Raw genomic sequence first — 107,150 nt, forward strand, 5'->3', positions numbered from 1 at the left:
GTTTGTAAATTTCAGCCAAAAGGCCATGGTTCAATATTTCAGACTCTGCTGTTCCACCTTAGGCACTTAAATCCACATGTAGGTACCTTAATGAAAGTAGTCCAATTTTTAGAGCTACCGTGCTATCGTTTGTGTAGGTGCTGCTCTGAGAAGCCACAATACTGTGGGCTGGGAAATGTACGTTGCAATGGTCAAGCTCTGAGCAGTGGCTCAGACCATTGCTGCTGCTTGGCCCTGTCGCCCAATGAGTGAAATCCTCGCCCCACTGAAGTCAATGACAGTTTTGGAAGCAACTTCAAGAAAACCACCTAATGAGTCTATCTTCTCGATGGACTGATGTCTGGCAACCAACTGGGAGACACAACAGGCTTTCCTGTAGTCCAAAATTATGTCTCACTTCACTAAAATTGACTTTGAAAGAGACACTGTCCTCTAGCAACACAGTAAAGTATTAATTGAGCAAAGTGTTTTAAAAAACATCCATATTTGCAAGAACAACAAGGAATCCAGCATACACCCAGGACTACGCCGGCACATATCCAAAAGGCGTGAAATTGATTGGAGCTCAACTGCATAATATAAAACAGACCAAAAATCTCCTCCTCAATTCTTCTCAGTCAAAAGACATGTGGGTGGCAGGCACTATTTGCCCATTGTGCCATTGAAAATTTCCCCATTAAATTCCACAGAAACTGGTGTTACTGAATGATTAAAGAACGAGAAACAGGATAACTTCGCACCCACCCCCAGTAAAACTTGACAGTGACGCACTGTGCAAAGGGCAACAGAGATTCAGATTCTGTCACAGATTAAGCCACAGGCTGCTAGTCCACACCATTTCTGAAACTTACCTCTTTAAAAACAGAACATGTTGCTTTTCTAGGCTTTAATCGGTTATCTGGAATTTATTAAGGGAGAGCCAGTGAACCAAAATTTGCTTTCCATCAAGCACACACACACAAAAGCCACCAATAGCTTTTGATTAATGCCAAACGAGGTTTTCATAAAGGCCAACATTTTCAAACCTGGATGACTGGAATTAGGTTCCTAAATCCATAGTTAGGTACCTAACTAGAAGTGACTTGATTTTCAGGTGTGCTCAGTAACCCTCGCTCCCAGAGGAACAAAGAAGCTAGCTGGAGAAGAGTCGTACTTCTTTTCGCTTGTCAGTGCAGCTGCTAACAAACAAGACATGGTTTGCTGGATCACAGCTCCTTCGGTTTCTTTTTTGCTCAGGCTGCTAACTATGATCCTGCTGCAGAAATTCCATTCCCCATAAACACAAATGGACAGTTCAAATGAATGACCATTGGACTCTATACTTGAATAGGATCAGTGACTAGAGAATATTATGATTTTTCACTGAATGGTGCAGGATAAAGCATATAAACACTGAGGGTCAGAGTGCTCAAGGTTCTCTAGTTCCCGTTCACCAGCAGTGGCAGGTGTGGATTGTGTATTGGACACTGACGCAATACAGTAGCGCATTGAAATAGCTAATTACAGAGAAACTTAGACGACCTTATTATATAAAAATAGACACAAAAATAATATGGTAAGTCAGAGGACATAAGTCCAGATCTTCATCAACAGTAGTGATTTTAATGCATGCAAAATCCTTCAGACAAAACAGCAGTTCTCTTACACACACTATGCTGGAATTCAGTGTTTCCATATTCCAAGTTAGAGCATACTATCAAAACAAAACAAAAAACCCCACAACCTTCAGACCAAGTGGAAGCCTGATTATTTTTCATGCACCCGGAATGCATGAGTTCACATAGAAACCCAGTTATGCTCTGCTGCATCTGATCTCCTTTGGCTCATCCCTAGTTTCAAGGCTTGTTCGGCAGACCCGAAAAGAAGCATATGTATTTCTTCCACCAAGGCATGCATCAGACATAAGGGAGGGATGATGTGGGCTGCCTACAAGCTGTGTGTGTTCATGCATTACAAGAACTCTCACGTCATGACGGGGTGGAACAGACTCTTAGTGATTCAGCAGTTAAATGCACCCAGTACATGCAATCAGCAAGAATTATAAATAGAAATGCTGGGTGATTGGATGGCTCAGGCAGCCTGATGAGGTAGATTATAAACAGAGATCCTGCACTTATGCTCATGACTGGAACAGGACAACTTTGAAGCTAGACAGTTTTAGTATCTGTCATCCCATTTATATTCTGAATTCTCTCATTAACACTTAGGCTATGTCTATGGTACAGTCTATCTTGGCAGAACTTATGTCACTCGGGGGTGTGAATAAACCACCCCCCGAGTGACATAAGTTACACCAACATAAGCATTTGTGTGCACAATGCTATGTTGGCAGGAGAGCGTCTCCCACCGACATAGCTTCTGCCAATTGCGGAGGTGGGTTTTTATGCTGGCGGGAGAGCTCTCTCCCATTGACACACAGCATCTTCACCAGACGTGTTGCACAAGCACCACTACATCGGTACAGCTGTGCCACCGCAGTGCAGTATACGTGTAGATATGGCCTTAGATTGTAATAAAGACACTGGGACAAATTCCTCATCCAGCTCCATGAAGTCCATGGAGTTGCACCCAGGGCCGGTATAACCATTAGGCAAACGAGGCAGCTGCCTAGGGCGCCAACTCCAGCAGCTCCCTGCCCCAGCTCACCTCCACCTCCTCCCCTGAGCAGGCCTCCACATCCTTCTTCTCCCCCCTCCCTCCCAGCTGATTTGCGGGGCAAGCCTGGAAGGGAGGGGGGAGCAGGAGGAACGCGTGCGCTTGGGGAAGAGGCAAGGCCAGGGTGGGGACTTGGAGAGGGATCCAATGGGGCAGGGAGGGGGCAGAGTCGGGGCAGGGCTGGGGAAATGGGGAGGTGCAAGGTGGAAGCTGCGCCTAAGGTGCAAAATATCCTTGCACCGGCCCTGGTTACACCTGAGTTAGGCTTTGCATATAACTGAGCAGAAGTGACGGCTTAGTATCAGTGCTAATAACTGAATATCTATCAATACGATATACAGCAGAGAGACAGACATGGCATGGTGGTCTGAACACAGGACTTCTGGGAGACAAGAACTACTGAGTTGAAATCCCAGCTCTAGACAGAGATTCTAGCTGGGGGTGGGAATCCAAGTCACTTAATGGGTGACTATCCTCAGATTGTACCTGGCCTTTGAGGGTCAGGATTAGCAAATCATCCAGTAAGGGTATAATTTTAAAACTATGATTTTGTGGGGGTGGAGTATTGAGAGTTCCTTCCAGAAGCCTTGACTCTACACTGGGGATAAGCCCCCACTAAGTTGTCTGAAAGGAACGACTCCTCTCAGACGCTCACAAGGCAGCAATGGGGACAGTCAGGACTAGGCAGTGGAACAAGCAGATCTCCACGACATACTGCAGTTGACAAAGGGTGGAAAGGAGCAAAAAGCACCATCAGGAGCCTTTATTAGAGTGTGGGCATCAGCAGGGAAGGGATGAAACAGAAACTCCCACATAGGAGAGGTCCAGAGCATAGGGGTGTCTCCTCCTCCAATTATGCCTGATATGGGTCAGGACGCAATAGGTGCTAGTATTCTGAAAACTGTTTGAAGAAGCACTGCAACGTTCTATTTCATCACTTATCAAAGCCTTTTAGTCATAGAATTTCACAATACCACTCATGATATGCATTTCCACTACTTCTGGGTTTCAGCTGGGCCAGAAATTCCATTCCAAAATCTTGGTAGCATCTATAGATGCCAACAGAATTCAGGACCCATTGTCCCAGGCACCGATGAAGTCACAGTGACAGTCCTTGCCCTGAGGCGTTAACAGTCGAAATAGACAATATGCAAAAAGGGTGGGAGAAAGGAAGTATTTTAGGAGGAATTTCTGTGTCTCAATTTCTTGTGTATGAAATCAGGATAACACTTCCCTACCTCACAGTAATCTTATGAGAGATAGATTAGTGTATGCAAGGTGCTTTGAGCTCTGGATGCTATTTAAGGGCATTGCATTTTTGCCATTATGAAATTATACATACCTTTGAACCATGCTGCATTATTCTAGTAACAAACAGGAGAACTTGGTTGTTGACTTTTGTACATCACATTGAATGACTGAATTTTCCTTCGTTCTTAGTTAGCGTGATACAGTCAATTAAAAAGCATTTCCCTCTTTGTATTCTTTGCTACAAATATGAAGCTTATTGTCCTATTTATCACCACTGAACTGCATTTAGATGAGTTATTTATAGGGTTGAAAAAGATGAATCTAAGTGGTGAACTCAAACTGGGACAAACAAATGTCTCTTCGGTCTCATGGCTCAGCTTGTGTTAATGGTCTTGGCATTTTAGTTAGTTTAATGCAGCCAGACTGAAAAACTACAGTCTCCCTTAAATACTTGCAGTAGAAAGCGCTCACTGTTTGTGTGTTAGAGGGACACGTGGTGGGTAGCAACTCTCTACATTTACACTTCCCTAGACAACCTGCTTTTGTTTTTCTCCATTTATCTTTAATATTTCAACTGGCCAGATCAGTGCAGTGAGGAAGAGTTATTAGTCAACTATGGAATTTCTTGGAGGAGTATATAAGGTTAGTTATTATAATTGCAAAGAACGCACAAGTGACATGAGGTGTTAATATGGAACTGACTTTGTTACTGCCTGCATTAAGCTTCGGAGCATGTCTAGTGCAAAACTAGAAGTTTCCAGAAGCCTGAGCAGACTCAGGTTTGATGGGAAAGAGTGAGAAACTCATTAACTGTGTGGATACACCTCTTGGTCTTTGTTAAACATTTCAGGGCACATCTGCATCGCAGTTTAAAGCACCACTGTATGTTGTAGGCTCCTCTTCTATTCCTTTTTGCCTGGTTTTCTTTATGGTCACAATGACAAGGTTGCCAAAAAACTAGATCAACCCAGGGCCGCCCAGAGGATTCCGGGGGCCCCGGGTCTTCGGCGGCGCAGGGCCCCTCTGTTCCGGGACCCGCCGCCAAAGTGCCCCGAAGACCCGCGGTGGGAGCCCCCCACTGCCGAATTACCGCTGAAGCGGGACCCACCGCCGAAGCGCAGCCCGGTCTTCGGCGGTAATTCGGTGGCAGGGGGGGGTCCCCGCCGCGGGCCTTCGGGGCACTTCGGCGGCGGGTCCCGGAACAGAAGGGGCCCCCCGCCACCGAAGACCGGGCTGCGCGGTGGCGGCGGGTCCCGCTCCCCCCCCCTTAACCGAGCACGTCTCCGGCGGGGCCTGAGCTCCGTCCTGCTCAGAGCCGCGTGGTGAGGGGGCGGGGCTGTGAGCTCCACACCGAGCGGAGGCAGCTGCCTCACCCCCTCCCCACGCCGCTCTGAGCGGGGCGGGGCTCAGGCCCCGTTGGAGCTCCCAGCCCCGCCCCCTCACCACGCGGCTCGGATCGGGGCGGGGCTCAGGGGCTCGGCCGGAGACTCGGCGCTTGATGCGCTGAGGCTCCAGGAGAGGGGCGGAGGCGGGAGCCTCTGCTCTTCTCTTGGGGGCCCCTGCGGAGCCCGGGGCCCATTGCCCCCTTTGCCCCCCCCCCTCTGGGCGGCCCTGGATCAACCAAGTACCACATACCCAGCTTGACAGCATCTCTAAGGGTAGGACTATATTGCATTGTAAAGTCAGGTCTGTGGGACCTACACGTGTGGACTCTGTTTCTGAGCCCCTGCTTAAGTGTCCATACTACATTGTAAACCTGAACCTGGGGCTCACAGCTGTGCCAATACATTCATATTGGACTATGCAGATCTTCTGACTCAGAACTGTGGCTTAAGCTCCATTCGCACTGGAAAGTGACAGTTTGGACTGGAGTTTCAATGAAACTTGGGCTTTGACTTGGGTTCTGAGTGCTTGCTGACCTGAGTCACAAAGGTGTATGTGGATGGTAGTGGGGGTTGACCTCCAACCTGAATCTCCGCCCAGGTTGACAATGCAGTACAGATGTACTCTAGGTCTGTATTCAGTTTGCACAAATGAAGAAACTGAAGCAACCCTGCTGTTTATGGAGCTTTGGTCCAGAGACTACAGATCCAAGGTTGCTCATTTCAAGATGGAGCACAGAATGCAAAGCCCTGTAGTATGCAGAGTGCTCTGTGGCTCAAAAGCTTGTCTCTCTCACCAACAGAAGTTGGTCCAATAAAAGATACCTCACCCACCTTGTCTTGCTATGGCCCTGCAGTGAGATGTCTCTCCATGTTAATAATGAAGGCAGCAATAGGCCATATTGCCAAATTAGCTATATCTCCATATATAATTATTCCTCTATCTCATAGAGCTGGAAGGGATCCTGAAAGGTCATTGAGTCCAACCCCCTGCCTTCACTAGCAGGACCAAGTACTGATTTTGCCCCAGATCCCTAAGTGGCCCCCTCAAGGACTGAGCTCTTAACCCTGGGTTTAGCAGGCCAATGCTCAAACCACTGAGCTATCCCTCCCCCCCATGCAATCGCTTTACAAAGGTGAAGATACACATTGAAGTACAAGAGTCAACACCACTTTTGGCTGAACATTTCATATAAAAAGTAGCTCCAGGGGGTTGGGGGAAGAGTGAGTCATTTAAACAGATGATACACTAGCTTGTGACTCTAGCTTTTAACACAGAAAGCAACTGCTACTTAAGCGTTAGTTTTAAGAAGGAAATCCTAAGTGTATTTCCTTACTGAAGTCCCAACTGAATTTACTAATCCCATGTTGGGAACAATTTGCCGTTCATCTATACGCTAATTTTGAAAAAGAAAATGATTCAAATGTTTAAAATAGAATGAGACAGACAACCTTATATTACCAATTTTCTCATGATGTGTCACATTGCATCAGGCTTTATTACAATGGTTATATTTGGGGTTTCCCTGTGGGGTTTTACACATCAGAATTGTGACAGGTTGGATCACAGAACCCCCTGCCAAGACGACTTCTGCCCCTGCTGTCCTGCCCTGGCAGTTTAGGACTTCGGTGCCCTACCTGGTTTGAGCCTGACTCGCTAGCCTGCTGCAAACCCAGACCCAGGTCTGAACCACGTCCCCTAACAGCTGTAGGCTTCACTGAAAGCAGCTCACAGAAGTGTTCCCGTTTTTAACACGCAGATGCCCAACTCCCAGTGGAGACTAAACCCAAATAAATCCATTTTACCCTGTATAAAGCTTATACAGGGTAAACTCAAATTGTTCGCCCTCTATAACATTGATAGAGAGATGTGCACAGCTGTTTGCCGCCCTTCCCCCGGTATTAATATATACTCTGGGTTAATAAGTAAAAAGTGATTTTATTAAATACAGAAAGTAGGATTTAGGTGGCTCCAAGTAGTGACAGAGAGAACAAAGTGAATTACCAAGCAAAATAAAATAGGCAAATCTATGTCTAATACAGTAAGAAACGGAATACAGATAAGATCTCACCAGTTCCAGTAAGCTTCCTTTTACAGACTAGTCTCCTGCTAGTCTCGGTCCAGCAATCACTCACACCTCCCTGTGGTGACTATCCCTTGTTCCAGTTCTTTCAGATATCATTGGGGCAAAGAGGCTCTCTCTTTAGCCAGCTAAAGATAAAATGGAGGGATCTCCAACAGGTTTAAATAGACACTCTCTTGTGAGTGAAGACCCCCTCCTCTCTCCTATGCAAAGTCCAGCTCCAAGATGGAGTTTTGGAGTCACATGGGCAAGCCACATGTCCATGCATGACTCAGAACTATGGGTAGCAGCCATTGTTCACATGCTACCTTGAACGTCCTCAAGCAGACTTCTTATGTGGATTGGAGCATTCCAAGATCCATTGTTCCTTAAGTGCTTCTTGATTGGGCACTTAACTTTGCAAATTCCTTTCTAAAGAAGCTGACCAATTCCTTACAAAGCTTACTTAGAAATCAAGCAAGTATACAGCCAATATTCATAACTTCAAGTACAAAAATGATATATGTGTACAAATAGGATGAATAGATTCAGTAGACCATAACCTTTACAGAGATGTGTTACATGGCACATGTAGCATAAAACATACTCTGGTTATGTCATATTTCCATAAAGCATTATGGGATATATCGTCACAAGAATTACAATCATCTTCAGGTACTGCCAAATTTTGATTGCCCTTCCAAGTCACAGCCACCGTCCAACTTACTGACAGAGACTATACTTGACTTCCCTCAAAGGCTATTAGAATGGCCTTAATTCCTCAGAAAGAGGTTCCATTTATTGAAGTCCTTCCATGGCCTTCACTTGAAGGCCTTGCAAACAAACATTCCCAGGAGATCAGGAATTAGTAGTATCTGCATGGGGAACTCAGGCAAAAATTAAGTGACTTGCCCATAATCAAACCGGAAGCCTGGGGCAAAGTCAGGGTTTGAACCCAGATCTAAGTCCCAGTCTTGTGCCAAGACCATTATTTCTCAATTGCAACAAGGCACCCCCAATTGAAAGTGTACTTAGCCCGTCGGTCCAGAGTCAAACAATGCAACCCAAGACTCTTACCTGGCAAGGTTGAGAATTAACACTAGGCTATGGGCTCAGTCTCCTCTGAAGGCAATTTTACAGACCCTTTTATGCAGGCATTACTCCCGGGGGAATTCTGCGCCACTGCACGTGTGCATAATTAATGAGCCACACATTTTTAAATTTTTACACAGAAAAAAAGCTTCTGCTGAAAAGTTGCTGCGTTTCTTTTTTCCCCCACCAGGGGGCACTGCGTCGATGGGAGCAACTGCTGTGTTCCAGCCAGCTAGGGAAGAAAAAGAGCCTGCCTTCTTCACAGCGTCTTTTGGGCCAGGTCAGGAGACCAGGGTTATGGGGAGACTGACAGTCTGGGGTGCTGGAGGGGCTGTCAGACAGGGGCTCAGGGCTAATGGGGGAGGACAGACTGCAGCAGGGGCTGAATGGGAGTGGAGGCACAGGGCTACAGGGGGAGGGAGGTGCAGGGCCACATGGTGACGGAGGAGGAGGTGCAGAGCTACGTAGGGACAGCAGGTGGCTGTGTGGGGGCACAGACACATGGGGACAGGGGGCGGGGGAAGAGGGACAGGAGAGAGGCTGTGTGGGGGCACAGACACATGGGAAGTGGGGAGGGGTGCAGGGCTATGTGGGAATTGGGGAGCGAGTGTCTGAGTGGGGGTGGAGAGGCTAGGGGTCAGCCAGGGTCTGCCTGGGGGAAGCTCCCTAACAACCCCTCCGACCCCCACAAAAAAAACCCAACTGTTCCATACTTTTCCCACCAACCCTCCAAGTTCACACCCTTCTGTCTCATCAATTACTTCCCTCTCCCTCAGCTCCTCCATTACCCCTTACTTCCCCCAGCCTTTGCACTGCTTCTGAGGGGTGCAGGAAATATGGTCTGTATTGTAGGTTCAGATGAATTATTACTCAGAGTTCTCTATTAATATGTCTAGTAAGGAATATATTTGTCAGAAAACATTTTCTGATTTTTGTTGTTGTTTGTATTGTTACCGACATATTTGCTGGCAGGTCTTTTGAAATAAATGACCAAAAATAATTGAAACTGGTGTGATTATATTGTGTGATTTTTGACAAATAAAATATGCAGAATTTTGCAGAATTTGACAAGTGTGCGTGCAGAATTTATTTTTGGTTGCCGATTTTTAATTTTTTTTTGCACAGAATTCCCCTAGGTGTAAAGCATGCAAGTGGCATACTATAGTTCTTGTACATAAATGATCAAAGATTCATATTCTCTCTAACTTCAGAGATGCAGCCCAGAGACCATGGTTACTGCATGAGGGGAAATCACACATCCTCCCACAAAGGACAGAAACCTTTTCAATCTGAATAGCACATCTAAGTATCTGTTAAATATGGGCCAGCTTAATCACTGGTGTAACTGTTAGAGGCAATGGAACTACCCCAAGGATGAATCTGGCCCACCACCTTTGCCTCAACAATCTCTCATTAAAACTAGGAATTTAAAACAAAGCCCCTTGCCCTTAGAGCTGAGAGAGGTGCTTAGCCTGCTCCCCTCTTCCATACACCAAATCACACCATAATGAAATGCCAAGTTTCTACTTTAATTGGTCCCATAAATATCAGGTACTACACCTTTGTGACACCATTACATTTATTCAATTCTATGCAAAAAGCAAAGGTTTTTTTTGAAACTGGGTTTATACTTTCTTCTTCAAAAAGAAAGCCCGAAATGTTGCTGCTCCAGCCCCATCCCACCTAAGTTGAGGTATTTTTTTTACTTCAGAAAGAAACAGAAGTGTCAATTCTGGTCTTCCTTGACTTTGCTAGACAATGCCAAGGCAGTCTCAGGCATGGATTAGGAGCTCTCACACCTTAACTAAATGAGTAAACAGCACTGCAAAAATCTTACAGACATGGTGTCTCTCAGAAATATGAATTAGAAACTGAAATTAAATAGGTGCCAGCAAAAACAAGGGGGTGAAAAATAGGATTTTTTTTTAAAAAGCCCTAATATTTACTATTACAATAATTTACTTCACAATATAAGGCAGGCAAATTTCAGGACCTGTTTTGAGTAGATCTAGAGAGACAATACCTACCTAGTGATTAAAAAAAATATATTTAGAATTAATTAGCCTTAATTGAAAAGCAAGGCACACAGTTGGGAGACCAAAAAGGCTCCTAAATGTGGTACTGAGCAATTGTGTCATATCTGAGACTCAACATTACGAAATAACCTTAACTACAGAATCGCCTTGGACAATGTACTAGCATCCTCCCTTTCACATCCTAAACCTTCCCCCATTTTATTTGGTCTTCTGACTACTCATGCTACCCAATCACAGTTCGTTCTGCAAGTCTTTTTAATGGGAGAGCTCTTTATTTCCCCACATTGAGTTGGCGTAGGAAGCAGAGTTAAAAATACACCTAACGCACATATAGGGCAAAGAGGTTGTCCTCCAGTAACAGTAAGTAGATTAGTACAGACAAGTAAATGCTGACATTGGTAGCTAAATACATTATGATCCTGTCCAAAACCAGGATCTTAACTTACCTAATTCAGATAGACCAGCGGGGCACACTTGAAAGAGGTTTCAACAGCCTGATACATGCCAAGCACATACTCTTATGATAACAGGAAGGTAACAGTCCCACCACCAATGTAGAGAGAACTATTTCTGTGAGCTCTTTTTATGACAAGTAATATTCCCACTACCTGAGAGGAAACCCCACCTCCCCCCATCTGCCTTTTAATCTAAACATTAGTCCATATTGGTTAAGGAGCACATGCAGCTGCAAACTAGGTTTGCATGCATAACAACTGTGCCACAAGTGGCCAGTTAAATTCAGAACTGACAGTTTGCCTATATAAATACTCAACTTGCATACAGAATCACAACTGTGCACATACCAAACTATATACGCATTTTCAAAGAGAGTCAGACACTTAGTCTTATGGACTGGGAGCACAGTTCCAAGAGACACTATGGCTAATGGGATTGTTAGTTGCACATTCATCTTGTTTTATTTTTTTCTTTCCTGTGATCTTGCATTGCTTTTCTTTTGATTCTTTGGTCTCCTTTGTCAGTGGGGAGTCCTTAGTTCAGACCCTTACAAATTAATCAGTCTCAACAGGAACAGTTTTTCCTGATGAAATCTACAGTAAAAAAAATTAAAACCTACTACTGTGCTTTGGAACATCTTTCAGCATGTCACATTCTCCTGGATGTTAGTTTTAAAACAAACAAATACCAGCCCAGTAAAACAAATGACAGGAACCTCTACAGACAGACTGTATAAAAGTCTATATAGCATGTACAATGGTGAAGAGATGGAAAAATTGTACTCTGCCAAGAACCACCACATCTTATCAGTTACAGACAGGAGACTCTGCCTGAAGAATCCATTTAAGGACAGTCACAGGAGCAGCAGATGGGACAGGGCAAATCACCCAACCAAAAAAAAGCAGGGAAGTGAGGGAATATTTACAAGTTATTAAATGCTTCTAGATTGTATCAATACAGGAATATTGAAGACTGATACCGCTCTGGTTCACTGGCCCCAGTGCCCTTCCAAGGAACAATGCTTAACACGTAGGTACTTTTCATCCATCTCTCTCAAAATTACAAGGGTAGTTAAGCATTCCCCTTGCTTTACAGATAGGGAAACTGTGGCAACAAGGTTAAATCAATTGCCCAAGGTGATACAAAGTCAAAGAGCTGGTAATGAACCCGGCTCTTTGTGACTCCTGAGTTGGGATCCCACTGCCTTCTCTTTCAAAAACGTGTAGATATGGAATTTTAAACATTTAGCGTCTTACTATAATCTTCTTTCTTTAGCGTTCTCCTCTCTTTGGCTCTCCAAGATCAGCTGCAGTACCTGGTCTCAGCTTTGCTTGGGTAATCATGGAGTCCTAGGACATTCTCCATCCTTCCCTCATGCCATTTAAAATGTTCCAAGAGGAACTGGAACTTGCAAAGAACTACAAAACATGCTTCTACCCTAACAAATATCCATCTTTAAAAATAAAAGGCAGGCACACTTCAGCCGATAGTAGCCAATGTAGCCCATCCTGGGTAACCCACTTAGATACTGGTATTAGTTGTGTGTGTGTGTAAAACCCAATGAAGGCTGGGTTGCTACATGTGTAACAGGACGAATCATCAACATATTCTACACTAGTTCTTAAAAAAAAAAAAAAAAAGATTAATGAGGTTACAAGACCTGCATTTTTGTCCATAAAAGATTTTATATCTGTAAGTTCGATGGACATCTTGTGGATAATGGGGTTTAGATGATGAACAAAGGTGAGCACATTTGCATTGTTGTGGATAGGCAACGCAGGGGTGGGGCAAGAGCAAACAGCAGCCACGCCTAGTGGCCCGTGGAGTGTGGTAGGGGAACCCAGCCCCTCCAGCTTTACCGGGTTCTGACCCAGGGCCCTAGGAAGCCGGGGACTTCCTCGCAAAGGATTTAGGCATCGGCTTCTACTACCTCCCCTGGGTCACTTCCTATCACAAATTGCACCAGGCATCTCCTCCGCTGGTGGTGGCCTGGTGTCCCCGTCAGTTTCTGCAGTCAGCGAGTCATCTGCACTGTAGTCTGGGTCAACGAGCTCTGCTGCTTGGAGCATCCTCAGCACTTCTGGAGGAGCCTGCAGCACATATCCTTCCTTCTCAGCAGCCAGCCCCGACTGAGCTGGGCTGCTTCCTTTTATCTGGCTCTTCCACCTGGAGCACGTGCAGCAGAGTAAAGGGGGCATGGCCTCCTGGGCCCACAATGATTGGTCCATCCCCATTGACTTGAGTGCAGGGTTGGTACACCCCATCACATGGTTCTGTAACATTTTTTATCCTATTTTTTAATCTGAAGTCTGCGACTTTAGAACTGCTACAACACAAGTACAGATGAGCTGCAAGAACCTTCATGTAAACACAAAATCACAAGGAGATGCTTACAGTTCAGTAATGTAAGGCCACAAAGTTCATTTCTTTATTCCCTTCCCAGACAGAAGCCATCCCATAAATGAGAAGCATTGTTCAAACAAAACAGTTGTCTGTTAAGTCACATCACCATTCACAAACTTGACTAAGGTTTAGACAGCTATAAAAACGGACTTCAGTTTTTCTGGATTAATAAGTGAAACATGGAATTTTAAAAGGAAGGGTCATGAATTTAAATCAGACATCTTCTGTAGCTAAGTTACCAAAGCTGGGGAGGGGGGAGTGAAATGCTGAGTATTTTTATCCAAAGCAAGTCACAAAGGCTGAAAGCTCCATTTTTCAAACAGTAATGCCATAATCCAACCAAAAATCAATAATGAAACAATTAAAGGCTATGCATAGCATAATAAAGAAATCAACTGCTGCAGATTCAAAATGCAACTGGTTATTTCTTACACAGCCACAGACAGGCATCGTAATGCAAGTGGGAGGAAAAAACCCATAGTCATACTCTGATACAAAAAGAAAAGGCAAAGCCACAGAAGCAAACCTGATGCTGCTTGACATAAGCAAGACAGGAAATTACAGCATTAATGTGAAGGCTAGATAAAGGTATTAGGAAAGCTAATTCTGGAATGTCAGGTGAAACTCCCTATTGACCTACAAAAGGAACCAAAAAGTGAAAAAGTCGGGTTTTCTGTATGCAGACCAAGGCTGCTATTTCTGGTTTAATGCAACCTACATATCTCCCCTTAGATTAAGCAGAAGCAGCTCATTCCTGGAGCACAAAAGGCAGTTTTAAATATATGCAGTACAAACACCACAAAAGCAAAATGAATTATTGATTTAAGACAAGTAGTCCTTCTATGTTAAATGTTTTTTCCCCAGAAAGGCCCCTAAGCCCACCACAAACCGGGGGGGGGGGGGGGGGGAAGGGGAGGGAAGAGAGGAGAAATACTTAGAATTTTAATAATCTTAAATCGGGGAACAGAGGTACAAGCAATTCATAGCAGAGCCTTCCTCACATAGGACCTCCCTCTGCAAAGGGAGATTTGCCACAAATTTCAATAGGAACAAGAGCAGGACTTTAAGGGGTGGATTAGTTACAAAAATAGAAGTGCAATTCTGTAGTAACCCTAACTTGCTCATTTTTGTTCGCTACACCGATGCAACTGTTGATTTGACACCCCTTCCTCCCAACCCCCCACACCGAATACAAGTGTATCCAGAAACCAAATTCTGTAAAAGTTCCAATCTCCTTAGCTAAATTTTCACTGTTTATTTTTCACTGCAGTAAACTGTGTAAGAGCCACACTCAAGGTAATAAAATGAAGTGATGGTATGTGGGACCACCATGGGAAGGATGAGTCATCTGGCTTGCAAGTACATATATAACAAGTTGATGATTGCTGTATTTAATAATCTATTACATATACACATTCCTAGGACTCACCACCCTCCTACATGAGTGCCAATATTTATATAATTCCATAAATGTACACAGTATCTTACAAACATAGTATACAGTGTAGCTATATATAGTAGAGCAGTAAAGATGGATTTTTCAGCTATTCCCTGCCTCCTGTACTCCATGAACAAGATTTATTTCCACAAAACTGGCAAGTGTTTTAAAAACTGAACAAGATAACTTAATACATACAGCTATTGGATAATACAAAAAAAACCTACAGTCCTTAGTATTCCGCAGGTTACATAGAGGGGTGTACTTGTACCAGAATGAGTAAAGCAAAGAAAGATCAATGCATTTCCTGCGAAGGCAATTTAATTTAGAAACTGAGCCTATGATATGTAATAATTGTGGCTAAAATACAGAATGTGGGGAACTATTTTTAAGCAGACTAAGTCACTTTCATATTTCCACTGGGAGTGAGACAAACTGACAACTGAACTTCACAAGACGGTACCTGACAAATGTATACACAATTTAACCAAAAAGTGGTGAATTTATTTTTAAACCCTCAACTAATGCAACTTTAAAGCTCATGAAAGCTTGTATGAGATTTATAACTTCAGGCACCACAGAGAGGAATGAACATTTTGTACGAGTGACATTAATAGCACAATTCCAAGGAAATCCACGGGATGTGTCACTGGCATTTTAAAAATGAATCAGAAAAAACAGGTTATAGAATGCCAGATAACAGTCTTAATTTTATATTAACTAGGGGAGATAAGGAAACTTCCTAGGATGAGTTTCTGTTTAACTCCAAAATTATAATTTAAATACAGAGTAAAATATAGCACTCATTCCTACAAGCAATAAGGATCCATTTCAAGAGCTAGTTCAGCCAAGCAATGACCAGCTACAGCAGTTAAGGCTTGAGGTGAAGCTATGTCTAAAGTTACAGGCAGTTATTAAAGGATGGATAAAAGGTAGCAGTAGCTACTGGTTTGTCACTTAAAGAATGATTTCAAACAACGTTCTACTCTCTATTTAACTCCCCACCTAAAGCTGCCACCACCTTAACTGTGCTTCCATTCTCTCTGCTCAACTGATTTATTGTACCAGTAGTAGATGTCTGTGAAAGTTTTAGAGCCAAACCAACTATTTTGTAAATTTTATATTTTAAACCAACAACAGCTGAGAGATGTATTAAAAATTTATTCCAAAACATTCAGAGGCCCACTAACCCTCCAGTGACAGCTGGTTGTCTGAGCAAGTTAGAGAGCACCATTATCAACAGCATAATTTTGCTCTGATTATGGTTTTAAAACACTGGCATATTCTGTAATGAAGAGTCCTCAATTCAAACCCATGGGCAAACAAACACTGCTCCTGAAGAAAGATGTAACTATGCTCCACTACACTGAGCTTTTCAAGTAGAAGGCAACGAGCCATCTGAAATGGATGCAATTTCCACAAGGAAAGGGTCACTTCTGGCAGAATGTTCTGAAAAGTGGTTTTAAAAATACAAAAGATATGATTTATTTTTTTTCTATTCTATTGTTTGTCAAAAAATATTTCAGTGAAGTACAAAAGTTGAGCCTTTGGTTCACCCTCCATGACACAGGCATACCGTAACAAATGTCAGTTTTCTTCACATTGACTTGCTGGGGTTTCCCATGTCTCCTCATCTATATAGTGAATCATCTGTGACGCCTGACCTATAGATGCTTTTTCACTTTGAGCTATAAATAATGCATCTTGTTCTCCTTCTGCTAACTGAAGGTCAGAGCTACAAGAAACATTAGCTCCATCAGGTCTGTCTGTCAAAAACTCCGCTGCAGCTCTAGAAGCCTGTCCACTCTCAGTTTCAGCTATTGGTTCTGTCTTTAAGTGAAGTCCAAACATGTCATTTCGGATGACGTATCGAACACACTGCAGAATCACATTCCTTTCGTGTCGTATGTCCTGGGCTAATAACTGGAATGAAAAAGAGAAGGTGATGCAGGTTTCTTTCTCCTAGTCAGTAACAGATGCCAAGTAAACAAGGTATGGTGACACAGTTAATTTAAATGTGTTTGCAAATGTATATAATAGGTTTGCAAGCAAGACCTGGAAGCAAAGAGGCAGGAGAAACTACCCTATTAGGTTGAATTCAGGACTTGGAGCCAATCTCAGCTCTACCATTGATTTACTGCGGGGTGTTGGCAAAGTCAGAGTCTTATCTGTAAAATGGGATTATTTTCCAGGGATGCTGCAAGGCTTGTAACAGCGATACACTGCTTTGGAAGATGTGAAGTTTTAATTAGCATGTGAACATTATGACCCAGATTCAGTAAGGCACCTTTGTCCCATTGACTTCAAATTGGATAACTCACATGCTCTAGCACTTTGCTGAATCAGGGGGGTATAGTTTTATCAATGCGTTAGAGCTGGTTGAATCTGACAAAATCCTTTTGAATAAGCTGTCATTCCCAGTTTAACTTACCTGGCAGAAAAATTTATACATCCAAATGCCATTACTTTTTTCATGAAAAAAAATACACAATGTTTCTTCACTAGACTGCTAAAGGCATTATTTTCTTTGAACTCCTACTAATGCTTCAAGAAAGTTAAACTAGTATTTATACAACAGTTGGAAGACTGTAGGATGTTTTTGGCATCGTGAACGCTAAAAGTAAGTGGACTTTGCTGAGTAAGATGTGAGTATAAAGTAGGGGGTTAAATCTGTGACTATGTGATCATTTACAAGAGAACTAGTGTAAAAAGTTGCACTCAGCTGAACTTGGCATACAAGATCTGATGGGAAGCAATTTGTTATAAATTTATTTCCAACAAAGAAGTCTATTTAGCTATTTAAAAGGGTGTCTGCTATCCAGACTAGCTTTTTAAAAGAGTTGCAGGTAGTTAGTCCATAAAATGAACTAGTTACACTTTTTGATATTTCCCTATACATCAAATTCTTGATATGATTGAAGGCAGTTCAGCTAGTGGAGCTTATTGTAATCAACACACACACACACACACACAGTGAGGACAGTGCAACAACATTCTTGTTGCTGTAGTTGGGGTAACTGCAGAATTCCCAAGTGGTGGCATGAAGAAGCAGATGTGATGCACAATCATCCTTTAATAAAGTTTGTTAACTGGCCATCTGCCTCATTATATTTAAACCATATGAGCAACTAGATGCACAACGCCTTTTTATCCTGCTGTATGTATTGACAAATACTGGAAGAAATAGGACGTATAGGTTTTGTTATTCTCAGTCAGTCTGTATGCCATAAATGTATCTAAACATACATTGTCATACGTGGGACTATGATAAACATCCTGGGCGTACTGAAGCTGATGTAACGAATGCCAACAGAAAGCTCTGCAGCACCACTACAAGATCTGCTTTTCAAAAACCACATTATTTCACACACAGCATGTTCTTTCAATAAGCAAATCCCTTCGGTGGGAGGGAGGGAGGGGGTGGACAGGTTTTCGACAGACTTTCTGACTTGGTTTCTCAGAATTTTCACACCACAGACCACTTCCTACAGTGGCAATCCTCTTCTGGATGCCTCCCATCACAAACACCCACTCCAATCTACATTTTTCCTGCTACAACCATAGTGATTAACACATGAACAAGTAATGTTAGGACAATATGAAAGTGAGAAGACAAAAATAAATATGCTTTACAATTAAACATCTGTTCCATCCACCTAAGATCCCCAGCCCACATATTATATCTATACAGATTATTCCTTCTCTCTGGTGGCAGAACTTGACATTAGTAGCCAGTCCTTCTTTAGGCACAGTTCTTGCTGTTCTTATCCCCAACGTTGCTTTATAGATTGATTCTATCCTTAGCACTGCCACACCTCCAATTTCAGTATTGCTTGAAAGGAACCAGGGTTGCTTTTTTTCCAACCTTCCTCTGCCGCATGGAGTAATGATCGCCTGTTATGTCCAGATGATCCTATCTCACCTAATCTATTCCCTGCCATTGCAGAGGCCTTGGGCATTGGTGGCACCTCAGTCTCGCCTGTTTCCCTCTCTGCCTCTGGCACACAACAATTTAGTACCTGTACTACACAGGAGGACAGACTAGATGATATAATGGTCCCTCCTGGCCTTAAACTCTATGGCATGACAGCTGAATCTGCCAGAGAAATGTAAAGAGCAAATGTGCTGGATGAAAGTTATTGTGGGTTTTTTGCTTCAGTTTAGTTGGTCAGAATAGCTTCTGCATACCCCAGACTCATCCTCAGCTAGAAAGAAAAGCCACAACATGAAGACTGCCTGTTTTGGTCAAGGAGGCTTCACCTAAATCTTCAGAACACCAGTGATATACAGGCCAGTTTGCAAACCAGTGAAAATTATATTTCTACATGGAAGACGCCTGTGTATGCAGGAGGGAACCATAGAATCACAGGACTGGAAGGGACCTTGAGAGGCCATCTAGTCCAGTCCCCTGCCCTCATAGCAGGACTAAGTATTATCCAGACCATCCCTGACAGGTGTTTGTCTAACCTGCTCTTAAAAGCCTCCAATGACAGAGATTCCACAACCCCCCTAGGAAATTTATTCCAGTGCTTAACGACCCAGACAATCAGAAAGTTTTTTCTAATGTCCAAATGGGAAAGGAGAGAAGAGGGTTGGACAGGATGCCTGATGTTCCCTGACAACCATTCTAGCTGATTAGAGATAGGCATTGATGTGAGGCCCTACATTGAGTGAGGATGTGAGTACCACGCTTCTGGCTGAGACAGACTGGATGGAGGCCTTGTGCCCCATCAAGGGGGCAGAGGGAGGGGAGAAGGGAATCCGAATAATGACTGGACCACATAAAAGCAAGCATGATTTATAATGTGAATCTTTGGGGGGGGGGGGGGGGGGGGGAATAAATAAATAAATAAATAATTTTGCCCTTAGTGTAGCTTCCTAACTATGTGATTAAGTTTTCAATTCTGGCTCACCAAAGCAAGCCATAATCTGAACAGTACCATGCAGTAATCTGTTTACATATTTGTGTAACATTTTTGCTGAACTGCATGTTCATCCAGCCACCCCCTTAAAAGAGCTGCTGCTAATATAGACAGCTTTATACTGTAATATGACTCATGCACAATTAAAGTAAGACCCCTGTGTGGCAGGCAGCCATTATTTAAGAGAGAGGGGCGGGGGGTCCTTTACCATTTCCAGCAGTGTTGGACGACGTTTGGGCAGTACAGGGAGCGACTTCTTCCTCCGTCTGTCAGAACCTCTGCAATGCCCTTTGTTTGTATTTGAGCTTGCCAACGTTGCACTTGTAAATTCTGCACGTTCTTTGCGGTTTATGCTATTTGGACTTTGAGGGATATTTGAAGCTTGAGGGATATTTCGGAGGATAGTCTGATTTTCCTTAAGAGCTTTTGCTACAATCTTGGCAGGAACTTCTAAAAAAAGAAAGAAAGAACAAAACTGTAAACTCTCAAAGTCCTAAATAACAATCACATATCTCCGTACTGACAGCTCACCTAGTTACTACTACTGGTACTAGCATGCCCTGTTTTAATGATCATGGATTTCTACAGAGGAGGGGATCTTATCCCCATTCCCATAAGAGAAAACAAACACACGGAAGTTAAGTGACTTGCCCAATATCAGAGAGCCAGTAGAGAGAGTCTGGATCAGAACTCGGGTCTCTGTCTTGCAATCAGTCACATGCTCCATACATCAGAGCACACTGCTTTCACTTTATAACCCAGTTTGAAGTGAAATACATGGACAAGAAGGGTGGCTCCGTGGTTAGGTCCTAGCCTGTGACCTGCGAGATCCAAATTCAATTCCCTGCTCTGCCACAGACTTCCTCTATGACCTTGGGCAAGTCACTCAGTCTCTGTCTCAGTTCCCGGTACGTAAAATGGGTGGTCATAGCACTTACCTCCCTCGCCGGGGTGTTGTGAGGATAACTACATTAAAGATTGTGACGTGCTCAGATATTACTGTAAAATGGGGACCCTGGAAGGAATGAGCTCTGCATTAAATCAGAATGTGCACTCAGTCTCCAAGCACTACAAGAATCTCTAGTGGTGGCGCACTTATGTAGAAAGTACTAGAAGCTTGGATATTAGCTCACAGGGTGAGTGACAGCACATTCCTGGCTCTCTTCACCAAACACAATTTTAGGGTAAGGATTTTAAGGCTGTTTTTTCCCCTCATATACATTTCTCCAAAAGTTTTCAATTCTCGTTTTGGACAGGATGCATCTCCACCTTTATCTCAGAACAAGGTGGTAGGACAGGACACGTAACATAGGGGGGAAGAAACAAAACAAGAAAAACAACATTGTGAACCTGTCACCCTTTGAGGAAACTCTGGAATGTAGTATAAAAAAAAAAAAGAGAATGATTATTAATAGACAGGCTATGAACTAGATAAATCAGAGGTCAGATCTTGTAGGCAATTCTAATGTTCTACACTCAGTGAATCCTGGGTATACAAATGGTACATTGTGGTTGCTACTGCAATATAAATAATGAGTGGTCACTCCCCCAGGGAGCAACAGTTGCTCTTAGAGTAGCCTCAGTGCAGTCTACTGGGTTTTCCCATCCTTCCATTCATCCCATGTTACCTTTTTCATCCTCCATTTGTGTCTGTGTTCGTACGAAGTACACTGAAAGCAGACAGCGCTGCAAGCATAACAGCAGAAAACCTTCCCCCTTGAGATACAAAACATTCTACCTATAACACAACGTTCCCTCACTGCCTAACAAGCTAGAGTGGCAGATCCAAGGCTGCTCTCAATTACTCCCCCAGCAGCCAGAGGGGCCAGGAATCAGGATGTTTTCCTACTCATGAACACCCTGGAAGTAGAGCCAGTAAATGTTGTGTTTATATCTTCGGTTAGATCTAAGAATGTAAGTCTCTGAATATAAAAAGCTGCAAATTTACATATTCATAAATGAGGACAAGACTACGGGAAGATGGATGGCAGGAGAAGCAAGGTGCCCACACTGCATGCCACCTTCCTTCTCAGATTGATGTTTATATGGAGACGAAGTGTCTTTTCTGGTACACTTTGAATGCTTTGGCTGTTCATGAGAGAGAGAGAGAAAAAAAGCTTGTTAGACCCCAACTCACCCTCTGGCTCGCTCTCGCTATCTGATGTGCTGCCATAGTTGGTCACCAGTGAACTCAGGGCAGAGGTTACCTGCTTCGGAATGACAGTCAGTCCAAATTTTCCATCCTCTGCAGCTGCTCCATCCTTGTCCGACTCTGCAAAGAGAGTACCAAGACCTTTCAATGCTTCTGTATGTTGACAACCAGCTTTGTCACTAGACCTTGTCCTGGAGAATATGCATCTGATACTGGACAAGGTTATTCAACACCATTGTTTGATAAAATGCATGTTACTTCCTTTCCATTAGCATTCAGGGGCAGGAGTTGTCTAAACACCGATTTATAGCCCTGACAAAGGCCGTAGGGGAAAAAACAGTTTGATTTCTCTGAACAAGGACTTGGGCTTTTGGCTCCATCTTCATATAGTGATTTTAATTACAGTCTTTGCTATTAATTGCAAATAGCAGAAAGGGAGAAACTTGTTTAGATTTCCTGGATGTAGTTGGGTGATAAATATGTACAGAAATTAATCTTTTACAGGGGGAGAATTAATTACATTTAAAATTAGAATTGCCAAGGGGAAGAAATTTTGATATTATGACATCACTCGAAGGGACATTCAAATCAAGCTTATAAGACTATAGCAATGAGATCTCAGAGAACTTGATTACTTAAAAATATGTATTTAGTGCCATCTATATGCATGCTGCTTTAGTGAGTAAAGAGAGTTTATAATCCAAGTTGTTCACAATAACACAGAATACCAGGGAGCTAAGATACAGGATAAGTGGACCAATTACTTATGAATAGCTGCTAGTGGGCAAAAGGAAAAAATCTACTAATAGCATCTCAAAGTAAACAATTAAGATCACAGACAGATTTAATGGGATGCAAAGCTATATGTACCATGACACACCATTTCCTTTGGAGGCATCACAGACATACTCAAATGCTGGCATTTAACCAGAAGGCTAATACATGTCAGTTCTTTTGCATGGAACCTACATGGAAATTTTGGGGGGGAAACACATGCAAAACCCTATTCGTAACATTAGAAAGGTGTCTGTTAAAAGTTTTTGTGAATGCCTGGTTCAATTACAAGAATTAAAGAAACACTACCTGAAATCAGGATTGTGTAACAATTGTATTGTCTATGTATTAACCCCACATTAGATTATTAAACATGAAAATATAAAACAGTTTGTCACTATTTTTGTTTTACTTTTTACATTTCACTCACCTTAAGCCAATGAAGTCAGTTTCACTTTTAGGTTCTCAGAACAGCAGAATTTGGTTTCAAACATAAAGGGACTTTCTTTTTTTTTTTTTAAAGCAATTTTTTTGGGTGGAAACATTTCTACTCCTTTGTTTTTAAATAAAAGTTTGTTTTTACAACAGTTAATTCTGGACCAAATTTAAGTTAACATTGTCCCTTTAATCTATTTATTGTAGAACACATAATACTGTACACAAACTTTTCCGTGGCAGGGTTTCCAAATCACTGACCAGAAGGAAAAAGTTTCAGCGTTCTTCTATCAACGTTTTATGATCTTTGCAGAAATTTCCGTTCAAAAGGAAGTTCTAATGAAAATCTGGGTACAAGGGTCTTCAGTGAAGCTGGCAGCAACAAATCGATGACTTAATAACCATTGAATTGCCTTGGCCGTAGTGCAAGAAAGTCCGAACAATGTTTTAAGTGGCAGATAGAAGAGTTGTCAAGTATGACAGAGCACTTATCAGTGGCATTTTCCAAACCAAGTGTAAAGTCTCTGAAAAGACAAGCTCTTTTCAAGTCACCAGCTCTCCTAAAAATCTGTTACCTACGTAACATTAATAGCCCCTGAAATAAAAGATTTCTCCAAGTTCCTCCCCTCATCTTACCAGCATCACTATTTGCCAGAATGCCAAGTGGATCCACATCCTTCATACAGGTCTGTGCATCTGAAACAGATTGTTTTTCAGGTTCCTTAACAAATGTATGATTTTCTGGTCCACTAGCTGCATTTTGAGCTTTCAGAAGAGATGCATCACCTTTCTTAAACTTCTTCCAGAATGGACGCTTCTGCTTCTTCTTCTGTCTTCCATGCCAAGTCTCTTCATCTTGTGGAGCTTTCCACATTCCCTTCATTTTGCTAGAGGAAAGAAAATGTAAAATTTTTACCCAAACACCACCACACAAAGAAAATGAAACTAAACTAATCAAGGTAAACACCCCACCCCCCAACAAAATTAAAAAACCCTGCGCACTATAGCAGCCAAGAGATTAGAGGAATATTTATCCTTCAATACAACATTTTTCAGCTTTCCCTGTGTTACATTGCTCTGCCCCGCTTCAATGTTTTAATCCACCAGTTTCAGCATATTAGTAGCCAAATGCAGTTTACTAGAACACCCATCTACAGGTGCTTTGTTTGGGGTTAATAAGTCTCATTTGGCTATTGGCACAATGAACTGAAACATGACAGAAGGAAGAGGAAGCTATGCCGGACACAAACATGAAAAAGACTACAAAGAAAGTGAGACAGAGAAATGGAGAAACACACACGATCATGGGGATGGGGCAAGGTATGACCTTGGTGAGATAAGAACAAAACTAGGCAAGCTCCTTAATCCCCAACACAGTGGTTGAAACAGTCCTAGATTTTTCATTTCAAAGTCAACATTCTCTTCATTCAGAGAAATAAGGCCATTCGAAGGCAGAAAAACAGAAAGGAAAGTATCTGTCATCAGCACATGCCCATTATTGAAGTCACTTTAGTTTTAGCATATGCTGCTACAGCACTTCGCAGAATACTGAAGCCTCAGACACATCAGACCAACCCATCACTCCAATTTCAATAACTGCTTACACATGTGGGTAGGGGAGGGGAAAGGGTGCAGAGGTAGAATGGATTGCTAGTGAGGGAAGGGGAAAACAATATTCCTCCTTTAGAGCAGGATACTTCAAGTTATATCAGGGAAACATGGAACTGTGTTTTTAATGCAAGTAAGTTAAAGATAGAGCTATAGTATGCCAATTCTACAAATCACAAACGAGCCTCAAATCTACATATTTGAGATTATGGCAAAATGCTGGAAATGTGCTTAGACCATGGTTACAGTGAGAAGAGCTCCTATAAAAAATGTTAATCCATGCCTGCTGAGAATGGGTCTTCTAAGTGATAATTTACTTAGTGTTTTGACTGGAGCTTAATTGCACCTCCAGACGTTTATATTAACACAAGAATTTTCAAACCAGAGTGGCCCAAATGGTTCATTTTATTCACTACCATCACTCCAACAGTTGAATCCACAGAGCACATTAGAGGAAGCTTTCTAATACCTGACAAATTTTGAAATACCATACAAAGGGCAAAAATTTCTCCCTAAAACCAGCTGATTCAGGCAATTTGTGTTCAATTCCAGCTGTGCCACATTCTTCCTTTGACCTTAGGCAAGTCGTTTCACCTCTCTGCGCACCAGTTTCCCATCCACTAAATGGAGATAACACTTTCTCCCACATTTTGCCTTTATTTAGACTGTAAACTCATTGGGGCAGGAACGGTCTCTTACTACGTGTTTGTACAGTGCCTGGCAGAATAGGGCTATGAACTCAGTTTGGGGTGTCTAGGCACTCCTCTAACAAATAGCAACACTTAACCAGTGTTTCACAGGTTGAGGGAGGCTGTGATACGGGAAGTGCTGTCTTTTGACCAAGACATAAAACCAAGGCCCTGACCACTTGCAGTCACTAAAAACCCAGGGCACTTCTCAAGAACCAGAATTAGATGTCCCAGTCAAATTCCAATTTGGAAACTGCCTTCTGCCCTCATCTGCTGGTTCTCTTAGCAAACGCATTCTTCACTTCCTGTTCAGAAGTGCAGCGTAACTGTGCAGTATTAACCAGCTGCTACATTCCACCCTGCAGGTAGCTACAGTTAAGTGATAGGTGAAGTGGTCCTTCTGTATCTCTAATCTACTCCATAGGGATGTTGAGAATTAACATTTGCAAAGCACTTCAGAGGGCCAGAATTCAATGGTGGTACAGAAGTATCAAATGCTTTTAAAAAAAAAATCTTACTTAGCTATTTGCCTCAATAGGAAAGCTTCCAGAGAGCAAGCTGAATTCTCTTCTGTTTCACACAACAGTAAATTTGCAAGATTAAGCACCAGTTCCAGATTTTTATTGTTGACATTCGTACCAAAAATTACAACTTTTTGGGCAGCAGATTGAGTTTATAGTACTAACAGTTAGGAAAGAGGCGTTTTAAGAAAGCCAGGGTTACAGAGATCACTTAGTGAGAACAAACAGGACACAGTTTACATCATTTTTCCAATCACTCTTCTGACCAGAAGTAAGAAATTTAAGTATAATTGCTGAGTGACACCTAAGGGCTGCTCACTAGTGAAGCCACATGCGTTAAAACAAAAATTATTAAATACCACTGATTTTGTTACTTTGACAAGCCAGATTCACTTTTAACTTTAGTTTCTAAACAAGTAGGAGAGTCTCTTAATGTCGGCTTTCATGCACTCAACGCTTTAAATTCACAACTAGCACTGAGAATCAAGCACTTGTTGAAGTGCCCCTGCAATTACAAACCCCTCCTCCCCATGCAAGGAGAATCCCATATTTTTTATTTAAAAACAGGGGGCTTTACTATGGGCCAGAAGAGATGAGTAAAGGCAATCTGAGATGCTACCAGAGATATAAGTGACAGGAGTGGCTTCTGAAGCTTCGTCTAAATCAAGGGTAGGTAACCTACGGCACGCGTGCCAAAGGCGGCACATGAGCTGATGTTCAGTGGCACTCACACTGCCTGGGTCCTGGCCACCAGTCTGGGGGGCTCTGCATTTTAAATTAAGCTTCTTAAACATTTAAAAAACCTTATTTACTTTACATACAACAATAGTTTATAGAAAGAGACCTTCTAAAAAACATTAAAATGTATTACTGGCACGTGAAAACTTAAATCAGAGTGAATAAATGAAGACTCGGCACAGCACTTCTGAAAGGTTGCTGACCCTGATCCACATTAAGAATATTTGCAACAATTGACATTACCAAATTAGGTTACATTGGTATCAATCCACTTAGCATTTGTGCAACCCACCTATCTGAGGGATTTGCACTGGCATAACCAAATCAATGTAGTTACACTGGTGCAAGATTTTTTAAGTGTAGACAACTTCAAGGCCCAAGGCCACTTTCCCACAGCAGAAAGAAAGGTCCACAAAAAAGCTGTAAGGAGTCTGACATAACAACCTGGGAACAATCTTTCTGCCCCCACTCAGATCCACTGGTCCACTAAACCAGACCCTGGAGGTTTGGGAGACTATAACGCCTTTAAAAAAATCCCTCCCTACAGCTGTATTCAAGTAAAGCCACTGATAAAGCTCGACATGAGGCAGACAGTATGCAAAAAGGTGGGGGTGGGGGAGGAAAAGAGCAGAGGCCACACATATGGAGGTATGGGGGGGGGGGGAAAAATCGATCAGAGTACGTGAGGGGAGTGAACAAATAAAATTCAAGAGGAACAAAAAAAGAGCCCCAGAGGAGAAATCAAGATGAGGCAGGGTGGAAGAGATGAAAATAAGAGTATTGCAGGTACTTTCAGCTACCAAAGCAGTTTACAGTAACTATTAGATAGCTTAGAAACTCAGATATATAATTTCTTCTTAAGTTTGTTATTATTACTCTGACCCCACCATTTGAAAAAATGAAGGGGAGTGGTGGAGGGAGGGGGAGAGAAATACAATCTATAATCATAAACCAACTCACTTTTTGTGTTTCCTCCCCCCCCCCCTCTCTTTTGCAAGGGGGGACTGAATTAGACCAGTCGGATTCAGGCAGGAGGCAAAGTCACACAATGCAACTTCTCTTTTCAAAGACTCGGCGTCTATTACTTTAGCCGTATGGTTATTCTGCAACTTGGTTTTCTTAAACAAGCCAGAGAGTGGAACTCCGCAAGCATATCAAAGTTGCAAACGTATTGTTTCAACCAGATCCGACTCACTACAATCCAGTGTAGAATACTGTGAACAATGCATTAAATTGTAACATGTTGGTGGGTTAAATGAAGAAGGATACAAGTCCACTCAGTTTATATAAATGTATAGTGAAAGTTACAAGTATTTGCACAATAGGTAAAAAGAATCAAAGATAGTATTTTTGGACTAACTACTAGAGTGAACAAAACTGTCAGAAAAAGCTTACCCAAACTGTGCAGTTGTCAACACGTCTCCTCTCTCCTCTTTTTCTATCTGTAATGCTTTCTTCTTTTCAATGTTCGCCAACGTAGGAAAGTTTCTAGAGCAAATAAATATATATGTTCTTAAAATGTTTTACACACCCCTGCTCTAACCCACATTTGCATTATAAACAGCACAGGAAAAATTTAGTTGCACACACACAAAAAATGAAATATTAAAATCAAATTGTTTCCTCCTGAAGCAGGGTTTGGTAAGAAAAATACGTATACCTCTACTTCTACATATGTAGGTGCAGATGGACCTTGAAGTGTAGAAGCTTTTTACACACATGCCCTCTATGACAGCATAGGATTATGCCCTACAATTTTTTATTTTAAGTGCTTCATCCAATCTAGTTTTAATTGTCTTAAAGGTACAACATATGTTTATCAAGATAGTCTCATCCCCCATGTGAAAGAGTTTCTGCTTATCAGTCTCATTGACAGTGGGTTTTAAGATGAAATAAAAAACAAAAGTGTATCACAAAAAACAGTCTCTGGATGCATATTCAGCCACAACACTTTCACTATCTAGATATCATTGCTCTGTCACATGCATCCAACAAAGTGGATATTCACCCACGAAAGCTCATGCTCCAATACGTCTGTTAGTCTATAAGGTGCCACAGGACTCTTTGCTGCTTTTACAGATCCAGACTAACACGGCTACCCCTCTGATAATTGCTCTGTAAAGCACTTTGAGGCAGCAAAAGGCTATACACAATAATCTAACCCTATTCTGTTCTTCAGGAGAGTAATTCAGGTCATTAACATTTTATAAGTCTATTAAGATGGAAGAGTGAGAAGCCTAGAACAGCTATACATATATATTATCAAAAACAGTCTTCAGACCCAAGTATTTAGTCTTGTCACACTCAACTTCCTTTTATTTTATAACAGCAAAAGTTAAGTGCTAAAAAGTCACACTGATGCAAGACAAGCTGAAGGACAAAGATGGAAAAAGCAGAAGTGGTTTCTGAAAACCTTGCCTTGAACAGAAATTCTGCTATTAGGAGGTTTTCACAGATCACGCTTAGATTCATTTTTTCATAGATTCCAAGGCCAAAAGGGACCACTGTGATCATCTAGTCTAATTTCCTCTATAACACAGGCTAGAGAACTCCCCCAAATAATCCCTCTTAGAACTAGAAACTTTCAGAGAAGCATCAAGTCTTGATTTAAAAAGTTTCCAGTGATGGAGAATCCACCAAAATCCTTGATAAGTTGTTCTAGTGTTAATTACCCTCACGCACGTACACCTTATTGTCAGTCTGAATTTTTCTAGCTTCAACTTCCAGCCATTGGACCTTGTTATACCTTTGCTAGATTGATGAGCCATTCAAAACACATTCACTGTGCCATTTATTTTATTATGAAGAGATGATTTTTAAAAAATCTTTCAAAGTATTGATTGGTAATAGGACATGAAGCCTGTTACCTTCAGGACACCAGTTCAAATGCAGCCTAGATTACTAGTCACCAGAAGTCACAATATGATGGCTATTCAGTAGCGTATATATGCAAACTAGGCAACATTAGTCAAGACCCTAGTGGGAAGGTGCCCACATTTCAAAAACTATGGTCACAATTGTTGGCAGAGAGATCATATTATTACCCTTCCTCTCTGCCTGCATATACAACTGCCAAAACAACAAGTCAAGAGACTTTTGCACATGCTGGAGGGAAATACACAAATGAGATTTAATGTTATCAGTAAAGCTGACATCAGAGCCCTCTATTGGCTGCCTGTGTTGCCTGTGAGCACAGAGGCCCCAAAAAGCATCTCACCACACCAGCCTAACTTTAGGTTTCTGAGGCTGAGGAGGGGCTTACCAGGCCCCCAGACTACCCAAACAGCCTCAGGACTTTCAATGGCACAGGAAGTGCAAAGTCCATAGTCACCACTGCAATTAAAGTGACATTTCCTAGATTAAAAAAGTTCTGTTTGGGCAGGCTAAGAAGAGAGGAAAGTGTCAGTTTTCCTATTGCAGGTGGGTATGCATCCTTGGTGTAGGTACATTCTCACGAACAGGTTTTAGTAGAACACACATTCTTGGAAGATGGAGCAACTACTATAAAAAATAAAATATTCTGATCCTGCAAAGTAACTATTCATAGTTGAAAAAAAAAAAAAAAACAGCAACAGGAGAGGAATTAAAAAGATCCCTTAAGAGTCTTAGCACAGAAATGAACAACTGTTGTCTATTTATGAGCTCACCAATGATTACCTTAAAAAAATTCCCTCCTGACTAACCACAGGAACTTTCAGAAAGAAGAAAATTGTTTTTCTAGTATCACAAACTCAAACTGCGTAACAGCTCAGATTCCCTCTGGTGCTCCCTTTTCATTACTGTGACTCAACAGCACAACTTCAGATCTAAATTTGTTACTTTACAGGAGGCCCAATTACTGCTTCACAAAAGCTACAGTTTTTCAGGGTATTAAATAGAGCATCCTCGTTTTATAAAAAGAGTATCAGAAGCCACCAAGGCAGTCATTTTGTTGCACCTATTTATTACAAACAAGATGCCCACACAGGCAATGAAAGCACTGAAATAAACCACAGAACTATACCACCTAGTGGACTTGTTTTAGAACAAGTTCCGAGTTACACAGCCTCATTATTCCTATTCATTATAGATCAGCAACAAGCCCATTTCCAAGTATTTTTCTCAGGCAATTTTATACAAAGTTTCTACAGTAACTTACTTGCAATATGACATTAAGAGCATCTGCATTTCACATACTGAGTAGAAAAATTTGAGTCTTTACACAATTCAGGTATAAAATATTTCACCAGTAAAATTTTACTTAGAATTAACTGTAGACACCTTTATAGTTGACTCAAATTCAACAAGGAATTAATACAGTTTTACTTTTTATAAAGTCAATAGTTTTTGCAGGGTACCTACAAGTTTGCTGTAAAGCTCTCACCCTCTACAGTGTGGATTTATGTCCTTCATTTGCCAATGCCTGTACTCAATCCAGCTCATACTATTTTCCTCATCTGTCAGTGTCTAGTACAGAATGTTTATACACACATAAACCTAGAACTTTTCCAGTGACTAGGCAGCCAGCTAGAACATGCAAATTGAGGGCCAGGCAACAGGTGTTTGGCTTTACCTGCATACCTCCACAGAGGGCTGTTTAGAAACACAGAAAGTGCCATACAAGATCAAACCTGAGGTCTATTTAGACCAGTATCCCATCTCCAGTGGCCAGCACAGACGCTTCAGAGAAAGTTGTAAGCACTAAGCAGTAGGCAGAGGTGTGATCATCTGCCCCCCCCCCCCCCACACCATACACATTAGAGCTCATTCTAATCTCTAATAGTAAGAGATTGTCTTAATCTCTAAAACATGAGGCTTAATATCCCTTTCACAGAATTTATTAATTACTACTTCATGAAAATAATCTATTTTAACTTGTTTTTTGAAAGGTAGAGCACAAGAGAAAAAAGTACAACCTTAATGCTGCAATAGCACCTAAAAGCCAACCAGGTAAGGGCCCCATTATGCCTAGCATTGTACAAACATAGTGACAGTCCCTGCCTCAAACAGTTTACAATCTGAAAGACTCACTGTTACACTTCCATCTCCAACTTCAGAAGCTGGAAAAGAGAAGCCCTCATTCTGAGGGAATACAATAAAGTAATATCACTGCTATAACTATTTTTTTTAAATACCCCTCTACCTCGACATAACGCCACCCGATATAACACAAATTTGGATATAACGTGGTAAAGCAGCGCTCTGGGCGGCGGGGCTGCGTGCTCCAGCGGATCAAATCAAGTTTGATATAACGTGGTTTCACCTATAATGCAGTAAGATTCTTTGGCTCCCGAGGACAGCGTTATATCGAGGTAGAGGTGTACCACAGAAGATCTAAGGAGATCACCACACATTGAGTACACCACTGTAGTTTTCTCCCGAAACAGGACAAACTCAGCAGTTGCTACTTCAACGTACAAAAGACCTTAAAAGTTGTTTCTCAGGATGACCTGTTTCAAAACCAAATCTAAGGTGCAGACTAGTAAAGTTTTACTGTATTATTTAGAACCATTTAATATTTACTTGGACATTCTGTTAGTCATGCTCCAGTCATCAACAAGATAGAATCTTATAAGTTAACTTCCTGTTCTTTTATTGAAAATTGAACAGTCTAATTTCTGAACCGATGTAGAGGTACTTAGTCTTATGTACAAAACGCATCTCATGTGCTACAAGTATTTTGTAATGAAATCCTAAACAAAAAAACCAAACAAACCCAAACTGCATTTTTAAGTGTAGGCCAAACAGTAGCCATGTCTTCATGTCTGAACAGCTTAAAACCCATTACATAAATGAATGTTTCAATGTACTTCTTACTATAGGTGTTAACACTTTGAGTTTTGCTATCTGACCGTCCCAAGGGCAATGTTACAAAAGATGAAGTATGACTACAAACAAAATGGGAGTCTTACTGTACAAGCAAAGTGAACTGACATCAGCACAAGTTGGAAATTTGCCCACAGATATTCCCCAAAAAGGAGACTTTTTGTATCCAAGTGATGAAAGGAGTTGCATGTGAAAAATCCACTATTAATTTTCAACTACCTTAAAATACTAGATTTTTACTTGGAGCTATCCTAGTGCCACAAAAATTAGTCATGGGTTACTGATATCATAGATTACATTTAAAGATATTTTTATTTAATGAACTCTGCAACACTTATTGTATTTACATAATGCAGGGAGGAGGGGGTTCTAGAAGCTTTGCTGAAAAAGAAAGCCAGTTTGCTATGACACCAAATTCCAGATAACATGAAAGTGGGCCAAGAAATTCCTTTTGAATTGCTTTAGGATAAGGAGGAAGCTTTGGTACCTACAGCAGCTAATAGTCACTGAAGTTATCAGACCATTAATTGTTATTCCTGGGGGAATTCTGCACACCCGCATCCGTCTTGCATATTGTATTTTCATGCACAAAAAATATTTTGCCTAAGCAGTGCTGCAGTTCCGCCTTTTGCCCGCCAAAGGCCGCTGTGGTACCAGAACAAGCAGCTGCATTCATGCCTCTGTTCTAGCATCACAGCTGTCTCTGGTGGGCAAAAGGTAGAACTGCATCAATTAGGCAAATGTTTATTATGCAGGAAAATAAAAATTTCTATGCCCAGTGTTGCTGAATTCCCCCAGGAGTAGAGTCCTGCCCAGCCAGGTTAGGACAGGGCAGAGCACACAGAGCTGCAGGGGGGGGGGTCACAGACTGGGGTTCAGAATGGCTATTGGGAGTGGGGGGGGGGACAGACGGGCATGGACTCGGGAGCTAGTGAGGTGACAGTGTTGAGCCTGGGGACAGAAACTGCAGAAACCCATGGGGATGAGGGCAGATGTGCCTGACTGAATAGGAGAGGCTTGGGGGTCACCTCTAGCTTTTTAGAAACTCCAAAGCTTGCCAGCATGACTTCCCATCATCTTACCTGCCAAAGTCTGTTAGACTATAGCAATTTTTCTAGGAAAATCTCTCTTTGTAGCAGAGATACTCAGTCCCCTTTGTCAGACAAACTTGTCACTGGGCCTCCCTCTCTCCCTGACCCTCCTTGCCACTGTTAAGACTGAGACATGGTGGGAGAGGGAGGGAGGCTTGGAGGCGGTATCCTGACAAGTAGAGCTTGTAGATCTACCACAGAGAAGGGAAGATCTCTTCCATCTGGCAAACCTCTTGATTCACTGGGGGTGAGTCCCAAACTGATAGACCGTGGCAGGTTTATTAAAAGAGTGTGCAGGCAATTCTTAGTATGTCTCCAGAAGGAGAAATCAGAGAGCCATGTGGGAGATCAGAAGGCACATGGTCAGAGCAGTGGGTTTCCCTGCACCTCCCAGCCAGCCTACCCACCGGTTCCCAGCCCTGTATCCCAATGCCCACTTTATCTGCCCAGTTCCATAGTACCTCTTTCGTCCTACACCAAATCCACTGACCCATTCCATATAGAAAGTCTGTTCATGCTTACTTTGTTTTCTTGCAGGATTTTAATGTGAGTAAATCTGAATAAAAAAGTCCTCAGGTATGAATATTGCAGGGTAGGAAGAGGAGAAGCAGTTCTGGACACACAAGATGTTCTGTAGAACATTGTTAGGCCTGAATAAAGATATAGCAGACAAAACAGGTATGCCAACCTGACTAAAGTCAGGCTAACAGAGGTTTCTGGGTAATCCCAGAGTGGAAAATACTGAGAAGCAGTATTGTCTCACAAAGACCTGGAAAAAGTGAGATAAACCAGGGGTTGCATTCCTGGCATAGTACCAGCTGTGCTGTGTTAGGAACAGTGTTTGGATAACTGATAAGAAACCCTAGCATCCCACAGTTCAGATTCTAACTCCCAGGTTGCGTGATAGGCTTGTTTAAAACTCCCCTGCATTCCTAACTTTTGGTGTTTGTTAAGATATTATTAATCTAATGCTAAAGACACAGCAACTAGGCATGCGTGTATATTAAAAGCGTCTAGTTTCCAGTTGTTAGACAAAGGGCGGTGGGTTGCTCAAGTGAATGATGTATGACGTAATAAAACTGTCTATATAGGCTAACACTAAGCTGTAAAGAGGGGCTGGTTCTCTCTGGAGACGGGCTGCTCTCTATTGATGCGTGCACTTGTCAATAAAGAGCTTTTGATCGGACCTTGCTAGTGTTGCCTGTCTCTCTGTGGTCAGACAACGAACTTTGCTGTCGGGGTTAGAGTCTCTGACAACATGAAAGAGTTACAGTTATGTGCCAAGAGATGTCTTCCATGAACTCTCTGGGTGTGATGAAGTGGGACTGGTTTTAATGTTCCCTCTGAATACTGTGTTGGGGCCTCAGCTCTGGCCGACCCTCTGTCGCCTAGCAACTAATGGCCAGGCCCTTCCCCCCTGCAAGGGGATGCTAAAGGTGTTGGAGACAGAAAGATCAGGTGACCTCCTGGCCCGGGAAAGACACACAGCCCAGAGAAGAGGGGCTGGAGGGGGTTTGGTAGTTTTTGGAAGCTGGCTGGAAAATGGAGGGGAGCCCCGAGGAGGCTCGGGCCTCCCAGCAGGGCTGTAGCCTCCCTGGGGCCCCAGATGGACCTAACTAAGGGAGGTCTTGTTGTCTGTACTGGCAAGACCTGTTTTGGACTGTGTTCCTGTCATCTAAATAAACCTCTGTTTTACTGGCTGGCTGAGAGTCACGTCTGACTGCAAGGTGAGGGTGCAGGACCCTCTGGCTTCCCCAGGATCCCGACTGGGTGGACTCGCTGTGGGAAGCACATGGAAGGGCACATGCTGAATGCTACATGTGAGCTTCCTGCCCTAAAGGTAGTCTGCTCCAAGGGAGAGGAGGCTCCCCAAAGTCCTGACTGGCTTTGTGGGGAGCAGTTCCAGAGCATCGCCCGGGAACTCCATGACACTGGGGTATCTCCCATCCAAGCAACGGCCAGGCCTATTCTTATGCAATCTAGTAATATCGTAGCCCACTGTAATGTGACTGCAAGCTGGAGCCAGTTTTGTTTCTGAAGCCATTACAAAGAGACGCCCAGTAATAAAACCCTCTTCTCTAATATAATGCTATAAAGCATTACCACTACTTTTCTCTCTCATATATATATATATATATATATATATATATAAAAATAATGAATAAAATAAAAGTAAGGGAGAGACAGACATTAGACACCGATATTAATATAAAAATGTTCATAACCCACAACTGCAGCTGGAGAAACAAAATCTAGAACATCTGTGACAACCTGAACTATTAATCAGGTGCAACCTGCTTATCTTTGAAAATTCAACAGGATCAGATCCAGACCAGTACAGTGTCTATTTTCAAATATCCAGCTGTTTTTCTTTCAGCTTATCTGTGAGTGTAGGCATTATCTCCATTTCACAGATGAGGAACTGGTCATTCCTATAAATGCATTAACCACAGAATAAGCTTAATCAGTTTAATCTCTTATACCTTTTGATTTAAAGTGCTTTACACTATTACAAACGGGAAAAGGTTTTTGTAGTAGAAAGAGGTACTGAGCAGTACTCATCCTTGAATAAATGCTCTCTATGAACAGGGACATACAGAAGGAGGGGCAAGCAAGGGCATGACTTCTTCACCCCTCCTCCCCCAAAATCTCCATGTGTCCCTGCAGCCTGGGGGACGAAGTAATAATTGGAGATATACCAATCTCCTAGAACTGGAAGGGACCTTGAAAGGTCATCGAATCCAGCCCCCTGCCTTCACTAGCAGGACCAAGTACTGATTTTGCCCCAGATCCCTAGGTGGCCCCCTCAAGGATTGAACTCACAACCCTGGGTTTAGCAGGCCAATGCTCAAACCACTGAGCTATCTCTCAAGGCAGCTGCCTGAGCTCCTTCTCCCTTCCCCACTGCAGCTGCTGCTTCTCCTTCCCTGCTGCCTCCAACCCCGGCTTGCCTCAAAAGGTGGACTGCAAAGCAGGCAGCAGTGCTGGGACTCCAGCAGCAGGGAAGATGCAGCAGCAGCTGCATGGGTGGGGAGAGGAGGAGCTCAGCCTGCAGCCAGATGCCCTGCTGCTTCCTCCACCCTCAGGGCTGCAGGACACAGAGTGCTGCTGCCAGAAGGAGCAGCTGCCTCCTCACTGCTTGGCATCCCCATCAGAGGCGTCCTGCCAGAGGTGTCCAGAGAAATTTGGGGGAAGAGAGAAGAGAAGAGCACACGAACCTTTCATTAGTGTGTGTTTAACGTGGCCTTCCAAAAGTGGTCAAATTTAAATTCCTGCACATGCCCCTGTTTATGAATTAGCAGAGCTTGCTGCATGATAATCAAGAGATACAGGTTAGAAAGAATGTTGTTAGGTACAAATTTAAAGTCTACAGAAATTACTTGTCCATTTCTGGAAGTCTGCACCCAATGAAGTATACTATAGAGGTGTTGAGTACACCATTTTCAGATGTTCACATCTTCATTATTTCAGACCCAACTATTTCCAACATCATCCAGCACACATTCCTCATTTCAGGAATCTGAGCTTTAAACATGACATGTACAAACAGTATGAGTTACCTAAAGACAAAATAATGCATCTTAAAGATTGAGGCATACATTTTTCTTGCTGGCGTGACTTGAGAGTTTGAATCTTCCCCCCACACTCCCCGAGCATTAAAAAAATTATTAAGTTAAAGGCTAGGAACCCCAAGGGAAAAGTGCACAGGAGTGATGAGAAGTTTTGGAATTGAAAGCCTCTTACAACTTAAACTATACAGTCTCGGAAGCTTACTCACCTTTTTCTTTCCTCTCTCCATTTAGCAATCTCCTCTGGAGTATCTAATTGTATTCTTTTAGCACCAGGAGCATGCGTCTAGGGAGGACAAGTTAAAAATGTGACTCAATTACACAAAATTCTGCAACTTTAAAAACCCAGACACTGATGAAGTTGGGTGTAGCATATAGAAAATGAGAAGACTAAAAATGATACATGGTAAATTTTCGTTTCTATTATGTTGTCTTTTACATGCTTTTCATATTTAATATGGGATTGAGAGTCAGTTTTAAAGCTGAGACTGGACTTTGTCATTTTGCGGAAATATAAAAATGCGTAAAGACAGCCAGAGAAGAAGGTAATAATCAATTCTACAATTTTCATGGACTCAATTTTTGAAGCAGTTTGGGGTACCTACGTTCTTCCAGTGAATCTGAACCAACTTCTCATGTGCACTGAAACTGCAACCATCTTCTGCACACTGCAAAAGAAGAAAAAAAAATACTCCAACACTATTTGAATGGAATTATACACACAAGAAGAGTCAAGATGTAGCCCACTTATTTTTAACTACATTGCATACCACAGCATATTAGATCACTTCCTTGAACGGTGAAACAAAATAACAACTGCCAACATAGGGTATGGCTACACTTGCAAATTTGCAGCGCTGCAGCAGGGTGTGAAAAAACACCCTCTGCAGCGCTGCAAATTGCGGCGCTACAAAGCGCCAGTGTAGTCAAAGCCCCAGCGCTGGGAGCGCGGCTCCCAGCGCTGTCCGTTATTCCCCACAGGGAGCTGGAGTACGGACAGTGCTGGGAGAGCTTTCTCCCAGCGCTGGGGCTTTGACTACACTTAGCGCTTCAAAGCGCTGCCGCGGCAGCGCTTTGAAGCGCTAATGTAGCCATAGCCTAAGTCTCAGTTACTCGCACAGAGCCCTGAAGATGTATAAGGCTAAGTACCAGTACTACAGCATTAACAATTAAATTTAATAAAAAGACATTCAGTTACTAAGTGGCCTAAGAGTAATACATTATGTTCACATGTTTTACAATATTTATTGTCCACAGTACTCATTTATGACGACATCTTAGGATTCAGACTGCACTCAACAGTTTGTAACAGTGCAGATCTTCCATCATTTCATGCAGGAATTGGAGCAGCTGGCATCCAAGAATTAGTCTGAGCCTCATCATAGAGGACTTGCCAAAACTGTACACACACTGTAGTCATCCCTGTTCTAGGGCAGGAGACCGTCAGCATTTCAGATTGGATGCAAACAGCACAAGCACATTGTCAACACCTCTTAGGTTCATGCTGTACTAGATACCTATAGGTGGCCAAAACAAGGCAAATCCCTCTAGCAGTGTCATCCCTGAAGACTTCAGTAATTCATGCAAAATTGTATGACTTTTCACATATCATGGATAATTTCAACTACTGATTACCAATTTTACATTTACCATTATGAATCAAAAACCTACATGACCAGCACACTTATAAGTACAGGCAGAACCTATGTACTCAGTGAGGGCCTCCATTTTCAATCGTAATCAAAAAAGAACACCCGCGACAACACAGTGACTCCTTGCACCATAGGTGCTGACTTTTGGTTTTGCCAGTGGGTGCCCCATCCTGGCTCCGCCCCCTTCTCCAAGGCCCCACCCCCACTCCACCTCTTCCTGCCCCATCCCCCTAGACCCCCCTGAATGCCTCCTTCCTGCCAACCCCCTCCCCTAAATTCCTCCCGCTCACTCCTTTCTGCCCCCTCCTGCCTTAAGGGCAAAGTGCGTGCGCTGGAGGGGTGCTCTGCCAGTTTTGAGGGGAGGCTATTTTCAGCATATTTCTACACTTTCATTCTAGTTATTGAAAGTGTGTCTATCACTGGTATCTCCACTTCCTGATGTTTCCCAGTTCTTGCTCTCCACCTGTGTCCCTTTCCCCATCTCTCTCTCTCTGCTCCCCACCTCCCAGTAGCTCTATCATCACCCGCTCCCACAGCAGCTGTCTCCCCACAACCCCACCCTCTGGGGCCAGCCCAGAAATTTGCCCTCCCTGAGACAGAGAGAAATTTAATTCAACAGCCCAGCATAGAAATGGCCCATTCATTTATCCTGCTGTGTGGCTGCTGTGTCGCTCCAGCTCCTCCCAGTCCCCGGGGCTGCAGCCCACCCCTGCTTTGAAGCTCGCTCCTGACTCCCTCAAACACACTGCAACTTTTGTGGGAGGGGAGCCCCTGGTGGGACCATGGCCAAAGGCTGGGGGTGGGGGGAGAGTTGCTTCCTCCACCGGGCTGCAGCAGCCCAGCATCCTGAAGCAAGACGAGCTCAGATGTCCCAGGGTAAAGCAAGGCAGCGTCTCCTGACTTGAAGCTGATACAGGGGGGTGGTTGCAATGGAAGGGATTCCCTGGGAGCTGGGGGGGGCGGGGGGGAGGAAATCAATCCTTCCTGACACAGGGAGGAGAGGATGGTGGAGGAGGGCGGGGGGGGGGGCAGAGATGAAGTTTATCTCTGGGAGGAAAAGCCCCTCAGGCAGGCTTGATCTGGGCGTGGGGGACAGCTTTGAGCTGGGCATTACTTTGCCAGGCATGAGAGCAGGCACAAGGGCAAACTTTTCTTAAAGGAGCCATGCCCTTTGGTTTGTCCCCCTGCCCAGCACTAAGGGGTTCCGCAGCTGGTTTCTCCTGGCTGGAGGGAAGGGCACAGGCCCTGGGGGAGACACCATGGTGGGCTGAGAATAGCTGGCTCGGTCCTCGAGAAACTCCCCAGCCCGTATTCCCCCCATTAGCCCCTGGGGCCAGCCGAGAAGCTGGCCGCCCGTCTCCCCCCAGACCCCTGCCGAGAGGCTGCCCACCCCTCCACAGCTAGCCCAGAAGCTGCCGTGCCCTGGCTGCTTGTCCCCCCCAGCACAGCTCCCTACGCCCTGAAAATTAAAAGGACTCACATCTGCCTGCAGTGGGACATGGGAGCCCACTGGGAGCTTCAGCAGCTGCAGGGGAAACAGCTGATTGGTGGGAAGTCCCAGCCTAACAGCTGATTCGCTGCAGCCAGCCAAAGAGCTGATGAGGGCTGCTGCGCATGCTAAATAGCTGATTGGCAGTTGCCAACAGCTGGTCTCCCCAGTGGGTGCTAAGCACCTACTAATTTTTTTCCATGGGTGCTCCAGCCCCAGAGCACCCACAGAGTCAGCGCCTATGCCTTGCACTATTTGGAGTCAGTGAAGGAGATGACTCCAAAGAAAGTGCCACCTACCAACACCTCCTGTAGCACATGATTTTCCATTGGTGATCTCCCATTCAAGCACTGTCTGGGACCAAAACCTGCTTAGCTTATGAAATCACAGGCCAAAAGTGGTATGACTGTAAATTGTACAAATAAATATGCAGGAAAGTTTGTCTTATAAAGCAGCTTAAACTAACCTGTGTGTGCTGTCCAACATGTTCATCATATTTTTCTTGGTTTTTATAGCCACGATCACAAGTATCACAATAATGAGAGAAAACTGGTTCTTTTTTCCTTTTGTTCTGTTAAAAAGAGTGACACTGTTATCTTCACTTCTTCAAAAAATAAGTTACACTTTATTTTAAATAGAAACCAATATGCCAGAACATGTTTACATGAAGACATTAAAATTATTTTAGTTGGTGTTTCAATAGTCAAAACATTTGATACATAATCTAGACCTGGGGTCGGCAACCTTTCAGAAGTGCTGTGCTGAGCCTTCATTTATTCACTCTAATGTAAGGTTTCGCGTGCCGGTGATACATTTTAACGTTTTTACAAGGTCTCTCTATAAATCTGTAATATAGAACTAAACTATTGTTGTATGTCAAGTAAATAAGGTTTTTAAAATGTTTAAGAAGCTTCATTTAAAATTAAATTCAAATGCAGATCTTATCAATGTAGTGCAGTGGTTCCTAACCTGGGGTGCATGCAACCCCTAGGGGTGCGAGATGCCCTTCCTGGGGGTATGAGACATGCAAGATTTCATTAGCAGCTGGGAGTGGCTGCAGAGTGCTGGGCCCAGGCCAGGAGCAGAGCCCTGGGCTGGCTGCCAGTACCTCAGGCCAACAGTGGACTGACCAGGGCCAGAGGCCCAGATCCCAGCTGGCAAGGGGCCAGTGGCCCGAACCCCAGACCATCAGCAGGCTGAGCATGATGGCAGACAGAACCCCAGACTAGCAGTGACTCATCTGCTGCCGGTCTGGGGTTCTGCCAGCTCCTGCCAACCGGGTTCCCGGCTGCCGGCCCCGCTCAGCCCGCTGCTGGCCGGGGGTTCCGTTCACCAAGGCCAGCAGCGGGCTGAGCGGGGCTGACGGCCAGGACTCCAGACCGTCAGCAGGCTGAGCGGGGTGGCGGACAGAACCTCAGCCCGCCGCTGTTCTGAGCGGCTCAGCCTGCTGCCAGTCTGGGGTTCCGTCCACCGGCTCCTGCCAGCCAGGTTGCCAGCTGCTGGCCCCGCTCAGCCCGCTGCTGGCCGGGGGTTCCGTTCACCCAGGCCGGCAACGGGCTGAGCGGGGCCGGTGGCCGGAACCCTGGCTGGCAGCAGCGTGCCAGTAAAAATCGGCTTGTGTGCCACAGGTTGCTGACCCCTGCTCTAGACTGAAAAATTACTAAAAAAAAAAAAAAAAAATCCAATTATTGTGTTCCATATCTCGCAGTTTCCAGCTCAAATGTGCTCAGTTTACAAGTAACATCTTTTTACTAAGTGTCACCACTGCCAACATAACCAAAACGCCAAAGTGGCTTCATCACCAGAAATAAAAGTTCTTGCAAGGTTAGTATGTCTCAACAATAAAATCATGTGTGCAATGTACAATTTAAGTAAGTTGATTAGAGCATCCCTCCCTTTCATGGATTCAGAACTTGCAGACTTGTTTCATCATGAAATGCTCTCATTTATAACATAATATTTAACACAGAGGTCGGCAAACTACGGCCCGCGGGCTAGACTGTCCTGCCCGGCCCTTGAGCTCCTGGCCCAGGAGGCTAGCCCCTGGCCCCTCCCCTGCTGTCCCGCCTCCCCTGCAGCCTCAGCTCACCAGTGCTCTGGGCGGTGGGGCTGCGAGCTCCTGCCGGGCAACACGGCTGCCAGTTCTGGTGCTCTGAGCGGCATGGTAAGGGGGCAGGGAGGTTGGATAAGGGGCCAGGGGTCCCGGAGGCAGTCAGGGGACAGGGGGCGGTTGGATAGGCGTGGAAGTCCCGGGGGGCCTGTCAAGGGGCAGGAGTGTGGATGGGGTCAAGGCAGACAGGGGAGTTGGACAGAGAGTGGGGTTCCAGGAGGGCGGTTAGGGGCGGGGGGTCCTGGGAAGGAGTGGTCAGGGAACAAGGAGCGGGGTGGGTTGGATGGGTCAGGGGTTTTGAGGGAGGCAGTCAGGGGGTGGGAAGTGGGAGGGTGCCAGGCTGTTTGGGGAGGCACAGTCTTCCCTACCCAGCCCTCCATACAGTTTCGGAACTCCGATGTGGCCCTCAGGCTGAAAAGTTTGCCCACCCCTGGGTTAACATATGTTACAACATATGGTTATAACGTAATCCTAATTAGTGTGGTAGGATTAAGACTACTGTATCCCAGAAGTACAACTGAGTTACTGAACTCCACATAATAGCTATAATAAGTACCTTTTGCTTGAAGTTTCCACCTGGGGAATGTTTAAAAAATGCAGGTGTTGGTTCAGCTTGCCATTCTTGGGTGAAATGGCAATTTCCACCTTCAATAAAAAAAATTACAAGAAAAATGAAATTACGCATAGCTGTTACAATACTTTCTTCAATATTGTGTTTGAAAAAAAGGCAGTGTACTCTACATAACTTTACAAAAAATCTTTTAAAGAAAAGCACAAATATGGAAGTTTTTTGATCCATCTGATATTCCTTACCTTATCTATGTAATCACCATATTACACTACTTGTTATCTTATACTCCTTGGTGTCCTATACGTCATTGCTGAGACCTCTCAGGATCTCCCTCATTCTATCAATGCTTTTAAAAAACTGCCTGAAAATTAGAGCTACCACTTAAAAAAAAATACCGATTTATTATTAAGAGTGCAGAAAACACATCGATTTTTTGGTTTGTTTTTTCAATGACATCATTAACATGGGAAACCCCAGAAGGACACAGCTTCCTTGGAGGTATATTATATCATCACCAAATCTTTGACAAATAAAGACAAAAACCTGGTTTTAAGTTTCAGGGTTGGGAAACGAGAAAGAGCGTGGGAACTACCTCGTCCTTCTTTTAGTCATAAAAAGTAGCCAGCACTGGAGAAAAGCAACAACCACCTAACAGAGCCACAAGCCAGAGTGCACGTGAGAAGCAGGGCTGCGGCACCCAGGACCACTCCTCCTCACCCCCGCCGCCCCGAGATGCGGGTGGGGAGAAACCCTGCGCGCCCCGCAGGATGGATACGTGGGGAACAGGGCAAGAGCCCCCGGGGGGGGTTACGTTGGGAGAACAGGCGGGGGGGGGAATATCCGGCCCGGGGGCAGAACCCCTCCCTTTGGCCCCCGCGGGGTCTCCCCTACCTGGGTGCGGGGCTCCCGGCAGCTCCCCGTACGCCGGTGACGGCTGGTACCAGGTGCCGGGCGGCGGCGCCCAGAAGCCGGGGTCCCAGGCGGGGGGCGGGCAGAACACAGGTGGCCTGAACATGGGAGGCGGCGGGTACCAGGCGAACGGATTCATGTCAGGCCCGACAAGACCCCCGCGGCCACCCGTGCTGCCACTGCCAGCGGCGCTTGCTTCCACATGGGGGACGCGGGCGGCCGCTGCATTATACGTCACTTCCGGCGCTACTGTAAACACCACGCCCCAGAGCCGGCCACACTACCGCGTAACGTCATCGCACAGCGCCGGAAGGGCCCTGGGGACCGTCAGCCGCCTATGCGCCGGCGGGTGTGTCTGGGCCGCTAGGGTGGCTACGCCATACGCATGCGCCCCCCAGAGCGGCGGCGGCCTTGTTGTGCTATGGCCCGAGAGCTGATGGGGCCGGCGCTGCCCCCGGGCTTTGCCTGCTGCGCCGAGGCGGACCCGGATGAGGACTTCAGCCAGGGTGAGGACGCGATAGAGGACAGGTTTTGGCCTGGGTGTGAGCAGCGGCGCGGCCCGGCCCGCAAGGCGGGGGCTCCTCGGGGGGCTCCAGTCCCGCCCCAGCCCGGGGCTGTGTGTAGCCCCGGCACCGCGCGGGACCCGTCCGCGGCCCCGCACAGGCTGGGCGGCACGGCCTGCGCTGCGGCGGTTTTCAGGGGATTTCCGGGGGGGTCCGCACCTCCCTGCGACATGTTCTTGGGGCCCGCACATGAGGAAAGGTTGAAACCCACCGCCGCGCTGCAGAGCTCCCCCCCCCCCCCCCCCCGGCCCCGCTGCGGCCCCGCTGTCGGTAAGGCCGAGACAAGCTGCGTGTTTCACAGCTGATTTTCGCTCTGCTCTAATTCTAGTGATTTTTTTTTTCTTTGTGACACTGAGGGCCGCAGCTGCACCTTGCTGCACCCCGTTTTCAGATGATTTCATATAGGTTATCAAAGGTAAACACACACAACCACTACATTTTCTTGTAGTTGTGTTCTAGTACCTAGGCTATTTTACATCAGGCTTTCTCAAACTTCATTGCACTGCAACCCCCTTCTGACAACAAAAATTACTATACGACCCCAGGAGGTGGGGACTGAGCTCGCCCGAGCCCTGATGCCCCAGGTGGGGGTGGAGAGCCAAAACCCAAGAGCTTCAACCCCCGGCAGGGGCCTGCATCCTGAGCCCCATTGCCCAGGACTGAAGCTGTTGGGCTCGGGCTTTGGCCCCAGGCAGTCTAAGCCAGCCCTGGTGACTCCATTAAATTGGGGTTATGCCCCACTTTGGGGTCCCAACCCACAGATTGAGAACTGCTGTTTTACATACATACAGCTATATATACATACACATAATTTATTATTTTCTCTCTTTGCGGGAGGTGTTGTTAATGCTACTGACTTTATGGGTTTGCTAGCATTTACTTGTCCTTTAACTGCATTTTGTCATTTGCGGTAGACAGCACATACCTCAGGTTTGGTTCATCTACAGTAGGTTGCTTTATCATACTTCACTATTTGCTGCTGCATTTGTCTTAAGAAGGGACTATATTTTAAACTCATTTATTGGGGAGGATGCTTAAATTATGTCTTAGCCCAAAATTTAACTGTGTCTGAAAACAGTTTTACTTCATTCATTCTGTCCATGAGTATTCTTGCAACCATATTTGAGCACCCACATTACTCCTCTGAAAATCACATCCATGTGCTTTGCACTGCATAAAATCACCAGACAAATATGAAATACAGCGTTTTATATGTCTGGATGCTGCTTATGCTGATCTACATTGTGCTAGTTGTTCTGAAGAAGCCTCTCGGCAAACAGTTAAGATGCTGGTATTTGCTATGTATTGTTGGAATGCCCTTGAGAAAGATCTAATGTGGCTCTGCAACAAATTCTGTAAAACATTGTCTGCAGCTCAGATAAATGGATTTAAGCTAAACCTCATTCAGTATTATGAGATGGTTCTCTAGAGCAGTTTTAATATGATTACTTAACATGTGTAAAATGGTCTTAAAAGGTTGTTATATGGAGGCAGATGATGTTAACCACTTTTAAACAATATTACTTCATTCTTAGTTTAAAGGCCCATCTACATTTGTTGGTAATTTGTTTAGAAGCAGTTTCCAACAGTTTAAGGCAGGGGTCAGCAACCTTTCAGAAGTGGTGTGCCTAGTCTTCATTTATTCACTCTAATTTAAGGTTTCGTGTTCCAATATTACATGTTTTTAGAAGGTCTCTTTCTATAAGTCTATAATATATAACTAAACTATTGTTGTATGTAAAGTAAATAAGGTTTTCAAAATGTTTAAGAAGCTTCATTTAAAATTAAATTAAAATGCTGAGCCCCCCAGACGTATGGCCAGGACCTGGGCGGTGCCACTGAAAATCAGTTGAAAATATGTTAAGGCCTAAACTTATTATTATGTCTGAAACAGGGATAAGAAACATTTGGCACATGGCCCATCAGGGAAATCCGCTGATGGGCCGGGACGGTTTGTTTACCTGCAGCGTCCGCAGGTTTGGCTGATTTCAGCTCCCACTGGATGCAATTTGCCGTTCCAGGCAAATGGGGGCTGTGGGAAGCGGCGGCCAGCACATCCCTCGGCCCATGCCAGTTCCCGCAGCTCCTATTAGCCCAGATCCAGAACAGCGAACTGTGACCAGTGGGAGCTACAGTTGGCTAAACCTGCAGACGCTGCAGGTAAACAAACCGTCCTGACCCATTATCGGATTTCCCTGACAGACTGCGTGCCAAAGGTTGCCGATCCCTGATCTAAAACATTTAAATAAATAAATACTGTGTATACTCATTCATAAGCCAAATTATTTTTAGTAAAAAAGGGAAGCACCAGAGAAGGGGGTCGGCTGATGAACGGGTATAGAGAGGGAGAGGTGAGACACAGCTGCTCCTCCCAACAGAGGGAGCAAGGAGAGGCAGCACAGCCAGCAGAGCCAGAAGGGAAGAGGCGAGGCCAGAGTCTCTCCGCTTCTGGCCATGCTGCTCTCCCCCCAGCCTCCGAAGCAGCTGCAGCTCCGGGGCTGGCAGGCTGCAGCCGTGCCACTCGGCCCCGCCCCCCAGAGCGGGCTGCGGCTGCACCGCCTGGTATAGCAGCACAAACAGCAATCCTCCACTTTTGCAACTAGTTGCAGTTTCCGCCACGCAAAAGCGAAGGTTACTGGGCATACTCAGTTCGGGTGAGCATGCTCAGTGCACCCAAAGTAGGGAATTGGGAGAGGGAGCTTTTTGTGTCGTCACACTGGCCTGCTGGAGCACGGTGTGGCCGTGCTACCCGACCCAGCCCGCTGGAACCTGCTGCGGCCACGCCCCCCAGTCTGGTCCGCTGGAGCAGGCTGCAGCCATGCTGCCCAGCCTGCTAGAGCAGCTCCAGCCAGGCCAGAGACATCCTACCCTGGCCCTCCCCAGATAAGGTGGGAAGGGATGGGATGGGGAGAGTGTGGGGGTCCCTGGCTGGGATGGGGCCATGTGGGGGGTGGTCACAGAGGTTACTTCCCTGACCCCCAGCTTCTCCCCCCCCCCCAAAAAAAATTTCCCCATCAGTTGCTGTCCCGGCCCGTCAGGGTAAGCAGCTGGCGTGCTGGGACACTTCGTTTACTTAGGTTTACGTCCGTGCCTGCGGACGCTCGAGGTAAACCATTTCAGCCCATGAGATGGCTTTTCCTGATGGCCAGGGAGCCAAAGTTTGCTGACCTGTGAATTATAGGGTCGGCTTATGAATGAGTCATAAACATTTTCCATTTTTACTTATCCATCTTGGGGCGGGGGGGGGGTAAACGACCCGGCTTATGATCAAGTACAGTAACTCCTCATTCTTAACGTTGTAGTTATGTTCCTGAAAAATGCAACTTTAAGTGAAACAATGTTAAACTAATCCAATTTTCCCATAAGATTTAATGTAAATGCAGGCGGTTAGGTTCCAAGGACATGCTGGGGAGGCAGACAAAAGGCATTATATACTGTATATAATAACGCTTTTCTCCAGCCGGCTTTGAAGGGGAAAGTGCCACTTCTTTCCGGCCGCTGGCTGCACGGCTGCCCTGCTCCTCCTGAGTCCTCTGGCCCATGCTCACAGGGCTGCATTCCAAAAGGGGCTTTAGAGCTGCAGGCCAGGGCCCCGGGGCCCCCTTAGCCCAGGGCCCTGCAGCCCCTAAAGCCTCTATGTTCCGGGTGGCCCTGCCTGGTGGGAAGGCAGCTTCCCCGCTTGCTCCCTCCCTCCCAGAAAGTCCTATGCGCCGCCAAACGGCTGTTTGGCAGCGGGGGAAGCGCAGGGAGGAAGGGAGGGGGAGGAGGCAGAGAAGAGGAACTTGTGCAATGCTCCCTTGTAAAGTCAGCCAAACGACAGTAGAAGGGAGCATTGCACAACTTTAAATGAGTGTGTTCCCTAATGGAGCAGCGACATAACTTCGAAACAAAGTTAAGCGGGAGGACGTTAAGTGAGGAGTTACTGTATATACGGTATGCTTAATCCATGAGCCTCTATCAAAAACTTTTGAGTTAAAGGCTGTTTTTCTATATATGGAAAGAATCGGGGCGGGGGAGAGGGGAACGACAGCCAACTTCTGAGGTTAAAATTGAATAATATGGCACAACAGGTTATATACTGTACTATGGACTTATTTTGTTTAATAAAAATAAATTTGATATGCTGTTTTGTGTGTTTAATTAAATTCTTGTTAACCTCCTAATGCAGCAGGAAACAAATCATGAGCAAGTTAATTACCTAGTAAATAACCAATATATCATACAGTATTTTCTAACATACTAAAAATGTACAATTAATAAGAATCTGAAAATATTAAGCTACTGTATATAATATATATAATTATAGTATACCCGCCTAGGTAGCAAAAAAAATTTACTAAATCTAGTGTAAAGGCTCTATTTAGTTGTAAATCAATGTTTTAATTGTCACATCAGTCAATGTGAATTATCTTTTTTAGAAAATAACTGAAGTACAACTGGAAAAGTTGATTAAAATTGCTGATGTAAATCGAGACTTTCCACTTGGTGATTTAAATCATGATTTAATTGCATGATTTGAAGCACCTTGATTGAAATCAATCCATCCTGTTAAAAATACTTCTCAAGCATAGGTTGGACCTAGTTTCATTCATTAGCATTAATATTTTCAACTATGTTAAAACTCAGTTATTATTAACACAGTTCTCCCGCAGATGTCACAAAACTACACAAAACTGGGCAGCCATGCTACATTTCATACAAATGATTTAAATAGTTTGCAAATTTACAAATAATTAATACTTAAATAGAGTTCTGCTTCTGATCAACACACTCTTCCCTAAGCAGTGGTGAGAGTAGGACATGGAGCTGGATAAAACCTGGCAGCTGTACCTGGGGGAAAGGGAAGAAGGGGGTGCTGGAAAGTGTCTAGGATGGATTAAGATGTTGGGACAGGAAGCTGGTGCATGCTGAGATTACTGGGGTACGTGGAGAGATTGTGTGGAGGCTGCAGTTACTGGGACTTCTGTGGTGCGTGGGAGGATATTTGATGGAGAGAACTGGTGAAAGTTGCTAGGGGATCAGGATGTCTGCATTCCACACTTGCCACTGCTGCCACCACTTCCCAGCTGTTCCTTCCTGGGCCTTGCTCTTGTCTGACTGATACTTGATGTTTCTTTTCTTTTGACTTGATCTGAACAACTCTTCAAATATACATATTTTTTTCTTGTTTGGTAGTTGAATTTATGTGTGAGCTTGTCCTTCACTTTTCCTCAGATATTTTCATTTCTAGACATCTTTTTTAGCATCTCTCTTCTTTAGAGAAAGTGACGTACAAAATTGTGCACTTTCAAGCTTGTAATTCCATCAGAAAAGGTTAATTTGATACCTTAAATCAGAAGAGTGAAGACAACCATTTATTACTGTCAACATTCATGAATAGGAATTGCTACTTCACATGCACAGTTTGGTTATGTGTAATTTTCATAAGGCAGTAAGTCAGCAAATATTTAATAATCCTTTCTTTTGGCTTCATTATGCCTACTTATTCTTTTTGCATATAACATACACAAAACAACTACATTAAAAGGGCACTATTAAAGTTTCAGTGTCAAGCATTCAAAAGTTAGGAGATGCTAGAAGTAAGGTTCCTTTTATAGACACAAAGTTCATATCCCTACCAGATTTTAAGTCCCTGCTTCAAAGGATCTGTTAAAAGAAAAGATTGTTTTGCCCATGTTAAAAAATTCTGCCAATGTATTTTTCCTTAGCCCTGTTCTTAGAAAATGCTGAACCATTTAGGCTGTAATTCTCCAAATATTTCAACCCGAGACAGACACCAGGCATGGAAAACTTCAGCCCAAATGGTTAATATTTGGTAAAGTGTTAACTCTCTGAAAACAGGATCTTATAATAGGAACTTTTGGGCAACCTTAATAATAAGTAGCATTAGCAGCCCCATTTATAATTGCCTGTCACATCTGTAGGATACTTTACTCATTTAGGTTCTGATCCTGCAAACATTTATACATAATTTAACTTTACACTTGTGTAATGCCGCTAAATTTAAGTTGGAAAAAGTTGAGAATGTGCATAGGTGCTTTCAGGATCAGGGTCTTAAATATATATTTTTAAATAACTGATCAAAAATGGGCATACATTCAGTTACACTGATCAAACAAACCAAAATGGGTAACACATTGACAGTAGTCAATATAATATATTGCTTATTAATCCTTGGCCTCTTTCCAAAATCACTTCTTATAACTTTTTGGGGGCGGGGGGAGAGACTCTGACAGGAACCACCAGAAATATCTGGCATTGAAGTGGATTCATGGGTCTGTTGTCTTGGTTCATTTCCTTTCCATGCAAACAAGAAGCTGAAATGAGAGGCAGATCAGTGGTTGCTTTTTAAATTGTATGTTGTTCTTGTTTTGTGTTTTAGTTATGTGAAGAAATGATGAGTTGTGTAATGTCCCCATTAATCTTTCTCATTCTTGTCTAAGACTTGCCTAATAAAAGTCGAGCTTCTAGATGGATCTGGTTTATTTTGCATAATTTAAAAGGCCACAGCTCTTTAATTGTAGATGTAATTTTCTCTGAGCCTTCGTTTATATGACTTCATTGTACCTGATCCTTTTTTTGTTCTAGTTCGTTGGCTGTACTAAAAGATCACTGTACCTCTTCCCAGCCAAATAAGTTTCCCTTCCTGTCTGCCTTAAAATCAGTGTTTGAAATTTCAAAAGGCCCTGTGGAGTTTATGCCTCAGAATGCACTGTGAAATTATAAAAAGCCCAGTAGTGTCAGAGCCATTCAACCCTGTGATATCAATTATTCATTTAAGCCGTAATTCAACAAAGCACTTAAAACACATGCTTAAATCAATCTTTATTCAGCAAATCATTAACGCTTGTTCTTATGTGCTCGGCTGTGTCAGGACCTTTGTTAACTCTTGTGTAGAGACAGGACTGTTTGAATAAAGTTAAATCCAGCGAAATACATGTTTTGATGATACCAAAAGTGGTAATGTTCTTTTAAAGTGTTTAATAAAATATCCACACTAAATCTTGATGTTTAGTTGCAGGTCCAGTATTGCCTCCTGGCTACAAAAAAAGCTCAGAAATGCATGACAGTGATGAAGGCTCCAAGTCTCCTCCTCTGCTCAGAGAAGCAAATAGAGATTCTGAAGAGGAGCAAGACACTGATCCAGTACCCAAGTCAGTCTGTTTGTGTGTCATTCATGTATTTACACTAGTAAAATAAGCAGAAATTGGACCACTTCATACAATGAGTTGACTGAATTAGCCCAGATGCAGAATCGGAAAGGGGCTATATTATGCAACTAAAGAAAGCAAATGCCACACCAAGATAAAGTCTGCTAACGTGTCCTCATCCGTTCCAGGGTGATAGTGGCTGCCTAAGCTGTATGTCTCCTTAGATTGTGACTGGCTTGTTCAGTGCAATCTAAATTGTTCATTTCATTTTAATTTTGTATCTAGGTTGACATGTCACTTAACTTTTAGATTGTACTTTTAATTTGTGTGTATACACAACAGATGTGGATGATAGGCACTTTATTAGAAATCTGAAAACTTAATATTGCATGAATTCTGTTTCCAAAGTACAGCAAGTTTTCCTGCAGAAAGTAATAAGCAGCTTGTTAGTATAACTATATTAAAGTTGCTGTGATGGGCCTGTTCATGGAAGTGTATTTTGGTAAATTATATCTTTGCTAGCAATACGCAATGGATCTATAGTAGACTTTGGGTGGACTGTGAATTTTGAAATTAGTGTTTCCTAATATAAATGTATATTAAGAAGCATATTGGAGGTAGAAATGAAATTGAGGTTAAAAAAAAGAAAAAGGCCAAAATTTTCAAACCTGAATTTAGACTCATATACATATTTAGGAACTTAAATAGAAGTGGCTAAATTTTCAGAAGTTCTAAGCACCCACAAATCTTATTGAAATTAATAGCTAGAAGTGCTTAGGCTCTTTGAAAATTAAGCCACTTCTAACTTTAGGCATAAAGTCTTGAAAAATGTGGCCTTTGACTCTACATGAATATAAACGTACTACTGTAATGGGAGATACTGCACCTGTTTTAGGAAGAGGTATATGGTAAGAATACTCGGATTGTCATAACATCAAAGTTATAGATCAAATGGATGATCGCAGGGAAAATTAGCTTACCAGTGACACAGTGAACAACTTTCAACTCCCAGTAGGCCTGATCCAACTCTGATTCTCTGCCAAGTTAATAGGAGTCTTTCTGTTGACTTCAGTGGGAACTAGGGGGGGAGGGATAGCTCAGTGGTTTGAGCATTGGCCTGCTAAACCCAGGGTTGTGAGTTCAATCCTTGAGGGGGCTACTTAGGGATCTGGGGCAAAAATTGGTCCTGCTAGTGAAGGCAGGGGGCTGGACTCAATGACCTTTCAAGGTCCCTTCCATTTCTAGGAGATTGGTATATCTCCAATTATTAAAAATTAGTTTGGGCTCCTAGATACAGCGTTCATGTTAAAAATGTTTAAGATAAACAGATAATAGTGTTATCTCCTTTTTAGATTATCTATTTAACTTAGGTATTTGTAACATGCCTATCATCATAATACTGTATTTAGGGACCAGTCTGACTCCCATTGAAATCACTGTAACGATTCCTGTGCGTGATCAAGCCCTTAACAAGTGTGGGTATATGATTATTTTGATTTGAAGGGTGGAAATATTATTTTTTTTAATAGCAAATCTCAGCAAACTGCACATACGCCGATTTAATGGGAATAGTCATGTGAAAAGTTTAAAAACATGTAAGTGTTTGCAGGATTGGAGTCTTAGAGGGCATTATACTATTTCCATGTAATGATCGTTAGTGTAAATACTCCCCACTTTTCCCCCATGGTTTTATTTACTGATTGTTCAGTCTAAAATTCAATTTGGAAAAGTACTAGTCAAAATGTATAGAATGATGGTAGAAATGTAGCAAGAAATATGCTGGTGTTAAAATTACTTTATGCATGCAAAACAAGCATTACCGTGTTTTACTATTTGATTTTCTCTTTCTGCACCAATAACATTTTTTTAAAATGTCACTGCAGTGTAAGAATGAGGCTTATGCTAACAAATATTTAATTGCTCCAAATTATTTCAGATTCTTATGCTGTGTTTCCGTGGTAACAGCAAGATAGTACATAATGTAAGACTTTTGGAAATCATTTTGTTTTTTTTTCCTTTAAAGTGTAGATAATTGCCATCTATATCAGAGTAATTATTAAGCTAAATCACTGTATTTGTAGAAAACAGAAAAGAGCTCAGGAAGATGATGATGATGATGATGGCTTTTTTGGACCTGCTCTTCCTCCTGGATTTAAAAAGCAGGATGATTCTCCAGAGAGGTAATTAAAACGGAATAGTGTTCAGGCTCCTCTCATTAGAGCCACAAAATATTTTATTGAAAATAATTGTTTTATCAGTGAACACCTTAGTTATACTTAAGATTTATGTGATTAGAATTCCTTCTTCCACATAACAGTGTTCCTTTGTAATTTGAGTACAGAATTCCCCATGTATCCTCTGGAAAGTCAGAGAGAAGAGAAAAATTGTATATGAACTGTCTAAACATATTTTGAATATCAAATTTCTCCCACCTTCTAAGATAAATCTCAAAAAGAGTATGCATGTTAGACAGGCAAACTGTTGTATGGAATGCGCTTGTGTTTTTTCAATATTTATTTTGAAAATTTTATAGGTATTGCCTAATACCTATGACCACCTTAGGCCCAAACTCTATGAACTCCTCAGGTGCAGGAGCCCACCTGCATGGAACTCATTGCAGGACTGAGACATTAATTTGTTCTATGTAATATAATATGACATATATTATTGAAATGGTGTTGTTCTGTTAATACATTGGGATCATTCGTTTTCTTCATGTAAACAATGCTGAATGGAGTATGTTTGTTAAAATCATATTTTACTAAATCAGCATTGTTTATAGCCTCTTTGTTAGAAACAAAGCCCATTCAACTACACACAATTATAAAATACCTATTGGAGAAAGCTAGTTGTTAATTTTCCGTTCAGAATTTAACTGCATCTGACAGCCCCCTAATCTTCACATCAGTCTCAGCTCTTTTCAGTGTAATTCAAAATGATATTCTGTATGAAAATCACTACTTTCAAGAGAACGTTAGTAGATAAAATGTTCAGCAGAAACTTCCTTGCAGATTTGCTTTTGACATCTGTGCTGTTTGCTTCCTCAGTGCTATGAAGAGTCAGTAGATAGAATGATCCAATATTTACCTGTCAGAAATAATGTCATTGTTAGGAAGATGAGCCAGTCTGTTGCTGAACAGTTCTGGTTGTAGCATTGTCTGCAAGAAATTCCGTAGTTGAAAGTGTGTCTCAAATTAGAGAATTTTTATTGAGCGAGAACTTCTGTATATACCTCTATCCCAATATAACACGACCTGATATAGCATGGTAACACCAGGGCTCCGGCAGTGGGGCTTGGGTGGCACTTTAAAGGGCCCGGGGCTCCGGCTGCTGCGAGGAGCCCTGGGCCCTTTAAATCACCACTGGAGCCCTGCCGCTGCTACCCCGGAGCTGCGGCAGGGGGGCTCGGCCGGTGATTTAAAGGGTCCAGGCTCCCCACAGTGGCCGGAGCCCGGAGCTCTTTAAATCACTGCTGGAGCCCTGCCGCCACTACTCATAGACTTTAAGGTCAGAAGGGACCATTATGATCATCTAGTCTGACCTCCTGCACAATGCAGGCCACAGAATCTCACCCACCCACTCCTGTAACAAACCCCTAACCTATGTCTGAGTTATTGAAGTCCTCAAATCGTGGTTTGAAGACCTCAAGCTGCAGAGAGTCCTCCAGCAAGTGACCTGTGCCCCATGCTGCAGAGGAAGGCGATAAACCTCCAGGGCCTCTGCCAATCTGCCCTGGAGGAAAATTCCTTCCCGACCCCAAATATGGCGATCGGTTAAACCCTGAGCATGTGGGCAAGACTCACTAGCCAGCACCCAGGAAAGAATTCTCTGCAGTAACTCAGATCCCACCCCATCTAACATCCCGTCACAGACCACTGGGCATACTTACCTGCTGATAATCAAAGATCAGTTCCCAAATTAATTGCCAAAATTAGGCTATCCCATCATACCATCCCCTCCATAAACTTATCAAGCTTAGTCTTGAAGCCAGATGTGTCTTTTGCCCCCACTGCTCCCCTTGGAAGGCTGTTCCAGAACTTACTCCTCTAATGGTTAGAAACCTTCGTCTAATTTCAAGTCTAAACTTCCTAGTGTCCAGTTTATATCCATTTGTTCTTGCATCCACATTGGTACTAAGCTTAAATAATTCCTCTCCCTCCCTAATATTTATCCCTCTGATAATTCACCTTTCAGTACGACACGTTGTAGTCTCCCCTTTAACCAGTTCCTTATCCACCTTTCAATTTTCATGTTGATCCCCATCTTTTCCAATTTAACTAATAATTCCCCATGGAACTGTGTCAAATGCCTTACTGAAATCGAGGTAAATTAGATCCACTGCATTTCCTTTGTCTAAAAAATCTGTTACCTTCTCAAAGAAGGAGATCAGGTTGGTTTGGCACGATCTACCTTTTGTAAAACTACCCCTGGGCTCCAGCAGCGTACAATGTATACATTCTGGTTAATGTTATGAGATTGTATCATTTAGTGCTGCAATGTGTAATAGTTCTACCATGAGCTGCCAGGATCCATGACGTCTCTCTCATTCACAGAAATACACCGGTCTGGAAGAAATTACACAACAAATAAAATAAATCATTAACTTTAACAACTGAACTCTGGCTGAACAATGCGTATGCTAAGGATGGTGCTTGGCAGAGCCCAAAACATGAGCTGTGTGACCTAGTGGTTGGAGCTAGCAGCAGAGTCAGGGTTGTGGTCACACCAGTGGTCAGAAGCCACCCTAAGGGTCAAAGTCAGAGTCTGCAACTGGGTCAGGGCAAGGAAGCAGGCAACAGAAACAAGGCCTGGTAGATAGCAGGAACCCGGTGAGGAAGCGGGGACTTGGTCTCAGAGATCTGGGCATCAACAGGCCTAATGACTAGTTGCTTAGACGAGGCATGGGACAGGAAGTCTTGTACCCGGTGGTGTCCAATCGGCTGTCAGCTGTGGTCATCTGACCATGCTGAGTCAGTGGATGTAGCTTCTGTGATAAGGTATTAGCAGCAGTTCTGTTGTCCATCCTTGTAGCTCAGTGGTGCAGAAGATAAGGCTGCTGCTCAGCAGCTCTGGCTTTGAGACCTATGGCACCTGACAGTGTCTGAGCTGTGAGAACTAATTCTGCCTAGGTTGTCTGAAGGGAAGAAGGTTTGAAGAGTGGAAAAATCCCTTAACAGGAAACCAAAGAAACCAGGTGGTAATACCTTTAAAAACTCAGAGGGATTCAGACACAAGGAGAAGCTTGGCCAGGAGAGGGGAACAAACAGAACTTAGTTTTGTAGCAAAGGAGACCTTTGACTGTGGGACCAGCCAAAGTCAAAGGAGGCTGGCTCTGGGAAAGAGAGGGAGAAGAGACTAGAGAGATTGCATGTTCTAGAGGAGAAGCCATATGCAGGAGAGCAGGGAGAGAGGAAGGATCCCAAACTCCATAAACAAACACTGAGCCAAATCTCAAAGAATGCTCGAGAGGTGAGGAAACTGAGGCAGGGATGGTGTGTAGGTGTTGTATTGTTTTGTCTAGATATGTATATATCTTGTGCTGTCTGTAGTATAGAGTGGCTGGTTTGGGAACTTTTTCAAAGCCTGTGCATTGTGTGCTTCAACTATCATGTCCCTAGAGAGGTGAATGTAAACTAGATTTCCCACAAAGTTGGCACTCTGGGAAAAGCTGTGCTTATGATACTGGAGAAACTGGGGGAGCTAGCACGAAACACAGGGCGTAGGCAGTTGAACTTTCAGAAGCGGGTGTAAACTGGAAGATCTGCACATCCAGAATGTGGCCAGTGACCCAAAGGCAGTACCTGGACTCTGCTTAGACTCAGGAAGCTTAAAAGCACATAGGCTCAAAACAGCAGCTTGGTGAATGTCCGACAGGCAGAGTTATACCAGAGCTGCCACATCTGTGTAGTTAAAAGTAGTTATAAATAGCTGGTATAATTATTTCAGGATAACATATGGTATCCCAGCGCTTGCTTTCATTATAGAGGCCATTACCCACTCTCAGGGTTCCCTCCCCACTCTGAACTCTGGGGTACAGATGTGGGGACCCGCATGAAAGACCCCTTAAGCTTATATTCCACGAGCTTAGGTTAAAAACTTTCCCAAGGCACAAATTCCTTTCCCTGTCCTTGGACGGTATTGCTGCCACCACCAAGTGATTTACACAAACGTTCAGGGAGGGGTCACTTGGAGCCCTGTCGCCCCCAAAATATCCCCCCAAACTCCTTCACCCCCTTTCCTGGGGTGGGGGAGAGGGAGGAACTTGAGAATAATATACCAACCGATAGGTTAACAAAATGAGCACAGATCAAATCCCTGGTTTTTAGGACACTGAGAATCAATCAGGTTCTTAAAAGAATTTTATTTAAAAAAAAAAAATGTAAAAGAATCACACCTGCAAAATCAGAATGGAAGAAAACTTTACAGAGTAAATAAAAAGATTTAAAACACAGAGGATTGCCCTCTACGCTCATCTTCAAAGTAACAAAAACAGGAATAAACCTCCCTCTTAGCATAGGGAAAATTCACAAGCTAAAACAAAGGATAATCTAATGCATTCCCTTGTTGTTACAATTTCTGTAATTTTTAGATGCATCAGTTCAGGATCTTTTTAGGAGCTGGGTTACCTGCCTGGTTTCTCTCTTTGTCCCGACCACCAAAGAGAGCACAAAAAAACCTCCCCTTCCCCACCATTTACAAGTATCTTCTTTCCCCATTGGTCCTTCTGGTCAGGTGCCAACTAGGTTAATTGAACTGGTTAACCCCTTACAGGTAAGTGATTCTGTACCTCTGGTCAGGAGGGATTTATGTTACCACATACATAAAGGTTGTTACCCTTCCCTTTATATTTATGACACCTCTCATCCTTCAAATCCCTCCTCAAAGAATGATTTGTGCTGCCACACATAAAGGAAGTCAGCCAGACAATGGCTTGGTGGGGCAGCAGCTGGGGAAAGCTGATTTTATTATGTATTAATTTGGGGTTTTTAACTCGTTAGATTATTTGGGACCATCTAGTTGTGCACATCAATAACAACTCTGTGTGACTGTTACCCTTCCTTTCCCAGTTCTTATTGTACAAATTCAAGTAAATGTGAACCAGCACCCTTCACGGTGTGGTCCTGGGTACTATCACAGCAGAAATAATACTGAAAACATGTTTCATTGGACAAGAGACGTTCTTTCAGCCATATACATATAGGATCTCTAATAAAACAGCCAAAGTGTCAGATCCTGAAAGCTTTACACAGTAGGTCCTCTTGATGTTGACGGGACTACTCATGTGAACATGGCTAGGAGAATTGGGCCCACGGGGAGGAAAGCAGCCATTTAAAGGTGAACTAGAGAGCAAAGAACTGTGCACCTTTCACTTCTACTTTCTGACATAGAGTAAATTCCGCTTATTAGCAGTCCCTCGGTTGCCAGCAAAAGGTTGGTACTGTATTACTGTCAGTTGCTAATAAGCGAAAGGCAGGTTTTCAAGGTAGTGCCCAGGGAAAGAAGCGCTTGGACATGCCTTTCCTGGTTGCAGTCCTGTAAGCCTGGCTGCTGGCAAGGCAGCAGCAGGGACGGAAGCTGCAGTCTGGATGCTGGAGCTTTCTCTGGGGATCAGAGATGCTGGGGACCCATGGGGCTGCACCAGGGGTTGGGGCTCAGCATGTCCCAGCACTTCCTTCCTTCAACAGTGCAGACCCCCAGCAAGGCGCAGCCTGGAGAGTGCAGGGAGCGGTACCGTGCAGCTCCGACATCTGTGCTGCATTTCCCCTCTCCACCGTTCCCCTGACCACAGCCTCCCGTGCCAGCCCGCAGCCACTTACCTCCTGTGTGGTCCCTGTGCACAGGCTGATTTGCCAGGCTGCTGTCCCAGAAGGAAGTACTGGGATGGACTGAGCACCAGCCACAGACAGTTTTCCAGGCCTGCAGCCAGGGAAGCATGTTCAAGCTCCACAATCTTGTGTGCACAGCACATCCTTCCCCGACTGCAGCCCTACAAACCTGTGTGCAGTTAGAATCGTTCTTTAACAAAAAAAATGTTACTAATAAGCGGCATGCTGTTGCAAATATTCAAATTCCATTAACATTGATGTTAACGGGATGGGATTGGTTACCAGCAAAATGGTTCCAGTAACCAAAAGTTGCTAGAATCAGGATTGCTATTAAGCGGGATATACTCTATTAAGAGTGTCTTAAAGTCTTTTGGTCCACTCCCCTCCCAGATTTTTTTCTGCTTAGCAACTTGCTTCTAAACGGTCAAATTAAACAAAGCACATTTAGGGCTAACATGCATTAACTGAACATATGGGGCCAGATTGTGCCCCATCCTGTGTGCTGGCACAAGGGAGCAAAGGGGCATTAAGGGATCCCCTTGCACTTTGAGAGAAACAGGCTTTGCAGAGCTACCATCTCCCCTTCTTGAGCAAATGTGTGAAAAGGGCAGGGACCACGCAGAGCCTTGTCTCTCTTCTACCGCTCCCCAGTGCACTGGCAGTGTAACTATGCTGGCACATTGGGGAACACATGATGCGACTGGTATAGACCTGGTGCCATTTACTCCCTCCTCAGATCAGTGGGGAGAGTGGGAAGAAGATTGTGATGCCTAATTAGTGTCTCCCTCCTGGGCTGTTCCAGGGGCAGCAGAACAACACAGTGCCCCTTATTCGGGTCAGATTACAATCTGCTCAATCTAGTCCATAATTACTGAAACAAAATGATTCATGTTGATTTCAGTGCATGGATATCCCAATGTATGAGTGGCTCATAAGTATGTGAGAATATACTGTTTATGCCTTGTATAATATATCCCTACTCCTTTCGAACATCTTTATTTCTCAGACACATCTTTCAAATTTGTCAACGCATATATTCTTAATTGAGCACTGTATATATGACAATTTTCAGCTTTTAAAACACCTTTTTTGAGTTAGTCAAGTACAAAATATAGATGAACCGTTTTCTTTAGTTTTGAAAATATCACTCTAACAATATTATAATATGGAAATTCAACTTGTGAATATTTTTGGAAAAGCTTAAAATCAGAGTTGAGAACAAACAAGATGTTTTTAGCCCCAAGTGTACAAATTTTGAAGAAATTAAGCCTCAGAAAAATAGGATGGGGGAGTTCATTTTCAAATATAATAGTAGCTATGGCTTGAAAAATCCAGTGGTTAATGGGAAACTCTCAGGCAAGTATGGGGTACTCGGTGCATCATTTTTTGTGTAACTTAAAATTTCATTTTAAAAAATATTGTTTCCTGCCCTTATGTTTCTAAAAATAATCTTCTGCATATGTGCCAAAAGTAAACAGCAGCCCTGCCTCAGTCCATAGAAAAACATCAAAGCTGTGCCAAACAGCAGAGCGTATTAACAAGATTTCACTCAGATTCACACTTGCTGTTCAGAGATCCTCTGGGCAGCCAGCAAGCTGTCAACAATCCTGTCAGTTCTATGCTGCTGAGGAAAGTCCTGAGCAGCAGCAGAGTTATTCATGCAGAAGACACTACAGAAATGGAGGCTGTGGGACGTATAGAGTATTGAAAACCATTTTCCTACCCCCTCCTTGGAACAGCCTACAAGGTGGGAGGGGGGTAGAGTAGCTGAGGCTCACCCCTCTCTTAGACTTTGTCTAGGTAGGGAAGTTTTATGGGTTATACAGGTATAACCCCCAGCATAGATACTCTACTCTGGACTATGAGGGAACGTCTCCACTGCAGCTGGGGTGTGATTCCCAGCACAGGTAGACAGACGCGTGCTAATTCTGCCTCAGCTAGCATGCTAAAAATTGCAGTGCAGGCACTGTAGCGTGGGCAGCAGCTAGGGCTAACCACCCACGCTTCGACTAAAGGCTTCGGCGGGCTTGGACTCAGGCAGCTAGCCCAAGCCGCTGACAGTGTGGCAACATCCACACTATTTAGCGTGCTAGCTTAGGCAGCGCTAGCACAGGTCTGTCTACCCACGCTCACAGTCACACTCCAGCTGCAGTGTCGTAGCCAGAGTAGCTTTCTTTTGTTTGGCGTACACCCCTTCCCACACAACATAAGCAAAACCGACAAAGGCACTCCTCCACCAAAATAAGGGGTACCACCAGGATAGATACCAAAAAGTGATACCAACAAGCCTTCCCCAGTGGCATAGCCAGGTGGAGGGAACAGGGGAGTAATTAAAAAACCCGCCACCCGCTGCGGTGCTTTTACTCACCTGGAGCACCGCCTGGTGAGTAAAAGCGCCGCAGCTCCCCCTCCAGCTACACTACTGGCCTTCCTGTGTGGACACTGCCTTAGTGGTGAGAAAGCAGAAGAAGAGACAAAAAGCTGCTTCTCTCTTCCAGCAGCTAGATGGGGGTGGAGCTTCACATTTAGCAGACACTTGTAAGCCAGAGGCTGCAATGAAAGATGGAGCTCTCTGGCTAGGGGCAGCACTGCAGTAGAATTCCCTTCCTGGCACTCGTGCTACAGCAGACTGGCTTCTCGGGGGAGGATTGCCCCTGAACCTTGCAGGTGCCCCCTGTTTACACACATGCCCCTTGTTCTATCTCCTTTTTGTCAGTAGGTGTAATCCTCTGACTAGTGGAGTCTGGTAAGATTTTGTTTGTTCTGCTTGAAGTCTTGGCAATAGCATCACTACAGCAAGGCTTGATTGATTAGATTATACCAGATTTAATAAAAGCATAATTCAGTGGCCCTGGGGCTCATTTTCTCTGTTCCTAAAATCTCACATTCAGGGTTTCAGCCAGCCATCTTCAGGAGTCAGGAAGGTATTATTTTTCCCCCAGTGTATTCTGGCTTGCTTTTTTTTTTTTAATTATTATTATTTATTTATTTTTAATTTCCTTTGAAGCATCAGGCATGGCCACAACTGGAGATGGGACATTGGATGTGGGAGGGCCAGGACTCTGAAGTGTCACTGAGCATTTTCTCTCTCTCACGTGCTTGGCTGGCTGGTTCTTACTAACATTCTGAGGGTCTTAAGCACCCACGGGGAAAAAAATAGTGGGTGCTTAGTACCCAGGAGTCAGAGCTTAACAACTTCTGCCCTTGGCAGGCAGTTTGTTTATAAACAGAGGCAGGGTGATTAAGATAACAAAAGGCTTGTCATTAAGGATCATTAGATGATCCTGAAAGCATTCCCAGGCACTCCAGTTAAAAGATAGGAAACAAAGGGTAGGAATAAATGGTCCATTTTCAGAATGGAGAGAAGTAAATAGTAGTGTCCCCCAAGGGGCTTTTGCTGGGCTGGGATCTCTGCTGTTCAACATATTTATAAATGATCTGCAAAATGGGGTAAACTCTGTATTTACTGGAAGCACTGTGTTTCCAGAGTACTGTTAATTCATAAGAATCCTCCTCACTGTGCCCGTATCATTCTGAACTGTGGAATGCTCATTCTCCTGCTTCAGAAGACTTAAAAATTATCTCCAGTCATCAATGGGACAGACGCAACTGAATAATGTAGCTGTCCTTAATGTGCATCTCAATAATACCTGGGAACCTAGATGTAAATAAGATTGCTGACAGTTTCATCCAGAAAGCTACAGTGAGACATGTCTTTAAACTGGGATGTTAGTGAAAATGACTTGTAGGTGACTGCAATCATCTTAATATACTGTAATTCATGATAATGTAATTATGTAGTTCATAATAATTGAATCATTATTCAAATAGTAAAGATACCAATGATAGACACATTCAATAACTGGACTATGAAAGAAATGTATAAATATGCTGAAAATAGCCGCCCCACAAAACTGGCAGAGTGCCCACACTCACACTCTCTCTCTCTCTCTCTCTCTCTCTCCAAAAGCACCCACGGGCAAAAACAAAAGTCAGCGCCTGTGGTCTAATGGATCATCATATGCAGGGTCAGGAAGGAATTTTCCCTGGGTCAGACTGGCAGTGACCTTGGGGGTTTTTGCCTTCCCTTGCAGAGTGTGGGTGTGAGTCACTTGATAGGATTATCTGGGTTTAGCTCATTTAATCATTTCCCTGCCATAAAAGGGGCCTCAAGCAGTGGTGCACCTCAGTCCCTCCAATTCTCTGCCTGTGGCACATAATAGTCTAATGATCCTCTGGTCTAATTTGGGTTGTTGGGTTTAGTGTGTGGGTGCTGGGTAATGTTGGCCTGTGAATATACAGGAGGTCAGACTTGGTGATCTGCTGGTACCTTCTGGCCTTAAACTTTTAATGAGGTATTTTTGATTGCACAAAATGTGCAGATCATACTGATTAAACAGATGGAAAGTATTTAATAGAGACAGTGTCTGCTTGTGGTTGGGGTTTTTTTTTAAGTGATAACTTTAAAAATCTCCTGGAATGTGGAGATAAAAGTGTGATTTTTTCAAGCTGATGATATCCCCTTTGTAAATGTAATGCATAGAAAGATGAAAATGTATGAATATTAATGAAAATGTGGCTTTTACAAGAGAATACACTTTCAACATTACCACTTCATTGAACTGTTCAAATATTGATTCTTGCTGCAAACAAAAAGTTGTTACTTAAATGTGCTTTTCATGCTGATTCTTTTTTAAGTTTGGGAATGGAAATAAGAATTCTTCTTTTTCTTTGAGGCCTGTTATAGGTCCTGCTTTACCCCCTGGTTTTAAGAAACCTACACAGTATACTGAGGATAACAGCTGTTCCATAGGATCTTCTATTTCTTCAGAATTCCATACCCAGGTTTGTAAAAACTGAAATGGCACAGATCCATCTTGTATTTATAGTGTGGTGGCATCTGAAGGATTCTAACAAAACTGATGGCCTGATCCAAAGCCCATAGAAATAACTTTTTAATACAGTAGATCTTGGTTTAGACTGTAAACTTTATAGGGCAGGGATTTGTCATGCTCTGTAGGTGGAAAGCGTCTGGCTCATTTTGGGTGCCACTGCAGTATAAATAATCAGTGCTAATCAAGTAGCTTCTGAACTGCAACTGCAGAATCCTGTCTGAAAGGGGGTTATGCAGCAGAGAAGTAAGTTTCTCTGCCCACCTTTTCATTTATATTGTGCTTGAGCATGCTAGGCACTTCAAGGAATTTAGAAAAGAAAAAAATCTCTGCCCTGTAGATTTTACAGTCTAAGTTTAATGATCTAACAAGTGAGTTGGGAGCAAACATGAAGATGGGGAGTTGGCAAGGAGCAGGATAGAAGTAAGGAGCTGAACAAAGCAGAGGGAATATTGTGAGGTGTGAGGAAAAGGAGGGGTGAGGGACCAGGTGCAAGCAGCAGGTGTTCTAAAGTAACTGTGGCAAACTTGTTGTTCTTTGCCACAAAGTCTGCTCGCTCTTGATTTTGCTGGAGGATGGGTGTTGTAGACTGAATTAAATAAAAAAGTCAGGCCTGTGGACTTGTAGTCAAACAAGTGTCCCCTCACTTTCTCCCTTTTTTATTGGTGTGATCACCACAATACCCTCTAGGGGAGAGGCTAAGTTCAAACAAGCTTCCCTTCCCAGGACCCAAAATGCCAACTAATCCCAAGTAGATGGTATTCACTTCCCTGTCTCAGGAAAGAGGCAGTCAGATGGTCAGCATGTCTTGATGGACTCTAAACAACATTCCTGGAAGCCTTGGGCAATGCCCATCGACAGTTGAGTAGTGAGGGATACAGTGAATTCCCAACCACCCCATACCTGGGAACTTCACTCTTGTACTGGGAACAGAGGCAGTAATCTGGGGGTGCTTCCCAAACTACCATCTAGCCCTGCACTCCTGCGGTGGCTGGAGAGAAATCCTGAAAGTTGGTTAGTTCTGGGCGTAGAAGAGTCTCATACTAGATATAAAGAGCTGTTAGACTAGTTAGTACGAGATCTCACACTTATTTTGAAGGAGCAGGGGTGTTGACTATTTAACAATGACAGTTTCTCTAAAGTGTTCATTTTGTATTGCACTTAGAGCCCTGAGTTTTAAAGAGCATGTCTAAGAATCTCATATTGTCTCAGTTGCTTGTCTTTTGTGATTGACAGTTGGTGTAATCTTGGAGGGTAGATGAGGCCTGAATTGTATGTTTAAAAAAAAAAACCCCACACACACCCCTACCTTTACATGCTTCCTTTATCCATCATAAGGAAGTAAAAATTGGGCACAAGCACTCCCCTCACCTCCTTTGCATGTTATCTTCAATTATGTGTCAGATCATGGTGTGCTTTAGGATGAGAAATGGTCATTTTTCTTCCCCTTTACTCTCTTCCCTATTTAAGATTTTTCAAAATTGTGCTCCTCCTTACTCCCTCCCATTGCCCTTTGTGTCTTTCCTCTTTCACTACTTCCTCTGACTGCCCAGCTCCTGCTGGGATGTAACTTAGCAGGGAACTCTGCTCTAAGGTAATATATAGTGGTAGTGAAGGTGTTAGATATGCCAGAATTGATGCCATATGTTTAGTGTTATAACTAGGGTTGTCAAGCAATTTAAAAAAAAAAAAAGCACTGTTAGTAGAATACCATTTAACTTATTTTGGATGTTTTCTACATTTTCAAATATTGATTTCAATTACAACACAGAATACAAAGTGTACCATGATCACATTTATTACAAATATTTGCACTATTAAAAATGAGAAATAGTATATTTTAATTCACCTAATACAAATACTGTAGTGCAGTCTCATGAAAGTTGACTTTACAAATGTAGAATTATATACAAAAAACTGCATTCAAAAATAATGTAAAACTTTAGAACCTAAAAGTCCACTCAGTCCTCCTTCTGCCAATCACTCAGACAAACAAGTTTGTTTACAATTTGCAGGAGATAATGCTGCTCACGTCTTGTTTACAATGTCACCTGAAAGCCAGAACAGCCATTTGCATGGCATTGTTGTAGACAGCATTGCAAGATATTTACATGCCAGATGTGCTAAAGATTCATATGTCCCTTAATTTTTCAACCACCATTCCAAAAGATGTGTCCATGCTGATGACAGGTTCTGCTCAATAACGATCAAAAGCAGAGTGGACTAACACATGTTCATTATCATCTGAGTCAGATGCCACCAGCAGAAGGTTGATTTTCTTTTTTGGTGGTTCGGATTCTGTAGTTTCCGCATCAGAGTGTTGCTCCTTTAAGACATCTGAAAGCATTCTCCCAAAATCTGAGAGGGACGAGGTGTGAAGGCACTTGGAGATTCTTAAACCTTGGGTCGAGTGCTGTAGCTGTTTTTAGAAATCTCACATTGATACCTTCTTTGCATTTTGTCAGATCTGCTGTGAAAGTATTTTTAAAACAAATGTGCTGGGTCATCATCCAAGATTGCTATAACATGAAATATATGGCAGAATGAGTAAAACAGAACAGGAGACATACAATTCTCCCCAAGGAGGTCAGTCACAAGTTTAATTAATGCATTATTTTTTTAAACGAGCATCATCAGCATGGAAGCATGTCCTCTGGAATTGTGGCCAAAGCATGAAGGGGCATATGAATTTAACATATCTGGCATGTAAATACCTTGCAGTGCTGGCTACAAAAGTGAGAACAAGCATTCATACTTACAGGTGACATTGTCTATAATAAGCAGGCATTATGTCCTGTAAATCTAAACAAACTTATTTGTCTTAGCGATTGGCTGAACAAGAAGTAGGACTGAGTGGACCTGTGGGCTCTAAAGTGTTTTTTTTTAATGTAATTGCATTTAAAAAAAACCCAAACAACTACATTTGCATCTGAAGAGGTGGGCTGTAGCCCACGAAAGCTTATGCTCAAATAAATGTTAGTCTCTAAGGTGCCGCAAGTACTCCTGTTCTTTTTGCGGATACAGACTAACACAGCTGCTACTCTGAAACCTACATTTGTAAGTTGCACTTTCATAATAAAGAGATTGCACTACAGTACTTGTGTGAATTGAAATTCATCATTTTAGAGTGCAAATATTAGTAATCAAAAATAAAGTGAACACTGTACACTTTATTCTGTGTTGTAATAGAAATCAATATTTGAAAATTTAAAAAAACAGCCGAAAAAATATTTAATAAATTTCACTTGGTATTTTATTGCTTAGCAATGTGATTAATCGCAATTAATTTTTTTAATTAGTTTTTTTGATATCATGAGAGTTAACCTCCACATTTCACATGAATCAACTTCCAACCTTTTATACCAAACCTCACCGAGATAACAGGGAGGCTATATTACACATGCTAGACCTCAGAAGAGCCCTGGCCTTCTACCTGGATAGTACGAAGGTTTTCAGGGTGTCTTCTAGACTTTTCCTTGCCGTTGCAGAGAGATCCAAGGGCTCCGCTATCTTAGCCCAGAGACTCTCCACATGGGTGTCAAACTGGATTAGACAGTATCATCAACCTTGTAATATGACCCTTCCAGATACTATTCGCATGCCCTCCACAAGGTCAATCTCCTCACCCATCACCTTCAAGAACATCCTATCTTAGACATCTGTAGCGCAGCAACATGAGCAGTCCATGCTTTCACAGAACACTACCTGATCACTGGAGACTCCACTTCCTATGCCATCTTCAGCTCCACAGTAGAGTCATCTGTAACTGACCCGACTCCAAAGTCCCAACCCGCCAATAAAGATAGTGCTCGGGAGTTACCTGCAATGGAGCACCCATATGGACGCTAATCGAAGAAGTTACTCATTTTGTGCAGTAATTATGGTTCTTCAAGATGTGTTCCCCATGGGTGCTCTGCAAACCGCCCTCCTTCCCTGTACTCCCAGGTTCTTGTCTAGGATTCTGCAGTAGAGAAGGAACTGAGGGGGGTTAGCCCGCATTTGCTGTCTAATCGACACTACTACTGAAATTCTCCAATCAGCAGTGCAGGGAGGCAAGCACCCCTGCAGTGGAGCACCCATAGTGACACACATCTCGAAGAACCATCCTTACTGCACAAGGTGAGTAACTTCTTTTACACTGAAGTCTGGTGGTGTTCCCCCCCCCCCCCCTCCACTCTTTTCTGCCATGGCCTCATCTACTGTTTGGAAGCCCACCTGTCAACTTAAACTCAGCATGCCAAAACCATTTCTCCCCCAAAATAAATCCCTCCTCTTCCTTTCTCCATCTTATTAGATAATTCCAGAGTTGTGTCAGTTTTGTGGGCCCACAGCCCTATTGTCATCCTACTCTCTTGCCTTCCTCCAACATTCAGGGTGGGTCTAAAGCCTGCCACATCTTCCTTTACAAAATACACAGATTGGGTCCCTTGTTTTTCTGACGGGGGGTGGGGGAGGGACACCCTTGTCCATTGGAATGGTTCTCGGGGTACCTAGGACTGTTGATCATGTTGTTACCCCCTGCCTCTAGCAAGAGCTGGCCTTGCCCACAGTGGCTCTGGTACTTCCCTACCACCACCAGCTTGTTTGCCACTCAAGCTTGCTCCTCTGGGCTATGCCAGGCCTGTTGCCTTGTAGGTTACCAGTAGATGCCACCACTCTCCTCTGCCACTTGAATGCATCTATGCCACTTAACATGCCCCACCTTTACATCAATGTCAAACTCTTTATTCTCATTTTCAAGGCTTTGCACAACTCTGCCACTTCCTACAGCGTATCACTAGTCACTTGGCAGTCTTTTGCAGAACTTGTGTCCTTCCATTTCCTCCTAACTTAGTTCTTCTCTCTTAGATGGACTTTTGCACCATCCCATCAGCACTCTGCACCTGGAATGTCTCCTTTTATTCTGTACTCCATCCAGCCTTCTTCAGATCTGACTTTCCCAACACTCCTTCAAATATAAATTCAATTTTAAACAATGTTGAAAGGAAATTAACAAAAAAAACCAAACAAACCGTAACTAGGAACTAGCACAGCATGTGATGCACCAGTGAAGCAATTCCATAACTATATTCTGTGTATTCCTTCCTTCTTTCCACCCCTACCCTTTCCTGTTGTCCTCCTCCCCCCAACATCCAGTCTTGCTATGATCAGTTTAGAGTCTAAGCTCTTTTCTTGCTATGTAAAATGCTATGCACACCTATGGCAATACATTCAGAATGTTGATGGCAGTAATGGAGGATATATTGATGCCCATATCATCAGAGTTGTACATGTACACTTCACGTGTTTCTGATGTTAATCATTTATCACTGGAGTGACGAGCGAGCAGAATATCAAGATATCATCTTGGTGTTGATTATTCTACACATCTTAAACAAAAAAGTGCATTATTAATGTGCCTCTGGCAAGAATTCTATTGACCACCATTGATACTTTCATCAATGAAAGTCTAGAGATCAGAAATCATTTGGTTTCTGTAAAAGGCAATGGGAGTTAGAGCTGGGACTGAACAGCTTTTAAATGCTTGGATATAGAAGTAGTGTATTTATAATACACCTGTTTCTTAATAGGAATTGAAAGAAATTATTGGTCATGGGCCTGTTTGAGAAGACAGTTGGGTTTATAGCTAAGAATATTTCTATAGTGACCTATTATGGTTGATAGAGGTCTTATTTTATTTTTGGAAGGCAACAGATAGTGAGGAAGACGACGCTGTCATAGGTCCAATGCCTGCAAAAGGACCAGTAGAATCCAGTGTAACTAGAGACTTTGAACGCAGAGCTCAGCGAATGAAAGAAAAACTTACTTCAGATGATGTAAGTTAATAATTTTGACTATGCATGTTTTCTTGGCCTAAAAAGATTTGTATGAATTTTAGCAAGCTCACCTGTATGTATTGAAGATGGTAAATGACTGTAGCACTTAATAAAACGTTATCTAGAAGAATCCACAATTAACTTTCCCACTATGATTTTTTTCCTTCAAGGATGGGTCCAAGCAAGTTTCAAGGGAGTCTTGGATGACTGAGCTTCCACCAGAATTGAAAGGCTTTGGATTGGGCCCAAGAACTTTCAAGAGAAGAACAGATGAGAAATCAGGAGATAAGTCAATTTGGACAGATACTCCAGCTGACAGAGAGAGGAAAGCCCAAGTGAGCATTTACTCATTCGTATAAACATGCAGACAGTCTATATGTTAGTCTTCCCAGAGTTCACCTCTGCCATTCAGGGATAATCTAATAAAAGTGCTCTCATGTTCCCAAACATGGGAATTTCATATCTAAAGTAGTTATTTTCCTTCTTACATTAAACATTATATCTGTCTGCTATGGTCTGGGAAGTCTATTGTTCTGTATCAATTTAATGAACAGCCGGTTACAGTGTGGCCAGGCTGTTTCTTATCAAGAAGAACAAAAATTGTCGAGGGGCAGAGGTACAAAGGCTCTATCTTCACCTGCTCCTCTAATATTTAAGCAAGATGAACATAGATTTCTTTGTCACTTACTTCAAGTATGCTGCCTGCTAATAATTGCAGTCTGCTTCCATTCATCAGGAAATGCAAGAAGCAAAGAAGTCAGCCAGTAAAGATGATGAAGAAATTGTATTATCGGCAAGAGACAAGAGACTGGCTGAGCAGCTGTCTTCATACAATGCAAGTATAAGCACAAAATCCTTTTTCTTTTAGGTTTCCTTTAATTCTTACCTCTTTTGGTTTCTCAAACCTAGCACAGTTGGTTTCCATGGTGATATCACTACATTCTTCTCTTCTGGGGCCCAAACCTGCAGCCATTAGAGAATTTGTCATTGACTTCAACAAGAGCAAGATTGGGCCCTCCCGCTGCTGCTGAAAAATAGTGTCAGAGTGTGTGTGTAGGTTTTTAAATGCATTTTCTTAGATGAGTTTCAGTTTGTGTTTTACTTAATTCCTATGGTAGAACTTCCGTTGCTGGGAATAGACAGTTTCAAGTCAAACAGTAAAAGACTTCACTGAATTACAGGCATCCCTGGAAGAAAACAGCATTACAGGTTTAATTGAAAGGTTAAAATACAGAACCATCCAAAGGAGGCTCAGTGTGCCTAAGAGATCAATACCATAATTGTCTGCCTTTCGGGCAACATTTTTACTTGGAAATATTCCTTAGTTTCTGCAAAAGCAGTTGTGGTTTTCATGGACAAATATTGGTAATTAAAAATCTGAGCCTCATAGCTTCACAATCACTTCCCTCCCCCACCCACTGCTGTCTCACAGCATGGGCTATTGTCTGTCCTACAGCTGCCCCTTCCTTTTCTCCCTTGTTTACAGCCATCAGCTTGAAGACAGTCAAATCGCCTAAGAGAAAACAATTAACTAAGAACAGCAACCTTGGTTTATATTAGAAGAATTGAGTTTATGGGGCACTCTTAATTTATTTGCAGTTCATTAGGTAATGTATCTTTTTAGATTTATAGGGCTTGCAGATCCAGAGCTATTAGTGTACGGTCTTGAATTTTCTCTGTATTTCCTGCTCCTTGTTCAGTTGTGGACATTACATAAATGCAGTTCTACCGGAGAGAAACTTGCACAGTAATAGTATATGCAAAGTTAGCTGATGCCTCTTAAAAGGTTTTGAAAAATCTTCTGCATAGAAACAAGTCTTAGGTTATTTTCAAATGGCTTTTCTTCCTCCATTGATTTCCTACCAAGGACACTTTCCTGGAAAGTACTTTATATCTTAAAATGGTTTCTTTTTAGCATCTGCAGTGATAAGTTGGCACTATCAATCCTCTGGTGTAACTCTATTAAAGGCAGTGGAATTACACCAGGAATTAATCTGGCCTGTGATTTAATGATTTTCCACAGCAACAATTTGATATCACAGAAGATGGTGACTACAAGTGGGGAATAAGCATAAGGAAAATTACAATTTAACAAAGAGCTTGTCTTCATGTAGATGTCATTAGAAATACAAAAGATAGAAGCAGATTTGCTTAGACCAGTTTGTGTCAGGCCTTTTCACAGGTTTGCAATGGGAGTCCAAGGAACTGCCTAGCCATAGCAGGACATACACACTTTGCTTTCAGAGGATGGTGCCGCATCCTCTATTTGGGACTGATGTCGCTCCTGTTTAAAAATCAATGGGAGTTTTACCATTGACTTGTATGATAGCAGCATCAGGTTCTGAAAAAACATAAGACCCTAATTCAGCAAAGCACCTAAGCCTGTGCTTAACTTCAAGCATGTGAGTAGTCCTATTGACTTCAGTGGACTAATCAAATGCTTAAGTATTTTGCTGAATTAAAACCAATCTTTAGTACTTTTTTTGTGTAACTTCATATTCATCAGTCTACAGTGACAGTTTCAGAGGTAAGAACCCCATTTTAAAACAGTGTATAAAAAGTGTGTGTTTCTAATTTGAGTTACCCTGCACTCGTCTATATTGACTTTAATTTCCTTTCATGTTGCCCAGTAGCTTATCTTGTCTTTCTGGAATTCCTCAAACTGTGTCAAGAGTCAGGATGGTTAAGTCATTTTTGTTTTTGCTATATTTCATTATCATTCTGCAATATTCACCCTCCTTCTTTCCCTATTTCCAGGACTCAAAAAGATCAGAATCTCTCATGGATATGCATCATAAAAAATTAAAGAGCAAAGCAACTGAAGATAAGAAACCTCAAGAGAGGAGGCCATTTGACCGAGACCAGGACCTCCAAGTCAATCGATTTGATGAAGTTCAAAAGAAAGCCCTGATAAAGAAATCCAGAGAGTTAAACACCAGGTTTTCACATAGCAAAGGCAATATGTTTTTATAATGCAAAGATATGACTTTTCTTTCAGGAGAAATCTATTAAACTTCAGCAACTTCCAAAAAAAGTACATTTTTCTGTAAATACTTGTGTGCAAAATAAATTTCTTTATGCTTAAAAAGGAATGTTGATATGTGATATTCTTATATGTAAATATAATATTTAGGAAATGCACACAAAAAAGTTACACAATCTGTAGTGTATAAAAATTGGAAAAGATATTTAGTTCAAAATTGTTGCAAGATAAGTTGTTAACCACCTTTTTAGATCAACCTAATATTTCAAAAAGGATAAATTTAAAAGTGGTTATTGTGACCCTTTAGGATTTACCCAGGCCAGTAAAGCATTCAGTGACCACCTGCCCTGCAACTCTGGGTGCCTTGAATGTTATGTTTCTGTGGCTCAACCCAGATAGCAACAGCCAGCCTACAAGCATGCAGGTCTCACCCAGCTTCCACCGTGCAGTTACTCATTGCAGAGGGACCTCCACAACCCTTTCAGCCCCAAGTTCTCCCCAGAGATCTTTCTGCAGTGCTCAGTCCCCTCTTATTGTAGCACCCACAAAACTATCAATTTTGCTGCTCCTTTAACAAGGCAGTACACAGCAGCTGGTTCTCTCACTCTTCCCTTCAATCATATCCCTGAGTTGGTTTATATAAAATTAAAATGTTCATTAACATAGACATAGTTTAAGTGATAGAAATGGTTGCAAAAATATGCTACCAAGACTGAAATGCAACAAACTATAGTCTTTTTGTTCAAAAAAGTTCTCCCCATAGTCGTTCTTCCAGCATGGCTGGCTAGTCCTGGCTGAGGATCAATTACATAGTTTGAAGTGCTTGATTTTCTTTGTCTCCTGTGGTGAAAGATAACATCGGGGATCTTCCCCCCCCCTTATAGTCCAGTAAACATTTGAAATGTATAATCCTGAAGTGTATCCCCAGATAGTTCCTTTCCCCTGCTAGCTCATCCCCAACTTGTGACTTTTACAATGCACATAATCTTCTTGCAGTCTACGATACAAATGGCTGGTCCACTTTCCCTTGCCACACTTGGCTTGAGGTGTCAGCCCCTTTCCTTTGTCTGGGAAAAACTGCTATCAACTTCCCCTGATATGCCTGGTGTAGACATTTTTAGTTACATATTTCCAGCACATTAGTATAATTCTTTGCAGGTTAATTGTACACACATCAGAATATTGACCAGTGAGTTCTTAGTTTTCTGATGACATTAAATGCCCCCATTGGATTTAGTGTGTGAGGTGCACTGAGCTGGCCAGACTAGCTGAGATTCATTGCTCCATACTAGGGAGCTCCATACCATTTGGCACGGAGGTGCTCCTAGGGTCAGAGTTATATTACCTAAATGCTGATTTAAAATGGGCCTTACAACAGTGTTGAAAGTTTGTTTTTTTTCCCCGCCTCCTGCTGGTTTCTGAGATACTGGGTCTGATCTGAAGTCCAAGGAAAGGCTCCCATTGGTGTCAGTTGGTTTTGAATCAGGATGTTATAGGGCACACATCCTTGGAGTGCCCCGTTGCCTCAGTGTCTAATATCACCAGTATCCTCAGCTCCACCACCACCTGCAGGCTACCTGAGTCTTCCATGGCTCAGCCATCCAGCCAAGCCCACGTTCAAACCCCTTCTGAATACTCAGAGTCCCAGTTGGCAAACAAAAATGGTCCTTCACCCCTCCTGAGCTCAACTCTGTTTTTTCTCACTCTTGTCAGAGTTCCAGCTCCCCTGGCTTTCCCCCTGCTGGGAGTCCAAATACAACAAACAGGTGCTCTACCCCTGCCAGCCTTTTTTTCCCCTGAATGCCCTAACTCAGGGCTCCCCCCACCCCAAAGCCTACCCTTTGCATTGGCCTCTTCTGTTACCCTCTTAGACCACCATCCCAGACTGCCTCCCAGCTCTACTCCTGTCATTCAGCTCTCCAGCCCCAAACTGCTGGGCCTCTCTAAAAGCACCCAAACGCTGGCCTCCCAGACCTGACAACAAGCATCCCCTACTGTCTCCCTTCCCACCTTTGAAGTGCTTTGACCACCTTCCTTTGGGGATCACCCTCTTACCTCTAAGCCATAACTCAGAGCTTTCCCTTACAGGAGCCAGCACTGGTTCTCCCTAGCTTGTAAGCCCAGGCCTTGCCTAGGAACAGCACTTTCCTTTCTCACCGCTGGGATCTCCCTTCCTAGTTTTGCTGCCTCCTATTTATGCTGTGCCGGCAGAATTCTAGAACTCAGCTTCTCCTTTGCTAATTGGCTAACGAGCCACCATCTGGAACAGGTGTCGTTTAGAGGGTCATCATGGGCCAGTTAACCCTTGATTCTCCCTGAAGGTCCCAGGCTCTGTATCACCTGACTGGAGCTGCTGCTGACAAGTATAAATTCAATAGCAGCTTTCACCTAAGGAAAAGGTATTGTTTTTCTGAAAATTGTGTGTGTCTACATATAATTCTTAAAGTATTGTATGTAATCTTCATAATTTTTCTTTTAAGTGCTCTTCAAGGGAGGAGCTGAATTGTGGTTCTGTTAGCCTTCAATGGGCATGCCCAGATGTAACAAGGCATAATTTGGTTTGCAAATTTTTATGTATTAATAGGGATATATGAGAAAGAAAGAACTGTATTTAACTCCAAGCCTGTTTTGAGTTTCAGGACCAAGCCATGGGCAGGGGTGAAGCTTCCCTTGGGGAGGCCAGCTCCCTGCCCCACCTTTTCTGCCCAAGACCTCACCCCCACTCACTGCTCACAGCCCCCATCCCCCTGTGGCCCTGGCTGGGGCAGGAGCGCTGAGAGCCGCAGTCGGCTGGGAGGGTGGTGGAGCTATCTGCCCTGGCTGAAGCTCTGAGCCCGGAGCCCCTCCCCGTGGTGCCCCTTCTGCCTGTGGCCCCACCTCATTCAGTCCATTCCCCCATGGCCTAGCTCCTGTTCCACCCACATTCTGCCTCTTCTCCCCCTTGCGCCGTGCCCCACCCCCACTTGTTCCTTTCCCGCTGCGACCCCAAGACCAGAAAAAGCTCTGTGCTCCTGCTGCAGCGCCAGGGCCGTAGCAAGGAGTGAGAGCTTCTCCAGCCCTAGGCTCGGGGTGGGGAGAGATTTTTCAGAGGGCCCCTGACCTGCCTCCCCTCCCCCTGGCAGCATTACGTGCCACCCATGGACCAATCTAATTTCCTTCTTTGACATGGTTACTGATCTAATGGATGCGGGGGAAGCTGAACATTAAAATGGCCATACTGGGTCAGACCAAAGGTCCATCTAGCCCAGTAACTTGTCTTCCAACAGTGGCCAGTGCCAGGTATCCCGGAGGGCATGAACAGAACAGACAATCATCAAGTGATCCATCCCCTGTCACTCATTCCCAGCTTCTGGCACACAGAGGCTAGGGACACCATCCCTGCCCATCCAGGCTAATAGCCACTGATGGGCCTGTCCTCCATGAATTTATCTAGTTCTTTTTTGAACCCTGTTATAGTTTTGGCCTTCACAACATCCTCTGGCAAAGAGTTCCACAAGTTGACTGTGTTGTGTGAAGAAATACCTCCCTTTGTTTGTTTTAAACCTGCTGCTTTTTTTGAGGGGGAGGGGGTGGAAATCTGGAACTGGGTTCACACTCTGGTAATCTTTAAGGCTGGTAACAGCCAAGAGCTGGCTGGCTGGCTGCAGCACACACAGACATAGCTGGGAGTGATTTACATGCTGGAGGCTGTTTGATTGGGAGCAGTCCAGGTTGGTTGCTACAGTAGTAAGGCATTGTAAAGGGCATCCCAGGTCACATGGCAGGGGTGACACAGTTACTCACTGGTCTGAATTGTACCTGGATATGTCACACTTGGGTCTGGTACTAATCAATATTTTCATGAATGGTTTGGATAATGGAATGAAGAATATGCTTATAAAATTTGTGCATGACACCAAGCTTGGAAGGGTTGCAAGCATTTTGGAAGACAGGATATAAGGATTCAAAATGACCTTGATAAACTGAAGAATTGGTCTAAAAATCAGTAAGATGAAATTCAGTGAAGACAAGTGCAAAGTACTTCATTTAGGAAGGGAAGATCAAATGCACAATTGTACTAGCCAGTAGTTCTGCTGAAAAAGATAAATTGAATATGAACCAACAATAGAATCATAGGACTGGAAGGGACCTCAAGAGGTCATCTAATCCAGGCCCCTGCACTCAAGGCAGGCGTACGTAATAACTAAACTATGCCTGACAGGCATTTGTCTAACTTGTTCTTATAAAACCTATAAACTTATAATAAAGGTAATTTATTCCAATGCATAACTACCCTGCCAGGAAATTTTTCCTAATGTCCAACTTAAACCTCCCTTGGTGCAATTTAAGCCCATTGCTTCTTGTCCTATCCTCAGAGGTTAAAGAACAATTTTTCACCCACTTCCTTGTAACAACTTTATATGTACTTGAAAAATGTTATGTTCCCCCCACCCCTCTCGTCTCCACTCTAACAAACCCAGTCTTTCCAACCTCTCCTCATAGGTCATGCTTTCTAGATCTTTAATCATTGTTGTTGCTCTTCTCTGGACCTTCTCCAATTTGTCCACATCCTTCCTGAAATTTGGCACCCAGAACTGGACACAATACTCCAACTGAGGCCTTATCAGTTGGGAATAGAAATTAATAGGCAGAAAGTTTAAAACAAACCAAAGGAAGTACTTCTTCACACAACACACAGTCAACCTGGGGAACTTGTTGCCAGGGGATGTTGTAAAGGCCAAAAGTATAAATGAGTTCAAGAAAGAACCAAATAAGTTCATGGAGGATAGGTCCATCAATGGCTAATAGCCAAAATGGTCATATATATAACTCCATGCTCTGAGTGTCCCTGAGGGAATAGACAGGTGATGGATTTCTCTCTAATTTTCCTGTTCTGTTCATTCCCTTTGAAGCGTCTGGCACTGGCCACTGTCTGAAGACAGGATACTGGGCTAGATGAACCTTTGGTCTGACCCAGTATGGCCATTCTTATGTTCTTCTATTATCTTCTGTTGCCTCTCTAAAGTCATTGAACTTTGTAAGATATAGGCAAGGACAGAGGCCATCTTTGGCATCCACCACTAGACAGACTGAAGGGGCCAGAGCTCTGCAAGCTGAGAAAGATGGACTCTTCAATCAAGGAGGGGCAGAAGCCACTGGAAATTGAAGATAGGTGAGAAACCTGCTTAGGCCAAGACATTTAACCTGGGAAGACAAAAGAAGTAATGAGCTTAACCTGCAGCACAGAAGATATATGTTAATTAGGAAATCCTTTCTAACAATAAGGATAATTGACTACTGGAATAGGTTACCAAGGGAGGTTGTGGAATCCGCATCATAGATGGTTTTTAAAAACAGATTACACAACTTTCTAGGGGTTGTGTAGGTTTACTTGGTCCTGCCTCAGCATGGAAGCTGGACTAGATCTCTCAGGGTCCCTATGATTCTGTGACTTCCATGAGAAAAAACACAGTTTGTATTTGTAAATTGAGCAAATTTGATTTGGAAATCAAGATATAATGAACATGAAGGCTTACGATATCGTTCCAGTAACTTTAATACACAATCACACTTTAATCTCAGCAAAGTTACAGAAATTTGCAGTTACGTCTGAAAATCCAGACCAGCACACAGACATTCACTTATGTCCTTTTATCACTCTTACTGCTCTTTCTTGCGCAACAGCATAAGCAAAAGTCAGTGAAATCACCTGTATTATTGACATTAACTCTATTTTAAAATTGTCTAATTCAAGTTCATAGGCTTTGTCTTTATTTTAATTCCCCTGATCCTTTTCAAGGAGGCATTGAGAGAACCAAAACTTGTCTATGTAAGTAATTTGGTTAAAAAAAGACTTCAATGACTTATTTGAAGGTGATGTGAACTTTTCAATTATTACATGATAAATATAGCATGGCTCACACCATAGTTCAGAACAGTTACTGTGATATACTGTGTCTGGGGTTTTTTACCTCAACAGATCAGCAACCCACACACTGCCATGTTTTCAGTTGTTAGTTTAATGAGGTAATACACAGGCCCTGCAAAAAGTTAATGTGCACAATAGTTAGTTTCTAAAACAATAATTGAAAAAACAATGTAGCCTTATCTGCAGAACATTGTTGTTAAAATCAGTTGGTTTTGAGGTAAAGCTTCTTAGTTTTTCAGGGGAAAAGAAGGTTTGTGTTTAGGAATAAAACCACCAAAGAGAGGTTTATTTATTTATTTATTTTATTTTTGAAAATAGGCTTAAATCAGTGTCACAACAAATTACACCTCAATAGGCATTGGCTTCTGGACAATCTCCATTCTCACTGGTGATTGCAAGAACTCTACCTCCCCTCCAGTTGAAGATTGAATAACATTCCTGTGGCAACTACAACATTGCTGACATGGAAGTGTAATATTAGGAGAATATTTAATATATTTTAACTTCTTTGGGCATTATTTTGCAGCTAGAGACAAGGAGGAGGAGCTGCATTCTCTGAACAGCCAATTATTTATGGCCCACAGAAAATGCTCCCCAAACCACAGTTAGGATTTGCCTAAGGCAGTGGTTCCCAATCTGTATCAGGTGTCATTTTATGGCAAAGGTACTTGACTAAGGACTCCTTGAATGAGGATTTCTCATATGAGTAAAGTTTGCAGGATCAAGTCTTTCACCATAAAAAGTCCCTTGATGTTAAAGCTTGGTTGCCACTGAAGTCAATGGATAAACTCCTAGTGATTTCTGCGGGAGCTGCATTTAGTTTGTTCCTGAAGTGGAGAGTTATAACAAAAATACCGACAGACTTGTTGCTACAGCAGCACATTACAGTCATTTGGCACCATTTCAGCCAGTACGCCTTGAAGTATGGGGTACACAATTCTAATTATCAAAGCCTTGATATAAATTTGGGAAGTCATTTTCTCTGACCTGATTTTTTTTTTCCCCAATGCCTCACTTACTCTGGCTCTGATGAAGCACATGCTAGAAACCACAGTGGGAGAAAATAGCTGATTTTTTATTGAGAGTTTAAGCTTTTCATTTTTTTGTGCAAATTGAGTGAACTTTCAAGTTGGGTTAGTACACAAATTAATCTTCCCCTACTAATGCCAAATCATCTCCTAGGACACTCATTAAAATAAACAGTAACTCACTAAATTAAAAGCTCTGAAAGCTTTTATGTGAAGAGATGAGCTGTTCTCTACAATTTGTGCAAACCGAATAGCATTTGTGCTAAAACTCTACAGAATCTCAGTTAAAAACCAGTGTTTAGGTCATGAAAAGTCCCCAGTATAATTTCTGGGTAACATTTGTGGTAATCAGCTCCTAAAACATATGTAAGAGTCTCTCTGTTGCTATTCTATGCTGCCAGCCTATATGGTGGCATGTCAATCTATGACTGGTCAGGAAATGTCAAAGGCAGGTTTAAATGGACTTATTCTGGGTTTAAAATGCTTGTCTCTGTTTTGTGGAGCTGAGTATATTTTTAAATGTCTTAATTAAAAACAATTCACAACAGTGATAGCCTCCTTTTATGAACTATACTTTTTAAGACATGCTTGAAAATCCAACCATAGTGAAGCCAATAGAAAGAAGCATGCACTATGGCAGGTAAGATGTAAATGAAGAGGGTTAAGAAGGAATATGAAGGGGGAATGGCTGGATACGCAAATAAAATAAAAGCATTGTTCATATCAGAAGCCTGTAAGAGAATTAACTAGTAAATCTACTATGTTACCAGGAAGCAATAAAGGAGAAAAGGGACATCTCAGAGACTTTAAATAATTTGTTTGCATCGTCTTCACCACAAGGCAATGAGATACCATGATGAATAGAATAAAGTAGACTGAGATGCCGATCTGCGTTTCCAATATACACATGTCATCTCTTACATACAGTTACAATGTATGTACTACTCATGTCAGTTTCACCTGATGATGTGAACTTTACAAATAGTAAAGAGCTAGTGAGGAAATGCAGATTTTAGACTCTCATAGTGTAATTTTGTCTGTAAATAAAGGGTAATTTAATGTTCTCAGGTTAGCAATGTCAGAGTGCGTTGTTTTTTGATTATGCATTTCTGTTCAGTGGAATTTTTTCCTCTCAGAATAAAAGATTGTTCCAGGAATTGCCTTTAGGTTTATTTCTACTATGTAGAACTGCTTTCTTTAAGTATGAATTTTAATATTAACTCAATACAAAACTATAACTACACAACTATATCAACTGTACACTAAGACTGAACATGATAATTAGCACTTAAAAAATCAGAATTTGCCAAAGTTAAAGTTGGGCATATGCAGCCTTAACTCTGACCCCTTGTGCATATGCATTATGAGTCTTCAATTACATGATTATATATTATTCTCAAATAAAATAGAGTATACATGGTTTTTATAACTGGACGCAATGTATAGTATCTTGTAATACGTTTTTCATTCTTGTATTCTTACATTATTTTAATTTTCATGGTGGCCTGATATTTCACATTCAATTTGCAAAGGCTCTGAGCTCAGCCAAAATCTAAACCATTGTTCACAGGAACAATGAAAAGAACGCCTCAATGTCATCTTTTTTTCCCCAGCTATTTGTCAAAAAAGATTGCAAGAATTTTTTTTGTTTGAATAATATGGAGAATGCAGTCTAATAATAATACTAGTGCTTCTGGCTAGGGCTTGGCATTGTTTAGACAAGCACTTGTAAAGCTTCCCTGTGTGATTCTGCCAGTGCAGATGGTGTCTTTGTATCTGAGGTCATTCAGGCGTGAATGTACTACCCTAAACCTGTCCTAAAGTTACGTTCCTATTAAATGCACTAGAATCTCCTCTGATGCTCTCAGCCCCATTAACCAAACGGAATTGTAGTTTTGATGAAAGCACAGAAATTCCAGATGCATATGGCAGACTTTTTTTTCTCCCCCCTGACATGGAGCTGCAGGCATATACTTCCATTTACTCATAGCTGAGTTAGTTTTTGCACAGTCTTTTGTGAGCTGCAACTAGCTTTCTAAATGAATTGCTAAAGCCCTTTCTCCAAAAAGAGATGATCCTGTCCTTTGTTACATATTAGAGGGCCTGATTCTCTACGCTGATACGCTGATTTTAAACTGCTGCATTTTCAAGGAGTGTAATTGAATGTATTCTGGTTTTAAACTCAGCATATCAGTAGTGAAACAAGACTCCCCCACCCCCACCCCAGTCTTTTACAGTTGAATCTTAAGGCTTCCCAGATAGATAGCAACAGAGAATGCTGTCACGCTACCATGAGCAGCTGCAGCTGTATTTTCTTTCAAATGAGCAACCAACTTTATAAATATTCCAAGTGCAACTCTCATAAGTGGACTTTGAGAAAGCAGTTATGTCCCACACGCTCAGCTGGTGTCAATCAGCATAGCTCTGGAGCTCCCAGCACTCTAGAACACATGGAATTGCATCAGCTGAGAATGTGACCCTGCATTTCCACATACTCGCTTAGGGCCTGATCCTGAGAGGTGGTAATTTAATGAGATTTGCAGCTACGTCTCAGGTTCTGGCCCTCACTAGGAGTTCAGAGACAGTTTTTATAATCATTTGCCTATGGAGCCCTTTCCTTCACTTTGAAATGGCTGCGAAAGAATACTGGTCTATCCTATAAGGTGACAAGATAAGAGTTGTGTCCCCCTCCAGTATTCAGTCATGTACACAGAATTAGCATAAACTTCTGATGATTTGTTTAAAAGCATCTCAGTTATATACATTAAGTGGATGTTTAATCTCACTGTTTCTCAGAGCATCAGATCAAAGTGAGATGGTTTCTGCTGTGGTAGCACAAGGGTGACCAAAGTGCAGGCTGTTGGCTGCCCATGGTGTTGGTAAAGCCGTCCTGGTAGAGTACTCAGCACTGCAAATGGTCGCATGAGAAGCATGGTGCTGAGAGCACCGATACTGCAGAGCCCCTCTCAGGGCCGGCTTTAGGAAGTGCGGGGCCCAATTCGAACAGTTTCGACGGGGCCCCAGCAGGGATGACTTTAAAAAAACAAAAAAACCACACATGTAAAAAACCACGTGGGGCTTGTACTCACCGGGCGGTGTTCTGAGTTTTTGGTAGCACTTCGGCGGCGGGTCCTTCACTCGCTCCAGGTCTTCGGCGGCACTGAAGGACCCACCGCCGAAGTGCCGCCAAAGACCCAGAGCGAGCAAAGGACCCACCGCCGAAGTGCCGCTGAAGACCCGGAGCTCCGCCAGGTGAGTAAAAATTAAAAAGGCGCCTCTAGCCAGGGAAGGGATTCTCACTGGGCGCAGGGCCCACTTAGGCACGGGGCCCGATTTGGGGGAATTGGTAGAATAGGCCTAAAGCCGGCTCTGGCCCCTCTTGCTAGGGACCTGCTTTTTCTGTGGTTTTAGAGTCAAATAGCTCCTTTTAAAAACCTCTGGATCGCAGCAGAGAACACCTCATGGAGAACTAGAGAGACTGTGCTGCAGGGAGCAATCCTGCACAGGCAGGGAGGTGAAGTGGGTGGCCACACCATCTCTAGACCCTATTATCCAAATCCTTCCCTCCCTATGTCAAACCCATGTTTCCCCATGTGAGGAGACAAACATGAACCATGTGGGTGGAAGTCCCTAAATTCCGCTGTACGTTCCTCTCCAGAGTAGCATAAATGTGGCAAGGGATAGGGCTGGCACACAAGCAGACGCCAAGGATTCACAAGCCTCTAATCCAGGTGATTTCTAGACCAAACATGTCAGCTTGTTCAGTCTCTGTATATGCCTCCCACTTCCTCCCTCAGTGCTGGCAGCACAGCTGTCACTTGTACTCCTTTGGCAAGGTGCGCACATAACCCTGTCAATGGGAGCACACGTGGGGTGTGAGTTGTTGCCAGTAGTATTGTTTTGCACTGCTGATTCTGACATCAGTCACAGATGTTTGCTCCTGGAACATGGTACATCAAACAGCAGTTCCTTGTCACCTTCCCCTTCTGTCTCACTATAGCCTCCTTGTGCTGCAGGATGGATTTTGCTGTAAGTACAGCAAAGGAATTGTTGGTGACTCTGCATAGTCACTCCAGCCAGACAGGGTTTAGAAGGACCTGATCAGATGTACTGGGAGTTAATGGTGCTCAGCCCTTTGCCAGATTAGGCCCAGATGCATTTCCCCTTTGTCCTGCCCTGTAGCAACAGGCTCAGTTGTTGGCATCATTAAATACCAGGGCAAAGTGCCAGCTTTTCTATATCTCTCTGCAAAAGAGAGGGGAATGTATGGCCTTATGGTTTAACCTAACTGATTTGACTACATTAAACATAGAGGGCCTGGTTCTTATTTACACTAAAGCAACTTTACACCATTCTGGTAGTTAAGGGCCTGATCCTTTCCCCCGCCATCTGATTTCTTTGCAATGCTCCTTCTGAAAAGCCAGTGGCTTGCAGTGACAGTTTTAGTAAGGTATGCAACAACTCACTTGCCTTAGGGGGTCCAAAATAGTGTTTTCCATGCGGCGTGACTCACTCGTACGGTGCGTGCGAGGTCATGCTGTGCGAAGGATGCCATTTTGTTCTGGAGGCCAGATGGACAATGCACAGCCAGTCAGGCATGCAATGCATGCCTTGCATAAATAGATGGCATGCCCCCTGGAAGCAGCTGAGGATTCCCTTTGCCTAGGGGAGTGCCTGGATGGTGCTGGACTAGCGTAGCCCATTCTATCCTGCCCGCTCCTGGTCCTGGTCCCTCCCACCACCCTTCCCTGCACTGGGGCCATGTCTAGGGCAGGAGTGCGCCAGTCATCCTGGGGAAGCAGAATGGTCCCTAGGGGGATGGTAGAGCCATTGCAAGTTAGCACAGCCATTTTGTGTAGTATTTCAGGAAAAAAGGAGTACAGTTGGGAACAGCCGCTTCTTCTTACAACCTGTTTCCTGATCTGTACAAAACGAGGTCAACCTGGAGGAAACTGTTCGGCAACCAACAAGGATTCTTTCCAGCTTCTAAGGTAATTTGTATCTTTTGTGAACCAGATGAGGCTCAGACTTTCAAAGCACATATGCAGGCTACAAATAATTTGACTGAAATGAAAGGCAAGAGTAAGATTTAATATGGATGATCTGCTTTAGGGTGTTGTACTGACAGGTGTTTAGTAGTGAGTGCTTTTTAATTACTAGATTGGAATAACAGTCTTCATGGAGTTTCTGCTCTTCTACCTTTCCTTGCTTACAGGAAGCTCTGTTTCCTTGAAGTGTTTTTCAAAGGTGAGCAAGTAACCATCCAGTTTGATTCCAGATATCCAAATTCAACTTTCTCCAAAAATCCTAGTTATCTGAATCCAGAGTGTGTCGTCCCCCTCATGTTGCCCTGTTAACTAGTTATCCAAACGTTTTGGATGTCTCCCAGGCCATTCAGATATATGGGAGTCTACTGTATTTATAACACTGCATTACCTGTTACCTTCATGTAAGCACACATCTAATACCCACATGTGTAAAGAGACAGACTTGAAAAAGCCTTCAAAGGGGTTGTAAACCTGCATACCGCATTGCACAGCTTGCTCAAGATGTTACTTAAAATGAAAAGGCCTGAACCTACAAACTGCACAGAGGACCCAATTGTGCTCTAACTGAATTCACTGGGAATTTTGTAAAGTACAGCTATAATTTTCAAAGAAAATGTGTATGATCAAGTGCCATTCTGGTTAAGCCACCGGAACCCATAACTATGAAACATCATATTGCCTAGACAGTACAAAAATGTAGCTAGAATAACTTGACTCACCTATACCTTTACTAAGATAATACGAGGGTTTGGACTAGCAGAATGTGTCATTCAGATATGAAAGGAGCCAACAGAGTGCTCAGATACTGACTGCCTAAAGAATTCCAATGAGTGTCTCAGGGAATGAAAAAGTCAAGACCACCAAAACTTTGTGTCAGGCAATGTGATGCAGATGACAGTCTCCCTAGCAACCATTGAAAAATTCTGTTGCTATAAAATGAAATCTAGATAGCTATTTATTCATGGGTCAGATGTTGTTTCTCTCTCTACCATCTATTACAAAAGTCACTGGGCTTTTAATTGCCTCTTCAAAATCAGCAAGAAAGAGGAAAACAAGAGAGCCAAAATAGGCACCCATGGGCACAAAGTGAATGTAGTATTTTTAGTGAATTTTTTTTTAAGTTTTTACTATTGTAAAATGCCTCAGCACTGTGTTCCCAAGGGCAGTGAAATCAAGGTTAATGCAGAAAGACACACAATGCTTGTATTCATTATTATGCTGTGTACAGGAGCAGAGCTTGTTATGTGAATGTAAGCTTCTGACAGAGCTTGTGATCATACATTCAGTTGTTTGGCAACTACACTGTCCCCTAATCAAGTGTTGATATTTAATTGTTTTTGTATAGCCTGGGGACTTGGCTGTACAAGGGCAGCAGGTATACAAGCTCCAGTCTGAGTTTTTAAAACAGGAGCCAGGCAATAAGACCAAGGCAATAATATTCCATTTCGGAAATGGCATAAGTTGCAAATGATGGACTGTGTTCTGGCATTAGTCCATGTACAGGACTCCCCAGTTAACTCAATGGAGAGTTCTGCATAAAATAGAGAGGAGGATATAGTCTGATGCAGGGGCAGCTCTAGGATTTCCGCCGCCCCAAGCACGGCGGCACGCCACGGGGGGCGCTCTAGCAGTCGCCGGTCCCGCGGCTCCGGTGGACCTCCCGCAGACGTCCTGCAGAGGGTCCGCTGGCCCCGCGGCTCTGGTGGACCTCCCGCAAACGTGCCTGCGGATGCTCCACCGGAGCCGCGGGACCAGCGGCCCCTCTGCAGGCACGTCTGCAGGAGGTCTACCGGAGCCGCGGTCCCAGCGGACCTTCCGCAGGCATGCCTGCGGGAGGTCCGCCGGAGCCGCCTGCCGCCCTCCCGCTGGGATGCCACCCCAAGCGCGCGCTTGACGCGCTGGGGTCTGGAGCCGGCCCTGGTCTGATGCAAGTGTTTGTGTGTCTTCATGAATTATAAACAGAACTCACAGTGATGCCTGTAATTAAGGTTGCCTAACACTTTCCCTTATAAGACTCTGTTTTCAGTTGCTTATAACTTTGCCAAATAACTCCTTGGCCTGAAGTTTTCTATGCCTCAGGATTATTTTTTTCTCTTTTAAAGATTTTTTCAGAGAACAAAGTTGATATTGTTTTGCCAATGTAAAAAAATTCTTATAACCCTTTCATTGAGAAGTTCTTACACCTCCATCCATTGGAGCAGGAACTACAGATTTGGTGAGGAAAGGGTCTTTCAGTGGAATCCAAAAAGTACCTTTTGCTGTCCATGTGAAAATCTACCCAAATTTGGCCAGGTAAGGAACCTCTGAAAAATCTCAGGTTGCACATGCTCAGTAGAGACTGGTTAGAGTTTGGCAGCTTAATTCTTTTTAGATTCCATCTGCACTGGGATATTGCAACCAAGGGTGACAGGCTGAGCAGGACTGCTCCTCCCACCAGCCGGTGCAGTGCCAGGCAGCAGATTTGTGAACAGAGAGACTGTCTCTCCTGGGCTCTCAGTGATCTTGCTGCCAGTATCCATGAAAAAGAAGACATCTCTGCTCATGTCTGGCAACAAAATCCTGTGGTCAGCAGTATCAAAGGATATTGATATATCTAAAAGAATCAGCATGGACAGTTTGTCTTGTCTATTGCTAGGAGGATATAATCAGTAAGCACAACCAGTATGGTTTCTACTACATACCAAAACTTATAACCAGATTTCCCAGAGTCAAGGAAATCTGAGGAATCAAGAAACAGCCACCATTGCCCTGTCTTAATATTCTCAGTAACCTTCCCTAAAATGGGAGATGGGACACAAGTTGATCATCAGGCTTTCAACATCAAGATTTAATTTATTTATTTTTAAATGTAGCCTCAGGATAGCTTCTTTCAGAGCTGCTGGAATCCTGCCACCCATTGTGATGGCATTTCCACCTCATCGAGGACTGGAAAGGATTAAGGTGGCCAAGTAGGCATATTAACTCCACAGGCTGCACCTAGAGGCAGAGACAGGGAGCAGGGAATTGACTGCAAGCAGGCTCAGCTGGGCAGGAACAGGTGAGGCCTATAAAGCCAAGAACCTGGCAACAGACAGAGGCTGCTGAGAAAGGAAGCAGTCACAACCTGGGAAGAGCAAGGAAGGTAGGTAGGTTTGGAGTTAGCATTCCCAGAGAAATGGGGGAACCAAGAGTGGAAGCAGTCCAAGGAAGAAGCACTGAGGGCTCAAAGAGTAAAGCTCTGCTAGGTTGAGGGTCCCTGGACTGGAACCTGGAGTAGAGGGTGGGCCTGGGTTCTCCTACCAGCCAGTGAAGGAGTGGTACTTAAGGCAGTGAATGTGAAGACTTTTTGATTTTGATATACCCCAGAAGGGGGGAATGCCGAGTGACTGGCTGGAGGGCTGAGTCATGAAAAGGATGCTTTGGTTTATGGGATGAGAGGGGAGCTACAGACCTGAGAGAGAGATGATGTAATGGTATGTGACCATGGGAAGAGTATTGGCCTCAAAAGCTAATCCCCAGAGTGGCCAGGAGGAGATGCCTGATGACCGGTAGGTGGTGCACACCCATAGAGACATTCTCAACCTCCAATCTACCCAGTATTTTCCTGATGGCCTTCACTAGTCAGGAAGGACGAGGGTCCACATCACATGTTGTGCCACAAAGCTGCCCCAGCACCTCTGTAGTGATAGTGACCAATACTGGCTGAAAAGCAGACAGAGAAGACACAGTATGTGGCCTATCAAGAAACAATTACGTTTCAATGGCAGCAGAAAGCTCAGTCAGATTCGGAACAATTTTATCTGTAAAGTCACAGGAAAGTTTTCCACAGTGAGGAAAAAAATTTGATTTAGCAACCATGCTGAGACAGTGAGCATTCATCAAATTCTCTACCACTCATAACAGTTCCACTGTGCCACACTTTGCAGATGCTATGTTTGGAGAAAATAAACCTTTTAGTCTCCCACATAGCCCTGGCATAGTATCTTAAAATCCCAGGATGCTGCAATTGGTATAAACTAGTTCAGAAATTCTAAGTAGTATGAAAAAAAAATCAGGCCCTAAGTGTCTCATGTTGTACAGCCAAAATTAGTACGCCTTAGTTTCTCCATGAGCCAGTTCCCCATCTGTAAAATGGGGATAATATTACCACCTCACTGCAGTGTTGTGAAGATAAATATCTATGAAGATTTTTTTTATTTAAACCACAATGGCCAGTTACACTAAACATAAACACTTAATTAGTCCTATCTAGGTCCTGTAGTATGTCATAATCCTCAACTCTATGGCACAATTCAAAAACTATTTTTTTATTAATATAACTTTGTGCCATTCCTTTTTACATTTTTCTGTACTAGGCTTTTGAATTCCTATTTACTTAAGGGTATGTCTGTCAATCCTCCTCCTCATCCCCCCCCTGCATTTTTAGCTGCTTTGTCTACCATTTCATTCCCTGCTATCCCAATATGCTCTGGGTTTCAAGCTAATGCTACATGTATCACCATCTGTACTAACTCTGTTATTGAACATAACTTCATTGATTAAATCACTTCTACATACGGAGACATCCATTTTTATTGCCATATGGCCTGATATTGAATCTGAAAAAAATGACGGCTGCTGCTAGCATTATTGCTACTAGTTTGGCTGTAATGACTGCTACATAGTACATCTAAAAGAATATCTATTTCCCAATTTTGGTATTGTATACCAAAATTGGGAAATAGTCAGCTATTCTTTTAGATGTACTGTGTGTGTGTGTGTGTATGTGATATGACAACTTACTCCACTTTTCATCTATACACTGGTACCTTTAATTTTTGACACATACTGTCTATTATTAAGTTTATAAAATCTAAATCCACATTTGGACATGTGACTTCCCATCCATAAATAGTTTTCCCATGACTAAAAGTTTTGACTTCATTCAGCTTTTCCTTGTCTTTCAGCTCCTGCAGCCACACTTTAACTTGAACAGCATGTGGAGTTCTAACATCGTGTGCTATAGCTCATCTATTGAATTCCCCACAATCCCCAAATGTGTTTGCTACTTCATCATTGCAGTTCCCATTAGCTTTGGCTCAGAAAGTTAGGTCCAGTAGTTTCACTCATAGCGTAACTGGCATTTCACTAGACGCTATCTGTAGCACACATATAGATGTTGTAAAAAATGTATCACATGTAATTCATAGTGCCTTGGCTTGTATTAAATCTAATTTTTTAAGTTCTGATTTTGATGCTGACCCATCAGCCGTAGTTAATAAGTCTGATTAAGGCTCTATATACCACCAGTAATGTTTTCTTCTCTATCTCCCAATTAGTCCCAGCAGGACTTAAGCTATTCTCGTAGCTGAAGTTGCATATCTTAGATCGATTTTTCTCCCCCCGCCCACTGTAGACCAGGCCTAAGACAACTAAATATTAGATTGTGATTCTCTTCAATGCCTTTTAATCTGGTAGAAAGTTGCACTTTGGTTTTCATCATTCCTCATACCCTGGAAAGTTTCTGCTAAAACTTCTGCTTCCTCATTATCAGAATTTCTAATTATGTTGTCAGTCCCAAAATGACCTGGGATGTGGCTACTCTTAGGCCTGGTCTACACTGGGAGGGGCGGGGGATTGATTGATCTAAGATATACAACTTCAGCTACGCTATTCTCGTAGCTGAAGTTGTATATCTTAGATCGACTTAGATTGACTTACTTGGCATCCTCGTGGCGCGGGATTGATGGCCGCCGATCCCCCCTCGACTCTGCTTCCGCCTCTCGCCCTGGTGGAGTTCCGGAGTCAATGGGGAACGTGTTCGGGGATCGATGTATCGCGTCTAGACAAGACATGATACATCAATCCCTGATAGATTGATCACTACCCGCTGAATTCCATTCATTCTTCTAATCTGCCCATGTATTTCTGATGTGTATCTTTGTTTATCTGCCCACAGCACTTATTCCAAGTCTTTGATTTTTTTGTATAATTCTTTGTGCTATTACCTGATTTCTTTTACACTTCATTAGATTGGCACTATTCCTTGTATTTATTTTTTGCTTTTTTTATAGGATTTGTTCCTTTTATAACTACCATTTTGCACTCCTCATTCCACCACAGAAGTGAGGTTTTCAGTTTTGGGGTGCTTCAGTAACCTAGTCTGTCTACAATAGCTCCTGCTATTGTTACATTATCACTGAAATTCTGTCATCACTCACACAATGATTATTCAAATTCAGTACACTTACTTGTAAATAGCTCCCAGTTAGCTTTCTTAAACTTACAGGTGGGTAACTTTCCATTATGTTCAACCTTGTCTTGCCTTTGAAAAGTAAGGAGCATAGGGAAATGATTGCTCCTCATTCCTTTTTCCTTATATATTTTCCAGTTACATTTACTTCCAATACCTTCTGTTATAATTCTCAGGTCTAAGCAGGAAAAACTACCATCTGCTGCATTTAAATCTAGTTCAGGTGCAGTTGTTTAAAACCAATTAACTCTTCTAAACATGCACCATTTTTATCAGTTGTCTTACTTCCCCACAATTTATGATGAATATTTAGGTCACCACATGTATTATATGGTCTTTTAGCATTCTTTACTGTTTCTTGTAGCTCTGAACTTGCTGATTTTCCCACATAGGTTATAGATACTATAAATCCTGAAAGAAATATTACTCTTCTGCATTGGGACCTCAACAGCATTATAGTCTAGGCTTAATTCTTCATTCTCTAGTGCAGTGGTTCTTAACCTGGGGTGCGAGATGCCCTTTCTGGAGGTGCAAGACATGCCAGATGTTTTTAGAAGGTAAATCAGCGAAAACATAAATTAAGCACAGGCACGTAAATACAACTACTTTGTTTCATCAAACCTATGTATTAACATTATATAGCTAACGATTACTATAATATACAAACAAAATATATCTAGGTTTAAAGAACTGATCTATTTCAATGATTTTTTATAAGGGATGCGAGAACATATTTTGAGAACTAAAAGGGTGCAGGATGCAGTAAAGGTTAAGAACCACTGCTCTAGTGCTATGTAGTGTATTCTTTCCCTTACGCAAGTACAATCTCTTCCTTTTCAGTCTTGCCTAAAGGCAACATACCCTGGAGTTTTAAAGCAAGCTTTTCAATCAACCATGTTTCCTGGAACACTTGGTTTCTTTTTCATTTCCAGGTTATTTTCTTTTACTTCTTGACCATGTGCTATCAGACTGTGTGCATTCCAACAAAAGAGTGTGATCCCTGTACTAGTCATCCGTGCAATTTTGAATGAAGGTAATGGTAAAATATGGTCCATTGACAAGTTGCTAACATACAAGTATTTTTCCACTGCCCTTGCTATAAATTTTTTTTAACCTCCCCCAATTTGTGATGACAATTTATCACTTCTATCATAAATGCACTAAACCCTTTTTTCATTACTGGTAGATCTTTGCCTATTCCTTCTGCAGTGCTTACCACGTTCTTAGAATGAGGCTAGGTCTGCAGGTCCCCTTTTCCTGTGCTGATTGTCTCTTCCTTCTCCACTTAATGCTTTGAGAGTATCCTTACAGCTTCTGCAATTTGTCTTTTATATCTCTGGCTTGCCTTTCCGTGATACACCCTCTATATGTTGGGCTATGATTACCACTGAAATTACTACATTTGGCCTCTGTCCCTTCTATGTAATTTTCATAAGAATATTCTCCCACACACTTACTGCATTTTGTTTTCCCTTTACAAACAGCTGCTACTTGCCCATACCGTTGGCACTTATAACAAGGGAGGGGGCGATATATGGCTGTGTTCCCACATTATGGATTTGCATGGGCCCCTGAAAAAGGAACAATGGTACAATTATGAATATGCTGGGGGGCGTTGATTTCCCTGGATTGTACTTTTGAATGACATGACCACTTCTGAAATGGGAAAGGGGAGAGAACAATATGGATTGATGTAGCTGTACTGAGACATGGGTTTTACATACAGCTTCTGAGTTCTCTGATCGTGTGTTTACTTTTAGTCTTTGAAATATGCATTGTGTGTGTGTTGCAGGGATGGTAATAAGATTTCTTTTCCCAATAAATGTGTAAAAGTCTTTAACTACACTATCAAGCCAGGGCCTGACAACCAGCTGCCATTAGCACACCAAAACACCAGCACTACCAAAAGCTTTAAAAGTAACCAAGAATAAAATGTATAAACAAATACAAACCAAGAAACTGTGCAAGACATCCTCTGCTGCCCCCCACAACTATTGTGGGTCTGTTGGCCCCCTCGTTCTCCTTTCCCTTCCTTCCACGTTTTCCAAGGATTAGCATTGTGAGATACTATTGGCCAATTCCAAGGACCCAAGTCAGGGGAGGCGGCATCTACACTGCAAAAACAATAGGTTGCAAACCTGGGTCCCACCTTGACTCCCTTGTGCCGTCGTAGTACTTTGGGTCTGAGCCTGAGTCAAAGATATATGTGTGTAGACAGATGTGGGGCTTAGGACTTGAGCCAGAGTCTGAGTCTGGGCTTACATTGCAGTATAGATATACCCTAAAACACTAAATCTCATCCTTGGCAGACTGTCAAGGAATTCATAGGCTAAGCAAATCTCACCCTATTTTCAAAATACAGTATCAAAAAATTTGTTAGTGATGTGCTGAACAACTTGGGGAGCTAAACTGGAGTACCTCGAATGACTGTCAATCATTTGTACTAGTGTCTCAGTAGATGTAGTGGGTCTTTAATATCCATGCCATTTATAATGCACAAAAATCTCAGATAAGTATGTATCTGGTCTGTAGGAAGTTTCTGCACATCTTTAGCATTTGGCTCTTTGTGTGAATTTGTACAATACTGCAACAAGCACTTTAAACTTCATCAGAAATGCACCTGTGGTTCAGACATTAATGTCTTATAAGAGGGAAAACATGTTGACCCAAAAGTGCTTGGAATGGAGTCAATATAAAATGTACAAGTCATCAGCAGGAGGACACACAGGAAAGACGGTAGCCTGTCCCAATTCACTCCTCCTACAACTGCACAGAGGTCAGTGGGGTTCCCAAGCTGCGAGGGAAGAAGTTGACCCTGCCTACAACAAACTGAGCAGTGCAGCCTCCTCATAACAGGGATTATCTCCCCTCTTATAAATCAGATAAAATATGGATTGCAGATTGGCTCAGAGTCCAACTTTGTACCAGTTATGCCTACTCACTTTCAGATGTTAACCTGCACTGACTGAGGTAGATGAATCAAAGGGGAAATGCACAGGGTGTTAATGAATAAATAGGAATGCTACTCATTGTATCTCTTCCCCCCCCACCCCTTGTTTTGTTATTTCTGGGGAACCAATGTGACTTCTGGTTAGCTTTGGAGAAAACCAATAAACTACAATGTCTAGGCCTACATAAATAAGGGTGGAGTTTACTGTTTCCATGATTTGGTGGATTTAAGTCCGACTCTAATATTTTAGGACTATTTTTTGTCTTTCATTTCCTGCAGTAGCTAGCGACTTTTTTTTCTTTTTCCTAATACTCTTCCATGAAGATGGTTCAGGCAATATAACAGCAGTGACCTGCAGCCTAGACAATACTTCCTAGAATAGTGTGCAAGTGAAGTGGGCTGACAGCTTGTGCCATGTTGGAGCCAGATACTTTTAAAATCACTCAGATGTAACCTCCAGAAAAAAGATGCTTACAGCATAGAAGGGCCTTTAGTGAGATTCATAGCCTTGTGCCAGGTGATCCATGCCTAGGAGCTGGGCGAGCAGTGCAAGAGCAGTAAAGCTAGAAGGAAGTCCAGCTGGGGCCACCAGCCTTCACATTACTCCTACATTCACCAGGTCTGGGAGGAGCCTTCCCTGAGGCAACTCCCTAAGGGCACAAGGCCACACGTGACTTCCTTTCCCCAGCCATGTGGGCTTGAGGAGGAAGGGCAGACCCCATAGGGGATGAGGCAGCCCTGGGAACAGAGACTGTTTCCTCACCCAGAAGGAACAGGGAGCAGGACAAGGCAGAGGGCTAGCTTGCTTTCACAGTCTAGGGACAACAGGGCTGTGATCGGAGTCCACCGCCTGCTGTTCCTGCTTGGTTTTTATGATAGCAGAGCACCAGCCTCATACAACACAAATGCTACCTTCCAGGCCCCTCTCTCCAGTTAGCAATAGCCACACCGTCAAGTGTCCCTTAGGTATGCTCAGCACCTTTTCCACTGGATGCTCACCGAACTCTGATAGGGTACATATACAGTGAAAAGAAAACATGTATTATCAAAGAACAGAAATTCAAGTAACGGAGTGAGAATATTGGAAACAAATGGTTGCATATAAAATAAATTCATAACCTTGCTAAAGACTAACCCGTTATCCTCCTGTCTAAAGAAGTTCATATCACCCAACCTTCTTCCCAGCATTTTCAGTGAAGCCTAGGTGAGATCCCTTTTTCATAAAGCAAACCCACTGTCAGTTTAGTTCCTTGGTGAAGGATGTTGGCTTGTCTCTGTGCACCCCCAATATATCAGAACAGACCTTTGATGTTCACCTGAAAATAGGGTTCCCCTCCCTCCTCTGCTTAGTTCTTCCTGTCAATTTCCTTCACGAGTCTCTGCCAGCTCTTCATTAGCATTTGCCAGTATGCTAATAGACTCCTGTTGTATGACATGCAATACACAATGGTCCACCTTGGAGATAACCATCTCCCACCCATTGTCTGGAAGAACTTGTCTCAATACATGCTACCTTTCAGTGACCTGCTTTAAATACACTCCCAGAGACTGTAATATTTAGGGTGTATATATATACACACACACATTACTCCTCACATTTTCCATGCCTACATCTCACAATGATTATGAAGACCAGTGTAACACAGACTTTCAACAGAGATCTTACATGACATTTTTTGTGTGAATCCAGAGGATCCCTGCATCCCATATACCTCTGTGCCCTCTCCCTCTTGTCATCAAGAGGTTCTTGGGTCACAGCTTGACACTCACCAGCCCAGCAAAAGAGTTTGTTTCTCCAGTCATGTGTGCGCCCAGCAGTTCTAAGGCTCACACACCAGATTACACTGAACATTTGCAGAGAAAGAGGCTAACTACCTGAAAAACTACCTCTCCATCACAAGAGCTGGTTTGCTCTGAGTATAGTTTTGTCATCAAATTTAAGTACACCATTACCACTGTGAGGTTGAATCCAATCCAGGGCAGAAATCTGAAATAAGAAAGAGGGAATCTACCTCTGTCAAAGGGTATATTTTATTTTGGAGACATGTAATCTGAGTACAACAGATTAGTTAGGAGGCCCTGAAACTATTATTTGAAAAGGGGGAAAAAAACTATACAAGCAAACACTTACTGGGAGGGGAGAGTGATTGGTTGAAAGAGTAGGTGGGAATGGGGAAAAGGGATTGGGTGGTCATGATAGGGAAATGTGGGACAGAAGACATACCGATGAGTGACCAGAGGACCGGGAGAGAATAGGGGCAGCCCCACATTCCTCTTCTATGTGCCACAATCTGGGGGCACCCAACTCATCTACTGGGGTGTGACCCCCCCTTCCCTGCCATAACAGGGCAGGACTCACCACCACAGCACCTCCTGCTGGCAGTGCTGGGAATTAGCTCTTGGTTGCCAGTGCACCTTCCTCTAGTGGTGTTTCAGCACCATCACTTCTGCTCCGCCTCTAAGACCCACGTCACTCCCCGGACTGCAGCATCCTCTTCTGGGCACCACCCTCCAGCTGTACCCCACTCTGCTTTCTCCCTCCTTCCAGGGGAATAAGCTGTCTCTAGTCCATCCACTTGCCACTGTGGCCTACTGCAATTTTCAGTCTAGCCCCTCATCTCAAGGGGCAAATTGCAGTCTGAATACTAGCCACCCCCTCTGTGGCAAGTGGGAGAAAATCAGGGCCCATCCACTACTCCAGGCCCCAACACAGGGACCCTCTAGCTGGCAGCCACATGCTGCCGCTCCTCCAACTCCCACCGCCTATTTCCTGGGCTACTTCCCCATAGCCCTAGCACCTTCCTGGCCCTCCATACCAGGGGCCTCAGTCTGACAGGCCTCAGGCTAGAGCTCCCTATTGCTCCCCTGCCCCTGCCCAACACTCAGGGCCAGCTCCAGGCACCAGCGAAGGAAGCAGGTGCTTGGGGCGGCCAATTGAAAGGGGCAGCACGTTTGGGTCTTCAGTGGCAATTCTGCGGCGAGTCCCTCAGCCCCTCTCTTCCTCTTTGAACTGGCACCAAAGTGCCACTGAAGAGGAAGAGAGGGAGCGAAGGACCCACCGCCAAATTGCCCCCAAAGAATGAAGCAGCGCAATTGAGCTCCCGCTGAAGAGTCGCCAGTTGGCTTTATTTTATTTATTTATTTTTTTTGCTTTGCCACTTGGGGCAGCAAAAAAGCTGGAGCTGGCCCTGCCAACACTGATCTATCTGAGGTACTCCTCAAAGGCAGCTAGTCCATCTCCCTTGCAGTCTAAGGAGAAACAACCTCTGTTCTGTTGAGCAGTCATTCTTATATGGCCCTCCCTGGCCCTGATTGGCTGCTCCAACAAACCTTCTCCTGATTGGCTCTCTACAAGCCCTCCTCCCATTGGTTGGGTTTTGCACAGCCTCTCTGAGGGTTGCATTAACCATCTACCTGTATGGGGTAGCTGCCCCACCACACCTACCTATCTCAAGGGTCTGAGCCCCTCCCCCACCTTCCCTATTTTAACTGGCATCTGGGGGGTTCTGAGCCCACTTCCTGCCCCTGTTTGTTCCAAATCTGGGGGGCTCCTGCCCATCTGTGGGGGGTATGACCCTCCTTTCCTATCCTCCAATGTGAGCCAGGTTCTGGATGGGGCTTGCCTTTCTGGAGGTGTCTGAGCCCCTCTTCCTACCTCACCTGTTGTGTAAGCTGGAATCTGGGGTGCCTAATGGGGTTTAAGCCAGGATCTGGGGAAGCCCTGCCCCATCAGGAGGAGGGGAAAGGAGCTTATATCATAGATCCATAGATTCCAAGGCCAGAAGGTCCCATTATGATCATCTAGCTTGACCTCCTGTTTAACACAGACCTTCCCCAAAATAATTCCTAGTGCATATCTTGTAGGAAAACAGCCAATCTTCATTTAAAAATTGGCAGTGATGGGGAATCCACCACGACCCTTGGCAAATTGTTCCAATGGTTCATTATCCTCACTGTTAAAAATCTGTGCTTTTTGAATATGCCTAGCTTCAACTTCCAGCCATTGGCTCATATTATACCTTTCTCCGCTAGACTGAAGAGCCCATTCTTAAATATCTGGTCCCCATGCAGGTACTTACAGACTGTCATCAAGTCAACCCTTAACATTCTCTTTGTTAAGCTACATAGATCGAGTCTATCCCTTTTTGAGTCTATCTCTATAAGACATGTTTTCTAATCTTTTAATCATTCTCATGACTCTTCTCTGAGCCCTCTGCAATTTATCAACATCCTTCTTGAATTGAGGACACCAGACCTGCACACACAGTATTCCAGCAGCAGTCAGACTAATGCCAAATATAGAGGTAAAATAATTTCTCTGTTCTTATTCAAAATTCCCCTTTTATGCATCCAAGAATTGCATAATTTGCATTAGTCCCTTTGGCCACAGCAACACACTCGCAACTGATTATCCACAAAGATCCCCCAAGGCCTTGTCTACACTACAAAATTATGTTGATTTAAATTAGGTTGGCATACAGCCACGGCAGTAATTAAATCTCTTTTGCGTCCACACTATACTCCTTGTGTCAGCGGTGCACATCCTAACTTGTAGCACTTGCACTGATGCAGAGTGCAGTAGACAGTAGGTAGCTATCTCACTGTGCAAGGTGTTTTTGGAAAGGTATGCAATGCCTCACTGGGACCAAATGAGTCACATAAGGGTGACTGGGAACATGATTTCAATGTCACATAATGCAGTGTTCTCCATCCCACAATTTAAATTTCATCTGCTAATGTTTCACACTTCTTTTCAAAATCCCTGCAAACCTGCATGTCCCTCTTCACTGTCCACCATCTGTCTGAGATGCATGGATCTTGCACAGCTCTTTACTATTGTGATGAGTGTTGCAATTATGCAGCACCTGATCCAGAGGAGCTGCAGGGAACATGACGATTTCTTGGAGGCTAGATTACTGTGGGACATAGAAAGAAACAATTCAAGGTTGTTGTTGGTATTCACGGAGCAGTTGCAGATGGTGGAGTGCCAGTTGTGGACCTGAGAAACAAGCACTGATTGGTGGGATCACATTGTAATACAGGTTTGGGATGATGAGCAATGGCTGCAGAACCTTTGCATGCGTAAGGCCACATTCCTGGATCTGTGTGCTGAGCTCAGCCCAGCCCTCCAGCGCAGTTACACCAAAATGAGATCTGTCTGACAGTGGAGAAGTGAGTGGCAATTGCTCTGTGGAAACTTTCAGTGCCTGATTGCTACTGATCAGTCAGGAATCAATTTGGAGTTAGGAAAATGCACTGTGTGCAAGGCTATTCATCGCATCCTGCCACAAAGGACTGTGCCTCTGGGCAATGTGCAGGACATAGTGGATGGTTTTGCAGCAGTGGGGTTCCCAAACTGTGGCGGGTAATAGATGGCACGCATATCCCTATTTTGGCACCAGACAACCTTGCCACAGAGTACATCAACAAAAAGGGCTATTTTTCTATGGCATTGCATGTGCTGGTGGGTCACCGGGAATACTTTACCAACATCAGTGTGGGCTGGTCAGGGAAGGTGCATAACATGCACATCTTCAAGAATGCAGGATTGTACAGAAAGCTGCACACAGGGACTTTCTTTCCAGACCAATGGATTATGATTGGGGATGTTGAAATGCCAGTAGTGATCCTGGGAGACCCAGCCTACCTCTTACTCCCATGGCTCATGAAGCCACACACTGGCCACCTCGACAGCAGCAAGGAGAGCTTCAACTCCAGGTTCAGCAGGTGCAGAACGACAGTTGAATGTGTCTTTGGCTGTCTGAAAGGCTACTGGTACTGTCTACTCATGAGATTAGACCTCAGTGAAAAAAATATCCCAAGGGTGTGTGCTTCATAATACCTGTGAAGCAAAGTGGAAGAAATTTCCATCAGGGTGGATGGCTGAGGTGCAATGGCTGTCTGCTGATTTTGAGCAGCCTGATACCAGGGCTACAAGGAGAACTCAACACAGAGCTATTCGGCTCAGGGAGGCTTTAAAAGACCATTTCAATAGTGAGCCACAATAATGTGTGTTGATGCAGTGTGCTGTATCTGGCATTGCTGTGTTGCACCCTAGTAAGAACCTTGTAATGAGTGCTGTGTGTGCAGTATTATAACATTGCAAATGCACTTACTGCGATTATCTGTGAATGATGTCAGCTCCAGCCAGCATATGTTGTGAACTAATGAGGATGAATTAAGTTTCCATAAATAGACTTTTATTCCAAACCCATGCAAACAGACACACTCATAACTGAATAAAACTTAATAAATAAAGGAGAAAGAGCTTTTGAAGAGGAAAGAAGAGTCATTTCCATTTCAGAAACATGTACACCAACCATGTCTCTCACAGGTCAGTGTATTTGCAGCTGTGATTGCCTGTACTCTCCCCCAAGATGGAGTGGAAGGGATAGTGCAGTGGCCCCAAACACCACGGGGAAGGTGGAGGGTGTAGTGGCATCCCGGAATGCTATTTTCTATGGGGTGCAGAGGGAGGATAACATGGGACTGTTAAACAAGAAGGTTAACAAGAGTCTGCAGCATCTCTGTTTGCTGCTTGAGAAGCACTAGCATCTCCTGCTGCACGTTCTTCTTTTCCTGTGCCTTTCTCCTCTCCACTCTATCCTTGGCCATGCTGTCTGTAAGGGCAATCCTCCAAGCCCTGTGCTCGGTATCCAAAGCAACAGAGGCTTGCAGGCTCTTTTGTAACATGTCATCCCACTTCCTCTTCCTTCTTTTCATTATCTGACTGAGCTGCTTCACTGGCGTAGATGGAGAGACCCTCAAGGCCACATTTCCAGCTGCAAAAGGTACAATGCACAGAAGTACTACTGTGAATGTATTCACAAGATAAATGGAAACTTGGTACACTGAACTCACTCCTCTTGATCCACACTAGTTACAGACATTACATTCTCACCTCTTCTTGGGATTGATAGAGCATGGGGGCAGTCCCAGCCACGGTGAGTATGGCCCAGAGGGGGGGGCGGGAACGAGTTGAGACAATAAGCTGGGGAATAGCTCATCAACATGAGTATATGTAGATAGGACAATTGAAATGAATACTGGCACCATTTTCCACAGGCAGTAGTGATTTTAGTGGATATCTCGCTCCTGAGAGTAACGGGGGCTGAAAGGGAGCAGCTCCAGCATACGTCTGACTGCAGATCGGGTCCACGTGCTGCTAGCCTGTGTGCTGCAATGGTGCCTGATGAAGTAATTGCTAAGTGGCATAGGAAAGTGTCCTACCGGGATGGAAGAAATAAGGCAACCCTCCCCGGAAACTTTTGGCAGAGAATTGCAGATTACCGCCAGGAAAGTTTCCTCAAGGTCTCTGTGGAGGATTCACGGGACATCCCAGTGCACATTTCTGCAAGACCCCCCTCTGCCTAACTGTACAGGGGAATGAGAAGCAGATAACCAAATAAAGCTAGAATTGCTATTTCATTACCTCTTCTACCATGATTAAAAAAGAGTAAATGAACAGATGTGTCCATATGCACCAACTTTTCCCGGTGATGGTGGGTGCTCGGGCCCCCCCAGCACCGCTCCAACTCCACACCTGCCCCAGCCCTGCCCTGCCCCCATTCCAACCCCTTCCCCAAAGTCCCCACCCCAACTCCACCCCCATTGGATTCCTTCCCCAAATCCCTGCCCTGGCCCCGCCTCTTCCCCGAGTGCACTGCGTTCCCCCTCCTCCCCGCTCCCTCCCAGCACTTGCCGCCACAAAACAGCTGTTTCACAGGGGGAAGCACTGGGAGCTAGGGGGAGAAGCGGCGCACTCAGGGGAGGAGGCGGAGGCAGAGCGGAGGCGGAGGTGAGTTGGGGCGGGGGGGGAGGGGAGCTGCCAGTGGGTGCAGAGGACCCACCAATTTTTCCCCATGGGTGCGCCAGCCCTGGAGCACCCATGGAGTTGGTGCCTGTGGATGTGTCTCTGAAATATCAAAGCAAATTGCTTACTTGAGGTTCCTTCTCCTGCATGAGGCTCACCCGTGCTGGACTGTAGGGACTGACTTGATTGCTCTGAAGTCAAAAACAGGTCCTAGCTCGCTGCGCCACTGGATCCCTGGTTTCCTGTCCCCCATCCTCCTCCTCTTCCTTGTCCAATACCTCTTCCTGACTGTTCACTCGGAGGACCTGTGACTCTGGCTCCTCCGAAGTATCCACAAGGCTGGTGGGGGTGGGGTCTCTGCCCAGGATGGCATGCAGCTCTTTGAAAAAGTGGTATGTCTGCAGCGCAATACCAGCATGACTGTTAGCCTCCCCTGGCTTCTGGTACACCTGCCGCAGCTGCTTGGCTTTCATGCAGCACTGCTGCACATCCCCCCTGTAGCCCTTCTCCCACATGCCCCAAGCAATCTGCTTCTAGATGTCGATGTTTCTACGGCTAGTTCAGAGCTGTGCCTGCACAGTGTCTTCTCCCCACAGACCCAGAGGATCTACCTCCTCCTGTGTACTCCAGGCATGAGTGCATCTGCAGCGTGGAATTGGCATGGTGAGCTGGGCAGTTGCCAGGTGAGCTCTCCATACCAAGCAAACAGGAAACGGATTTACAAAAATTTGCAGGGATTTAGAGGGAAGGGGTGTGTAGCTGGCTGCTGGCCAGCTGAGTTCAAAATGGTGACCAGAGTCGTCATGGTGGGGCATTGTGGGACACCTCCCGGAGGTCAACGTAAATAATTCAGTGTCTACTGACACTGCGTCAATCTAACTATGTTGACCTAAGCACTACACCTCTCATAGACATGGTGTTATTAAGTTGACATAGTAGGCGAGTTGCATCAGTGGGAGCAACATTGTAGTGCAGATGCTTACAGAGTTAGGTCTACATAAGCTGCCTTATGTTGATCTAACGCTGTAGTGTAAATCAGGCGTAAGTGCTCTAAAATCTGCCTGCTTACACAGCTTGCCTTGAAATTTGTTATGCCTCATGGGAGTGCAGGGTAGGGTTATTAAGCCAAATGTGAGCTCATTTGAGAAAGAGTTTCCTAAGATACAGCCCCCAGGAAAAAAAACACAAGCATTTCATTAAGTTGAAGTTTGAATACCGCCCTGGGCAGAAATCTGAGAATGAACTGTAATCATTTGGGAAAAATCAGCCTCTATGAAGTCCTTTAGAAAAAAAAATAAAAAAATAAAATGAAAGAAAGAAATGTAATCTGAGTACAGCAGAATATTTGGAAGGCACTGAAAATATTTTTGAAAGGACAATGTATTATACATGCAAACACTTGCCTGGACGGGAGGGGTGATTAGGGGTGCAAGAGGAGGTGGGAATAGGGAAGAGGGGTTTGGATCTGCAGGAAGGACAAGAGTATTATGGGGATGAATGGATGGTAGTTGAGGGAAGAAGGGTTAAGGGCTCAGGTAAGGGGTAGGGATTGGGGAACTGCAAGGGGAGAGGTTGGTGAATAGGAGAAGTAGTAGAGGAAGTTAGTGGGTTAAGGGAGGGGACTGTCAGCTCTGAATTCTCCCCCTCCATGTGTGATGGGGATATGGGGTATGGGGTGTCAGAGCACCTCTCCCAACCCCTCCATGTGAGCTGGGATCTGGAGCAAGGGGAATTAAAGTAACACAAATGTAAACATCTGAAATCCTGAAAATGAAGTTAAGATACATATTATTCCTCTGGGGTGGGGGAGGCTGTGGCAGGGGAGAACTGGCCTGTGTGTGTGTCGGGGGGGGGGTCTGCTTTGGAGAAGGCACAGACTGGGTGGTCCTGGGGTATGATTGAGGAAACCTGGCTGGAGCAGGAATCCCAGCTGGGGTTGGATAGTGGGAGTGAGGGGCCCAGCTCAGTGTGCAGCTCAGGCTACATAACCAGGATAGCATGCAGCCCCTCCAGTAAGCTGCTGCCTGTGATGTTTGCATGCAGCAGCATAGGGCAGGAGACAGAAAATAGCAACTTATATGTTAATGGCTTCTACAGATGGGAAGGGGAGCAGGAGCTGGAAATGTGGGTGGGGAGGGGCACTACATATTACAGTGAATAGTGGAGTAAAGAGTGGAAAAGGAGAGAGATGCACACTAGACTTCTCACATGCTTCAAGTTACTGTAACAACCATGTAATAAAATTGTTACTGGTTTGGGACCATAGACCATGGATAAGAACATAAGAATGGCCCTACTGGGTCAGACCAAAGGTCCATCTAGCCCAGTATCCTGTCTTCTGACAGTGGCCAGTACCAGGTGCCCCAGAGGGAATGAACAGAGCAGGTAATCATCAAGTGATCCATCCCCTGTTGCTCATTCCCAGCTTCTGGCAAACAGACGCTAGGGACACCATTCCTGCCCATTCTGGCTAATAGCCATTGATGGACCTATCCTCCATGAATTTATCTAGTTCTTTTTTGAACCCTGTTATGGTCTTGGCCTTCACAACATCCTCTGGCAAGGAGTTCTAGAGGTTGACTGTGCATTGTGTGAAGAAATACTTCCTTTTATTTGTTTTAAACCTGCTGCCTATTAATTTCATTTGGTGACCCCTAGTTCCTGTGTTATAAGAAGTAGTAAACAACACTTCCTTATCTTTCTCTACACTAGTCATGATTTTATAGACCTCAATCATATCTCCCCTTAGCCGTCTCTTTTCCAAGCTGAAAAGTCCCCGTTTTATTAATCTCTCATCGTACAGGAGCCATTCCATACCCCTAATCATTTTTGTTGCCCTTTTCTGAACCTTTTCCAATTCTAATATATCTTTTTTGAGATGGGGTGACCACATCTGCACACAGTATTTAAGACATGGGCATACCATGGATTTATATAGAGGTAACATATTTTCTGTCCTATTATCTATCCCTTTCTTAATTATTCCCAGCATTCTGTTCACTTTTTTGACTGCCACTGCACATTGAGTGGATGTTTTCAGAGAACTATCCACAATGACGCCAAGATCTTTCTTGAGTGGTAAGAGCTAATTTAGACCCCATAATTTTGTATGTATAGTTGGGATTATGTTTTCCAATGTACATTACTTTGCATTCATCAACATTTAAATTTAATCTCCCATTTTGTTGCTTAGTCACCCAGTTTTGAGAGATCTTTTTGTAGCTCTTCGCAGACTGCCTGTGTCTTAACTATCTTTAGTAATTTTGTATCGTCTGCAAATTTTGCCACCTTACTGTTTACCCCTTTTTCCAGATCATTTGTGAATAAGTTGAATAGGACTAGTCCCAGAACAGACCCCTGGGGGACACCACTATTTACCTCTCTCCATTCTGAAAACTGACCATTTATACCTATCCTTTGTTTCCTATCTTTTAACCAGTTACCAATCCATGAGAGCACCTTCCCTCTTATCCCACAGCAGCTTACTTTGTGTAAGAGTCTTTGATGAGGGACATAAGATGAGACTTTTCTCACCAACCCTGAATAATTACACATTGTAAACATTTCAAAGCACGACAGTTATCCCCATTCCACTATAACAAAATGTATAGGACATAGGAGGAGCACTGAGGAATCACACAGGCCTGGTTTACACTAAAAAATTTGATCAACTATGTCACATCCCTGAGCACTGTAGCTACACTGACCTAACCCTTTGTGTAGCTGCAGCTATGCCAAAGGAAGAGATGGGAAAAAACCCTTCCATCATTTAAATCCACACGCTGCTCTCATATCTCACCTTAGTACTGACAATACCCATGGCAAGAAGACCCCAGTGCCTTGCTATTGACACAATCTATCCAATTCAATTCTGTATTGAAATGATGCAGACTGGAACCTCAAGGTACACATGCACATCAAAGGAAAGATCCTTTGAAAACATACATGCAGGGATTCAGACCCAGATCTTCTCATATCACCCCTCTTCCTACCTGCTCCAGCTTATTCCTCCACCATTCAGTACAGCTACACCTAACACAGTAAATGCAGCTGGACTGAATGTAGATGACTCCCAGTGGCTCTTGCCAGCTGAGAGGAGGAGGGGAGAGAGTTAAGTTTGTGTGAGCATTTACCTTAACTCTTCATTTCCTGACTTCTGGAAGTTTGAATTTTATTGAACAAAATATTCTGGAAGGGAACAGGAGATCACCAGACAACCTTAACTCTGCACTAACAAAGTATTTTGCTATTTTTTTTCTGCTCTAGCTTCCTTCTGCCCTCTCTCCAGGGCCGGTGCAACCATTTAGGCAAACTAGGCGGCCGCCTAGGATGCCTAGTGGTTGGGGGCACCTAAAAGTCCCCTCAGGCGAGGAGGTGGAGTGAAGGTGAGCTGGGTGGGGAGGCGCGTTGGGGGGGCGTGCGGGGAGGGCTGCCCGCAGTAACGGGGGGGGGGGGCGCACAGGGGAACAGCTCCCCGCCCAAGCTTACCTCCACTCTGCGTCCTCCGCTGAGCCCACAGCCCATCTCTAAGTCTCCTCCAATCAGCGCCGCAAGCCTGGGCGGGGAGGAGAATTAGAGCAGCGCCGGTGTGCTCAGTGGAAGAGGCGGAGCTGAGGTGAGCTGGGGCGGGCTACCCAGGCAGGGTTAGCTGCTGTGGTGGTGGTGGTGGGGAAGTCTCCCTGGGTGGGGTTAGTTGCCGTGGGGGGATGAGGGGTTAGCTGTCGCAGTGGGGGGGTAGCTGCTGTGGGGGGGGCTCCCTGGGTCGGGGGCTGAGTTAGCTGCTGTGGGGGGGGCTGAGTTAGCTGGGTGGGGGGTGCAAGGTAGAAGTTTCGCCTAGGGTGTGAAACTTCCTTGCACCGGCCCTGCCTCTCTCCCTTTCCATCCTTCCAATGCCAGCTTCACTCTCTCTTCTCCCGGAATTACAGATAAAAGGTAATAGGTAATAATTGGAGATATACCAATCTCCTAGAACTGGAAGGGACCTTGAAAGGTCATCAAGTCCAGCCCCCTGCCTTCACTAGCAGGACCAATTTTTGCTTCAGATCCCTAAGTGGCTTCCTCAAGGATTGAACTCACAACTGTGGGTTTAGCAGGCCAATGTGCAAACCACTGAGCTATCCCTCCCCCCACAGCAGAAGCTCAAACCCTAT

At 43.7% G+C, this 107,150-nt stretch overlaps 2 protein-coding genes across 5 annotated transcripts; one reads left to right on the forward strand and one right to left on the reverse strand.

Moving 5' to 3' along the window:
• Positions 1–14,713: 14,713 nt before the first annotated feature.
• On the reverse strand, positions 14,714–44,198 carry NUFIP1 (nuclear FMR1 interacting protein 1). The gene is made up of 11 exons (XM_045001678.1): positions 44,190–44,198; positions 43,794–44,091; positions 42,888–42,976; positions 40,688–40,792; positions 37,686–37,748; positions 37,290–37,366; positions 28,011–28,103; positions 23,696–23,946; positions 21,836–21,970; positions 19,907–20,148; positions 14,714–16,699 (listed from the first exon to the last, which is right to left on the reverse strand). The coding sequence occupies exons 1-11, from the start codon at positions 44,196–44,198 to the stop codon at positions 16,364–16,366; spliced, it is 1,698 nt and encodes a 565-aa protein (XP_044857613.1). The 3' UTR covers positions 14,714–16,363.
• On the forward strand, positions 44,183–73,143 carry GPALPP1 (GPALPP motifs containing 1). Of its 4 annotated transcripts, none has more exons than XM_045013108.1 (8): positions 44,183–44,317; positions 51,390–51,532; positions 53,607–53,705; positions 64,088–64,196; positions 69,931–70,059; positions 70,230–70,394; positions 70,796–70,894; positions 72,817–73,143. In XM_045013108.1, exons 1-8 carry the CDS (start codon positions 44,300–44,302, stop codon positions 73,030–73,032), a joined length of 978 nt encoding a protein of 325 aa, XP_044869043.1. In that variant the 5' UTR covers positions 44,183–44,299; the 3' UTR covers positions 73,033–73,143. The 4 variants fall into 4 exon arrangements, with proteins under 4 accessions (XP_044869043.1, XP_044869052.1, XP_044869035.1 ...); XM_045013117.1 differs by having other exon boundaries at positions 51,390–51,528; positions 64,099–64,196; XM_045013100.1 differs by having other exon boundaries at positions 44,218–44,317; positions 51,390–51,528.
• Positions 73,144–107,150: the final 34,007 nt, after the last annotated feature.

This window comes from Mauremys mutica, chromosome 1, assembly GCF_020497125.1.
Source record: "Mauremys mutica isolate MM-2020 ecotype Southern chromosome 1, ASM2049712v1, whole genome shotgun sequence".
NCBI lineage: Eukaryota > Metazoa > Chordata > Testudines > Geoemydidae > Mauremys > Mauremys mutica.

Excerpts from the sequence above, each read along its gene's own strand:
- GPALPP1 (XM_045013100.1), top strand. The coding sequence starts at position 44,233 with ATGGCCCGAGAGCTGATGGGGCCGGCGCTGCCCCCGGGCTTTGCCTGC. Across the intron at positions 51,529-53,606 it reads GACACTGATCCAGTACCCAA|AAAACAGAAAAGAGCTCAGG; the intron begins GTCAGTCTGTTT and ends CTGTATTTGTAG. Across the intron at positions 70,395-70,795 it reads ACAGAGAGAGGAAAGCCCAA|GAAATGCAAGAAGCAAAGAA; the intron begins GTGAGCATTTAC and ends TCCATTCATCAG.
- NUFIP1 (XM_045001678.1), bottom strand. Across the intron at positions 28,104-37,289 it reads TGGAGAGAGGAAAGAAAAAG|AAACTTTCCTACGTTGGCGA; the intron begins GTGAGTAAGCTT and ends TATTTGCTCTAG. Across the intron at positions 20,149-21,835 it reads TAGCGAGAGCGAGCCAGAGG|AAGTTCCTGCCAAGATTGTA; the intron begins GTGAGTTGGGGT and ends TTCTTTTTTTAG.